Source organism: Trachypithecus francoisi, unplaced genomic scaffold (assembly GCF_009764315.1).
Source record: "Trachypithecus francoisi isolate TF-2019V2 unplaced genomic scaffold, Tfra_2.0 Lachesis_group11, whole genome shotgun sequence".
Lineage (NCBI taxonomy): Eukaryota > Metazoa > Chordata > Mammalia > Primates > Cercopithecidae > Trachypithecus > Trachypithecus francoisi.
In genome coordinates this window covers 128,358,046-128,501,344 of record NW_022681456.1, presented here as the reverse complement: position 1 = coordinate 128,501,344, position 143,299 = coordinate 128,358,046, and the positions used below count along the sequence as shown (strand labels likewise).

The 143,299-nt window shown below is 47.7% G+C and overlaps 1 protein-coding gene and 1 long non-coding RNA gene across 2 annotated transcripts; both read left to right on the top strand.

Annotated features, from left to right (window-relative positions):
- Positions 1-16,753: 16,753 nt before the first annotated feature.
- Positions 16,754-18,894, top strand: LOC117090686. Its single transcript, XR_004440090.1, has 3 exons — positions 16,754-17,037; positions 17,814-18,076; positions 18,659-18,894. It is a non-coding gene; the product is annotated as an uncharacterized LOC117090686 (long non-coding RNA).
- Positions 18,895-45,007: 26,113 nt separating this feature from the next.
- PRMT8 (protein arginine methyltransferase 8) lies at positions 45,008-142,971 on the top strand. Its single transcript, XM_033223187.1, has 10 exons — positions 45,008-47,294; positions 88,457-88,642; positions 97,716-97,871; positions 101,402-101,465; positions 117,033-117,175; positions 117,799-117,886; positions 125,280-125,395; positions 131,474-131,624; positions 141,211-141,332; positions 142,098-142,971. The coding sequence occupies exons 1-10, from the start codon at positions 47,220-47,222 to the stop codon at positions 142,179-142,181; spliced, it is 1,185 nt and encodes a 394-aa protein (XP_033079078.1). The 5' UTR covers positions 45,008-47,219; the 3' UTR covers positions 142,182-142,971.
- The last annotated feature ends 328 nt before the right edge of the window (positions 142,972-143,299 follow it).

The window sequence follows — 143,299 nt, the reverse complement described above, 5'->3', positions numbered from 1 at the left end:
TCATTGTCGTCACTACTTAAACAAAACTAGCATGAAGACAGGGAACTACTAACCCTCCTGGTGTTAGGGAAAGGTGGCCGGGGAGGAGCGATCCTGGTAGCCTGTGGCTTAGCCACTGCCTTCCCTGGGAGGGCTGGGCCTGCCCAGAGTGTGGTGTAATAGTGAGTTGATGCCATAACCTTTGTGTTTGATTAGTTGCCAAACACGGGTAACTCACTTTATTGATATAAAGTTGCTTATAAAATGCCATATCAGCGACTGCTAATTACATGAGTTCATATTTGTAACACTTGGCCCAGTGCTTGGCACTGTTAGCTATTCCTCTAACAGCGATCGTTACTACCGCGGTCATGGTGTTTCAGCTACTGACTTCTGGTAGCCTGTGTAGACAAATAGCTCTCGGTGTTACGCCACAGGGACCAGGGCAATGCCGATCAGCTCCATTTGCTTGCCTGATGGAGAGGCATGAAGAGAAAAGGTGGAAGGAACGGCTCTGCACACAGTCATTTGTTCTGACTAAATACATCTGATGCTGGTGATTCTGAAAAGGAGATACTCTCCAGTGGCCCCACATACACATGCATGTGTTGTATAATGTATGCAAAGTGCACATCTGTTGGCGAAACAGGAAGCTACTCGTTTGCAGTGGTGGAATAAACACCAAGGCGATATTTACTGCGGTCAGCTGTGAGACCATCAGATTACTTAGGAGAGCCTTCCTGAGCCACCTACCTCCTGGCCCCACTGGTAGGGGGTACCCATATGATTCCACTGGGACTCAGAGACCAGATTGATAAGCCTTCACTATCAGGCCTCCTACAGCATCCTGGATCACTGGAGAGGGACAGCCAAGGCCCTCCTGGGGATGTGTGGCTCACTCCCCCTCCCCACCCTCACTTCCTTGGGCACAGGCACTGCCCTCCTTCCCTTGGCCCATGGATGTTCCTAAAGCCCATGAGTGACACTAGACCACCAGATTACTGGCAAGAGGGGTTTAAGACCAGGTCCCTAAGAATGAGATCCTTTATGTTAGGTGGCCTGTCGCTGAATTATTTTGCTTGGAAGGCAGACTCACCTCCTCTCTCTCCAGTCAAATCTTTATTCCTTTCCTGCTTGCTCCCAGTCTGTTCTGAGAGCCCCATCTCAACCTGCTCCTGTCTGTAGAATCCTCTCGACCTGCAGACTACTGTGAGCCGGCTTTCTCTGTGGGCGCCGCCTCGGTCCCCAGCCTGACTGCCTGCAGAATCTCGCTCCAGCTGCAGCTGCGCTCCCTCAGCCACATGCTGTTCTGGCAAACACCGGCCGAGGTTGCCAGCAGCCTGTACAGGCCTTCTGAGGGACCCAAGCCCCCAGTCTGGGGACTTGTCTAGCCCTCTTTAATTCCAGGGCTTTCAATCAGACTTCTATTGGAAACAGAGTCCCAGCTGTGTGTCATAGAGGTTTCTTCTGCCACCCACCAATGCCTGTTGGAAAGGCCAGCTTCTCCCTGGGGACCTCTGGGCAAATGCCGGAGTGTCTTTTGGGTGAGTTCAACCTTTGATGAAAGCTGCTGGTAGGAATAGGTGGGCGTGGATTACCATCAGAAAACGTTCGCTTTCTCTTCCCTCTCCTCTTTTCTTTGACGTACCACACAGGGCATCCCTCTGCCTCTGTGTGCTTTACAACAGCATATTGTTTTTTCAGAATGGTGTTGATCCGTTGCTTCCGAACTAAACATTCAGCCACCTTGACCGACTCCTTTGCTGGGAAAAACAATTCCACATGTGTGCCATGAACTAACCACACATCCCCTTTATGAACCATGTGGAGTGAAGTCCCAGGGTCCGTGCTGAGGAGCCCCCAGTGGGTGGGCTTTCCTCCCCCTTAGCTCCCAAGGACCTATTCACCCACAGTGACCACTCTGGGCAGCCCTCGTGAGCCAGAGACCGAACCCGTTCAAAGACCGAAAAGCACCTGGAAGGGGAAGGGACAGCAGGAGCATTTCCCTTTGTATCAAGATTCAAGAGCAGAGTCTCATTTTGTTTTCCAGAACAGGTGCTTGTATCTGTGCACCTAAGTTATGAAGCAGCTACTCTCTTCCAAAAACAGAGTAGATGTTTGATGTCAGCAGTGCTGCTCTTTCTTGATTTTCCAACAATCTTAATTTTATTGGGGACATTACATTTGTTTTGTTGGGGGGTGCACTCCAGTCTGTTTTTTGCTTTCTCTACCTGCTTTCATGTCTTCTTCAAATACCCCATGCTGGTTCTCACCTCTGGGCCTTTGCTTATGCTGTTCTCACAGCTGAGGCACCCCCCTTCTCCTACAGGGCCTCTCGCACTCAGTCACCAAATTCCCACTCATCCTTCAAGACGCAGCACAGACATCTCTTTCTCAGGAAGCCTCCCTTGTCCCCTTGCCTCATCTCTAACCCAAGCCCCTCCCCACTGACCTCCTTTACCTACGCATCCATCCCCCTTCTCCCTACCACATGTCAATCAGAATCTCAGTTATCTCTTTCTCCTTCTAGACAGTAGCTTTTTTGGAATAATGAGGAGTTTCAGTCATGGTTGCATTCCTCGCAGCCATCACAAACCCTGACACATCATCGAGGCTTAAATTGGTGTTCACCCCTGCACTGACCTCTTTACATTGCCTCACTTTAGACGATTCTTTTCTTGAGGAGAAAAACTACATGTCCTTGAGCACGCCTGCTGTGGTTCTGATTTTTATAGGAACTGGCGTGCAGGGAGGCTTAGCACACCCACTTTTCTAATCTCTATGGTCAATTGTCTACATCTAGAGTTAAACGTTTTGGCCTTAGACTCTCTTCACAATTTTTTTTTGAGACAGGATCTTGCTCTGTCGCCCAAGCTGGAGTGCAGTGGGATGATCGATCATATCTCACTTTACCCTTTAACTCCTGCACTCAAGCGATCCTCCAGCCTCAGCCTCCTGAGTAGCTAGGACTACAGGCATGTGGCACCATGCCTGATTGATTTTTTCTTTTTAAAATTTTTTGTAGAGGTGGGATCTTGTTACGTTGCCCAGGCTGGTCTTGAACTCCCAGCCTCAAGTGATCCTCCTGCCTTGGCCTCCCAAAGTGTTGGAATTACAGGCATGAGCCACCATGCTTGGTTCCCCTTTATCATCTTAAGAATCATTGAGGGCACCAAAGAGCTTTTGTTTATGTGGGTTACGTCTACTGATAGTCATTGTATTACAAACTTAAGGAAAATTTAAAAATTAGTTCATTTAAAAATAATAAGCTGACATACATATCTTTGAAACAAAAAAATCAGTGAGAAGAGTGGCATTATTTTGTATCAGAGTTCTTAACCTTGGCACTACTGAAAGTTAGGACTAGGTACTTCTTTGCTGTAGGAAGTTCTCCGGTGCATTGTAGATGGTGAGCAGCATCACTGGCCTCTACCCACTAGATGATAGTAGAAAGCCCTCCTCCTGCTTTGATAACCAAAAAGTTGCCTGTTTTCCCCTGGACAGATGGAGAGAGAGAACAACATCACCCTAAATGAGAACCACTGTTTTATTATTTTGCAAATCTTTTTAAAAATTGATTTTATTTTATTTTAAATTCCAGGAAACATGTGCAGGATATGCAGGTTTGTTTACATAGGTAAACATGTGCCATGGTGGTTTGCTGCATCTATCAACCCATCACCTAGGTATTAAGCCTAGCATACATTAGCTATTTTTCTCGATGCTCTCCTTCTCCTTGCACCCCCATAGGCCGCAGTGTGTGCTATTCCCTCCCTGTGTCCATGGTTCTCATTGTTCAGTTCCCAGTTATGAGTGAACACATGCGGTGTTTGGTTTTCTGTTCCTGAGTTAGTTTGCTGAGGATAATGAATGGCTTCCAGCTCCATCCACGTCCCTACAAAGGACATGATCTCGTTCCCTTTTATGGCTGCATAGTATTCTGCGGTGTATATGTACCACATTCTCTTTATTCAACCTGTTGCTAGTGGGCATCTGTGTTGATTCCATGTCTTTGCTATTGTGTGTAGTGCCGCAATAAATATACGTGTGCATGTATCTTTATAATAGAATGATTTATATTCCTTTGGGTATATACCCAGTAATGGGATTGCTGGTCAAATGGCATTTCTGGTTCTAGGTCTCTGAGGAATTGCCATACTGTCTTCCACAAGGATTGAATGAATTTACACTCCCACCACTCTCTGTGGAGAAAAAGCATTCCTATTTCTCCACAGCCTCACCAGCATCTGTCATTTCTTGACTTTTTAATAATCGTCATTCTGATTGTGGTTTTGATTTGCATTTCTCCAGTGAGTAGTGATGTTGACCTTTTTTTCATGTGTTTGTTGGCTACATAAATGTCTTCTTTTGAGAATGTCTGTTCATGTCCTTTGGACACTTTTTAATGGGGTTGTTTTTTTCTTGTAAATTTGTTTAAATTCCTTGTAGAATCTGGATATTAGACCTTTGTGAGATGGATAGATTGCAAACATTTTCTCCCATTCTTTATGAGATCTGTTCACTCTGATGATAGTTTGTTTTGCTGTGCAGAAGCTCTTTAATTAGATCCCACTTGTCAATTTTTGCTTTTGTTGCAATGGCTTTTGACGTTTTTGTCATGAAATCTTTGCCCGTGCCTAGGCCCTGAATGGTACTGCCTAGGTTTTCTTCTAGGGTTTTTTACGGTTTTGGGTTTTACATTTAAGTGTTTAATCCATCTTGAGTTAATTTTTGTGTAAGTTGTAAGGAAGGGGTCCAATTTCAATTTTCTGCATATGGCTAGCCAGTTCTCCCATCACCATTTATTAAATAGGAATCCTTTTAAATGTCTGAGTTAATAGAAGAGAGCTGGATTCTTATATCTGCTTTTGCATTTATTCTGTTGCCATATCTTGTTTTGGTTGAGGTGGATGGTGAAATTACAGCCTTACATAGGTAGTTAAAAGAGTATCTTAATAGCTTTTAAAGAGAATAGTGGATATTCTTTGATACTACACCAAAACTCAAAAAGTGGTGTTTTATTAAATGTTAGTTGTAATGTGGAATCTGAAACCGTATCAGTACACTTTTCTTACTCTGTTACATTAAGATATATTGGTTTATCTTGGATGTTGAATGGATCTTTTACCCACATGAGTTTTGTAACATCGTATACTTGTCATTTGGAAAATGTTTACGTCGTTCTTTTAAATGTTGACAAGTCTCATTATACAAGAGAAATTACATTTGTTAATCTGAGAAATGTTTTTAAGTACTGAAAAGCTATCAAGGATACAAGAGCAGATGCAAGTTTTCCAAAATTCCAATTTCCTCTTGAAAGCTCAGGCTATGTCACTGGTCAAATTACTATCAATTATCTTTCTTGAAGTGAATGGCTCACTTAATTTTGAGAAAATGGCTATCAAACACCAAAGTCTATATAACCATAGATCATAAATTGTTAATTCAAGTAAAAATAATGTTCCATGTAAAAAGTGGATAGTTTAGCCTGCAACTCAATTCCACACTGCTTTTCCTTGAGACAGCTATCATGCTTTGATATGTTTTATGTGAACGTCTCTTATTGTCACAAAGACTATTTTAAAAACTGTACTCCAAAGTTGAGATTTAATACAATTAAAATGTTTACTGTTTCGTCAAGGACATTTCCAAATGAAACTGGCTTTTGTTTCCGCAAGCACTCAGCTGTAAACACTGTGATGACCAGTAACACAAGTACTGTCTAGATTTGTGCTAAGGCAAAGCAGTTTCACCACCACTGCTCTTGCAACTTTAGTGCAATGTCAACAAGGGACAAAGGCAAATCACATCTTAGTTGTATTATGAAAGCAGTTTTGATCTTGCTGACCCCCCCCAAATGTTTTGGGACCCCAGGGATGCCTAGAACACGTTGCTGGTCTACACCAATGTTGTTTTACTTTGACGGTGAACTAAAACTACCACGAGAGTTAGAAATGAGAACACAGGAGCTCTATTTATGAGATTGGCTCACAAACTGCCAAGGAAGTAGTCATGGATTCAAGATTTCAGGCTGGAAGGGCCCTTTGAGATGCTTTAATCTAGCCTCTTCAGCTTACAGATGAGCATGTTTAACCCAGAGAGTGGGAGCGACGCACCCGAAGTCTCGCAGCTAGCTGTGGAAGAACAAGATCTAGAACTCAGGTCTTCTGATTCCTAGCCCAGCGCTCTTTCTACCACATCCTGCTATTTGCAAGCACTCTGTAGAGCATCTAAGACACATCCATGTGCAAAAAAGATCTGTTCTGTACTCAGGTTGAACAATGTTTTGTGATTGTTGGCATATTTGTTCTTGTTTCTAAGTCGGCTTTTGCCCAGCCAGCATTCAGGAGGCTGCCTATCTTCTCTAGTTGCTTGACCTGCAGGGACTCAAAGTGGCCGTGAGGCATACATGCGTGCTGAGCTGTGCTTTCATGCTCCAACAGTTAGACATTCTATCGAGTTGGTTAGTCAAGAGAGTTCTGCATTTTCCCACCCGCTTAGGCCACCAGTGCTGTTTATGATGACGTGAGGACTCTACTTTTCCACCTACATGTTGGTTCACTTAAAGGAAGCCTCTGGAACATTTTCCATGGGAACTGCCTTAACTGGCGTGTCTTGACCTTGATAATTTCTTTGATTCCAGTCATAACCTTGATCCATCGTGCCTCATGGTGTTTCAGAAGAAAACTGCTGCCCTTTTTCTCTGCCTGGCCATTGAGGAGTAGAGAAGGTAGATGTGGCTTCTCCACATAAAGGAGCTGCACAACACCCCGTCAACAACTGTTAGTGACAGTTAAGATGAAAAACACCTCCCATAACCTGCAGTTTTCTTTAGGAAGAAAGTGTCTGTCCTGCTCGGCTTCCAGAGAGCTGAGCTGAGAAAACGGGGACCCTCTTAGTTGCTTTCAAAGACCACAAAGATGGACACACAGAGGGGAACAACACACGCTGGGGCCTGCTTGAGGACAGAGGGTGGGAAGAGGGAGAGGACCAGGAAAAATAACTAATGGGTACTGGGCTTAATACCTGGGTGAGGAAATAAGTGTACCACAAACGCTTGTGACACAAGTTTACCTGTATAAGAAACCTGCACATGTACCCCTGAACCTAAATTAGAAAAAAAAACAAACCACTACAAGGAGACCACTTATTGGCAACATGCAAGAGCACAGGAAACTGTAGAAGTCTTCAGTGGAACTTGAGAATTATTTCTAGCCACATTTTTCATACATTTTCCCACCAGATAGATCTGAGAATGTCCTGCGTGGTCTCCTTGGAAGCTGCCCTGGGCTGGGGGATCACCTGTCTAGGAGCAGAGCCTGGGTTAGGTGGCATCTTCTGGTCCCTTCCAGCCCTCTAATCCCCTATAGTAACTAAGGGCCCCACATCTCAGGATTGTCACCTGCAGGGCAGCCCAGGAGCACGTTGCTTTATCCTAGGAACAGGGTCTGCTGTCTTCTGGGCCTCTTCCCAGGACTTCGGCCTCACCAGGTTGGGCTTCCTAGGTCAGGCCTCACCAGATAGTGAAGACCTGGACTGGGGAATGTTCAAGGCAGAGGAGAGGTCAAGCCACAACTTAGGTCCTGCTGGAAAGTGCTGGCTGCCAGGAGGCTGCTGTGGAAATAGCTGTAGGCCTGAGAAGCCAGCGTCTTTAAGGGCGAGTGGGGTGATGAGAGGACTATTCAGCAAGTCCCATGGACCAACAGGCAGATTGGTCACTTACTTGGCATTTCAAACAAACAAAAAATCCACACGAAGAAAGCATTCCTGTCTGTTCAGAACTTACAGCCTAAGAGCGGAGAGAAGCTAAACCCCTGAAATGGGATCACGTGAAAGGAGATGAAATGAGTGATGCACAGAGGACACTGCACGGGGGTGCAGGCAGGCTGGAGAGGAGAGGGGTCAGTCCGGGAGACCATCCTGAAGAGCGGCTTGTGATGGTAAAGGCCAGCAAGAGCCATGGAAGCTGCTGAAAGGGTGCGGGAAAGCCACGGTTCCCTCCCTCCCCTCGCCCCTCGCTCACTCTAGTCCCGGCTCCCTTTAAACAGGCCTAATATGACCAAACATCACCCTTAGGACTCCTGGGCCTCGGACCTCAGTGTTGAGTCTGGCAGCAGATCCCCAAGGGCTACAGTTTGCACTGGAGGCTGGGTGTCACCATTAGCAGGTGAGGGAGTGCATGGGGAATGCAGATTCCCAGGCCAGCCCTGCCAAGTCTGTGTGAGTCCTCTGGAGGCTACTGCTGCTGGGACTGTGCGGTGCTGTCGGACATGATTTCTGACCTCAGAGGCCCTGCTTTCTACTGCGGAAGCCAGACGCTGCATTCCACATGCCATTGGGACCTTGAAGTAGGGCTGAGAATGAGGTGTCTGGGTCAGGAACCGGTGAGCGCGGTCAGGGGACACCCTTAGGAGGGGAGCCTACCCTTCGCAGCCAGGGCAAATGTTGGGGTGCAGCCATGCTGGCCATCTCCTCATCTGTTCTGCCCGCACATCTCCTGCGGCACCCTGTGATCTGTGTCCTGATGTGGCCCGACTGTGGACCCCCGTGTCCTGCCCGCTGTGTCTACTTCTCAGCTCCTGCTGGGTCTGGGCTTCCGACACCAGCCCTGGTCTGGCGATTGAAAATGACTGCAGCCTCGGGTGCAGCCTTGTCCTGAGCGTTCAACACGGGTGCCTCGTGTGTTCTTCATGGCGTATCTACCATGGGCTGTTTCAGGTTTCAAGCAACAGTGATGTGCTCGGGTCACCTCAGGGCGGAGGGCTTGCAGGAAGGCCAGGCACAGCAATGCGGGCCTCAGCCTAGCCCAGCCTCTAGAGAACTGGAGCACCACAGGGCTCAAAGGGGCTTGGGCCAAACCCTGAGGCCCATCTACTCGGCTCTGTCTCTGCTCCTAGCCCCTGACGTCTCTTCAATATCCGGCAGCTTAATGCCACCCCCCACCCACCCTGCGCCGTGTGTCTTTTGGCTTCTATTTTGCTCTCTCCTGAAGCCGCTTCTTCTGACTCTCTGAGAGGGAGTGTGTGGATGGATTCCCAGGACCAGATTCCTCAAGGCAGCTGCTGTTGGCTCAGACGTCCCTGGCCAGGGTGTTGGTGCCATAGGGAGCAAGAGGGCAGGCGGCTACCTGGGCTCCCCTCTAAGAATCACTCACTTCAGAGGGAGAATGTTTAAGGTTTGAATCACTGACGTTAATGAAAGACCACGTGATGTAAAAGCACTCTGGGGAGGGGGATGTCTAGGAAGGAAGGGAAACTAAGCCACAAAAGAAGCCCTTCATGCCCAGCCCTCGAGGAGAGAGGAGGAGCAGGAGCCAGGGAAGAGAGGGCGGGCAAGAGCAACATGTGGCATTTCTCAAGTGGGAGACCAAGTTCAAAGGGAGCACAGCGCTCCCAGGGAAAGCACCCCTACAAATTTTATAAAATGGATCAGGAACAGAAGTGGAGAAGGGAAACTAAATCCAGCTTGCAGGGCACTTGGTGTCCATCGAAGGTCGGCCTGTGCTCCCACCTGCTTCCTCGCTTCCAGTGTTGTTTGCTGCCTATTGACCTAGAATCCCACAGACCCCACTACAAGGTTATGGTCACCCTAGGGGTCTACAGATAACAACTGGAACAGTTCGAAATGTTAAGTCTTCCTTTTGAGATACTCCTTCAGGTCCCGCACACCTGTGAAATTACCATGTCAGCTGGTCTAAAGGACCCCATAGGAGCTGACTCACCAAAGAATTCAGTTTCTACATTCTGATGAATTCATCCCCCTTACCCCAACCAGTCAACAGCTCCATTCTCCAGTCCCTTGTCCTCCACAATCTCCTTAAAGACTCCAGCCCAGAAATCCTGGGGGAGATGGAGTTTAGCGGCTCCTCCCATCTCTTGGCTCAGTGCCCTGTGACTATCAAACTCTGTCTGTTGCAGCGCTAACTGGTAACTGGTCTGTTAATGTGCAGCGAGCGTAACAAGTCTGTTACTGTGTAACTGGTCTGCTACCTGGTCTGCTACTGTGCAGTGGGTATACAAACCTGTCGGTCCTATGACACCAGTCCCTCACGAAAGCACCAGATTAATTTTCACACCCTTTGTGGCTGCAGATTGGAAGTGGAGGATGAGGGTGAGGGGAGGTGCCTTCTAACCTGGGCTTGGGGTGTGGAAGGGCAGGAGGGCAAGAGAACCCACAGACAGGATGGAGGGAGGGGTGAGCTGCTTCAGGCATGGATGCTGCCCTCACTTACGCTCTGCCCTCCTTCTCCCTAAGGTGAATTGACTCATGGTCTTTCCCCCTGCCACCCTGAACAAAGAAATGCCACTCACTGACCTGTGATGCAAGCTCTTCACACACGCATGGGAGTAAGTGTGTGCATGGAGGAGGCACCATGCCAGCCTGCTCTCTGGGCTCGGTCCTGGGAGACCTGGCCAAGGGCCTTCACGTCCGAACCCTCTCCTGGACCTGGAGGGTCAGCGGGAGGCAGGGTTGAGCCTGCTAAACTGAATTTGGCTTGGTCCTCCTGGCTCTCTTAATTGCTCTTTGACAAATAGCCAGAAAGTAGAGGCAAGGAAGGTGGACTTTATTTCCATGTTCAAGGTATAAGAACTTGAAGCTCCAAGAGGGCAGGTGACATGGCTGTGCCAGTGCCCCCCAGCACACCCCTCAGTGACACCATAGATGGGCCAGGGCTGCAGGATGCTGTGAAAACAGCACATTCCTTTGACCACGTGGTCCTAGTTCTATATCTGTCTCTGTCTCTTTGCTAGCTATGTGACATAGGGGAAGTCCCTTAACTTCTCTGAGCCTGCGTTCTCATCTCTAAAATGAGGATAGCAAGTCCCACCTCACAGGGAAACTGTGACGCTCATGCAGGAAGACAAATACAAACTATTAAGCCTAACTCCTGGCATGAGCTAGGTGCTAAGAGTGCTTTTCTTGCTCACTTAAACCACATTTCCAATGACCACATCCAGGTATGCCAGGGCTGCCACACCAAGCGCCACCTTTGAGAGGGAATGGTGGCCTCCCTTTGCCTGCAGTTTTTCCAGCCTCACCGTTCTCGATGGCCCAAACTACAATTTCTCTGGGGGTGGTTCATTAGAAAATGGAGCTGTTAAATAAAGTGTTCACGACATTCTTCTGGATCATGGATCCCCCTCCCAAGGGAAAAAGCCTAGCACCCACATATCCATCACCCACACTGTTTTCAACAGAATTTCAAGGAACTCCCAGAAACTCTGAAACCACAAGCAAAGCTCCTCTCCCAGGTGGGAGGGCAGGGCCCACGAGCACACACTGGCATCACGAGCGATTTGTTGTGCAGCCCGATTATCCCCCAGTTCACCAACAACCTTCTCCTCGTGCAACGCCTGGGACCATCCTTCTGAATTACCCACAGGCTGAGGATGAAAGGCGAGGGAGTGAGTGGACCGTGGGGAAGCTGACCTTGAGAGGGACGGTGCAGGGGTGAGCTGGCTTGGCCTGGAGGGGAGCTCAGTGAGGAACCCGTGAGAAGGGGCCAAATGTCCTGAGCAGCCACCGTTTCTTACCCTCTTGACTAAGATTGAACAAGAGAAAAAAAAAAAAACGTCACCACACAGAGAGAATCGAAACCCTCTAGCCAGGAAAGCAGATGAACAACAGAACAGCAGTTGGGGCTCTCTTAAAGGCTTTAAACACAGAGGACGGATGTGTCTCTTCTTGTTGTGGCTGATGTCCTAGCAGTGTTAAGGAGGTGGAGGCTCTGGCCTCACTGACCTCACCTGCCACAGTAACTCTAAGGCTGGAGAAATAGAATCCCAGCACCATCACTGGGACTATTGTGCCACCATTGGTTTGAGTGAACAGAAGAGTGCTGTTGTTTTGTTTTGTTTGCAGAAGAGGCATCCCCTAAAGGGGAGGTGCTGTTTGGTGTATTTGCAGCAGCAGAGTGTCTGAGTGAGCTCCGTGAGGGCAGGCTTGGTGCCCTTGAGCACTGCTGGGCTCTCAGAGCTGTGGGAGGGCAGAGGCAGGCCTATCTGGGCTGCCAGGCTTAGCCACAAGCTCTCAATTCTCAACTCCTATTCTGGGAAAATTGTCCTGACTTTGCTAAGCACATTTTTTTCTGTCTTTTTATAGACAGGGTCTCACCTTGTCACCCAGACTGGACTGCAGTGGAGGGATCATAGCTCCCTGTAACCTTAAACTCCTGGCTCAAGTGCTCCTCCCACCTCAGCCTCCTGGGTAGCTGGGGCTACAGGTGCATGTGCCACCACATCCAGCTAATTTTTAATTTATGTAGAGACGGGGTGTCCCTGTGTTTCCTAGGCTGGTCTCAAACTCCTGGCTTCAAGCGATCCTCCCACCTCAGCCTCCCAAAGTGCTGGGATTGCAGGCATGAGCTGCCACGTCTGACCTGTGCACACCTTTGTGTCTATAGTACCTTGACCTTGAGCTCATCCTTGCTGCATCAAAAACATTTTTAAAAATATAGTTTCGAAACCACACATAGTTGAAAATTTGGATAATATAGAATACCAATATAGCAAAGAATAATGTAGGAAACCCATTCAAAAAAGAAGAAAAGAAAATAAAAATCTGCAATGCTCCCACCCGGATTTGGACGTGATTAATTTTGGTTTAGGTCTTTGCAGTTTGCTTTTTTTTTTTTTTTTTTTTTTAGATGGCGTTCTGTTGCCAGGCTGGAGTGCAGTGGATCTTGGCTCGCTGCAACCTCCACCTCCTGGATTCAAGCGAGTCTCTTGCCTCAGCCTCCCGAGTAGCTGGGACTACAGGCGCTCACCACCATGCCCAGCTAATTTTTGTATTTTTAGTAGAGATGGGGTTTCACCATGTTGGCCAGGCTGGTCTCGATTTCTTGACCTCGTGATCCACCCACCTCAGCCTCCCAAAGTACTAGGATTACAGGCATGAGCGTGCCTGGTCCAGTTTGCCTTTCCCCCCCACCCATTCAGCAGCGTTTTAATCCTGTATCCTCCAACTTACTGGGGCTTGGCTCTCCTGTGACTCAGTTTTCATGATTAGAAAATACGATGGCTACATGCTAACAAAATTCTCCAACTGCTTTCATGAAGTTTCCTCATCCCTGTGGCCAGGAGGGCTGCATATCCCTCCATCCTAGGCGGTGAGGATCAGAGAGCCGGGTGATGATGGGCGCAGAGCCATGCAGCAGGCCCAAGGGCCCCAAGGCTCCTCACTCTTAACCCAAGTGGATGTCAGAGAAAAATCCCACCTTGATGAGAGGAGGCACAGACACCAGCCTGCCAGGGCCACGCACCACAGGTCATGTCCATCTGGGATCTCCTGTGAGCCATGCTTGTGCCTCTGAGACACAAAATCAGAAGAGCAGCCAGTCCCAAAAGAGTTCACATCTTGCTTTTTGAGCCAATCAGACCTTTGAACAAAACTTTTCCACAATATATCTGTCTTGTTCACTTTCAATTTGGAGAGCGGTCCTGACCTTTCTTAATGAAATGGGACCCTCCTCTTCTTTGGCAAATAATAAACTCAGTGTCTGCTTTAACTGGCTTTGGTGGACTTTGTGTTTTTCTGTGGCATGAGTGTCACCCCAGTCGTCACTGTGGCCAGTGGATAGACAGTCCCTTCCGAGGGCTGTCACTGAGCTCCTCCTTCCTGTCTGTTCATCTGGGGAGGTTTTCCCAAGCGCCCCACTTCTCGGGGGGAGGCTGAACCCCGTTTTCTTTACCAAGTTGCTCAGAGGTCTCCACTCACAAATCAGTGGCCTCATCGGGCTGGCACTCGTCCACTTGCTTTTCTAGCTGGGACATTCTCTTCTCTGAAACTGTTTGTGGATATGATGAGTGGTCAGAGGCATTTGTTTCTGTTAAGGTGTTGCTGGTGGTGGGGCAATGGTTCCAGCTCCCATTATTCAACCAGATTCCTTCATCCCCCAAACTGTTCTGGATTTAACCTAATCTTAGAAATCAGAGCCCCAGCTGGCTAACTAGAAAAATCAGAACTTCTGGGTAAAGTTACCAGACATTCACTATTGGGAGGAAATAGCTCCAGACTTGAACTTGCCACTGTCCTTCCTTGCCCCCTCTTGGACGGAATAGATGGGCCCTGTCCCACTTCCCACCTCCCCAGTCTTCCTTCATGGTGAGAAGAGCTTTTTTCCTGCCTATTAGCCATGATTTGAAGCCAACATTGAAAAACTTCCGATTTTCTGGATCATGGGGAAGCTCCGGTCAGGGCATCCCAGCTTTACATACTGAGTGCCTCTCCCAGCCCTGTGTAGCAAATCAAGTGTGCCTCCTGAAAGCATCCTTTGACTGCAAGTGCAGTCATCATGATTATTTTCTCTTACACCATTGGAGTCAGGGTCTCTTGGATCCTAACTGCAAATGTATGCAAACACTATGCCAAAATTTTTGACAAAAATTGGCAAAGGAAGATGTTTTGCCGGTGAAGTGCAGCTAACACTTAAAGGGGAGCAGAGAGCTGTTTGGGGTGGGGGCCCAGGTGAGAGTTGAAAAGGAGGAACAGGGAGAAGGGCAGGGGGTTGGGTGGTGTCTGCAGCAGTGATGGAGGACGCTGGGGGGCCTTCCTCCTCCCCTGTCTTCCAAGGTGGGAACAGAGAGAGTCAGGGGCTCCCCGTCTCTTTCTTATGGTGGAGGCATCTTCAGAGCTGGGGTGAGGACAGAATCTCTTAGCCCCTCTTCAGATGCTCCAGATGCCACATCTGGTGCTGAGAATGAGGTTGAGAGACCCCCGAGCCCTCCAGCCTTCCTATGCCATTACATTCACGTCAAACCCTACCACACTGTCATTCACTTCACATTAAAGCATTTTAATTGTCCCCTGGGAGGTTAAGCTGTGTGGATCTTCTTTTCTATGGTCCCTCTCTATCAAAGAGCCATTTACCCTTTAAGTCTTAACATTGGAAGTTTCTTTTCTTTTTTTTTTTGAGACAGAGTCTCGCTCTGTCGCCCAGGCTGGAGTGTAGTAGCCAGATCTCAGCTCACTGCAAGCTCCGCCTCCCGGGTTTATGCCATTCTCCTGCCTCAGCCTCCCAAGTAGCTGGGACCACAGGCGCCCGCCACCTCGCCCGGCTAGTTTTTTGTATTTTTTAGTAGAGATGGGGTTTCACCGTGTTAGCCAGGATGGTCTCGATCTCCTGACCTCGTGATCCGCCCGTCTTGGCCTCCCAAAGTGCTGGGATTACAGGCGTGAGCCACTGCACCCGGCCTAATTTTATATTTTTAATAGAGATGGGTTTTCACCATGGTGGCCAAGCTGGTCTTGAACTCCTGACCTCAGGTAGTTTGCCTGCCTCGGCCTCCCCAAGTGCTGGGATTACAGGCATGAGCCACTGCACCCGGCCTAAAAGTTTCTTTACTGATCATCTGGTCCAATCCCTCTGTTTTACACGTAAGGGAACTAAGACACGAAGTGGCTTCCCTCAGTTCTCAGATCTGGACTCTAAACCGGTCACACCTCCTTTTCCAGGTGGCATTACTTATTGGACAACAGGCCCCCAGCAATCTAGGTGCCCCTTGAGATACCATGGTAGCAAAACACGGTTGTCTTCTTTTAAAGAGTCAAGAGTAACTTTGTAAATACACGTCCCTGTCATTCCTAGGAAATTCTGTGGGATCATGGACATCACCAACTTAATTTCTAAGTGTGCTTTTCAAAAGGCCAGGCAGGGCAGACTGCAGTGGTTACTTGTAGACTTGTAAATAACTTCTGGGCTGTCCAAAACTACCCAGTTTTGTGATTGTTTTACCCTTTGGCTGTTCAGAGGCAATGATGAAGTTGAAGGTTTGCGGGAGGAAGAGAAAGAAGGGAATGGCAGAATGGGATGTGGGGGTAATAGAGATACATTTATTGAGCACTAATTATATCCCTGACATGATGCTTAGGGTGTTACCCAATATTATCCCCATTTTACAGACTGAGGAAATTAAGGTTAAGTAATTTGCCCAAGTCTCACAGCTAGCAAGGAAGAAGCTGTAGGTTTCAAACTTGGGGCTGTCTGATTTCAGAGCCCAAGCTTGTCACCACCATGTTTATGGGGCAATGGACAAGAGAAAGGCAGGTTTCTGGGAAACTTCTGAACGGCCACAGTGAAGAATGACCCTCTTACATCCCGCTGATTGGATGTCCAGCCTTGATGGGATTTTGAGCATCACAGGGGAAGAGGGGCCAGAAGAGGAGGACAGCAGTTTCCCGTGTTGCTCCAGACTTGCCTCATGTCACCCACATTTCTCTGGGGCTGACATATATTTTTCTGGTAGGTGTGGCCTGAGGGTGTTGGGGCTTTACTTTTGTGCTGGTGCAGGCTGTTTTCAGGCTCATATAAATATTCACTCAGCTGTTTATTTATTCATCCAACAAGCATTTCTTAGACACCTCCTCTGTCAATTCTTGGGCCAGTAAGTAAGCATGGTCCCTGACCCAACAGATCTAGCTCAGGTTCAGAGATGCACAACTTAATTCCAGCAAAGCTTTTTGTAAATTGTCTGGGGCAGCTTTTACAACCCTTGATCTTTCCCACTTCTCAGCTATTCCTGTAGCAGCAGGAAGCTCTGCTTTGGAGGAATGGTGAAGAGATGGAAAAGTGAGGCTGTGAGCTGGCCTGAAGTTTTGGAAAAGGATGTGGAAATCAGAGACTAACAAGAGGATTTGGTGGTGTATGTGATGTCCCTCTCCTCGGTGTTCCATTTCCTTGGGTACTTAAGTTGGGCTCCTGATTTAAGGGCCAACTTCTCATGTAAAAATCCATCCCAGCATCCTCAGCTTAAGTAACTGCCACTTGCCACTTGCCTGCCCCAGCGGAATTAACGGAAGCTGCCAACAGCCCTGCTGACCTCATTGGATGAAACTGTGTCCTCAGCAGACACAAACTCCTTCTTCTGAGCGAGGCTCCCTCCTATCTCAGAGCAGGAAGTCCTCTTATGAGGAGTTCAAGCTTCAGACAGAGAAGCAGGGGCCATTCAGTTATTTACTCTGCTCAGTGTCAACCTAAAGGGAAGAGGCTGAGACACAAAGTATAATTCAAAGTTTACTTGAACCAAAATGAGGACAGCTGCCTGGAAGACTCAGACCCAGGTACCCTTGGCTGTGAGCTTCCTACAGCCTTTGTTACAAGCAGGTTTTTTAGAAAACCAAACCAAACCAAAACAAAACAAAAATAACTTCTATTTTAGGTTCAGGAGTACATGTGTAGGTTATACAGATAAACTCATGTCACGAGGGTTTATTGTACAGATTATTTCATCACTCACATACAAAGCCTAGTACCCAATAGAGTTTTTTTCCTCCTCTCCCTCCTCCCAACCTCCACCTTCTGATAGACCCCAGTGTGTGTTGTTCCTCTCTTTGTGTCCATGTGTTCTCATCATTTAGTGCCCACTTATAAGTGAGAATATGTGGTATTTGATTTTCTGTTCCTGTGTCAGTTTGCTAAGGATGGTAGCCTCCAGCTCCATTCATGGTCCTGCAAAAGACATGCTCTCATTCCTTTTTATGCCACGAATGTTCATTGCAGCACTATTTACAATAGCAAAGACATGGAACCAACCTAAATGCCCTTCAATGACAGATGGGATACAGAAAATATGGTATATGTACGCCACAGGAAGGATTTTAAAGGCAAAAGAAGGGGACAGAGTGGGCTGGTACAGGGCTGTTTGTCAAGAATTCTTACTGGTTTACAGAAATAACTTAGATGAATGACTGGCTACTCATTATGAAACTATAGGTGATAGTGTCCAGTGTGGCATTATTATAGCTACCTGTGGCGATAGCAAGCAGTCTAAAAAAATGAATATATAACTCAAAAGAAGGAGTGGGATATGATTGCTCTCATTTTACTGTCTCTCCAGGCCTGATGATTTAAAAGGACTCGCCTTCCTCAGATGAAAGCTCTTTACTTTTTGCATCAGGAACTCCCTTTTCTGCTTTCTTGGAGTGTCGGGATAGGTCCCATGAAGAGCTGCTGGCAGGGACAGACAGAAGTCAAGGAGAGGCCGTGCAAGGAAGCTGAAGTGCTTGGGAGGGCGCAACAGCCCTCTGACTGCAACCAACATTAAAAAGCACTGTCACTTCAGGCTGAAAGTGGTAGACCAGTTTGTTAAGTCACACCAAAGTATGTGTTAGACGGACCTGGCTAGTCCTTTACCCAGAGATCTTGTAGCATAACGGCAGGCGGATGGAAAAGACTTAGAAAAAATTAATCACTGCACAAGCTTAGGGCCCAGTCCCTTTTGCAGGGTGGTGAGTGGTACAAGTGCCTGGAAAATATGTACAGAAACTGTGAAATTGGCAGAGGAAGACCCTAGCATTTGGAGTTTGGTTACAGTGGGATCAGAGACATCTGGGAGGATGGAGAAAAACACCCAAATTATATCCCTGATATGATGCTTAGTGTGTTACCCAATATTATATCCCCATTTTACAGACTGAAGAAATTAAGGTTAAGTAATTTGCCCAAGTCTCACGGCTAGTCTCACGGGTGCTGGAAGCGAGACTTCATGACTGAAATAATCATGTTACCCTGAGAATTTCTTTCTAATTCCTGGCTTCAGATTTAAGGTTATGGTTGATGGGTGAAAGTATACACATCCAGACCTGTCTGTCTTGGACTTTTGGAAGATTTTCTCTGGGCTGAAGTTGTTAGCTAGGTTAAATATCAAGAAAGGCTATAATTGCTTTTTCTCCCTATTGCCAGGAAGTTGGACTTCCATAAAACTCTAGTGGAGGTTCACCGCAGCATGGATGGAAAGCACTGGATTTCAATTTTACTCTTGGCTCTGCTGAGCTGTGTACTCTAGGACAAGCCATTTAACTTTTCAGCTGCACTCTAGAAGAATTCACACCTATCTTGCAGGACTCCTTTAAAATAATTTTCAAGACAGGCTCTTGCTCTGTCACCTAGCTGGAGCACAGTGGCAGCGAGATCATAGCTCATTGCATTCTCCACCTCCTCTCAAGCAATCCTGCTGCCTTGGCCTCTCAAGCACTAGAATTATAGGCATGAACCACCACACCTGGCCACAAGACTCTCAATGATTAAGAGGGAGAATAACCAGGACAAAGATATGTGAACTGTAAAGAGCTGTCATCTTACAATGGTGATGGTGATGATCCTTATACTCCTGGGAGGGTTGGTGCACATTCTTGCCTACAGCAATTGTAAGCAGAGGATAATGCTTCCATCTTGAGGATTCTCACAGCAAAGTTAAAAGTACCAATATTACCTGATATTTAATGTAACTGGACCCACCATCTACTGCTTTATGCACAGAAGACACTGGGCTGAGGGAGCCTCCGTGAGCAGCACTGAGAATCTTGGTTACAAATGAGTGGAATGAGTAAGGGAGGAGGGGGTCTTTAGCGACCTTGAAGAGCAATATGAACGGCAAGTTATTGTTGTTAAGGAACACAAAGCAAACATGAGCAGTGAAAGAAAGGCAAACCACATCTTGCCTATTTAAAGCAATAAAGGAAGGGAACAAAATTATACAGGCAAAGAGGTGCTTTTGTTTCCCCAGTTATGAATCCTGGTAAAAAAACAAAACAAAACAAAAAACCTGCACACAAACCACAAAGACAGTCAGTACCTTCACCTCAACTCCTAATGTGCTGTGTTTCCTTAAGAAAAAAAACAAAAACAAAAAAACCCTGAAAATAAAGCAGTGTCACACTTTCTTCAACTTGCTATCTAATTTGAGTTTCATGTTTATATTCTTTCTAGCCAATCTCAAGACATTACTCGTTTTCTCCTCAGTAGTAGCTGGCTTTTTTTTCAGGCATGGAGTGGGGGAGGGTAAATGTAATTTTTCCAAGTACACATGCATTCATTTACTCAATATTTATTACTTATCGTGTGCCAAGTTGTCTGCTAGATGGGGCTAACAAAAATAAATCCCTGCCCTTAAGGGAAGGAAAGACCCATACCCGGTATCTGTAGCCTCTACCCGGAAAGAAACATCTGACAGACTTCTGGTTTGGAGCTTGGGTACTGACTAATCAGATCTCATCTGCCTTGGCCAATCAGGGCTCAACTGTATCAACCAATCAGAACTAAGCAAGTTGCAATCTTTCATTTGCATAAATAGACCTCATGGGAAACATGGGCAGGAAATTTTGCTACAAAAGCCAACTCCTGCTCACGCCTGTAATCCCAGCACTTCAGGAGGCCGAGGTGGGTGGATCACCTGAGGTTGGGAGTTCGAGACCAGCCTGACCAACACGGAGAAACCCCGTCTCTACTAAAAATACACAATTAGCCGGGCGTGGTGGCACATGCCTGTAATCCCAGCTCCTCGGGAGGCTGAGGCAGGGGAATCACTTGAACCCAGGAGGCAGAGGTTGCAGTGAGCTGAGATTGCCCCATTGCACTCCGGCCTGGGCAACAAGAGTGAAACTTCGTCTCAAATATACATATGTATAATAAAAATAAAATAAACCCGACTCCTCTCTCCGTTCTCTTGAACACACCTACATTTTACACTTAAGGCTGGGTTTCCCGAGTGTGCAAACTGTCCACTGGAATAAGGTCTCTTTGCTCCAAATTCCTTTTCCGGGAACTTTTGTTGGTGGGGTTTAGAAAGAGAAGCAGTTGTTTCCAGGAAATCTGATGAGTGCCTGGAAGGGAAAGAGTGGGCAATTCTACTGGAAGTAGATTTGAGCCAGATCAAAGTGGCCCTGGATGATGGGTTAGGGATTCGTGACTTTATTTTGAAGGTATAAGGAGTCATCGAGGCTTATTGAGCAGGGGAGTGTCATGGTCACCTGGCTATAAATACACACCGAAATTTAGAATCTCATTTTTGGAAATGAACTTATAAGATAATTACATGGGTGGGTTTGAGGACGACTTGAGGACATTTCAAAGGGCATAGCAGGTTTGGCTCACCCTCCTGCTAATAGCATTTGTGGCTTCTCACTCACACTTTATTTTGCATGGAGAACTCTGCACACATACGTAGGAGGGTTGATTTTTTCCTAATTCATCTCTGTAACTGAGATAGCCTCAGCCACCTAAGAAATGTCGTCAACACTCCTACCTCAAATGCCCAGAGAGAAATTCTACACAGCTGAACGCGGAGGGGGGGAGCCGCTAGCCCAGAGGTTTCCTCCTAGGAGGAAGGGTACTGACGCAGAAAACTGTAACATGCCATAGTGACCAGAAGGATGGACCCTCCTTGCACCTGCTGTGGAGGAGGAGCCTGATGTCACTGTGCCTAGCTCTGCCAACCTTGGTTTAAGTCTGGGCATTGCCACTAATTTGCTATGTGACCTTGACTAAGTCACATTTCTTCTGTGGGCCTTAGTCCCTGCGTCTGTAAACTGAGAGGTGAGACTGGATGGTTTCCAAAATCCATCTGAGTGCTGACATCCTGTGGGCTTGTGGGACTGAATAAGACTACTGAGAGCTCTGGTGTGGCTGGTCTGACCATGCCCACATTTCTCTCCTTTCTCTTTGGTGCTGAGGGAGGCAACACGATGAGATGTGCTTTTGTTTGGAACCCCAGCCAGGTCTCACAGTCGGCGTTGAGTCCTGGCCCTGCTGTAGGTTAGCAGTGTGAACTTGGGCAAGTCACTTAACCTCTCTGAGCCTCTGTTTTCTTTTCTGAAAACATAAATAGTAAGTCCATGTTCTCTAGCCCAAGAAAAATGGAGGGATAGAAACAAAAAATTAGAGGGACCTGGCTTCCAATAAGTAGGACATTATCACTCTCAGGCTAATTGGGTTCTTTTTGTGAAAAAAAGAAAAGTTAGAATAACAGATTTTGGCAAATACGTTCAACGGCTAGTGACATTACCTTGTTTTGAGAATAGCTTGGGCCCTTGACAGTTTTATCAATCTGTCAAGAAAGCAGCACTTACTAATCCCTGAGGTGTAGAAACAAAGGAAGAAGTTTGTTTAATGCCTCCTGCGTTAAGCAAATCGATGTCTCTGTTCTACAAGACAAGCTCTTCACAGGGCTCCTTCACTTTTTGCTGTACGGAACCTCTCAAATGAATAACCTCATTCATGTGAAAATTCCCCAGGGTGGCCACTGTCATTTCAAATGGTCTCTTAAGAAACTGTGTCAGAGACGGCCAGGTGCGGTGGCTCACGCCTGTAATCCCAGCACTTTGGGAGGCCGAGGCAGGCGGATCACGAGGTCAGGAGATCGAGACCATCTTGGCTAACACGGTGAAACCCCATCTCTATCAAAAATACAAAACAATTATCCGGGCGCGGCAGTGGCGGCGGGCACCTGTAGTCCCAGCTACTCGGGAGGCTGAGGCAGGAGAACGGCGTGAACCCAGGAGGTGGAGCTTGCAGTGAGCCAAGATCGCACCACTGCACTCCAGCCTGGGTGACAGAGTGAGACTCTGGCTCAAAAAAAAAAAAAAAAAAAAAAGAGAGAAATTGTGTCAGAGACATAAGATGAGTTCACATGACAGCGAGGAAATATGGAAGCAGCAGGTGTTTGGCCTGGAGAAGAGCCACTTCCGATGAGGAAGGTTGCACGGGCACCTGAGCAGTCTAAGAAGAGACTTCTTGCCTCCGGAGCTTAGTCAGAGGCCACAGGCTGATTGTCCCCAGTCCTCCTGATTCCAGGCAGAGGGAATTTAAGGCGATCCGTTCTCAGGAACCGCACAGAGACAAGGTGGTGGGAAATCCACCCTTAGGTGTGGAAACCCTTTGGTGACCCCCAGCAAAGCTCATTCCGGTGGATGCTGGTCTAAGGAGAGCTCCTGAGTGCTGTGGCCTCTGAGACCAGCTTAAGGACAGAATACCCAGGCCCCTGTCGACTGTGGACTTTTCCACTTAGACACAACACGGATAACATTCAACCAGCAGATGGACATAGGAGCATTTCTCAGAAGGCTAGAAAGCAGTTTCACCGAGGAGCAGGACAAATCTGATCAGATCACCAGGAAAAGTCTCACAGCACCTCATTCCCAGAACAGAACGCACCTGAAGTGAAGCAAAGGGACCTCAAGGAAAATCAGACTCCATTCAGCCTGAGCTGCCTCCCAGCCGTGGGTCACCCGGTGCCTCAGACAGGCAGAGACACCTGTGTGTCTCAGCTGAGGCAGGGGCTCTTGTCCAAGGAGGGAGAGCCTCGGCTGACTCAGGGAACCTCTATTTCTGCCAATCCTCCTAAGTTAAAAACCATCAAGAACTCAGCTGTAGCTGAACCAAGTTGGGCTTATTGACTTGTTGCACAAAGGAAGAGTGTCCAGCAGTAAAGAGGGCCTTTGAAAGAACTTAGAATAGATGTGAGCTCGTAGCTGGTCTCAGGAGGGCTTAGGAAGCGGGGCCTTCTCTGGGCTGGATATTGTGTGTAAGCAGGTGCACTACTGTGATCGTGTATTCTAATGATTCTTACCTAGAAGATGAGAAAAAATGAAGCAAGACTGAAGATGTGGATGGGAAAGATGCAGCAGCCGTTCCTGTCAGCCAGGAGATGTTTGATAGTTCTGTGATGTGCACAGAGACCTTGTTTTTGTCTGTGCTTAGGTGAGATTATAGTCTTGCTTTTTCTCTCATTTTGTCATCACAGAGTGCCCATCTCTGATATGGGTCCCAAGGGATTGTGAATGTGCCCCAGAACACCAAGGTCCAGTGCCCACGCCAGCTCCTCCCAACACTGAGGTCCAGTTGTTGGCATTGGACCAGTTCCTGGACGTTAGAGGCTGCTTTTCTCTTTCTTCCATACACCGACTCTTGAGTCCTGATGGAAGGCTCAAAATAGAGAATAATTATGAAAGTTGATTTGTAAAAATGTGCAGCACAATGGAGATGAAATGAGTGAGTCTTAGATTGATACTTTTCTTACCTGGGGCCCACTTATCCAGAAACCTTAGCCATTGAGAAAATAGGCAAGAAATGGTCAGCAAGCAGGCCATGTCTCTGAAACACCTGAAATAAAAGTCCCCCAATGCCCCACATTTTTACAAGAATTCAAAGTTTTACACAAGCTCTATGTAGGCTGTTTTGCACGCATTTCTCGCTTGCCTTGGTATCCTGCTCATAGAACATTAGAAATAAAGGAAGGCTCCTCTCTCCAGTCTGTGCCTCCAATATGACAAAGAAAAGAAGGAACTAGTGTTGTGCCAAAAAGGGCCATGGCCACGCGCTGTTTATTCGCTGCATGAACTGTGCCCGATGCGTGCCTGAGGACAAGGCCATTAAGAAATTCATAATTTGAAACATAGCGGAGGCCGCAGCAGTCAGGGACATTTCTGAAGCGAGTGTCTTCTACGCCTATGTGCTTCCCAAGCTGTAGGTGAAGCTACATTCCTGTGTGAGTGTGCAATTCACAGCAAAGTAGTCAGGAACCCATCTAGTGAAGTCAGCAAGGACCAAACACCCCCATCCCGATTTAGACCTTCAGGTGCTGCCTCACGACCCCCACCAAAGCCCATGGAAGGAGCTGAGTCCTTAAGATTGAAGACAGACTATTCTCTGGAGAAAGATAAAGTGGAAATTGTCCTTAGAAATGAAGGAAGGCTTAGGGGCAGGAGCAAGAAGAGCTTCCAGTGCTGGTTCACGCTGCAGCACAGGTGCACCCTGCAGACATGATCCAAATGAGAGAAGCCAGGTTCAAGGGACCCCATGGCCCAGGATTCCATTTCCATGAAAACGGGCAGAACAGGCAAATCCAGAGAGACAGAAGGTAGATTCGTGGTTGCCGGGGGTTAGGGGAAGGGAGAGTGGGGAGTGACTGTTTCCTTTTGGAGGTGTTGAAAATGTTTAGAATGAGATAGTGGTTGAGAATGAGATAGTGCACGAGAATGAATGCACACCTTGGTGAATATATACAAAAACCACCTTAAAAGGGTGATTTTTATGATATGTGAATTATATCTCAATTTTTAAAAAGTGGAAAAAAGAAGAAGGGCTTCAGGATCTGAGAAGTTCATATCCTGATAGCAAGAGAGGATCCGGAAGACACTAAGGAATATGTATTCACGAAGCAGAGCTGCCTAGAGTGGCTCTGTCGGCCTCCATGCCAGAGCCTCTGTGGGCTTCTGCGAGAGTAAAGCCACAGACGCATGCACAGTATCGCCACGTGCTGACCAAGGAGCCCAGGAGCACGCAGAGGACTGAGACGTGGTCCCTGCACTCTGGGGGAAATGACACCTCAACACAATAACGGTGTTCGTCATCAGGACCCCGAGTCAAGATGAAAAGGTTAAATTATTTTCAAAATGCTCAATTATAAGAAAGCAGAGGAGTGGACTATAAGAAATACATGTACAAAAAACGATTTCAAAATTGCCAACCTTTTAAAGAAATACTGAAACCTCTGGTGTAGGAAGGTAATCCATGGGGAGTGGCAGCCAGGGAATGGGATCCTCTGTGTGTGTGGAGAGGCAAACATCCCCATAGTCCTCAGGATGCCCTGAGAGGGATCGAGTCAGAGGGCGTCAAAGCCTTCAGTCCTCTGGGCATCCATGGCTTCATGGCAACTGCACCAGTTGTTCTCATTGTTGCTCTTTTTCCATAGGACTCAATGTTCTCTTACACAGGCACTCAGGACGCTGCTGAGTCCAGGTAGAGGAAGGGGTCGGATGGTGGGGGCTGGGCAGGGGATGTGGTGGGAGCTCTGTTGGAAACTGCCGCCCTTCCCCAGGCTGTCTACCATGTTTTTCTCAGTAAGTGGGAGGTCTGTGAGCTCCGTCCCTCCAGGGCCTGGCTGTGAAGCCGTTGCTGCTGTGGTTTTTCCCACTTGAGTTTGCTGGCTGGGGGGCCTGGGGCAGGTGTGGGTAAACCTCCTTCCTGGAACAGTGTGTCTCCAGAATATGCAGGAGTGAGGCTGGCACACAGCACTGCCTCTGTGGTCAGGGTGTCCGGGGGGGATGGGAGGGGCCTCAGGGATGGATGGACAGAACTGGGGCCCGCTTTCAACTCCACACCAGCCTGGTGAATTCAGATGATCTCTTCAGCCCTGCATCACCACTTCCACACTCAGACAATGTCATCTGGGCCGGGTGCGGTGGCTCAGGCCTGTAATCCCAGCACTTTGGGAGGCCGAGACGGGCGGATCACGAGGTCAGGAGATCGAGACCATCCTGGCTAACCTGGTGAAACCCCGTCTCTACTAAAAAATACAAAAAATTAGCCGGGCGAGGTGGCGGGCGCCTATAGTCCCAGCTACTCGGGAGGCTGAGGCAGGAGAATGGTGTAAACCCGGGAGGCGGAGCTTGCAGTGAGCTGAGATCCGGCCACTGCACTCCAGCCTGGGCGACAGAGTGAGACTCCGTCTCAAAAAAAAAAAAAAAAAAAAAAAAACAAAAAGCAAAAAACAAACAAAAAAAACCCTGCTCCTGCCAAAGACAGGCTGAATGAGACGACTCCCACTCTGAGAGTGGGGCTTTCCATCAGGCCATCCTGGGCAGAACCTGGGGGTTGCAAATGAAGAGATGGTGACCATGTCTTAAACTCTAGGGGCCTGGAACCAAGTGACACAGGGCTCAGAGGAGCAGAAGGAGCGGTGGGCTCTTCATGGAGCAGCATGTGGTAGTGATGGAGGTGCCTGTCTCAATGGTTTCACTTTAAGAGATTGGGCTGAGACCCAAATGCTTGACCCAGGGCTTCCTTCTGGGTGGGTGCAGTGTGTCACTGTGGCAGGAATGAGAAGGGCAGGGTAGAATGAAAACAGTCAAGAGTGGGAGTGTGGTGACTTGCTCTGCTCCCAGCTCTCCCCTACTCTCTCGGCAAGTGCTTAGAGCTTAAGTATCAGTCAGACTCCCTCAGGGCCACAGAGGCCCTCCCAAGTTACTGTCAGCAATGGGGATTTATGCTAAGGATATTTCTGGAAATTAGGAGGCCACCAATCCTCAGGTTTCCATAAACACCAAGGGCAGATTTGTTTTCAGAGCCTGGACCAGGACTCTGGGTCTTAAGGGCTCCCGGGATCTGGTTGTCTCCCCATCTTCCCAGCACGATGCCTCCTCAGTCACCCGACTTGGCCCTGAGCCCCCCAACCCCCTGGGCTCCCTCCACCAGCGTGGGGCATCTGCTCACCCCGACTTCTGCTTGTTTATGGCTCTGCTCTGTGTGACTTTCAGCCTCTAGTCACACTAGCAGCTGCCTTTTCTCTCACATTCACACTTACTGAGAGAATTTAATGAGGCCGATTGGTCACCATGGCCCTTGTAAGTACCCACTTCCATGCTGGGCCGCCAAGACACAACTGTGCTGGAAGCAGGCACCTGTCCCTGGTGGAATCAGCTGCAGCTGGGATGGCGGGCTCACCAAGGATGGCCTTCTTTGCCCTGTGGAGGGGCTTTCTCTGCTTACATTGATGGTATGGTAGAGGGGTGAGGGTAGGGGAATGTTGAGTGAGGGAAAAACGAGTCTCCCAAGACTTGGCCTGTCTGAACCTTTGTCCCAGTAACAGAAGTCATGATGCTCTCGGGAGGTGGGTGGGGGAAGTGCTTTGAAAAGATTCTGAAGGCTTCTACAGAGTGCGTGGGTGAGACATCCATGGCCATTGTAGTGTTTCTTGAGTCAGATCTCCCCACCAGGTTGCAGCCAATGTCAGGCGGTTCTGTAGCTGAGAACAAGAAAAGGTGATCGGACAGGTGTGTGCTGTTCCTTCTGGCTACAGGAGGTGACCCACAGATGGTCCTGTGAAATGGCTTCCCCAGGACCTCTGTTTGCTTGACATTCCGGCTGGCCTCAGCCTTTTCCTTGTTATGCTAAACTTTACATTTCTAAATTTCCAAGTAGTGTTGTGAGCGTGGTAAATGCTTAACTGTTTGATGAATGAATGGATGGATGGATGAATAAATGAAACACGAATTTGTCAGCAGCCCTTCACTGAAGGCAGGACAGGAGTGGGTAAAGGTGCTTGGCTTTGGTGTAAGAAAGGCCTCACTTTGAATCCCGGCTCTGCCGCTTGCAAACTGTGTGACATTGGGACAAGTTACTTAACTTCTCTGAGGCTCCTTTCCCTCAACTGCAAGGCTAGGATAATGCCCACTTCGAAGTTCTTTGGGAAGTCCAGGTGACTCTGTATTTTCTAGCACAGGGCCTGACCCAGTGAGCTTTGATGGCTGTAATTATTAGGCTGGCTCAAGGGGATAGGAGGGTCAGAGCATCTCGGTCCCCACATGTGGGGTACGTGGATAAGCCTGGGACACTTCGCCGCTTGACTGTGGTGGAGAGAGGGAAATGAATGGGAGGTTCAAAGCTCCATGTCTTCTCTTCACCACCCCAGGGAACTAGGGAGGCTGTGGAGCCAGGGCCAGACTAAAATGTCTGGCAGGCAGGGGCTGTGTTCCAGAAGCCAGGTCTTGGGGAAGCGCTGGGAAGGACCAGGGTCCAATACGAGGCGAATTCTACCAGTGGTGCCCAAACCAACCAGTTCTCATATTTTATAGCTCCCTCACCCCTCTCCCACCCCGCCTCCAGCTCTTCCCCACTGGCATTCAAACATGCTCCAGGCTCTTTCAATAGAATTATAACAAGATTTCCTCTCAGCCCTTTTTCCCTATGACACTGTAACCTCATCAGCACTTCCACATACAGTAGAAAGTTCTTGAAAGCATCACCTGCATGCACTGTCTTTGTGTTCCCCTCCCTCACTTCTCAGCCCTCACAATCTGACTTTCACAGCCTCCCTCCCCCCAAGAACATTCCATGCAACCCCTTGGGCTGAAATCCCTGTTGACCTTCGGATCATAAAGCCCAATGGACACGGCTTCTCAGGCCTCACGGACCTCCAGGCTTCTCCATGGGATGCCACGGATTGCTCCACCCCGAAGGGTCTCCTGTCTCAGCTTCCCCAATGGTGCTGCCTCTGGTTCTCCTCTGCCTCTCTAGCTGGTCTTCTTCAGCCTTCTTCCTGAGAGCCTCTACCTCTGCCCACCTCACTTAAAGATCGGGGTTTTCCAGAGTCCTGTGCTCTCTGCAATTCCCAATCAGTACTTTCTCCTTGGGTGAGTTGATTCTCCAACAACCCCTGTGTTGCTGACAACTCCCCACTGGGATCTAAAGCCCAGGTGTGTTTCCTAAGGACCAGGTCTGCACAGCCACCTGTCACCTGGGCATCTCCTCGTGGCCCCTCCCACAACAAAGTTCCATCTCTCACCCCCAAATCATCTCCTTCATTCTGCTCCTTTATTCCCTATCTTGGTAAATATTGTCTCCAACCACCCAATGGGCCAAATCAATCATCACATGAGCCCCAGCCCCGCCTCAGTTTAGCTGGGCACTTTCCCTGTTTCTCCCTCTCATCCTGGGCGGTTCCTTCTCCTTCAGGCTGACACCTGATCCTTGTGTCATCATCCCATCGGCCCACTCTCTGTGGAGGTCACCCTTCTCTTCATCCCTCCTGCTCCCATCCACTCCAGACCTTGCCATCACTTGCTGGGGTTAACACAATGGCCACTCAACTCTTCCTCTTCTGGGTTTGTGGATTCCTCCAGCCCATTCTCCACACAGCTGCCTGAATGAGCTTCTACAAATGCACATTGGCTCATGCCCTGCCCTCCTCCTGCTTGAGATTCTTCAAGGTAACCCCGCTGCTTCAGGATAAAGTCCAGACTCCTTAGTGGGGCACCCAAGTCCCTTCACGTCACATGGTGAGGGGCTTGCACTTGGAGAGAGGGGCTCAGATTGGCCCAGGTTCAGATCCTGGCAGCGTTTTTGCTGTGTGACTTTGAGTAAGTTACTTAACCTCTGTAAGCTTCTGTGTTCCTTTGTATATAATGGGGGTACCCTGCCTGCTTCACGAGTGTAGAGAAGATAAAATGCACACTTTTGCGCCTTTGCTCTTGCATTTGCCTTTTTCTCTGTTGCAGCCACCTGGCATGCGGGACCCATGGTTTCTGCTCCCAGGCCGTCCCCCACCTGTCTCTTGCTGTCGGCTTTTCACCCGATGCTCTATGCTCCAGCCATCCTGAGGGACTTGTCCTCCCCAGAGAAGCCATGCCTCATATCCACCAGCTGACACTCTGCAGCCCCCATGCTCTCCCCTGGCCTTCCTCCTCTTTGCTTGACTAACTCCTCATGGTCATTGAAGGCTCCCTTCAGGAATGACCTGCTGGAAGTTTCTCCTAAGCACAGCAAGATGAGCTGCTGCTCCTAAAGGTTCCAAAGCAGTCTGCACATCCCCATAAGGCCCTCACTTTCTCATCTTGCAATTACCTTCTCTCTCAAGTGCTCTTCCCCTTGCAAGGAATCTCCTCAAGAGTAGGAATCATATCTTACTTATCTTCATATCCCCAGTACCTAGCATAGGACCTGACATATTAGGCTGTCAATTAACATTTGCTGGATGGACAAACAAACATGGAATTCAAATCCAGATGGCATTCAAATGCTCTTGCTCTCGTTGTTTCTTGGTTATTGTTCTGCTCTTCTCAGGCACAGTGGCTGTCATTCAGCCCACCCTCACACTGTAAGGCTCCCTGAGGGCAGGCTCCTAGCAGCATGGTGATCTGTAGAATTAGCAGACAGGTGACTCTCATCATATATCTTGTGGCTGCCTGCCTGGCCGCTGAAAGAAGGGAAGTCTAACAGGAGGCTGGGTCCTCATTTAGCCTAGTGCAAACCAAACCCAGCGGCTGTGGAGCATCTTGGGTTAGCTTGGAGGTCCTGGAGTGGTGGCGACCATGAAAGGAGGGGGGCACATTGTGGGCAGGGAAGTTTGGGAGGGGAAGGGCAGAGCAAAGTCCCACAGGAAATGCACGATTTCTTATTCTGGCTGGCTGGGATAATTGTGGACATTTGCCCCAGGGACTGTCAGATAAGGACCGACTTTTACCACCAAACTGGTTTTAGATTTTGTTTTTAAATCAGTTTTCAGGCAGGTCAGAGAGTCTCAGAACATCACTTTCTAGCAGTTCGCAAGTGAGCCTGCCTGTTTTTAGCTGGAGGGAGCTCTGGGGATTTCTTCTGCCTTGGGATCCGGGTCAGGCTGGCTCACCAGCCCTCTGCCCGCAGTGTCCTTATGTCTAAAGAATGCTTCCGCCTCCTGAGTTGTTAGACATCACAGGGGTATTCGCCACTTTTGGTCTCTAACAGAAGTGGAGGCAGATTGCAAGCCCTCTCTCTGCAGATAACTTCCCATTCCTTGTCCTGAAAGGGCCTGAGCAGGGCCTCCCTTCCAGTACCGTGGGGTGTGGAGGGAGAGGGTAGGGATGGGGGGCTCGGCTGCTGATTCTTGGGGAGGGAAGGGGAGGGCTGCCTGGTGTCTCAGAACACTCTTGTTTGTTATGCTCATTCTCTTCTACATCCTGTGGGTGTATGATGTATGTGGAGAATGAAGGGGCTGAGGAGTCAGGAATTCTATGCCTCACATTCTCTTTTCCATGTCAGAGCTTTCAAAGTTCCCTTTCTTATAATTTGCTAAGAAATAGGTTGGGCTGGAAACTCAGCAGAGTCTTTAGGATCTGGACACCTTTATAGAGGGACGATCTCTATTGAGTTACAGGTTCTAAGACTGATAATAAAAATGACTTCCTTTCCCCTCTGAACACTGAGTTTCCAGAGCAGAGAGCCAGACACTTTCTAGCCTGACTGGGAACCAAGCAATCTGAAAGGGCGCTTCAGCTCTAAGTGGGAGTGGTTTAGGCCAGACACACATCAACACTTTTTGCTAGGAGTTAAGATGTTTTTGGAAATCTGAGAGTATGGGACCTTTCCTCAGAGGTCTTTAAAACAGGATGAGCTCTCATCTAGGTAGGATACCAGACATGTGGGCTTGCTGAGTACTGGGAGCCTGCGTCTGCTGGTCTCAGACAGACCATTTCTTTCAAGGAATCTGATTTTCTGCTTGTATTAGGTTTTGTTATTGGCAGGTACATAAACAGTGAACCAGGGAAGTGCCTGTGAGCTGGTCTGCATCTGTCCAGAAGGCCCACAGGTGCTCTAGGCCTTTCAATAAGAGCCTCATCCCTGGCTCATTAGCGTGCATGTGTTCCCTCTCCCTCTCCCATCTCTCTCTCTTGAGGTAGGAGTTTTGCTCCTTGCTCTGCAGAAAGGTCATGAGACAAGGCGCACTGGATGAGTCGTTGCACCAAAAGCTTTCTCAGGCAGAGTTCTCTTCAGGTTGGGCTAAATCAGAATAGCCAGTGGAAGGAGGCCTTCCCTGGGAACTTCAACAGCAGCCTCTCATATTCTTTCTCCTGGTCTACCGGTCAAAGTGTCTGCAGCTACATTTGTGTGTTTGGATGTAAGCATCTATGCGTGCAGCAAGACTGTGAGCTAAGTAGGCACTGGGCTCCGAGTCTGTCCACTTAGTGGGTGCTGGAGAGAGGAGAGCCCCTCAAGAACTGGGCCCACAAGGTCCAGGTCATGGAGAAATTGGGAAGCATTTTAGAGAGAATCAGTATCTTGCACTGTTTTGTTAGGGCACTTCTATTTGCAGGGTCAGCCTGGAGTGTGATTGACCATAGGCAAGACCTGATTTTCTTTATTGTTGTGATGGGAATGAGGAGAAGTATAAGGCTGGGGTGATGAGGACTAGGGGGGCTGCAGACCAACGGACGCTCTTAAAACTATGGTCTAGTAACAAGGCTACCTAGTTCAAAAATTAGTTTTAGAAACCTGTTTCCTGGTCATTCTCCAAAGTAATAAAAGCCAGTGGGACTAAAATATTAGAGCAAGGAATCAGAACTGAGACATGTTCATTTACTCATTTATTCACTTAACGAGTGTGTAGGCACCTTCTAAGTGCTCCGCACTGGACTGGGCATTGAGGGGGAAATGAAACAGAAAGCATGGCCCTTCCTTTGGAGCCTACAGTGAGAAACCAAGAGGTATAACCTGAAATAGCCAAGCACCTGTATAGCAAGGAAGGGGGAGGTGGCTTGAGTTTTCTTGATCTTGGCTTGGACGTGAGGTGCCCCAAGCACCTGGATTTTCTTGCATCGTGTAGTCTTATTGACGTTGAGTTCTGAAACGTTTTATTTGAACACTTCTGATAGAGATTTTCAAAAAGATACCCTCCTCTGCCTCCTAAAAAAGAATTCGCAGAACACAATTTTATCTCTTTTTGATGGTTTGGGCTAAACTTGCCCTTCCTTGAATATCCCTCAACCTTTTTGAACGGTTGGCGCTTTTTCCTTCCAAACCACTGGCAGTCATTTCTCATTACATGAAGTTCCCACTGCTCCTGTGCCCGAATGGGCTGTAACCATTGAGACTGAAGCTTGACTTGGAGGAAGAAGAGAACTGTTTTATGAGCAAGCTTAACTTTATATCCAGCTCAAAGTTAATAAGCTCTGGTTTGGTGGTTGGGTGTTGCATGAATAATGGAATAAATATTCTCCTACCTTTCGGAGGGTGTTTTCCTTCCTTTCTCTTAGGTTGCATCCTGTTTAATCACAGTAGTTGGATGTAATTTCTGGCTAGGGGAGGATGGTACTCTATAAGATGAGGTGTCAGAATGGGTGGCACCATCTATCATGCTCTAAGAGTGCAAAGAGGAAAAAGAAGATTTCCTACGGGTTGGGAGGCCCCAGGAAAGGTTTGGAAACTTAATTGGACTTTGAGGACAGGACAGGGCTTGGGTGAATTGAGAGGAAGTAGTCACATGAGTAATGAAAAGGAGTAGACTGAACTCTTCAATGGAAACAAATGAAGTCTTCATCCTATCTATCATATATTTGTATCTATTGATCCATCTATTATCTATCTGTCTCTCTCTCTCTCTCTCTATCCATGTATTTGTCTATCTGTCTATCTAATCGTGAAGTTGTAGATGATACCCTGTGGTCCACCCTGCCAGGCCATGCAGGGATTTGTTCTACAGAACCTTGGCTTGGCTTGGGCCCCTCCACCTTCTGAAGGAAGCTGTGGTTCATTTCTGGTTGTGACTGCTTCCTTGACGGCAAGGGTGAATTGCAGAAGAGAACCTTGTACCTTTGTTTTCCCTCAGATGACAGGAAAGGAGACCACATATTCCTGAGCTTCTTTAGGTGCTTCTAAGGCAGCAGAGGAAGAAGATTCACTTTCTTCTTGCACTGACAAGGGCTTATTCCATTCCCTAGAATCTGAATTTTCCTAATATTTCAGAAGGGTTAAAAAGTTGAAGTCAGGAGCCACTAATGGGTGTTAGCTCATGTGGACACCTGTTATTAATGGAAAATATTAGGGTCTTTCTCCAGCTTATCAATCCTTGGGGAATCTGAAGCAATAGAGAGCGGCAAGTGCAAGCTGCCCTCCTGGGGCCTGAGATCACCATCAGATGCCAAGGTCAGCATCTACTTGAAATCAGTCACTCGGTCAATGATTCCACAGTTTTCAAATTTTAAAAATAAAAGTTACAGAGAAGCATTAGGAAGAAAATAAAAGTTGCTGTCAGAGGCTGTACCTGCTGCTACAAGCACCTGGGTAAGCCTCCTGAGCAGGTGCGCGAGAGAGGAGGCCATGGGGCAGCCTCACAGGTGACCAGAGTCAGAGTCAGGATCCAGCAGGCTCTGACTGGGAAATGGCCTGGATTCCCTGGCAGGCTTCTGCACAGAGGATAGTTTGGGGGCTCTTTAAAAATTTGTAGGTTATTAAAGTAATTTTTCCCCCTCAAATTTCTGTCCTCTGCTTAATTGGGTTTGAGAAAACCAAGTGGGGTTAATGTTCCCAGCACAGGTTCATGCCTCCCCATGGCTCCCCAGCTCTCACTCAGGCTTGGCCCTCTATGGAGCAGAGCCCCCTTGATCTTCCTTCACCTGGGTGGGCATCTGTCCCTTGGCTTTTCTGCCATTACCCCTTGGCTCTCCAGATAGGAAGGAGACTGGACACTGTGCCTAATTGTGTTCAAAAAAGCCCCATGGACTTGGCTAATTTTTTTTAGTCCTTTTATTGTCATCATAAGCTGTACAACCTAGAAGTCCTTGAAGCTGTTATGTCCTGTCTCTTGGCTCTGGAGAGGATGGAATTTGAACCAGTTTCCTCAGATAGCCATCATCTCAGTTTTTTAAGAAAAAAAAGTACTCCCCTAAAGAAGCGGCTACTGTAGCATCTCTTAGGAAGGCTTTCCTGCATTTCTTGCTGTGGACCAAGAACGGTTAAGTCACTCCTCTGCAGACCCACTATGACTCACGGAAAGGGCCAGCCTGAGAATCTTTCCCACGCCATAAAGAGCACCGAATGCACTTGGCCTCATGCCATCTTTGCCTGGGAATAAGAAGGCCTCTTGGTTCTTGAACCTGCTGTAGAGAATTTTTATTTGTAAAATGCTAATGTCAGTTTCTACTCTCAGATTTTTTTTTTCATGCCTCAGGCACTATATACCCACTTAAAACCAGCTGAGCAGAACGAGAGGAAACTATGGTAGAAGTAGAGAAGGCTAAGAGGTGTGAAGGGGAGGGTGGGAGAGGAACAGGCTGTTGTTTAGGGTCGCCTTGCAAAATGATACCCAGAAGTAGCAGTCCACAGATGCGTTTCATCAGCAAGCCTCTTCCATGGACATGGATAACAGACAAATCCTGATGGGCATATTTCTTTTAAATGTTTATTTAGAAAGACCTTCCCTGCAAGTCTGACTTGAATGCTATATTTTAAAACAGATGATTTCTATCCCAGCACTTTGGGAGGCCGAGACGGGCGGATCACGAGGTCAGGAGATCGAGACCATCCTGGCTAACACGGTGAAACCCCGTCTCTACTAAAAAATACAAAAAAATTAGCCGGGCGAGGTGGCGGGCGCCTGTAGTCCCAGCTACTCGGGAGGCTGAGGCAGGAGAATGGCGTGAAACCGGGAGGCGGAGCTTGCATGAGCTGAGATCCGGCCACTGCACTCCAGCCTGGGCGGCAGAGCCAGACTCCGTCTCAAAAAAAAAAAAAAACAGATGATTTCTGCTCAAAGACCATGGGCATTTGAGCTCCTCATGGGGTAAAGGCAGTGTTTATACTAAAGCTTAAAAATTTGTGTTTAAAGAAAAACAACCTGGAAGATAGGTAGGGCTGGTTATTTTCGAGGCCCAAGTGCCTGAGCCCCAGAGCAGACGCTTTCCCAACGTTTCTTCCTTCTTCCCTCTTGCTTGTTTCGAGAACTGGGTGCAGTATCTGTACTCTGAATGCCAGTCACAGGGTTCACACTCTTAGAATGGAAGAGCTGAACGTGACAAATTCCACTTGTCCAAACTTCTCACATTATAGAGGAAGAAATGAAAACCAGGAATATGAGGGACTTTAAGGGCAGAAGCGTACCTTAACCACTCCCCACCCCCATTTCTCAGGGATCTTTTTCTTGACACCCACTTTCCCTGAGGTCTCCAGTAACTTGTGGCAGAGCTGGGACTAGAATTTGATTCTCTTGACTTTAGTTCAGTGCTTTCCCACCCCCCCTTTCCTATAGCTTCATGCTTTCTCCGATGCCTACAGTACACGGCATAGCTTACTGGCAGGCAGAATTAAACACTAGTGTAACATGATTTTAAAGAGTGCAGGGTGAAATTCCACCCCCAAAAATCATGCTCACACCAGCCTGTAACTGGTGCTTGACCTTCCACCATTAGAAATTGATTCTCTAGTAACTTGAGCTTAGGAGCCTTTCTTCCAGAATCTCCTTTGGAAACAGAAATCCCTCTGGGAAAGCTAAGTGTTGATAGTTAATAAATGGGAAGGGCTGTTCCTTCGAGAGTTGATACCCACAAGTGGTGGTGGCGGTCTAGAGCGGGGGCTGGGACAGAGAGCTCACATGGGGAGGATGCATGTGAGACTGATGTGAAGGTGGGTCTGCTCTTTCGTAGATGTTTGATAAATGCTACTACCTGCCTGGCCAAATACAGAAGACAGACCATGACCCAGGCACGTGGCTGGAAAATCCTCTTCCCAAGGAAACCCAGAGGGAGAGGCAGGGCTGCCCACTCCACATACTATCCAAGAGCAGCCAGCCCAGTGCTTTCTCTGTAACAGGTGCCCTCTCTCCTCCCCCAAGGCTTCACTTAGATGGATCAACCTTTATGGGCACTTTTGTCTATGACTCAAGTGGGGAGAAGTCTGTCTTATTATCCTGTGAGTGGAAGATGGGGCAAAAGACCTAGACAGCAGAGGGGAGAGGATGTCATCTGCACTCCACCCTGACACTGGCTTTTGTGCCCTTACAGAGGAATGGAAGAGTTAGGGCCAGAAACTGAAAAGCTGTTTCTCTAGAAGCCTTGGAACGCTGAACACAAGGAGTGGAGGTTGGGGCTCATCTGATTCTGCACAACATCCAGCTCTGGGAGTGCTGGGACACAGCAGCCCTGGCGTCGCCCTCAGCCACCTCATGAGGGACACTGTTAATGTGGGCAACAGCAAGGCTTCTGCAAGCAACCTCGAGGTTATGGAATATTGACTGAGGCCAGCCCGAGGTAAAGAAGACGTGAACCTATGATGTGGTCCTGCAGAGTCTCCAGGAAATCCTTGGTGGCGGGGAGCTTTACGGGGGGAGAAGGGTGGTAAATGCTTCTGTGTCTCAAGAGGGGCCCAGAAGAGGAACTTTGGACGATTGGTACATGGTGTGGCACTAGCTGTCATGGCCTGGTGATACTCGAGCTCCTTTTAGATCCTTAGAAGCTCGCCTGAGATGCTGATGGACAAAAGTGGCCCAGAAGCTCATGGGCCCAAGATCTTCCCTTCAAATGCAACCAAATTTAGGCTATGATTCTACAGGACTAGAAAGTCTGTGCCAAACTCTGTCTGCAAAAGGATAGTGATGAGAATGGCTTCAGGGACTCTGTTATCCAATCAGGGGAAGGAAGGGAGAGGCCCAATCTTTGTCTTAGCTAACTTGAGATAAAATGAGGCTGAAGGAAAAGGGCAAGATTTGCTCAGAGCTCTCCAGTCACAAACTCTGACTTGAACCTTCCAGGACTTGTTTTACAGGCCAGGAGGAAAAGGTACAGATGTTCAGTTTAAATTAATCCCAGTGGAGTATGGACTATCCTGCAGGAGATGACTATAGATTGGTTTTTAAAGAGAAGGCGAAAGGGAGAAAAGAAAAGACCATCTTTGTAGGTTGGAAAAGAGTTGGGGCATATATGCAAAGTCATTCTAATACCATTCTCCTCCTCCTTCCTCCACCAGCCACTTGCCAAGGTGCTGGAGCTTTCCTTCCTTCCTGTGATTAAGCCCACATTTGCTCAGGATGCATTAACTAAGTCCTGATGTCGTTGCATAGCATATCTAGTCTATAGGTAAGCTCAGTGTTCTAGAAGTTAAAAAATAAAAAGCTATGTCTTCAACACCTGCAAATATGGTATGCAAGCTGGAGTGACACCACTTTGAGAAGTTACTAAGTGGATGTGACAGAAAGAGCTACAGCAAGAGCACAGGTTGACAGATGTCACTTAAGTGGAGTTGCCTTGACGACAGCCATTGTCAGGTTGACAGAGACTCTGGCCTCTGGGGCTGGGGTGTCCTTTTTACACTTGAATGTGTGCCTGAGAGTTGAACAACAGATGCAGTTTTGCTGGGTTGAGCCTGTCACATCCAGCCACTCACCACATGTCATCACTCCCATTTATTGAGGTCCACAATGAGCCTGGTTTTGGGTTAGGAACTTTACAGCAGCCCAGAATAGTAGGTTTTACCAGGCCCATCTCTCTTGGCAAATGGGAATTTTGGAGCTCAGAGAGGTTGAGCAACGTGTCCAAGATGATAGAGTTAGCTAAATGTCAGAGTCTGGATTTAAGGCCAGGTCTGCGTGGCTCTGAGGTCTGTGCCATTGATGGTGTCAAAGAGACAAGGTTTTGAAGCAGGGTTCCGACCCGCACCTTGCTGTGTGACCTGGACAAGTTCAGTAACCTTTCTGAGCCATCCTTCCCTGATCTGCAAAATGGGGGTAACCATGTAATTAGCACTGGGGGCTGGTGTGGGGATCTGTGGGTGTGCTCCATGGGAAGCATACTTAGCACAGCAGCTGGTCCGCAGGGGGTAGGTGGCCTGTGGTCACTCTCCTGATGACACCAGGCTCCCTCTCCCTTCTGTGAGGCCCTACACAGAAAGAACCAGAGCCCAGGAGGCAGCTCTCCGACTTGCCTGCAGAGTTTCCATGCCTGGAGAAGGAAGCCCTTCCCTTTGTAAATGACAGCTGTGTGGGAAATAAATGGATACCCGGAAGATCCAAGAAATGGAAACCACTCTTCTCCTGCTGTGTGATTTTAAAATGTCACTTAACCATTATGGTTTTTTTTTTTTTTCCTGTGGAATAACTTGAATGGTCCTTAACCCCACTTTATTTGGACTTGAGGTTGAGAGCTACGCTGGGATAAACATGGATTTTTGTTTCTCCGTAGGTGAGTTAGCCACAGAATAGATTGTGCCTGGTAAGATGAGGACTCTGGCTGGCTTCCCCAGCAACCTGGCCCCCCTGCTTTAGGGACTATGGTCTGTCGCCATCACTGTGTATGTCTGAGCAGCACGTGAATGTGAATATATTTTGTAGTCAAGAATCGACAGGTAGAAATTTTATTTGCATGCAAAATACATAATACAATGAGTCAAAGAGCAATTTTTTTCCAATAATCTGCTGATTTGTGCAATTCATGTATTGACATGGATCGTTGAGAGCTATGGGGTTATGCTGACTTACAGCCCAGTAGCTTGTAATGCTGAGAAATTCATTGATGTCCCCATCAAGCTCTGCCTCCTGACAAGTGATGAGGAAATCAAGCGAAGCCTACTTATAATGGCTGCTTGGTTACCACTTTTGAGGCTGCTGGAGTCAAATGGGGCTTTTAAAAAATGGCACCTCTTTTGACCTGTGGAAAAGCCAAACTAGAGCCCAGTGCTGGAGTGGACACAGTAATTAACATTACTTACAGGCCTCCTTTGTAAACACCTGAACTGATGTCAGGCTAACTTCCCTTCCCACCAGTTTTACAGTAGGAGGGACAGGGCGTTCTGCTCTTCAGCCTTTGTTTTGGCCATCAGAATTGAATTTTGGTTTGAGACGCCTCTGACCAGTCTTTGCTATCATTTGGAGGTGGTTAGCATCATAATCCACACCATGAATGACACAGCAAACAGAAGGAGGATGTAGGGTTTGTCTCAGGCAAATCCCTTAAAGAGGAGGCAACAGGCCCGGAAAGGTTCAGTGACTTTCCTAAGGCCACTCGGCTGCTGAATGACAGAGCTGGGACTAGTAGTGCACAGGCACGCTGACCCCTGCCATCATGCTCTTTCTGCTTATTACTCTGTGTCTCTGTCTCCTGTGGTTAGATACGGTCTTTTAGGAAGAGCTGAAGAAAAGGAAACTCACCTGTGTTAACAACACTATGTCCCAGGAACTGTGCCAGATGCTTCATCTGCATTGGCTCATTTTATCCTCACAACCCCTTAGCCAGGCAGTGATCACCGTTAAGCTGTTTGTACACAGATGGAGAGGTTAACTTGCTGTTCTGTAAGACCACAAAGTTCTTTCTGCTAGGCTCTGTTAAATGCCTCCTTCATCTCACTTACTTCCTCCCTCAGCCTCCCTCACACTTGGAAGCACCCTTTGATAGGCTCCATTGGGAGGTTTTAAATGGCAAGGCTTCCTTGGGTTGAGGGCAATGGGTAGGTCATTTGTTACAGGCAAGTCTGAATACAGAAAATGTTGGTTTGAAAGAGAGTCAAACAAGGCCTTCTGGGAAGCGCGGAGTGTGGTTTTTGAGGGAGTGGGCTTCTAATAGGCACTGGTATGGCAGGGGTGGCAGGCTGCTATCAATCCAGGCTCTCCTGCAGGCACAGCCTCTGGAAGGAAAGGAAACAGAGGGTGCATCTCAGGCCTGAGTATCCTTTGTGGTAGTTCTACCCAAGAGACAGGTAACTGTTGCCAATTAAGAAAATCTTAAGTTTTTCAGATCACAGTACTTCTTCGTCATTCATGTATTGACGTTAAATTCATGCATTAAATCCATGCTCTGTTGCCCAGCAATCGGAAGTGATCTGTTCTCTGTAAAGACCTCTAGGAGAGAATGCCCCAGGTCTCAGCATCTCTCACTAGCCTTTCCCCAGGCATTGGAAGCCTCTTGCTATAGAAACGCACTTAAAACAGGATTACGTCTTTTATTTCACGGATCTTCCTTCTCAAGTGTGTAATCCAGGGCACTGAATGCAGCAGGTGTTTTTGCACTTGATGTAGGGTAGGAAAGGGAAGGAAAATTAGATTTGCCCCTTCCGATGGTTCCAGCTACAGTCTTAGAAATTACAATTTGGTGAGGAACTGGCAATGGATATTAAAGTAATATCACTTTGGGGGAAACTATTATATGAAAATAAAAGCTTCTGTTCATAAGGATATATTTAAAAATCATTTATTAAAATATTGCTTAGAATTTGAAAATTCATCAATAGGTGAATTGTTTGAAAAGTATGGTTTATCCATACAGTGAGATGTTATACGCTTTTAAAAATAACTTGGATCTACATGTAGTAACCTGGAAAGAGGCCCATTATACAGTGTTTAATGAAGAAAGCAAGTTTCTGAGTAATGTATATAACATGATTCCATTTATATACAGCATACCCCAACAGCACACACACCACACACACACACATATATATATATATAACTTAGGTCTTATATATATTTTCATGAGCAAAAAATAGAGAAGAGTACACAGTAAAATGTTAATATTACCTTAAGAGGGTGAAGTTTTAAATGAAAGAAAAATCTAACAAAGTTTAAATTAAAATAAAATCCCCTGAGAAGAAAGGGATCAGAATGGTTACATGGTCCAGAAAGGAAAAGGGGGACTCAATCACAGCTTTGTTTTACCACCTCCACTCATTGTGCATTTTCAGGTTGGGTTGCCCTGACGCACCAGAGATCAGCCCTATCCTAAGGCAGATCACAATGTGTTATGCCACAAGTGATATTGGTAAACGGTGCATTTGGAGAGTCAAGGCTGTAAAACCTCTCATCTGTGAAAGTTTCCAAGACATACAAGAACTTTGGTATCTTGATAAAAAGAATGTGTCTCTAGCCACACTTGGAATCTACCAGGCTTCTGGTTGAGGCCCTATAGCCTCCAGGGTCTCCCTGTCCATATCAATAGATACTGCTTACAGGACCTACCTGACTATAAGCCATTGATTATAGCTATATTTAACCTATGAGAACCAATGCATAAGACCCCCAGTAGTACCTAAATCTATTATAACACTTAGTATATTAGAGTTAGTCATTTAACCAACTCTGCCTGGAAGATAAGGGTCACCAATGCAGAGATAGGTCTCTTCACCTTTTAGTACAGAATACTTAGCACATGCTTGGCCCACAGTCACATAAGGTTAATAGAAAAAAATATGTATTAGGTTATTGCACTGGATAAATTGAATGGCTTCCAGTGGCTTTCAGGGATTCTGGAGAGATTTCCCATAAAAAGGTGAGCCTTCATGAAAGATTTAAAAAGGAGGAAAGGGGTGGAGTATACAACCTCCACTCAGTAGAAAAAGCTAATTCTGTTGGGTCTTTCTCATCCTTAGAGAAAGGTAGGTAACAAGAGTGTTCAACTTTTTAGAATAAAACAGCAAGGATTGAGCTATAAATGCAGAAGTATTATACTAAGAAAATGCTTCCCAGATATTGTTAAAGCAAATAGTATCATATCCAGCACAAAACCACAGTGAATTGATTTAATCAGACATTATCAGAGCAAGGAAGAAATAACATTCTGGTTTTAATGGCAAAAAAAAAAAAAAAAAAATCCCACCTCGAATTGCTTTGCAGGTACTGGTGGCACTCAGCAAGTTGTTGTTTGGAATATTAGGCCTTGGGTTAGGGAGGAATAGGACCACAGAGGCTTTTGTGTAGGAGAACGGCCCAGGTGTGGGGCTGCCTGGAGGTCCAGCCAGGTAGCTGGCTGCTGCAGCCTTGGCATGGCTCCCATCTGGCGTGGAACACACTAAGAACACTGCTGGGTTAGCTGCCATGAGGTGGTGATGGATCACGGCGGTGGCCTGATTCTTGAGGAGCCATGGATTCATTGCAGTGCCGTGGCCATATGTGAACCCTGGCCATGTGTGAGGTCCCCTGGGAGGAGGAGGAGGAGAAAACCACATAATACATCCCCCCTTTCAGCAGCAACCACTGTTGGAACAAGCTAGAGCCTGAGATTTTCCAGGCAGCATGGTCCGCAGGTTGGAATGCTGCTTCCTGATTCTAGGGGCCTTTAATTTTGGGCAACAGCAAAAGGAAGGGTTCATTGGCCCCTAGAGATGAAGTATGGTACAGTCTTCACCTTCTGGGCTTCCAGCAAGGGCTCAGAGTTGACAGGAGACAGAATAGCAGAGTCCCAGCACAAGGCAGGTGAAACCTCAGAAGGCTTGCTCAACCTTCTGGTTCTGGTGTTTGTGGGACCTTTACATCATCTATGCCCACAAGTAATCTGAGCCTTTCCCGTAATAGGAAACTCACTTCTTCTGCAGCATCTCACAAAGTTGGATAACCTTTCTAATTGTAACCCTCCCCAAGAGTCTCATCTCAACCACCAACACAGCTTTCCTCCAGTCCAGGGCTCTCAAGAACCTCTGAGTTAGAGATAGACCTCTTTATAGTGTGGGGTTCTTGTTTTGGATCTTCTGTAACTTAGAGATCTTCTTCGTCTGTAGGTCTTTTTGTCTGCAGATATTCTTGTCCAGTTGTCCTCCAATCATCACTGTCCCTTAGAATTAGAGACTTAAAGAATCCTGATGCCCAAACCTCACTAAATCATACTCTCTGGGGGTAGAGCCAAAGCACTGGTATTTTTAAAGCTCTCAGATGATTCCACTGTATAGCCAAGGTTGAGAACCACTGTCTTGCTCCCTGAACCTGGTCAGCTTCTTGGGGTTTATGCTATGGAATCAAGTATCCTAGATTTGAATCTTGCCTCTACCACTTGGGCAATTTCTTGTGTTTTTGTTTTCTCATCTGTTATATGGGGATAATAATATCTACTTCAAAGAGCTGCTAAACCAGCTACATGAGAACACATGTAGGTCAAGAATAGTCTCTGGCATATAGTAAGTTTTTAGTAAGTGTTATATAAAATTTAACTCATGTGCCTAGGACAGGGCCTAGCGAATGTTGACATAATATTTGTGCACTTTCCATGAGATAGGCATCGTTCTATGCACTTTATTTTTGTTGCGTTGAAGATCTCGCATAAGAAAAATTACGTAAATAAAATGTGTCTTCAGAACCTCTTTACCTGGTAGGGTCTATTGTTTCAAACTACCCATTTAACTCATACGCTAGTGAACTCTCTGAACCCCTTATCATCCCATGTGTTTTCTTGCCTCCCATGAAAATCTCCTTAAGAGTTCTACAGAAGATCTGTACCTTTAAAAGCATCCAACATGACTAAATTAAGAGCTCATCAATGGTCAATTCAATATGTTTTGTTGCTTCTTGTTAAGTCTAGTGCCTATTAATGAGCTAGGCATTTAAGAGATGCCTAGTAAATTGTTTGTGGCATGACTAAACTAATGAACCTGGTAAAAGACTATGCTAATGTATTTTTGCAGAAGAGATGGAGAAAGACTGAATTCACATGAATGGTGGGGATGCTGAGAAAAGAGTTCTACAAAGTACCTACTCTGTGCTAGGCACTTTTCACCATCATAAGAAGTGAATGTTCAGGTCATCTCTTGGTGTATAACAAATCACCCCAAACTTAGTCTCTTAAAGTGATAATTAGCTTGCCTGTGAATTTGTTCTTAGGTGATTACGTAGCAGGAACAGCACCTCTTTGTTCTAAGACAGCTCACCAGGGGACTAGAGTATTCACTTTCAAAACAGTTCCTTCCTGGACTCCAGCCTTTATAGAACCACCCTAGTGGCATAGGCTCCTCACTCCCAGCCCCAGGCTGGCTCTGGGTTGGATGGGTTGGGATAGAAAACTCTTGCCATGAGAATATAGCTCTTCATCTCAGCCTCTCCACTCCCCATTCCAAAGGGAGACGTGTCTGTGCTTGGGGAGAAGCCAAGCAAAGCAAAAGATTTCAACAGCGAAAGGAGGAAACACACCCACTGAGGTTCTCATAGCAACATAATCACGCACAGGCAGCAGCCTATTTCGGTGGGAGCTTGTTTCAGCTCCCCTCCTCCCTGGTTAGTCACAGAAGGGATGCACAAGCAGAAGCAGTGCCGGGTGGGGGCAGAGTGTCGGACTGAAAGTCAGGAAGCTGGGGAGCTGGGTCCTCGGCTTGCTGATGGACCATGGGCAAATGTCCTCCTTTCTCCAGTCTTGGGGTCCTTATTTGTAAAATGAGAGGATTGGACCACAGAGCGGTGAGAATCGTTTCTTTTCTGATTTCCTTTGATTGCACAAACAGTGAGACACTTTTGGTAGGGGATTAGATGTCTCTGAAGATCTTTTGTCTCTGAGAATATGCCTAGAGAAAAAGGAATTCAACAGGGGAAAAGTCATCCTCCAGATTCACATCATTTATTTCCCTACCACTCTCTGCACGTTGGCAGGATGTGAACGGGAAGAATGACTGGGTGTTGTCAAGGACTCTGCTCACTCACCCCCAGCTCTAACCCAGGTCTGTGTTCTGAGAAGGGAAAAGGTTAAGGAGGTTAAGGTCATATTTTTATTCAAATTTTCACACACACACATGCACACACACACACAGTCTCATTAACTCAAGCCTCTTGCTACATTTTCATCCTTCTCATTCTTCATCCTCTCCTCTATCCCTCACTTCTCACCTCTACTTAGTGCAATGTATCCTCTCTTTCCCCGAGGACCAGATGATGGAGGCATATTTCGTACTGAGAAAGATTCTAGCCTTTTTCTTCAATGGACTCTGGGGTTAGTTGAGGACAGTCAGGCTCACACTTCCCAGTTATCAAAGGTGATGATAAAAGCAAATAGGGCATTTGGGAGGGACCTCCCCCAAACAAGTACAGAGATGACGTGAAGACAGCTGGGTGCTCAGGCAGCATCTTTTAGGTCTCAGTCCCTGACTTGTAGGCTGAAAGCTTAAAAGTGCAGCTGCTTTAAGGAGCCAGCCTGAGTGTCCTGTTGCAAAGGGAGAGGCAGAGTGGGGTCCCCCGCTTTTGTTCTATCTCCCACTGCCCGACAGATGGCCAGTAAGACAGAGAAAAAACAGCTCTCAAAGTGAAGACAGGAATGCATTGTATAAAAATTCACACCCCCTGCTGCCGCCTAAACTCCCTTAAAAAAGGATCAAGAGAATCCTGATGGGTGCGTGACATCCTCCCTCTCTCCCATAAAAGGGACTTCAAAATCTGGCGATGATGGGGGAAGGGTGAGGAGGGAGAAGAGAAATGCGTGGGCAGGGGGCTGCCAGGGAAGACTGGAGTTGGGGGGGCGGCGGGCACTGCAGTCTCGCATTTGACTTTCTCCCATCCTCTTTCCCAAGCCACTCTGGCCGCCACCTTTGCCCCTTCCTCTCAGCCTGAAAGGGGCTTGGAGTCCCAAGGGCTTTGGGTACAGAGAGTGGGAGAGAAGGATAAAGAATGACACCACACTTACCCCTAGAGTTGAAGGAGTTAAGGACCCTCCCCCATCCAGACACCCACCCTTTCATTCCCCAAACCATAATTCGCCAAGGAAGGATCCAGGAACTAGCAGAGGAGCGGGAGAGCTGGGGCGGGACGGGGTGGGGAGGGTGCGAGTTCACTGTGGCCCGGTCTCGCCCGGAGCTCGCCCTAGGTGGGAGCACGCGCACCGGGTCTAAGAACCTGCAAGAGCCTTGCCCGGCGCCTGCTTTCTCTGGGCCCCCAGCGCGGGCCTGGTCTCCGCGCAAGTTGTGCGCAGCGCCAGGGGAGTGGAGGCGGCCAAGACCCTCGGAGACTAGGGGAGGGGGCGGGCCCGGGGGCGCTGGGGGCCCTCGGTCTGCGCCCAGCCGCCGCCTGCTCCACCGAACCTCCTACCCCGCCCCCACTCACCCGGCTCAGCCCCTAGGAGAGACGCGCAGGAAGCGTGTTGCTTCGCCCAGCGGATCGGCAGAAGTTGAGAGGAGTTGGCGGCTGCCTCTGGCCGGCCGGACTTTGCGAGCAGCCTGGAGAGGATCCGCGACCGCCGCCGCCGCCGCGGAGCCTTCAGGGCTGCTTCCCTCGCGCTTAGCCCGCAGCGCGGGTGGAGAGGGGCGGGGAGGGGGGTCGGGGGCACGAGAAGAACTTGAAACTGTGTGAAGGAATCCGGAGCCGATGAGAAAGGAGGAAAATAAAAGAAAGTGGAGACTGCAGAACAGACTCCACTGTGGCTGACTGTGCCGGCTGACGCTCCAGCAGAGGGGCCGGGTTGGATTCTTCTCTCCCATTCTCTCGCTCTCTCTTTTAAAGCTACACCAGCTCTCTCTCTTTCTCTACTATCTCTGTATCACCAAATCCTTGCTGGCTCTTATGGGCATGAAACACTCCTCCCGCTGCCTGCTCCTAAGGAGGAAAATGGCGGAGAACGCGGCCGAGAACACCGAGGTAAGGAGGCGAGCGAGCAGGGGCTCTCGGAGACCCCGCCGCCCACCCGGACCACCGCGCCGCCGCCGCCGCCGCTCAGCACCGAGTGCCAAACTTTCCCCAGCTTCATCCCGCTTGCTTCTGCCGGCCTCCGTGTGTGTGTGTGTGGTGTATGTGTGTGTGTGTGTGTGTGTGTGTGTGTGTGTGTGTGTTGGTGGGGGGTGGGGGGGAAGTTCATGTCTCAGGTCCCCTCCCTCTTGAAAATGCAAAACAGTCACTCTCACCCCATCACCCTCTCCTGCCACCCGCTGCTCCCTTCTCCTGCCCCCAAGTCCCAAACCCTGGGCAGCCGCGCTCCCCTGCCCTCTCCTTTGGGCTCCGTGAGGGCTCCCGGGTCCCGGCTTTGTGCAGAGCTGGGGTGGGTAATCCTGGGGCCAGGTCTGCTCCCTGCAGTGTCTTGACCATCTCCTGCCGCTGCCTCAGCTTTACCCTTCAAGCTCGAGTCGGTCCCCGAGCTCTCCGTCCCCGCAGCAGCGCGGAGAGCTCCCGGCCGCGGGGGCCGAGCCGGCGGGAGAGCTTGAGCACCTCCTACAGACCCTCCGGCCCAGATCTGGGCCAGAGAGATGTCTGCAATCGTCAGATGTCAGAGCCGCCTGTGGGGCGCTTAACCCGGCAGGGCACAAGGGCCGCGGCCACCTTCAGCACCAGGGACAGCGTCCGCCCCTGCCTCAGCCGAGCCTGCGCGGACTGTGGGGGCTGCGCGCCGCCCGCTGCGGTGAGAAACGGGTCTGCAGCCGCTCGTCCCGCAAGGGCTTTTGAGGAGGTCGCTGTAGCTCCGCAAATTGCGTTCTTGGCCCCCGCCTTCGGCGGCCTTTTTCTCTACTCTCCAGCTGGCCCTGAGCCGCAGAGAGCCCTGCTGGGCTTTGTGTCCCAAGACTCTAGGCTGTGATCCCTCGCCTCGCCCTGACCCCGCTGTCATTACAACAACCGGACTATTCCGTAGGCTCTGGGCACCTGTAGTCACGAAGGGGATCAGCGTGGGCAGGCCCCTTACCTTCCTGGAGAAACGGTGCGCCGAGGTGGGGGCGGAGTGGGGCATGTGTGTGAAGATCATCCCTTACTCAGTGGCAGGAAAAAGACACAGAGAGCAAACTCCCGGGCTCTATTAATAGCTGGGTGTCTGGTGGGGCTGCCGCACATTTCACATATGGTTACCCATATGCAGCGGGGGGCGGGGATGGGGGTGGGGCGCGGGGACTGTCCCTCTGTCTTGCCGGAATGCAAAAAGGTAGAGAGACCCTTCCTGGTCTTCTTCCCTTGAGGTCTTAACTCTGCTGCTAAAACCCCTACCCCACCGCGTAGGCAGCAAAGCTTTATGAATCCCCATTCTCTGAGAGACTAGAAGCAGCATGCATCTGGCAATTGTCGATTTCAAAACAAACACGCTCCGGGACTTGAAAGCGGTGGGGCATTCAGTAGCGAGTGCTGTCTCCTTGAGTTAGGGCAAAGCCTGCAAGCCTGCCGTCCCCTCACCACTTCCTCTTCCCCAGCCCCCACCTGAGAGCAGACATTCGGCATGATGTGCAGTGCGAGGAGGCTAGACTCCCAGAAGAAAGCCATCCTTACCAGTCCCCTCACCCTCCGCGCTCTGATCGCCCACCTGCCGAAAGGGTTTCTAAAAATAGCCCAGGGTTTCAAGGCCGCGCTTCTGTGAAGTGTGGAGCGAGCGGGCACGTAGCGGTCTCTGCCAGGTGGCTGGAGCCCTGGAAGCGAGAAGGCGCTTCCTCCCTGCATTTCCACCTCACCCCACGCCCGGCTCATTTTTCTAAAAAAAGTTTTTGCTGGCCCCTTGGCCTCGTACCCCCGCTGCCGCTTGGGGTCTGGGTGCAGACCCCTGCCAGGTTCCGCAGTGTGCAGCGGCGGCTGCCGCGCTCTCCCAACCTCGGCGAGGGTTAAAGGCGTCCGGAGCAGGCAGAGCACCGCGCGCCAGGCTATTTTTACTTGCTTCCCCCGTCGCTCCGCGCTCCCCCTTCTCAGCAGTTGCACATGCCAGCTCTGCTCAAGGCATCAATGAAAACAGCAGTAGGGGCGGACGGGCTCCTGCGAACAACAACAAAACAAACAAACAAAAAACCACGTCGCGTGCAGGCCACCAAGGCAGTGCGGGGAGGGACGGACCCAGCTGGGGCTCCTTGGAGGGGTGTGAGCCAGGTTGGCGGATCAGTTCTTAGCAACTTCCCTGCAGAAGGGGTAGAACCCAGACTTGGTCAAACGTGCCTAGCGGAGGCATCCAGGCAGCGTGACAATCACTTGGTTTCCCTCCAGGAACTGGCTGTTTTTGGAATAAGCCAGGACTAGAGCAGCACTTCCAAAAGTAGGGTGTTGTGGGCTTGCCTGCATTTATGGTGGATGAGAGCGGCAGGAGCACGCCTCCATGTGTGTCAGTGGGTGGTGGGGAGCGTGGTAGTGGTCCTAGTTCTGAATTCCACATCTCTTTATCAAGCACCGGCTCTGTACCAGGAAAGCTAGGTACCCAAGTTCCAAACATGAGGACCACCTGGTCCCTGCTCTCAGGGGGCTCACACTCTCATGGACAACTGTGATGGATAATCCTGTAGCCACCTTTTCCTTTTTGTTGTTTATCTCATTCCATCCTCACAACAATCCTGGAGTATTCATTTCTTATCCCCATTTTATAGTTGAGGACACCGAGGCTGAGGTCAAGCAGTAGCTGAAAGTCATCTGGTGGGTTAAGTCAGCCCTGAAACACAGATTGCCCCCACTTCTGATACATTGCTGTTTGCCCTACCCTTGCTATTTCTAACAAGATGCCATGTGTGAATGGGAGTAGATGAGGAGTGGGCGGAGAGGAATACTTTGGAAGGGAGAGATGCAGTGATGGGGGTGGGCAAGGATGGGAGGAGGTATTCGTTCACAAGGTAAAGATACAGAGAGATGCTCCAACCATTGGGCAGGAAGGGAGCAAGTGAAGAATAAAACTACTTACATTGTGACCAGAGCCTCCCTCCACAAAGTGAAGTAGCCAGCTAGGGCATGAGAGCATCAACATCACACGCTTGCTGGGCACTATTGGCAATGGGTGGCCCCGGAGGCACTCTTCAATCACTCTGACCTCAGTTCCCTTCTCTGTTAACTTGAGCTGATTCTTCTCATGGAATAGGGCAGGTATGGGTGTAAGGAAATGCCAGGACAGCCCCCGGCACATGACAAACACGCAGTAGTGTTAGTTCCATGTATGCTTTCTCCTGATCACTCAGCTATGCTTCTCTTCCTCAGCTAAGGGACTCACCATTCTCCTGCCAGCCTCTTCTCCTTCTCCCCTGTTCCCTAGGTGTCATCAGAAACCTCCTCTGTGGCCTTCTGGAATATTTGCAAAGCCTCCAGTCCCACTCTCCTCTTCAGCCCATTGTCAGTGCCCAAGACAGGTCATCTCACCTCTGCCCTCACTAAGGCACTTGCCTCTGAACTGCTGGTCCTCTTCTCAAATCCACCCTCATAGTCCTACTGTACTGGATCAGCTTTTGGAAGCACAAATCTGCTCATGATCAGGCAGCTCTTTAAAAGCTTAGGAAGTTGTCCTGTTGCCTACAGGACACTGAATAAAGCCCAGTTTCCTTAGCATGGTGGGCATAGCCCATTAATACCTGCATCATGCAAATCTCGGAAAAGACCTCTGACTGGTACCTGAATGCTTTTGTGCATACTCTTCCCTCTGCCTGTGCCACTCTTTCCCCCTTCTCTCTGGAAAACAATCTTTTTCAACCTGCAAGACCCGGCTCAAATGTTACCTCCTCTGGGCAGGCTTCCCAGATCTGCCATTTATCCTCTCTCCCCAGGGAGGGTGATGACTCTTTGTTATGTGTTCCTAACCCCTGTCTCTCACTTTTCCTATTGCAAGATAATTGGCTTTTTGTGTGTCTATTTATATGTCTATTAGATAATGCACTTTTTTTTTTTGAATATCCTGTTCTTAGTACTGGGCCTCACACACAATAAGTAATAAATGTTAATAAATGTTGACTGAATTGATGTTTGTGATTGTAAACAAACTCTTGAGGCTTCTGGGCTTTAGTCACTCATGGCTTTCTGGAAATTGGGATTCCTATCTCCCACCACCCCACCTGTCTCCTGTACTTATGTTGCTGTGGACCTTTGAAACTCAAAATGGGTAAATATTCTAGGAATCAAGGTGCTGAAGCCAGTCAAATCACGGGTACATTTTGGTTCTTCCTGTACCTATTCAATATTCAGTAATGATTGACTCTTATTATGGAGTAGTCATTTGAATAGCAGATAAATGGATTAATCACAATTCCTAATTATGAACCATGGGGGATAATGGACCCTCCTGAGCTACTGCTTGCTTTACTGATTCTTGGTGAAAGTCTGATGCATGATGCATTATTTATAGTGATGACTCCCTGATTAGGGTTTTATCACCTCAAAGGAGAGCCCCCAGGAGTCAGGTAACAGTTTTAGCAAAGAGTCACTTTGGAGACTGTTTTTTTTTTTTTAAATGTTCTGTTGACTTGCTGGCCCAGGGAGAGGGAACAATTACAGGTTGGAAAAAATCCTACAGTGTGACAATGAGATTAGGGGTTGCAGTGAGTTATGGGGATAACTGAGCTGACTTCTGGCATGGTGTATCTTGGTGGTTTTGGCTAATAGATATTTCTCCTCAGGAAGTTGCTTTCAGCTGAAGAATGTGGTCTCATTATTACAGGGGTCAGGGAATTGAGGAAGAGGAAGAACCAGGCCCAGTTCTTTGAGGATGGTCTTCATCTCTGTCTGTTTCTGCAGAGTGTGTACACTAACTAGTAGACTATGGAGACAGACTTCCTGGTTTTCTATCCAGCTCTGGACCTAGCAGATGTGTTGCTACATTGAGCAAGTTGCTTATCGTCTCTGGGCCTTTTAAGATTGTTGTGATGATGAAAAGGGTTAATTCATGCGAAGGAATTAGAACATTGCCTTATACATGGTGAGTTCTCAATAAGCGTTTATGATTATTATCCTGTTAGCTTTTAGGAGTCTTGCCAAAACAGTGCAAACTGAAAGTATTCTCCCACTTTCTCATTTCTGTAGCTGAAATGATCCATAAAGCCCTAGTCCGTGTCACTTCTTCCTCCCTCTGCAAACACCAATTTCAGTCCTTAAGTGAGCTCAGGAGAATTAAGAAGATACCCACTTTTTTTGCCTGGCGAATTTGGCTTTTCGGAGAGTCCTAAATTGGCTTTTGGCTGTCAAAGACGGTGAAACACAGCACTCCTGTCTCCAATTCAGGAGTGGTTTTCATTTCCTTCTTGCTAACTGCAATGTGAAGTGATTATCACATACCAGTGTGGAACATGCAAAAATCTGTAAAAACAGTCCTTACACCTTGGAGTCTACTCTGCCAGCAGGGGGAAAACGGGCAGCCCGAAAATACGTGAACAGCCAAGGTAATTGAAAGCAGCCTGTGTGTGAGAAGCAAGCAGGTGGTGCTGTTGTGAACTGGCTTAGTCACAAGATAGAGTGAGCACAGGCTAGAAGGGACCTCTGAAAGGTCATTCTGTCCATGCCTCCGTCTCTGAGAACCAAACTCAAGATGCATTGTTGGCCACTCGGTCTCTTGTTAAAAAGCTTCAGAGAAGGGAATTTCCCCCAAACTCCTCGAGTGTCTCAGTAGTGGGAAGTTCTCCCTGAAGCCTGAGCTCAAACTCTTCAATTGCAATCTGAGTCACCTTCGTTTATGTTATTCTGAAAAGAGATGAAAACTGGCTGGTTACCTTTCCGTTTGGGGTTGTCCCACCCTTTTTACTAGGTTTTGTTCCAATTGATTCCAATCCCTTTTTCTGATATTCTGATATTAGACTTCTAATAGGAATAACTAAGAGAGGACTGCTTGAGATTTGCCTCTCCAGTATTATCCAGCCAAAATAGCCACTGGATATTTCACACATCAAATGTCTTTTCTTACTTCACTTGTTATAAGAATTCCCTCAAGCATCACAGTTTTTCCCATATTTGTAATGAGTGGCCCATAAGTAAAGATCTCTTTTTAAAGTGTAATTTTATATTGAGCAAACAGCTTGATGTGCATATTTTCATAAAGTCATAGAATCTTAAAGCTGGGTGGAAACTCAAATCATTTAAATCAGGAGATAGGAACTACTTGTCCAATATCACAGAGCTCTTCCGTGTTGGGGTCGAGACCCTGTGGACTCCTGGGTCTATGCTCTTTATACCTCCTTTAAACATAGCATCTCATCTATTGTTTTTATTTTTTGTGCCAATTTTCTGGTATATCCTGATCTGTACTGTCTAAGATCAGTGTTTCTCTCCATAAGGTCTAGGAATCATGCATAGTGAGAGCTCTCTCCTTCTTGTAGAACTTAGAATGCTCGCTTATCACATTGCATTGTGTGTAATGCTGTGAATTACATATATCCCCATTGTTGGATTAATAAACTGAAGCACGGAGAGTTACTGTTATTTGCTGAAAATCCCACAGCTGGTAAATGATGAGGCTGGAGCTCAAAGTCTGGTTTTCTAATCGCCAAAATGCTTTTTCTCGTCCGCTAGGCTGTGAAGGCATGAGAAGAACCAGAGTAGAAACTTAAAATGCGAAGAGAAAGGGTGGAGAAATTAACAGGAGGAAGAATGTGGAGTGGTGAATTTGGAAGAAACCTAGGAAGAGACACCAGCCCCGCTTTCCTTTTTCCAGGACTTCTTTTCTTGCTTCCACCGCCATCTTGCCATCCTCACTTTCACAGTCTCCAATACTATGCCGTGTGGGTGACAGGGGCCTGACATAATTGTGGCAGGGACAGCCGTCACCTCACTCTCCCTGTGCATCTAAACTATCCCTAGGCCTGGGTTCCTAGCTGGACCCAGTAGACAATGTACTTGTCTAACAAAGTATAGCTCTTTGGAAGTTTGACCCTAGGCCATCAGTCTTAGATCTGGACTCTCATCCAGCTACTTTACTGGGATAAAATGAATACTGAAGGCTCCAGGACAGGAACTTTGTTTCTTAAAATTTATCTTTGTAGTTTCATCACCTGTATTACCCTCCTAGGGCTGCTGTAATAAAGTACCACAAACTGGGTGGCTTTAACACAAGAGAAATGTCTTCTTCCACAGTTCTGGAAGCCAGAAGTCTGAAATTCAGATGCCAGCAGCGTTGGTTCCTCTCAAAGTCCTCATGGAGAATCTGTTCCTTGCCTTTCTTCTGGCTTCCCGTGGTGGCCAACGATGCTCAGCATTCCTTAGCTGTAAACATATCATCTGGTCTCTGCCTTCGTCTTCAAAGGGTACTCTTTCCTGCGTGTGTCTATACGTCTTCTTATAAGGACAACAGTCTTGTTGGATTAGGGGCCACTCTAATCCAATATGACTTCATCTTGATAACATCTGCAAAGACCCTATTTTAAAATGAGCTCACAGTCCACGGGTACTGGGGGTTTCGGACTTCAACGCGTCTTTTTGGATGACACAATTCAACCCATGACGTTACCCAGCACAGTGCCCGCCATATAGCAAATGGCTGATGAATGGCCTCAGAAGAGTTGCAAAGTCCGAGAAAGTGGTCTCTCTCCCTTATCCCTTTCCTGCTTCTCATGTAACTGCACACTGCACCCACTGGCTTCCCAGGGTCTTTATCATGGCTTTTTCCTTGGGCAGTAGCAATCACTATAGCAAGAGTTACCACTTTAACATACATATTACGTGTTGGGTGGCGTGTAAACTTTGTAAACATTGCCTTATTTAATTTACTCAACAACATTGCAAAGCAACTCTTATTAATTCTGTTTTGCAATTAAGGAAACTGAAATTTTCAGAGTTTAATTATCCTGATCAACATTATGGAGCCAGTAAGTAGCAGAGCTGGAATGCTCTCTGCTGTTGACATGGCCCCCTTCCTCTCTCTTGTCCACACTCCCAACCCCAAGCTTGTCCTAACCTTTGCTCCACACCAGTTCCTACCCACCTGGAGATTTGGAAGATACACTTCCAGGTGTGGAAATGAGCCTATAACTGACGGGAGCTTGTGGCCCTGTAATAGGCTCCCTGGGTTAGATCCCCTCATCCTCCCAGCAGTTTTGCTTTGTAGTTGTCAGAGGAATTACTTTAGTGGCAGACTTGGGCACTGATCAGCAGTGTATTTGAAGGGCTATTCTGGAGGGTAGGAAGGACAATGAATAAGCCATGTAAGCCACCGACTTCTCAGCCTGCAGCAGTTTTGTGTGGGGGTTAATTGTGTAGGCTCTGGGGTTAGTGCGGGGTTACTAGTTGGGTTCAAGCTCAACTCTGCTGCTTCCCAGTTTGCACCACTTACTGCAGTTAACTGTGTGTGGGACTCATCCTTTACGCTACGTATGGGCAATAGTGCATTATCCCATAGGGTTATCACAGGGACTAAGTGGGTTATTTCACATAAAGCACATGTCTAGCACATGGTAAATACTCAAGAAAGATTAGCTTTTTCAGTAATCTGGGCTTACCCAATAGTGGATGAAAGGAGAACAGATAAGTACAGGGCTTTTTTGGTGACATTGTGGAAGCAGCACTGGGACGGGCGGGAGCAGAGCCGTTGAGGGAAGGCACCTTTGATTCAGGGAATTCAGTCTCGGGTCAGCCAGGTGGAGTCAAGAAAGCAGCTGAAGGCAGGGTTCTTTAGCTTCCCTGCCCAGAGGTCCACTGTGCCATGTGAAGGGCCCCAGTTATAGGAAGAACAGGGAACCTCTGTGACCCACAAGCTGCCTGCCACTCTCCAGGCTCACTCTCAGCTTTGGGATGTAGAACTCAGGTGTTCGTCCACACCTATCAGATGAAAATGAAGCCTGATGGAGTTCCTACAGGTGTGAGGGAATCGGGGTATGGAAGAGAAGTGGTCGTGCCCTACGGGAGGCTCCCTGGGGGTAGACAATGCTATCTCAGGCTTCTCTCGGGCTTGACGCCCCACTCAAGCCTTGCTCAATTCCTACATGTTGATTACTGGACTGGTTGGTGACTTTCCCCTGTGTTCCTACTGAGAGAAACTGAGGCATGGATAGGAGATAGGAGAGATGCCGAGGCTGACATGACAAATTGGAGGTTTAATTATTGAGTTAAATTCCCTGTCTTCTTGGCACTAAATCCCACAGAATATAAGCTGTGTGAGTGGCACAGCTAAGGCCAAATTGGGCTAATGCCACTATAAAGGGAAGGCTGTTAACAAATTCCTCAATTAGGGCCCCATTTGTCACTCTATTGTGAAAGACCATCTCTTGTTAGCTAAAGTAAAGTGGTGGCCTTTCAAGCCTGGGTCTCCCAGAAAATGAAAGACTATAATTCCCACAGTCACATTAAATTCAAGGATTTCATCTCTCTCTGACAAGCAGTTATGACAGTAATTCTCTGGGGAGGCTCAGTGAAAGAATTCCACAAATGATTATAGCCCATCAGAAGTGTAGATAGGGCCCTAATTAAGACATGTTCTCTATTAACATGCATTAGTTCAGTTTTTGCCCACAGGTACGTAGTAGAAAATTGATGACTACTTTTATTGAATGAGTCAGGAAAATAAAACTGTATATAGCACATGCTATTTCTTTTGTTAGAATTCTTTTTCTTCTCCTTTTGTTTTTTTATTATTATTATTTTTTTTGAGATGAGTCTCGCTCTGTCTCCCGGGCTGGAGTGCAGGGGCGCGATCTCGGCTCACTGCAAGCTCCGCCTCCCTGTTTCTCGCCATTCTCCTGCCTCAGCCTCCCGAGTAGCTGGGACTACAGGCGCCCACCACTACGAGCGGCTGATTTTTTGTATTTTCAGTAGAGACGGGGTTTCACCGTGTGAGCCAGGACGGTCTCGATCTCCTGACCTCGTGATCCGCCTGCCTCGGCCTCCCAAAGTGCTGGGATTACATGGGCGAGCCACCATGCCCGGCCTTTTTTTGTTTTTGTTTTTTTGAGATAGAGTCTTGCCCTGTGGCCCAGGCTGGAGTGCAGCGGTGCGATCTCGGATCACTGCAACCTCCGCCTCCCGGGTTCCTGTGATTCGCCTGCCTCAGCCTGCTGAGTAGCTGGGATTACAGGCGCCCGCCACCACACCCTGCTAATTTTTGTATTCTTTCCCCTTTTTATCCCAAATTAAAGTTGTTGACCCAGAATGGTGCAGGGGGGAGTTTGGTAGTCAGATCCAATTTGGGATCTCACTTTCATCCCTGTGGGATTATAAAACCCATTTCATAGGCTGGCCATGAGGATTAAATTTGATAATGGGATACAACATAAAGCTGGCAGATGTTTTCTTCTTTTTCCTACTGTTACAACTTTTAAGATTTTTTTTTCTGCCCAATTGTTTACTTTTAGGAGAAAATGTATAGTTCAAAATGGGAATAGTCAATTCTGATGTTCGCTGAAAGCAGATACAAATGACCTATTCCAGACAGACTGCAGGGTGTCGGGATGTTTCTACGTGAGGATGTGTACATGCTTCTGAGTCAGTAGGTCCGTCATGCAGGAGAACACGCTCATCCACAAACATACATGTCCTGTGTGATTTGTAGTTCATAATATGTGAGATATGAGGTACAAATTTAATTACTGGCCTGGAGCTTCTGAGCTACACGCAGGGTCTGACATGTCAACGCGGGAGAGTGTTTCCCGGGCGTGGGAATAGTCGAGGGAGAGTCTTGTAAAGATAGATCTGAGTTTTAGGGTCAGAGACGTTATGCAGCCTTGACTTTGCAGCTGATATGCTTCGTTGATTCTGTAACTTGTGGTGCTGTGGGCTTGTTCCGGGCAGGGTTGTGGTTGCCTTCTCTGCACGCTGTCTCCAGGTGACTCCATCCACTCTCTCAGCATCACGACCCGTTCCCATCCTCAGACTGCAGCCCACATCTCTCTTCTGAGATTGGCGTGGCATATCCGCCTGCCTGCAGGACATCGTCATTGAAATGTCATAGGCACCTCAGGTTCACTGGGTTGCCTCCAGAGTCCTGCCCTCTTCCCAGCTCCTGCCGTTCTCACTTTTCTTAGTAATAAGTCACCAAAATCACAAGCCTGGACTCTGCTGTCTCCTTTCTCCACAACAAGACCTGGAAATTCTACATCTGAAATGTTTCCCCTCTTTGTCCTGAATCTGTCCTCCCCATTCCAGGCCCATTGTGGCCATCCCTGTTCATGTCTCTTCACCTCTGAGCTGGATCTGTGCAGTGATCTAGATGTTCTCTGCGCACCCTCCTTTTACTTGCTTGGTTCTCCTCTCACAGCAGCGTGAGTGCGCATTCTAGAAGAGAAACCTGATAATGCTTCTCCCTTCCTTAAACATCAGTGGCTTTTCCATTATTCTTAGGATCATGACCCACTCCTCACCCAGGCTCAGGAGCCCCTGTGTAACCATGCGCCTGAGTCCTCTTCCATCCTCATTTCTTACAAGCCCTTCCCTCTGCTCCAGCCACACTCAGCTGCCTACCTCCCCTCCTCAACTCGTTGCTCCTACTTTGTCTTCAGGTCTCAGTGTGGATGTCACTTCTTCCAAGAAGGCTTTCCTGCCACCACCTTCAGATCCAAGTCTCCTCCTATGTTATCCGATCGCACCAATGCCTGCTATCTCAGCACGTATCACCCTGTGCTTTACTTCCCTATTTCCTCATCTAGAAGTCAACCATCAACTTTGTGAGAGTAGACACTGTGTATGCTCTTCACCACAGAACCCCAGCATCTACCGCCATAGCTGGTGCCTGCTAGTGACTTAAAACTGTTTGTTCAGTGAACTATCATTGGCCACATGTACCTTTCCTGCATGAAAAAAATGTTCTATGGATGCTAGCAATTAAATGAATATTTGTTGGTTCCCTTCCTGATTCACCGATTGAGGCTCTGTCAGTCACAGAGGATCCCATTAGAAGAGTATACCTCTGAGGTCAAAGCCACCGTCCACCTGACCTAAAGCAAGTCCACAGTTAAGCTGTCCCAGTTAGATGTTCACTGCTGAAGAGCAAAGTCAGGCAAAGTCAGAGTTGCAGAGGTTTATAATCAATGCAGACTGAGTAAGAGGAGATTTTCGCATAGACAAGTGTAACCGGCACGACATAAGTCTCCGAAAGGGCTAGGGGGGTGAGGGCTTTGCCTGAGACAATCAAGAATGCCCTATGCTTAGGCAGTGGCAGCAGAGAGCCTGAAAAACCTTGCTTGAGGCAAGGGTTTGGAGCAGCCAATATATTTTCCCTGATCCACCATCACTGGCTGCTCTGAGCAGAAGATGCAGTGGGGGATGTTCTCAGACCAGAGATCTGAACTGTCCTGAGGCCAAAGCTCCTAATTGTGAGCACTCAGAGGCCCGGGGTCCTGCTCTGGGGTGGGGCGGCTCTGCAGAGTGGACATGACCCCTGCTCCCAGCGTGATCCAGGTGCCTTTACTCACGTGTGCTGTGGATCCAAAACAGCCATGCACTCTTCTATTTATAATAAGGTTTAGGGTTCTATATATAGCACTGTAGGATGACTACAGTAAGCAACAATATACTATATCGTTTCAAATAACTAGATGGAAGATATAGAATGTTCCCAGCACAAAGCAACAACAACTGTTTGAGATGATGGATGTACTAATTCCCCTGACCTGATCACTATACATCCTATGTATTGAAATATTACTATATTCACTATGAATATGTACAGTTATGATTTGTCAATGAAAAAATTAAATTGAATTTTAAAAATAGATAAAAATAAGTTGCTCCCTACTCCACGATGTAAAGAAAACCAAACCAATGGCTTGGACTGCCAGTACTGCAGGGTCTGGGGCCTTGTCCACAAGGCCAGCTCTGGTGGCTTTTCTTGGAGGCTTAACTGAAGGGCTGCAAGCCTGTACCCCACCCCACTTTCTTCTTATAGCTTTGCCTCAGCGGCAGAAATCTGAGTTTTCAGAGCTCTTCAGGCCCACCCCCACCTCAGGAATGCACACCACGTAATCCAGTCAAGGCAGCAAGGACCTATCCTGAGCCCCAAGGAGTAGCTGCCTCAACTTTCCTGACACATTCGCTCCAGTTCCTTGGGCCCTCGGCTGATACCAAGTACCATAGAAAAAGTCAAGAATCAAGAGCCAGAACCCGTGATCCTGACCCTGCTGCAGAGAGTTACACATCTGAAAAGTGGATGAAATGATCCCCCTCTATCTCAGTCTGTAGGCTTGCCCCCATAAATACATGGAGACAATGGGCATGAGGACTTTAAGAGGCAGGAGGTTGTGTGCAGATCTTACACTTTGCTCTTATAACCTTACACTTGGCTTGTTATAACCCTGCTCTCTCAGGGGCCTCCAGGCAGCTCCATGCCTGTCTTCCCTTATCATGCCATTGATGGAGCTGGATGCCAGCTCCACATGGCTGCCCCTTGCAGACATGCCCAGGGGTGCTGAGTCTGTGCTGTTGAAAATGGAGAGATGTTTTCCCATTAGGCAGCAAATAGCAGAGAAGATGGAGGTTTGGGGAACATCAGGAAGACTTGGACAAAGAATGTAACGGGCTGTGACTTGGACAAAGGACTTGGACAAAGCTGAACTTTCTGGGTCTGTGACTTGGACACAGGACGTGACTCACTGCAGGCAGCCTGCTGGCAATGGCTTGTCTGGGGAAGCACCCTTGCTCCAGAAACCTCTGCCTTCATTTTTGTTTCTCACCTGCTGGCTCAGTCTTCTCCTTTTTCCCTTCCCTGCCCAAGCCTGGGTTTCTATGCATCTAAGAGCAAGAGCTCTTCATTTTCCAAGCAGGAGAAACTGTGAGGGGCTCACTATCCAAGTGGCAGCCCCAGCTTCTCGGCTCTGGGCTGTGTGAGCCTGGGTGTTGGAGAGAATCCAGTCCCAGGCAGCTGTTCCGTTGGTGCCTGCTTGACTGGGCAGTTGATGCATAACCTTACATAGGTGTCAAGGATCTCTCCTGTTCTGAATATGAAAAGGGCTAAAGGGGGAAAAAAGGGGGCGGAAGATTTGAGTTTCAAATCCATTAAAGCCATCCTTCTTTGGCTTCCTAAGTGTGTAGTGCTGGGCCACTATTGCTGAAGTGCTGGGGCCTGGCTTATCTCCCAGGACAGAGGCCTGAGCCAGGATGCTGTGTTCCTTTGGGTACCCTGGCTGGTGCCAGCAGCTGAGCTTCACACTGGGGCCTTGGGAGTGTGGGAGGCAGTGGGAACTGATGCCATGGCCATCCCTGCAGTTACTCTCCTTTGATTTGGCTCTTGACAGTGGCCTTGAGACCCCCTTGCGACTCACTGCAGTGGACTCTCCTTGGTCTCATCTCACCTGGCCAGTCAGCCAGCTACAATAGACACTGTTGCTTGTTGCATTTGACTTGATACCCACTGCTCTTTGGGCTTCTAAGCTCTGCTTTCTCCTGCCTCTCCCACCTCCCTGACGGTTCTCTCTCAAGCTTTCATGTGGATTCTTCTTTCTCACCCAGGGATGTTGCCTCCAGCCTACTGTCCCTGGGTGATCTCATCCTCTTCTACATCTTGAGACATACAGCTCTGCACCTCTGGCTGGATTTCTCTTCCTTTGTGTTTTGCAGGCACTTTAAATTCAACATGACCCAAACTGAGTTCCTCACCTTTCTTTCCGATTTGCTCATCTGCTTCTCTCCTTGTCTGCCTGTCTCATGAAGGGCACTGCCATTCTCCCCTTCACCCCAGCCAGAAGTCAGGAATCAGACCAGAGGACTCCCTTACTCTCACCTCCCTTGCCCCAATCTCAGATGATTTGTGACAAAATCCTGCTAATTCTACTTTCTTAACACTGTTTATGTCCATCTCCTTCTCTCTATCCCCATTGCCCTAGATCAGCACTCATTAACTTCTTCCCAGCTCTTGCTCCGTGCCTGTCTCTTCCCCGCACTGCAGCACAATGCCTGGGCAACAGGACGACTTAGTGGATGTTGGTGGAATGAATAAATGAATAAGCAAATGAACTATGGGTAGCAATTGCCTGCTCCGGGGAGTAACGCAGGGTGGTCGTTCCGCAGCTGGTTGGCTTTGTGAGTTACCCTCAGGGGTCACCGTTCTTCATCTCCTTTACCCGCAGTGAGTTGCTTGTGAATGAATCCACTTTAGAACAAGGTTTGTGGGATTCAGGAGACCGGGGCTGTTGTCCAGGCTCTGCAACTCGCTCATCATGTGACAGGTCCTTTTTGAGACTATTTTTGTCCCCGAGAGAACTGCAACACCAGGGATCAAAGGGTTTGAGTGTCTCAGTTGCTCTGTGTCTACCATGCAGCACTCTCCTTGGAAAGGAAGAAGGACAAAGAGAGAGAGAGAGTGAAGCTGGAGAAGTGGCGGAACCTGTAAGGCCGTATCTTGCTAGTTTCTTAATGCACAACGTTGTTCAATTCCCCAGCATCACCCAGTCCTCTCAGAAAGTTCTCTGTTCCTCTTTCCCTCAGGACAAAGAGGGCTTGGTCTTGGGGATTCTGGAAGACTCTTTGCAGAACCTGGACACCTAAACCAAATATAGGATGTACCTGCTGAACAGATAACTCCTATTTCAGTTTCCCTTATATTTTGGCTTGAACAGTGATTTTATATCTAGTTTGAGTAGCTGACTGTGTGGCCTCCAGTAAGTCCCTTGGATCCTTTGAGCCTGCGTAATGACATCTTACCTGAAGACAGGGGTGGGGCCCAAGATTCTAGCACATCTTGGAATGTGTTCCTTTCTGGGCTTCCTTCTGTTACTTCTACTCCTCCGATTGTAGTTTTTAGGGAAAGTGTACACTCCCTAAAGTGAGTGAAGTGAGAGTGCAGTCTTCTCTGTCCATGGTGAGTTCCCTGCCAAATCTTCTTTACTTCATTGTATCTGGATCTTTTTGGAAAGTCAGCTATGTGGCTCTTTCATGTCACTTTTCCTGTCCTCAGCCTCTTTCAAGAGTTCTGGAGATAAGAGCCAGAATATGGGTATAGAGAGCATCAGAATTTACCAGTCATGGAAAAATGTTTAATCACAACCATTTTCGTTCAGTTCATTGCCTCAGCAGATCCATTCCCTACAGTATGTTATTTTGTGGTACTTTATCCTGTTCGAGTTTAGATAATGAATAATAACAGTTATACCAGGTACCGCTCTACTGATTTCCTCCTAGGAGCCTACAGTGACTTCGCACATCTTGGAATTCTTCTTGAGCCCCCGGATACTGAAGGATCAGGCAGATCTGGGCAGAGGCAGGGGGCACGGGCAGGAGTGATTGTGACTGTCCTTTGGAGAGGGAAGCTCCAAGGAGGGGACTTTGTCAGGGTCCAAGAGTTGGCCGCAGGGCCAAAGTCAGGCTGTGAGCCCTGACTGTTCCATGTATCAGGCCGCTGTGCAGATTTTCTGGTCTCTCTGAACTCTTCCTGCCTTTCCTTTTTCTGTTACCCCCAAGGTGCTCTTTTGTTCACCGCGGAACGCTGAGCAGTTCTGGTTCCTCTGAGGTTGGTATCCAGTTGGCTCAGTGTCAGAGCCCTAGCAGGGCTGGCACCAGGACCCGCTGGCTCACCTTGTGGGGGTTGCCAGCACCAGATTGCTGTTGGGGTGTGGCCGGCATTCGGGCTCCAAGACGTGGTTTAGAGAGGGGTTGCTCACCCAGGCCTGCAGAGCCTCTCCAAATCCATCCATACTTCCACTGAAGATGTCCAGTAAAAGCGGGTCAGGGTCACTCTGCCTCCAAGTGGAGTGTAAATAAATAACACGTGGAGACTTTTTTCTGAGCATGCCGGCATCCCACATTTGCCCTTCTGTTCACTCTGCACCTGTCTGCACCCTGCACTCTGGAGAACTTTCCTTGCAAAGCTGTCCCTTCCGGCTGGGTTCTGCCTGTGGGCAGCTGCAACAGAAGCACCAGTGGGAGGGTGGGGAAGGGAGGGGCACTGATTTCCTCAGCCCCTCCTTATGGGGGGGTCACTGTCGGCCTGCTCTTTCCCTGACCTGAAACTTTCGTGTAGCAGTCCCCATACTCCCTCCCGGCCTCTGAGTTCCAGTAACTTCTCCCCTCTTGCCTCCTACACCTAGGGCTCATCCTGGAGCTCCTCTCTTACCAATCCCAGGCAACTGCCAGTTAGCTTCCTCTAAGCTATGTTGACAAAACTTATGGATGCCATTCATCAAGCACTTGCTATTGGCCAGGCACTTTTCAAAGCTTTCTACATGAATTCTCCCATTTAAGTCCTAAAAAAAAAAATCCCCTAAAGATATACTAATATCTCCAGTTTACAGTGGGGAAACTAAGGCACAGATGGGTTCAGTAAATTTCCCAGGATAACAAGGTTTCAAACAAAAGCCGTCCTATTCCAGAGGGCACTCAGCACAGGGACTGGTCAACACATGGTGGCTGCTGTTTCGATTGTGGTGGCGATTGCTCATTAGGGTTGTTATCTGCTCACATGTTTTGCATGCATTCAGAAAAGCAGGCCTGGTTTGCAAAGTTAGGTCCACGCTCCACCTGCTCACTGGTGTGTGGTCCCTGGGCCAGTAGCATCAGCGTCACCTGGGAACTTGTTAGAAATGCAAACTGTCTCCCCATCCCAGACCTGCTGAATCAGAACCTCTGGGGGTGGGGCCGGCAATCTGTTGTCCAGGTGATTGTGGACATGCTGACTTGACAGCCACTGCACTGCACAGAACCCACCCACGTGCCCTATGAGTAGAAGCACATTGCTTTCCTGCAGGGGCATTCGCAGTCTCTGCACTCTGGGCCTGGGGTGGTTGAACTAGCAGGGCGGGCCCCATTCTTTGGCTGGCTCTGGGAAACAGGCTGCCGCAGCATCCATGCATTATCCTTGGCTGTGGCGGTTCCTATTTGCCATCTTCTGGTGACTGTGGCCAGCCAGAAGCCCGGGCTCTCCCGGTGGTTGGCTTCTCAGGTCTGTGTACCTGTTTGTCCTGACTCTGTCATTCACTGGTCTCTCCCCGATGAATTGAACTTGACCTGTAAGGTCTCTGGGAGCTCCAGCTTATATTTTGGCCTCGTGGATAAAGTATCCGCCAATAGCTGACCCAGCTTTCTTGGACTCTGGAGTGCCCAAACTCCTTCTGAGATAAAGCAAGTCAGGGTGGGCCATTCACGTCGGGGAGCATCTCAGCGCAGCCTTGAATGGGGCCAGGGCCATGCTTGGGCAGTTGAGGAAACAGCCTTCTTTACCACAGGCCCTAGGCCTCTCTGGTGTGGAGCTGCCTGGCAGGTGGCAGACCGGGTCTCCAGGACTGACTTTGGCTGCTCTGTCACTGTGCTTCTCTGCTGTTTTCTTTGCCTGTCCCCTCTCAGTGATTTGTTAAGGGGTTCATTCACCCATTCGTTCATTTGTTCATTTACTCATGCACTGCATTCAACAAATATGTAATGAATGTTCACTCAGTGTAAGAGACAGTTCTAGAAACTGGGATTACAGTACTGAGGAGCCTGATGCTGCCAGCATTTACAGAGCTTTCATTTTATGGGGGAAACAGACAATAAGCAAATATATGAAATGGTGTCAGGTGCTGAAGAGAGTTCTGAAGAAAACTAAAGCAAGTCAGAAAACAGAATGTGATAGAGGGGGCGGTGTTGGCAGAGAGGGTAGTCTGGAGAGGGCGTTCCTAAAAGGTGGCATTTGAATGAAGACTTGAGTGAGGTTAAAGGAAATGATGTATACCGTGGTCCATTTCCAAGACAAAAGGCCTTGATTTGGCCTAGGTCAGCAAACCACAGAAGAAAGAGGCTATACTATACTAGGCCCCCCGCTTCGATAGATAGCCGATGCTTGTTTGTTGGCCTATCCCTCCCCACCTTCCCCCTCGCCCCTCAATGGCCCTCACCCAAACCAAAAAAATTTCGTCTAAAATAAAAATTTACCAGTCTGCAAAATAGCTCACTTCTGTCTGTTCTTACCAGCCTGCCCAGCTACTTAGGTCGTAAGTCAAATCCTTTAAGAGCCCCTGAGCTAACTAGGATTGCAATGCATTGTGGGCTGCAACAAAATGCAGCAAGACAACCTAAACAGCAACAACAACAACAACAACAAAACAAAACAACACCTAAAGCCCCTACCCAACAATCAATAGGCATCATCCTGGAAGACCGTAACCCCATAGTACTCAGCCTATGAGGAACCAGGGGAGGGACCTGTGCACCAGCGAATCAATTGCTTGTTGGAACTGTTCTGGGTGTGCCTGCTCATCAGGCACTTGATCTTGTAAAGTCATCACTAAAAGTCTCACTTTCGCTTTTCTCCGGGTCTCTGAGTCTGTTCTCTGGGTTTGGATGGTGAGTTTATTTCTCACAACCTGGTGGCCCGTACAGGGATCTCTGTGCCCGCGTGGAGTGAGTCTCTGGCCAAGAGGGGAGACACATCCCACTTGATTTACGTGGCCCACTCTGTCCAGGTGTCCTGGTTCCCTGCAGAAGCCATAGACAAACCCAACACTGTTATTCAGGAGACAGCGAAAGTGACACAGGGAGAAAAGCAGGCACCGCGGCCACCAGGCAACCTCATGCATGAGCTAAGGTAGGAAAATTGAACTATAAGTACTGCCTTGGTGGTTGGGCATCGTGGGAGGTCTTGGGGGTGCAAGAAACCTCCAGTAACAGGGGCTGAGTACACAGGGAAAAAGCTCAAACACAGAAACCAGCTGAAAATGAGAAACTGAAATTCTAGGCCTAGGGAACAAGGGAAAGAGGGAACTAAAAAACCCCTTCTAACATTCTCCCAGATAGTCTGCTGGGGAGAATGTTGCAGATTTAAAGGGATGATCCTCAAACCAGGGACAAGGAAAAACAAGAAATAAAGTACCGCTGCTTTATCTGGCCCGAAGAGTCTATTTGTCAGCCTTCAGTCTTTTGGCCTAAGTTCGGCTCAGGTAAGGATTGTGTGTGCCCAGCTTTAATTTTCTATGTGAATAATAAAATCTCATCCTCACAGGAGGAGACGGGTTATGCTCTTTGTTGGATTAGTGAACTAACCCCCATGTCCCCCCTTAAAGAGAGAACAAAAAGCATAGCAAAAAGCCCTTGCCCTGTGAAAAGCCTTGGGATTCCCTAACACGCTTGCCCCCTCACCACACATCTCACAAAGGAGAGGACAGGGGGCAACAGGAAGGTCAGAGGAAGAGGAATCTGGGGGGCATGAAGAAGCTAAACCCAATGCTCCCTTAAATCCTTATCTAAACTTGAGGCAAGAATTAGAACAATGTAAGAAGAACATGAAGAATTTCCCTATTCCTTCTAAACAGCAGGCATCTAATATGTGGCCTCCTAGAGAAGTCTCTATGCGACAGGGAAAAGTTACATTTGTGAGTGTGCCTTTAACAAGTAGTAGGGTTAGGGATTAAAAAATAAATAAATACATAAAAGGCCACTCTTGGATAATTCCCTCAGTTTAACAAAGCAGCTAAATCAATTTTTAGAACCCAACTTTTATACCCGCACTAAGGTCATGTCAGTTATGAATATTTTGTTTGCTGGGGAAGACAGGGGAATAATGAAAAGGGCAGCCATAACCGTCTGGGGCAAACGGCATCCTCCCAGGCAAGGGGTCCTGCCCGCTGAGCAGAAATTCCCAAATGCAAATCCCAGACGGGAGAACAATAGCCTCAGAGATAGGGCCCACATGCAGGACCCTAGAAAGCTAATAAGAATGAAAGGGATTCAAGAGTCCTCTCCTAAAACGCAGAATGTCTCCAAAACGTTCGAAGTCCAACAAGAAAAAGAGGAGATTCCCTCTGTGTTTCTGCAAAGGCTCGGGCATCAGAAAAGAAAATATTCAGGATTAAATCCAGAAAACCCAGTAGGGCAAGGCCTTTTAACGGTTAATTTTGTGACTAAAAGCTGGCCTGATGTTACTGAGGAACTACAAAAAAATGAACAACTAAAGTTAAAAAAAAATTAAAAATTACTAAAGGAAGCTCAAACGGTTTTTATAAGAAGAGAAAAAAAGAGTTTAGCTGCAGACCCTGAAGACAGGGGGAGAGCCGGCCGCACAGCTGGATGCGGAAGCTGGCTGTTAAAAAGCTGTTAATAAAAGTTACTGCTAAATCTTTGTCATTTTGGCAGAACTATTCGTCTTTGCAGAGGGACAGAGAGGAGCCAGGGCCCACCATGGCTCAGCCTGTGGCCAGAGAAAGAGGAAAAAACTAAGCGTAAGGGAAAAAGGAAATGGAATGACAGAGAGAGACAGAAAAAGAAAATGAGCAAGATAGAGACTGGAAAAGACAGAGATCAAAGAGAGACACTGAAGATGAGAATGGGGAGAAAAATGATGCAAAAGGAAGAAAGTACAAGAGGAAGTGAGAGGATGCGAAGAGGTTGGCGGGGCTGGAGGAAGGTTCTAGAGGCTCAAGCAACAAGGAGGTGCCAGGAAAGGGTGCAGTGTGGCCACTGAGGAGGGACAGGGCCCAGGAACTGGGGGATGCAAGTGAGAAAGGGATGTGGAGGAGAGTTTAGGATCAGGCTGCTTGAGGAGTAGTGGGTTGCCTACAGCTGTCAGGAGCGGGTAGAAAGGACTCAGGATGTGGAAATGGATGAGATGACCATTAAGGTTTTGTTGTTTTACTGAGAAGCTGTGAGTCCACCAGGGGCAGCTGTCAGTAAGGCTGCAGACAGGCTTGGGGGCTACATAAGGAAGATCCAAATTAGGGTTGTAAACTCCGTGGACTACAGGGCCAGCAAATGGTGAGAAAGAGGGCTGCCGGGCTGGCTGGGGACCGACTGAAGAGGGCACACCCTGTCACTGGGCCAAGGCTGCTCGGCTGCTCTTTCCGTGCAGCCCTGTGTTGCCAAATTGTCAACAAAATTTGGCAAAAAAATTTAATTTGTTATGCAAAATATGATTTTTCAATGCTGGTAATCAGTTCAAAAAACTTAAAAACCCAATACAGGCAAAAGAGGATGCCACTTTGCAATCTCTGAAATAGAGAGAGCTCATGCTGGGGAAAAGTCTGCCAAGACACTTTGAGGTGGGCCAGGCTGGGCCAGGGGAGGATCCTTGCAGCTGAGGAGGGGAAAAGCCACTGAGTCCCCTCCCAGAGTGGGGACAAACCGGAGACCCTTTGCAGATGCTGGGTCACCAGAAGGGGCGATGTAAAACACAAACAGTGCATCTCTTGGCCTGCCAGGAAAACCAAGGGTGCCTTTGAAGCAAAGAATGAGGAAGGGAGAGCAAAGCCAGGGATGCCTTTGCTGATGAGACTGCCCATCAGGGAAGGAGCCACAGGCTGACAGCTCTTCAAACCAGCAGCTCTTGGCCCAAAGCCAGACCTAGCAGGACCCTGCCAAAGGCACCCTGGGAGCCCAGCTGGTCAGTCCCTTGCCTCCCCATGTTTCCCAGTGGGCCCTGGGAAGATGCCTAACCTAACTCCAGCCAGTTTCTTATAAAAAGGAGAGGAGAATAAAAAGGCATCAAACTGTAACTGTTTAAATATCATAAAATATCAAACTAAAGTTAAACCAAACCTTAAAAAACTCGACTACGTAATGGAATAAGGCTGTTTGTAAACGGGTCATCCCAAGTAATAGATGGTGAAAAACACAATAGCTATGCTGTCATCAGTGAAAACAAACAATCCTTACGTAAAAAAGGTAAATGACTCAGTAACTGGTCAGCCCAAATCTGTAAATGATATGCTCTTAGCCAGGCCCTGAAGCTCCCATAAGACCACAGTGACACTATATATATTAATCCCAAATATGCCTGTGGAGTAGTACACACCTTTGGAAAAATCTGGACAAAGCAAGGCCTAATAAATAGCAGGGGGAAAAATTGGTATATGGGAAACTGGTCAAACAAGTTCTAGAAAGCCTCCCGCTCCCAGCAAAGATAGCCATAGTTCATGTAAACGGCCATCAAAAGGCAAACATGACAAAAGCTATAGGGAACAGGCTTGCAGCTAAAGCTGCCAAGCAAGACTCCCTGGAGGAAGAAGTTAAACTGTTCAGCCTAATCCCAGATATCGCTAAGGTGGTATTAAAACCCCAATTTTCTAAAGAGGAAAAGGAAAAGCGGGGCAAAATAGGGGCCACTCAAACTGAGGATGGGATATGGGTGCTCCCTGATGGGACAAAACTAATAAGCAAACCCATATTAAGAGAACTAACATCCACACTGCATAAGGGAAGTCACTGGGGTCGCCAGGACATGTGTGATGCAATACTCAAGAATTATGGGTGGGTCAGGCATGGTGACTCATGCTTGTAATCCCAGCACTTTGGGAGGCCGAGGCGGGCGGATCACTTGAGGTCAGGAGTTCAAGACTTGAGGTCAGGAGTTCAAGACCAGCCTGGCCAACATGGTGAAACCCCATCTCTACTAAAAATAGAAAAAATTAGCCAAGCATGGTGGTGGGTACCTGTAATCCCAGCTACTCAGGAGGCTGAGGCAGGAGAATCACTTGAACCTGGGAGGTGGAGGTTGCAGTCAGCTGAGATCGCCCCATTGCACTCCAGCCTGGGCAACAAGAGCGAAACTCCGTCTCAAAAAAAACAAAAACAAGAATTATGGGGGTAGAGGAATTTATAGCCTTGCTAAACGAATGTGTGAAAATTGTGTAACCTGCCAAAAAATAAACAAAAAGGTAGTTAGAAAACAAACTACCGGAGAAAGACCTCCTGAGTTAAGGCCATTTCAAATCGTTCAAGTTAATTTTACAAAAATGCTCAAAATAGGGAGACTAAAGTATCTGCTGGTAATGGTGGGCAACCTCTTCAGCTGGGTGGCCTTCCCCCTCCCAACTGCCACCGCCCTGAATGTGGTCAAAATAATCTTAAAACAAATTATACCTAAATTTGGCCTGGTAGAAAATATTAATTCAGACAATGGGGAGTGACTTTACCTCAAGGGTACGAAGGGAAATTATGGAAAGTTTACACATTAAATGGGATTACCACACCCCTCGGCATCCCCCTTCCTCTGAAAAAGTAAAAAGAACAAATCAAACTCTCAAAAAGCGTATTTTACTAAACTAATCTTAGAAACTAAAATGCCTTAGACCAAATGTCTCCCAATAACACTCCTTGGGATTAAGACAGCCCTCCCCAAACACTTGAAATCGTCCCCTTACAAGTTGTTATATGGACTCCCGTAGTTAGGTGGGACTACTAACTTTCCTACTGTAAAACCCAAAACCAATTTAAAAAAATTATACACTGGCCACATCCTCCACCCTGTCATCCCTTAAGTTAAAAAGACTTCTAACTCAAACACTGCCTCTTAAGTTCAGGGTTCACCACTTCTAGCCTGGCAGCTCAGTGCTAATTACAACTTAAAAAGAAAACAAGCTCCAGCTGGTGCGGTGGCTCATGTCTGTAATTCCAGCTCTCCGGGAGGCAGAGGCGGGTGGATCACAAGGTCAGGAGCTCGAGACCAGCCTGGCCAAGATGGTGAAACTCTGTCTCTACTGAAAATACAAAAATTAGCTGGGCGTGGTGGTGGGCGCCTGTCATCCCAGCAACTCGGGAGTCTGAGGCAGAGAATTGCTGGAACCTGGGAGGCGGAGCTTGCAGTGAGCAGAGATTGCGCCTCTGCATTCCAGCCTGGGCTACAGAGTGAGACTCGGTTTCAGGGGAAAAAAAGACAGGCTCCATCCAAACTGGGAAGGTCCCCATCAAGTGCTCCTAACCACCAGAACACCATGCAAATAGCTAAACAAGGGTAAATACGTTACACTCGGGTCAAAAAACTGGAAAAAACAAACAAACAAAACGAAAGAAAGGGAAAAGGGTAAGTGGGAAGTGTACACATCGCCTAAGAAACCCTGAAAGCTGAGTCTAAGGAAAACCTAAAAGGAAGCTATAAGCAGGCTCCATCATTGGGGGTGGATGTGGTTAGAGTTCATTCTACTACCGGGGGTAAGGGAGTTCACAATTATTAAATGGACCCCGATAGGAAAAGAAATATCCAATCAAACTAATAGCATAATTAGAACCTCCACCCCCCAAAACCATAAAGTTCAATGCCTGCCAAGTCTTACATTGTGAAAACTTAGAAAACCAAAGGCAGCTGTTACAAGCAAACAAATATCTATGTCCTCACACAGGTCGCTATTGGGAAAAGCCCTGTGCTAGCTGAAATGAAGTCTGGTAAACCACCCAATTTCAAGGCTGGGTGAGTCACTCTTCCAAAAACTAACCCTTACAAAATAAAATACATTTGTATAAGGGCCCTACGCCACCTAACTGTAAAAATTTAGAATGCAATCCTATATTAATTACCATAAACAACCTAGCTGCTCTAAACCAGGAACCTTGGAGGTATGGATTAGGAATAAATCCCTTCCTCAGGAAGGGATCCTGTAGGACAGTTAGCTTTTAGGCAAGTCACCAACTCCCCCCCAAGCCCACCCAGGATTACTATAATTCCCCATCCCACTAGTTCCTTTAACCCACCAGACAGTAACCCTAAGAGAGTAAAAATAATTAAAATAACTAACTTAAGGCAAATTTTAAGTTAAGACTGAATATGGGGGTGTAAATGCTTGGGTTAAATGGATCAAATTTTCAATACTAGCTCTTAATAAGAGCAACTGTTACGCATGGTCTGCTGGGCGGCCTCAGGCACAGGGTAGTTCTGTTTCCCCTAAAATGGAATGCCAATCCCAAAGGAATGCATTACATGTTGGCTCTATACTAAAGCAGAAATGCATGGGAAATAAGACTTACAAATGTCTATCATTGCTCTTTCCCACCTTCGCAGGTCAAATTCTAGAGTAATCCCCTGGTTCTCTACAGGGAATACAAACCGCTCCTCCCGCCTCTCTAGGCAGGGACAAAGTTCAATAAGCCAATGAGAAAACTCCCAACTTGTACACACATCCTAAACGTTACTGATGAGTCAAACAAAGGCAACTACTCGGCTCTTCATGTACCCTGGGCTAATGTCTGGTGGTGCTGTGAGAAAAGAAATGTCTGTAACCTGTTACTGTCCAATTGGACTGGGAACTTGTGCCTTAGTTGAATTGGGCATTCCATTCACGTTGGCATTCCATAAAATCCCCAAGAATCCACGTGGCCACCAAAGTTGGAAAAATCTAACAAATTCTTTTAATCCCAACATTTATATTAACTCAGTAGGAGTTCCTAAAGGAGTACCTAATAAATTTAAAGACCAAATAATATAAAAATAAATGTGGAAATGAAAACAATAGGAGTAAAAAGAAAAAGAAGAGGGAATTAAAGGAAATAATGTATACAGTGGTCCGTTTCCAAGACAAAGTGCCTTAAATTGGCTTAGGTCAACAAACTACAGAAGAAACAGGATATAGTAGGCCCCTGCTTCGATAGCCTATGCTTGCTTGTCGGCCTCCCCACCTTCCCCCTCTTCCCTGCCCCTTATTTGCCCTCACTGGAACCAAAGAAATTTAGTCTAAGATGAGTTTACTAGCCTACAAAATAGCTTGTTTTGTCTGTTCTTACCAGCCTGCCCAGCTACTTAGGTCATAAATCAAATCCTTGAAGAGCCCCTGAGCTAACTAGGATTGCAATGCATTGTGGGCTGCAACAAAATGCAGCAAGACAACCCTAAAACAAAACAAAACAAACAAAAAAACACCTAAAGCCCCTACCCAACAATCAATAGGTGACATCCAGGAAAATCGTGACCCCATGTATTCAGTCTATAAGGAAACGGGGGAGAGACCTGCACACCAGGGGATAAATTGCTTGTTAAAACTGTGCTGGATGTGCCTGTCTATTGAACACCCAGTCTTGCAAAACCATCATTAAAAGTGTTTATATGACAAGTAAATGCTTAAAAGTCTTTGATTTGAGAGTTTGGGAAGTGATAGAAAGAATGGAAAGGGAAATGCTGTGTCTAGATTTCGTAGGCCTTAAGTCTAAGGATTGCTGATTTCAGTGGTTTAAAACCACCAAAATAGATGAATTTGTCTATTTCTCCTTGTGATTCTATCAGATTCTTTTCTCCAATTGTTTTATTTTGATAAAATACACATAACATAAAATTTCCATCTTAACCATTTTTAGATACACGATTCAGTGGTGTTAAGTGCATTTACATTGCAGTGCAACCATCACCACCACCCATCTCCAGAACTCTTTTCATCTTGCAAAACTGAAATTCTATCCATTAAACACAACCAATCCCCATTCCCTCTTCCTCCCAGTCCCTGGCAACTACTGTTCTGCTTTCTGTCTGTATGATTCTGACTATGCTACCTTTTATAGGTAAAGTATTACAGTCTTTGTCTTTTCATGTCTGGCTTATTTCACTTAGCATATGTCTTCAAGGCCCATTCATTTGTAGCATACGTCAGATTTTTCTTCCTTTTTAAGAAAGAATAATATTAAAGTGTGTGTGTATACCATGTTTTATCTATTCACATATCAATGGACACTTGGTTTGCTTTCACGTTTTAGCTATTGTGAAAAATGCTACTGTGAACGTGGGTGTACAAACATCTCTTTAAGAACGTGCTTTCAATTATTTTGAGTATATATCTAGAAATGGAATTACGGGATCACATGGTAATACTATCCTTAACTTTTTGAGGAACGGTTATACTGTTTTCCACAGCAGCTGTGCCATTTTACATTCTCATCAACAGTATACAAGAGTTCCAATATCTCCACTGTCTTACAAACACTTGTTATTGTCTTTCTTTTAAAAAAATATATATTAACCACCTTCTGGGTGTGAAGTGGTATCTCATTGAAGTTTGAATTTGCATTTCCCTAATTATTCGTTCTATCAGTTTTTGTTTCACGTATTTTGCAGCTCTTTCATTAGATGAATAAACATAATGTGAAACATAACAATTGGAATTGTTATGTCCTCTTGATTGACTCTTTTATCATTATGAAATGATCTTTTTCCTAGTAATATTATTTGTTCTGAAATATACATTGTTTGATATTAATATAGCTATTCTAGCTTTCCTTTCATCAGAATTAACATGGTATATATCTTTTGTCATCTTTTTACTTTTAAGCTTTTATTATGTTAAAGTAAGTTTTAAATAGAGTGGCATATGGCTGTTTGTAAAATCTAAAGTGATAACCTCTAACCTCTGCCTTTTAATTGAAGTGTATAGACCATTTACATTTAATGTAATTATTGATGCAGTTGGGTTCAAACCTACCATCTTGCTCTTTGTTTCTCTATTACTTATCTGTTCTTTGTTATGCCTATCTTCTTTTTCTGCATTTTGGGGGCAATCTATAACCTTTTGCACTTTTACAAAATGGCCATGTTAAGGCTTATGGTATTTATATTGAATGTACCATCATCATCTACCTTCAAGTAATATTACAGCACCTTCTATATAGTAATCCCTCTTAGCTGCAGGGGATACAATCCAAGACCTCTAGTGGATCCCTGAAATCAGAGATAGCACTGAACCAGATAGGTACTATTTTTTTTTTTTTTATCTGATAACCAAGACGACTAAGCTATTAAGTGACTAATGGGCAGGTAGTATATACAGCATGAATATGCTGGACAAAGGGATGATTCATTTCCTCAGTAGGTGGAAAGTGAGATGATGCAAGATTTCGTCTTACTGCTCAGAATAGTGTGTAATTTAAAACTTATGAATTGTTTATTTCTGGAATTTTCCATTTAATATTTTCAGACCATGGTTGATATCTGGTAACTGAAACCATGGAAAGCAAAGCCATAGATAAAGGGAACCAATTAGGTCAGGGGTCGATCTTTAACTACCAGGCCCAGGGTGCGGCACCAGGCTGTCTGCCTGTGGATTTCATTTCTGCCTTCTAGTTTTTACTTCTTCTCTCTTTGGAGGCAGAAATTGGGCATAAGACAATATGAGGGGTGGTCTCCTCCCTTACCTCATGCTTCTTCTTGTGTTCAGGGTTTGTTTGGGTTTTCAGATCTGTGGGTTTATTACTTTCATCAATTTGGAAGACGAAACTCTAAAACCATATTTCTTTAAATATATTTGTGTCTCCTCTTCCCTCAGGTACTACAATTACATGCATATTAGGTTATTTGAAGTTGTCCCACAGCTCAATGATATTCTGTTTAACTTTTGTGTAGTATTTTTTCTCTGTGTGTTTTTTGGATGATCTTTATTGCCTTGTGTCAAGTTCACTAATATTTTCTTCTGTAATATCTAATCTGCTATTAACCTCATTCAGTGTGTTTCCTTCTTGTTTCATATAGTTTTTATCTCTAGAAGTTCAATTTGGGTCACTTAAATATCTTCCATATCTCTACTTAACATGCTCAATCTTTCCTCCAGTTTCCCGGACACATGAAATACAGTTATAATAAGTACTTTAATGTCTTTATGTACTAATTTCATCATTTGTATCATTTCTGGGTTCAGTTTTGTATGATTGGTTTTTTTCTCCTTCTTTATAGGTAGTATTTTCTTGCTTCTTTGCAAGCCTAGTAATTTTTGACTGGATGCCAGACATTGTAAATTTTACCTCATGGGTGATGGATATTTTTAGATATTTTATGCTTCTAAGCTTTGTTTTGAGATGCAGTTAATTTAGACAGTTCAATCCTTTAGATCTTGCTTTTAAGCTTTGGTGGGATTAGAGCTATCTTTGGAGCTAATTTTCCACTATTGAGGAGAACAACAACAAAATACCTCTTCTGAGTATTCATGAATTATGAAGGTTTTACTCTGGCTGGGGAGGACAAGAACTATTTCTGGTTCTGTGAGCCCCACAGAGAAGTCCCTCTGTCTTTTCAGTAGTTCTTTTCCCAAGCTCTGGTAGTTTCTTCACATCCATGGTTTGATCAGTCTCAGCTGAAGACTTGCAGGAAACTCTTTACAGATCTTGGAAGGCTCTTCTCTGTATAGTATTTTAATCTACAAAACTCTGCATTGCAAACTTTATCTGTCTTGCTGTTCGCAGATTCCCACCTTCAACTGAGAGAGATTACTGGTTCTGCCTGAGTTCCTATTCTCTATATGGTAGCCTGGATAATCCTTCTAAGCAGGAAGCTGGGGTAATCTTAGCGTTTACCTCATTTTTTTGTTATCTCTCAGGGATCATGGTTTTCTATTGCCTGATGTTCAGTATCTCAAAACCTATTATTTCTTATCTTTTATCTGGCTTTTTAACTCATTGTTGGGTTGCTTGGGAGTGCTTTAAAAAAATCCAGTTTCTTGGAATCTGTATTGGCTAATATGAGGCCACCGTTGGAGCAGACCTGCATATTACCCAGTGGCTGACGTTATTCCCTCTCTAGCTGGAATGCCAATATTTTCAGCGAATATGTACATTGGAATTTCTGGTTAAAGTAGTCAGTCACTTCTTCTAAAAATACGAGTGGAAATATATTTATTTGGAGTAGATGGGTTTGCTAGAATTAGGTGGAAGGTGTCTAGAAAGAGTCTGCGGAAACCAGGTGAGAATCTAGATTAAGTTGCCATGGCTATGATGTTGGCCAGCAACTTGTGATTTTCTTTCTGTCTTATAACACGATTTTATAGTTCATTTTTCTCCACCATCAGCTCAATGGCCAGATCATGAGGCCTGAGACTTTATGAGGAGCCAGCTCCTGGCTCCTCACCAGTTGTGCTATATGGGCTGAATCGGTCAGTCAGCTTCTCTGAACCGTGGCATCATTACCTGCAGAGAGCACTTGTACTACACTGGTGCAAAGAGATGGTTGGAAAATGTCTAACAAATACACCTAGATCTGTATTTGGAGCCACTGGTAGTGTGTGGGATTGTGGGTGCTTAATAATTGCATTCTATGTTTGCAAGATATTTTCTTCTCCTAGAAGTCTCCTTATCTCCCAGGAGATAAGACACTTCTTGGTAAAGACATTTTGAGTACCATTGAACCCTCCAAAGAGTATTGAGTATTATTGGGATTCTGAGGATTATTCTTCCCAGTTTTGTCTTTCTTCCTGCCACCTCTCTGCCCTCTCAAGGGAAGTGAATGTTCTCTGCTTATATGGTGGGAAAGGATCTCCTTCACTCGACTTCCGTAATAAATGTATGAAGGGCAACATTGACCCAGATGAAGTGTAAGGGTGCCATTATCACGTCTTTATTACCTAGCTTTATACTAAGTATTAAGCGAGAAGCGCAGACATATAAAATCTGGTTACTAGTCTTAAGGAATTTACTTCTTGTTGTAGAAGTAACACCTACAATTGTGAGGTAATCTTCTGGAGACAATTTGCCAACAAAATAAATGGGAACATAGCCCATAGTTTCAGATAAGCAGATGCCATAGGAGGTCAAAACAGGAGCAGGAGAGACCCAAGCATCAGGGGCTGAAGAAAATGACTGATTTTCCATGATGGCTACCTTCCTAAAGATAACAATCCCATAATCCCATAATGCCCAGAAAGCTCAGAAGAGAAAAGGGCAGAACCAAAGGCTTGAGAGTGCACAATGTGTAAGGACAGGGGCCAGGGCCAAGCAGCCAACAGAACAGGGCTCTACGGGCAGCCAAAGCCACCGTGTCCTATGCCAGGAAAGGGCCCAGAGAGCATCTAAAGATAGCACCCTGGCACAGAGTCAGACCGGCGAGAGCGGGAAGCCTCGTACTCCTGTGCCACACGCTAGAATTTCCTCTGAATATTTACACACTCAGCATCTTCCAGTCATCACCAAAGCCCCACAAAAGAGGCGGGTCAGAAAATCTTTGCCATTTGTAGAAGAGGAAACTGAGGATAGGGAAGGCTCAATGGCCTTTGCACAGTGGCATGAACAGGGAAGGAGAGAAGTAAGTCCAGAACCCACAGGTGCTGTCTCTGGCTGTGTGCCTATGAAGCAGGGACAGGAAAAACTCCTGTGAGGACTCCTGCCTGGGGTGAAGAGAGTCGTGAGCGTAGCACAGGTCCCACAGGGATGATTTGATCCAAATCTGGGACTAAAAGTGTAGTCTAACTGCAGGCAAGGTGAGGGTAAGAGAGGACACTGGCTGTGTCTTTCTGCACATCTGCCTGGAAAAGAGAGTGGAGAGGGAAGCCAGGGCTCCGTAACTCTCTTCAAGTCAAAGGAGGGGCAGAGGCTCCCTTGTCTTGCGGAGGGAAGAGGGAGGAAGAGGAGGGGAATGCACAGGGAAGTCTGCTTTTAAGCCCATTAAAGAGGAAGAGCCAAGCATCCAATTAACCTGACATCTCTTGCAGCCAAAATATCTGAGGATACAAGAAGTGAATTTAATATGTGGAGGCTTGGGAGGCAAGTGACTAATAGTGGAAAACAGCCCTAGTTTATTTAAAAAATAGGTCAGGCCCAACAAATCCCATAGATTCCCTCTCAGCACTTAAGGATCCAGGAGACAGAGGGAGTGCTGTGTGGGTGCAATGCCATTTTGATTTGAAGCAGACATTGCTGTTGTACCACAAAGAGACAGCCAGGGCTGGCAGGAGGCGCCCATGCACAGTGTGCAGCTGCTGAAGGCGGCCTTCACGTGGAGCCTCTCAGTGACCCTGGTCAGGACTGCAAGTCCCTACCAGTGACTGGCCCAAGGTCGCAAAGCCTGAAGGTGGCAGTACCCACACCCAATCCCAGTCCCTCTACTGTTAGAGCGAACGTGTTCTCTGTGGTCTTGGGTGCCTGTCTTCCAGACGTCCTTGGCCCAGCTCTGGGAATCTCGGTTGGCTCTGAAGCAGCACCATCTGAGAGCTACGGCAGAGCTCAGGGCTTCAGAGGGGAAGAGAGAAGGCCTGAAGCTGTCCTCAGCACTGCGAGGACAGGGTTCCTAGGCACCAGCTGGAGAGCTTGTTAACATGCACAGCGTTGGGTCTCAGCCTCACCCTGATTTCCTCGGTCTGCGGTGGACTGGAGATCCACCAGCCATGGCCAACATGGATATAAAATGGAAATACTGTTTGAAATCGGAGCCCAGCTTGTTTCTCTCAGAACGTTAATTTCTAGAGATGTTTATAGATCTCAGAAAAAAGTGTGTCACAGCCGTAAATGTGATAGTAGTAGATGTCCTAATTCCTTTTAGAAGATTTATGTTATATAATATTTATATAATATATTTAATATGTATACTATAATAAAATCATTTGTTTTAGCATTGTAAAGGCTTAAAAGTATTGCAATTAAAAACTCTCTTTATGTAATCCCAGCGCTTTGGGAGGCCGAGGCAGGTGGATCACCTGAGGTCAGGAGTTTGAGACCAGCCTGACCAACATGGTGAAACCCCGTCTCTACTAAAAATACAAAAAAACTAGCTGGACGTGGTGGTGGGCACCTGTAGTCCTAGCTACTTGGGAGGCTGAGGCAAGAGGATGGCGTGAACTCAGGAGGTGGAGCTTGTAGTGAGCCAAGATCACACCACTGTACTCCAGCCTGGGCGACAGAGTGAGACTCCGTCTAAAAATTAAAAGAGGTCTCTCTTTAGCTTATCTGCCCAAACCTGCTTGCCATGGAACCCTTTGCTAGGAGTACCAATTCTGTGGCATACAGTGTGGGAAAGTGCTACTCTAGACCAGTGGTTTTCAAGCTTTACGGTGTATCAGAATCACCTGCTGGGTCCCATCCCAAAATTTCTGATTCATGGGTTTCTGTCTGCAAGGTCTGGGAATCTGCATTTCTTACAAGCCCCCTGGTGATGCTGGTGGTCTGGAGACCACACTTCAAGAACCACTGCCCTAGACCCCTCTGTAAACCCTGGCTCAGCTGAGGGTCCTGGGAGGCCTCCCAGAGTGGGAGGGTGGAGACTGAGAGCAGTGGGCAGCAGGAGCTAAGAGAAAGGTTTCCAGGAAACACAGCCTTGAGGGGCCTTGACTTTAAGGTAAGAAAACCCTATGTGAGGATGGGCTCTGCCAAGATCCCAGAGTTAGAGTCAGAGATACTATAAAACAGGGCGTTCCAAATAGGGGACAGCGACCCTCTGTGACAGGCATCAGTGGGTTGCCCCCAACATCCAGGCCTGGAAAAGGCAGATCTGCAGAGTGTCTGTGCCTAAGAAGCCAAGTCTTATGAAGGGCATGAGATAGACTACTGAAGAATAAACCGGAGCCCGGAAGTCTACGTGCAGAAGAAACGCCATCTCGCAGGACTGGCAACACCTAGACCAAGTCTGTCCAACCTGCGGCCTGCACACAGTCCAGGATGGCTTTGAACGTGGCCCAACACAAATCCACAAACTTTCTTAAAATATTATGAGATTTTGTTTTGATTTTTATTTTTCAGTTCAGCAGCAATTGTTAGTGTATTTTATGGGTGGCCCAAGACAATTTTTCTTCCAGTGTGGTCCAGGGAAGCCTGAACAACCCTGACCCTCCTCCCCTTTGCCCCCAGACTCTGGGCTTCCAGTCCCTAGGGTAAGAAGCAGCAAGCTAGAGCTACCTGCCCTAGCACAGTACACCCCTCTGAGGGGACTGACTTCATCTTCCAGCCCCGACGATAAGACACAGGAGTGCAGGAGAGTAGAGAGAGGGTGGACGTAGGGCCATCCTGGCCAAAGGCAGACAATAAAGCTGTACATTTGCTTTCTTAGGCGATAGGAGAGGTCCCAATGCCCAGCAGAGCCCTTGCTTGTCTTGCTGCTGCCCGACATTTCACATAAGAATGTTCTTTTTTTCTGCAAACCTCTGGTCCCTATCTAAAGGCAGGCAGATGGTGCTAGAAGAGCTAACCCTTTGTGTGATTATCCTCAACAGGAGCCACAGCTTAGATCACAGCCTGGTGAGTAAACACAGGTTGAAGAGAGGTGTGGTGAGTACCTAAGGGCGACACTGGGCAGGGGGGCTGGCGCGAAGATGGGCAAGGAGAGAAGAAGGTGAAGGCGGTGGGCAAAAGAGTGGGGTGAGGCCCAGGCTGGAAGCCTCCTCCTGCCACCCCTACTGTGTCCCCTCCCACTGCGATCCTCTTTCTTCCCTCCATGGGCCCTCCAGGCCAGGCAGGTGGCTGCTGAGGACAGACGACTCAGGTTAGAAAAAGCTCTCTTGACATTTGGAGAACAGAGCAGGATCTGGCTCCTCGAGTGGAGCCGCTTGTTCTCATGAAAATCATTTTAAAGCTTGGGCTAGTGCCAGCAGGAGCCATTTATAGCCCAAAGGGCTTAGGTTCGCTTTGGCTGCCTGGTGCAGAGAGCGCTGGCTTCCCTCTGCCCTCTGCAGGCTGCCTCCTTGCTTTGGATGTCCAGCACCTTCACTCTCCTTCCTTAAAGCTTCTTTTTCCTCTCCTCCACCACCTCTTTCCTATTCTCTTGGAGGTTCCAGATCCAGATCCACCTCTGGACCTAGATTCCCCTAGGTGAGCCTAAACACATTCCTTTCCCTCTGTAGGCCTCAGTCTCTCCATCTGCACCCTGACGCCTATTGTCTGCTCTCTTTGAACTCTGTCACCTTGCAGAGGTGCCTGCCTGTGCCTACCTCCACAGAAGCGCTCTCCTCTGTCTAGTTATAGCCTGTTGACTGTCTTTCTGCCCTCGAGACTGGGCTTCCTGCCTGGGCCAGCTGTGTTACCCTTTTCTGAGCACAGGGCCTGGCTCCTGGCAGTAGCTCAGTTAAGCTTGGTTGGGCTGAACTGAGCTAACCATGGCATCAGTTTCAAGAGCACAGGTTTTGGCATAAAACAGATACTGGCTGACATCTTGGCTGTGCTGCTTGCTATCTCTGGGCCCTGGCAAATGACTGGACGTTGTGAGCTTTAGTTTCCTTATCTGTAAATGTCAGTTACTACGAGGATTTCATGAGATGGTGTCTATCTGTGAAGTGCTTGGAGCAGTGCCTGGGGTGCAGTGGGCCCTCAGTCAATGTTAGGTCTCATCACCATCATCACCATCTGCCATCTACCTGCATTTTCAAGGGATGTGGGTTAGGTCAAACATGCTCCCCCGAATCCCCACCCCTGCTTGTGGAAATCCGACCCACCCTTCAAGGACCAGCTCACAAGCTCACATGCCCCTTCGTCAGGAAGCCAGGTTCCTCCCGTCTCCAGCTCTGCTGCTTCCACAACTTTCCACCTCTGCATTTAGTGGGGCCAGGGCCTGTTCACCCTAGTAGTGTGGGTAGACTAAGACGATCACACTTTATTTATTAGGGAGAAAAACTGCTGAAGCTGCCCTGGGTAAGGCCAGTCTGGAGGTAGAACACTGTGTTGGGGGAGTCCTGATCAGCTGCTGGTGTGGAGGGTGGAAGGCAAATCACAAGTATTGACAATGGAGGGTGATTCTCAGCATATCAGGGAGGCAGGCAACATCAGGAGACCTCCAGCAAGTAGCAGGGCCCTGGGCCTGGGCCTTTGGGTGGAGGTGGGGAAACAGCAAGGAAGGGCGCTTTCTCTGCCCTGGAGCCCAAGAACCGGGCAGGACAAGGTTGGAGGCAATGGTGCAGAAACAGGTACCAGAACCGATTCCAGGGCAGAGCAGGCAGGGCCAGACCTCCAGGGTGATGTGGGCACAGTCACCCTGGAGGTGACTGGGGGCACTGGAATGTCCAGTGGGGAGGGACTTGGGCACAGGGAGCAAATTGGAGCTGAGATAGCCGCAGTCATGGGCAGACCAAGGCGCTAAGGTTGAGAGTCCAGCTGCCCATCCGAGTGTGACTCCAAATCCTTTTGCTGACTTCTCAACCTATGTGTACAAGATTGGAGTTTGCAAGTTACCTTCCCTCAGAGACTCTGCTTGCCCAGTGTGGCTTAGGGAGGAGTTGAGCCTTCTGACTTTACGGAAGAGACCACTGTCATCTCCCAAGACCCATCCCCTGTGCTCCTCAAGTCTCAAGAGCCTTCAGGTGCAGCTGAACAATCATCTGTATCTCTCGGAGATGCATCTGGATTCCTATAAGGGTTCCAATTTGCCTGCATGGGATCCATAGAATGCTCATATATCTCTTGTTTCTTTCACAGGGCTGGCACAGTGCCTCGCTGTTGTAGAAGTCAGTAGGTAGTTGTAGAATTTAAAAGCATCACCCCATGTAGCTGAATGTTCAGGGATCACAGGCCACGGCTGCTTCCCACCCACTTCCAGCCTTCAGGGAGATGGCACGCCTGTCAGTCAATGGACAGAGTGCCAGGCTGTGGACCAGGGTCTGGGCCAGTCATTTATTTGTCCCCATGACCTGTGGCTGTTGAAATGAATGCCCCCAAATCCATGCATCCTTTTGCCTCCTGCATGGCACACGGCAGACACTTCATAAGTTGGCTGTTGGGGAAAGTCTCAGGGAGCCCCATGGAAAAGAGAACCTTGAATGACAGCTTATGGGTACTGGAGACCCCTGTGACCTTGACTGTGCACAATGCCCAAGCCAGCTAGGATTTTTTGCTCTCCTTAATAGATTTAAATGGAGTCAATACTGAGGTCAGCTTCACACACAGAGCCTTCTTCAGCCCTAGTGGTAAGGTGATCTGCACAGCTTCTTGAGCAGTGTCCTCCCCGGTGGCTGAAGTTCGGAGGGCCCCAGCCAGGCTGGATGGAGGTTGACTTTGTTCCAGAGCCCTTGCTTGGACACTGGAGTACAATGCTCGGGTCACACATCCTCAGGGGAAGGGCAGCCTGGAAGTGGCGGAACAATTTGTCACAATCATATTTTTGTGTTATCAAACACTCTTCCCATAATACCTTTAGTGGCTGCATAGTATTCCATCATGTGGCTACACCACAGTTTAGTGTTTCACTTTGTGGAACATTTAAGTTGACTCCGACGTTTTGTCACTGAGGACAGCACTGTCATGAACTTCTTAACAGGTACATCGTTATGATTATGCATGATTGTCTCCTTATGATAAAGTCCAGGAAACTTGAATTGCTGGGTGAATGGGTTTGTGCTCTTTAACACTTTAAGTACATTTTACCACACTGCCTTTCTAAAAGTCTTGACCTATTTTCATTCCTGCTAGAAACGTGTGAAAGAATCAGTTTCTCTGCAGCTCTTACATATGCAGAGCTTTGGTAGTTCTGGTGGGAGAAGAGCCTATCTGGTATTTAAGAGCTGTAAGTTTTTAATTTTAATTTGTATTTACCTGATTTCGAGTGAGGTGAAACATTGTTCCTGCACATTAACTTGCCATTTGTATTTCACATGTACTTGCCTCATGTGAACAGACTCTCAGATCCTTTCCCCAGTATTACATTGTGGGTGTTCATCTATTTTTGTATTGGCTTGTAAGAGCTCTCTACGTATGAAGGGCATTAACCTTTGTCTGCCATATATGTTAAAATGTACTTCTCGGTTTATCATTTGCCTTTTAATTTTGTTTATGTTATTTATTGTCTGGAATTGCATTAATGTCTTCTTGCTAGACATCTTTTCTTATATGACTCAATGACATTTCAAACTCTGCATATCCAAATTGAAATTCATTATTTCCCCCCACCCCAACCTGCTCTGCCTGCTGACTGGCTTATTTTTGTTAATGTCACCACCATTTCCCTAGTCACCCAGGCTTGAAATGTTGAAGTCATCTTTGATTCCAGCTCCTCTCTCTTCCCCTACATTTTGTCAGTTGCCAAAGCCTGTAAAGTCTATTTCTGCACTTTCTCTGTCAGGCAGCCCCTCGGACACCCCAGTAGTTCAGGCTCTCGTTATTTCTTGACTGGACTTTGAAAATAGCCTCCAAAGTTCATACCTTGTTTCTCCTCTGTTCCCTTATTTTCCTTGGCCCGTCCTGTGTGCTCCTACCACATTTATCTTCCTAAAGAAGAGCCCAAACACAGAAGTCGCTGGTTCCCTGGTTACAAACTGGCAATAGCTCCCCGTTGTGTTTTGTATTTAATTACAACCTCTTAGCCTGGCCATAATTTCCTTTCAACTGAATCTCTCACCATCTCAGCCAAGCTGCTCCCAAACAAACTCACTGCTCTCCCGCCTCTGTTGCTGAAGCCGTCCCTTCCTCCACCTGCCAAAAGCTGTTCAAAAAGCTCCCACCTCACCCTACCTCCTGCCATCCGAGGGCTTCCTGACGCTGCATTAAAGTGAATTCTGTTTCCTGTGAACCTCCAGAACAATTTGCTTGAACTTCTCTGGTAGAACAAACCTTATTCCAGCATCTATCAGAGACAATAAGGGTCTTAGAATCTAGAAAACAGGGTGCTAGGAGGGCAGTTCCCATACGTCTGTTTCTTCCACGGGACCTGCACGGTGCCTTGCTGTTACAGACTCTCAGTAGGCAGTTGTGGAATTAAAAGCATCACCCCATGTAGCTGAATATTCAGGGATCACAGGCCACGGCTGCTTCCCACCCACCCAGCCTCCTGGGAGTCTTAGCCTGTGGAGTCTCAGGAAGCACATGGAAAAGGGAGCCTTGGAACCAGAGTGGAGTGACAGCTAAGGGGTGCAGGAGGCCTCTGTGACCTTGACCGTGCACAATGCCCAGACCAGCTAGGACTTTTTCCTCTCCTTCACATATTTAAATGGAGTCAATATTGGGGTCAGCTTCACGCACAGAGCCTTCGTCGGCTTTAGAGGTGATTCTGCAGCCTGCACAGGAGTGTGCAATTGACACAGTCTATTTTTAGCCACTCAGAGACCGTGACCAACATCCCAAGCTGAGGGTGGGCACACCTGCTGCATTCTAATGAGGCAGCCCCACTCGCCTCTGCCAGCCCGCCCGGGATCTCACCGACCTGAAATCTGATGTTGCTAAACTGGGAAGTGTGTTTATTTCCCAAGGGCGGTAGCCTAGATACACTGGGAAAATGGGACCATCCCACTCCCCCCAGCTCACCCCCCTGCAGCCCTGGACACAGGACAGTCTGGGGGCTGTGCTGAATGATTCCACGGAGGGGATGAAATCACTTGACTTTCTTGATCTCGCTGTGTCCTAGGATCGCCCTGTTTCCCTTGCTAGAAAGGAGACAGTAAGTCTGAGCTGACCCAGCTCACAGACAAGAAAATCGAGACATAGAATAAGGACATGATTTATGTAATAATAATAAGCAGTTACTACGTTCCAGCCTGTTCTAAAGTCTTTCCATATATTAACTCCTCCAAACTTGTGGACACATTTTCCAGGTAGGTTTTATTATGATTTGCATTCTCTAGAGGAGGAAAAGCTGAGGCACAGTGATGACAAATGGTTGCCCAAGGCCACACAGCCAACAAGTGCTGGGTTTCAGAGTCAGGCAGTGGCTCCACGGTTTGTACTTTCAGCCACTTTGCTATCTGCCTCCTAGTACCTATTTTCAATGTTACTAGAGCCAGGATAGGACCCAGGAGCCCAGATTCCCAGTCCTAGAGGACTGACTACTAGATAATACTCCTTTTTTGATCTTTCAATTCTGCGTAGCTTTGAGGCCTTCACTGTGCCTTGCACATCTGGGTCTTCTGCACTCCAGGCAGAGGAGGTCTCCTGGCATAACTGCTTCTGTTGCAGCGTTTGAGCTTCTGGGCTCCAATTGCTGTCTCTGGGCTCCAGAAGCTCTGTGGATCCCCATCTCCTTCTCCCTGCTCCCCCTAGCCTGTGGAGGACCAGGGAGCCGACAGTGATGGGCAGCAGCAGTGGGTGGCGGAGCTGGGCTGGGCCTCAGGATTGGGGCACCCAGAAATAGCAATAATTGGTCATGTGGAGGCCATCAGTGTGGGTATCCACAGTGCTGAATTCAGGGTAGAACTGTGAATCAGAAACTAGGGGGCAAGACAACAGGTAGGAGACATCAGAACCTAAGACATCTGCATTTTGGGAGCCATCTCCTCTTGTAGCTTGATGCTGCCTGCTGAGTGAGGAGAAGCCCATGGGTTCACATTCCTGAGGATGCAGGTGGGACTTCGTTTCCTCTAACAAACTCTTCCTGTATGCCTGGCTCTTTTCTAAGCACTTTGAAATACAAACTTGTCTAATCCTCAGGACAACCCTAGGAGGCAGGGACTATTTTATTCCCATTTTAGAGACAAGGAAACTGAGGCACTGAGCAGTGCATAAGTTTGCCTAAAGTTGTATAGCTAGGAAATGGCAGAGCTGGGATTCAGCTCTGGGATCTACACTCTCAGGCACCATGCTGTGCTACGCATTTCCCTTTATTGAATGTTTCCTATTTGCCTCCAAAGGAAAGTACTATTTTCCCCATTTCACAGATACAGAAACTGAGGCCTGCGTTTGCTCAGGTCAAGAAGCTCATAAGAGCTGAAAGTGGGTGAAATCTGGATCTGCGTGGCTCCTCAGTGGCCTGCCAGCTCTGGGCAGATCACAGCCGTGAGCCCAGCAGCCGGGAGCTGGAAGGGCTCACCTGCCTGTCTTTCAGGAAGGGCTGCTGTGGCTGCTTGAGGCCGGGCTCAGGGAGGGGGAAGGAAAGAGGACCACAAGCCCCAAGGGCAGGACCTCATTGTCTCTCCTAACACCAGACCCCCTTCTTTTCCCCTCAGGTGAACAGCCCCCCCTCCCAGCCCCCTCAGCCCGTCGTCCCTGCTAAGCCAGTGCAATGCGTCCATCATGTGTCCACTCAACCCAGTTGCCCGGGACGGGGCAAGATGTCCAAGCTGCTGAACCCGGAGGAGATGACCTCGAGAGATTACTACTTCGACTCCTATGCCCACTTTGGGATCCACGAGGTAAAGTGTCCCGAGTGGGTGGCTAATGGGGCGAGTTTGACTTTGCTGTTTCGTTGTTTTCAGAGGCAGCGTAGTGCGTTCAACTCCTTACCATGGTAAAGTGAGTGCTCCCAGTGTCCCTGAGTCCTCTGACCCTTTCTCCAATCCGGGGGAGGCCGGGCCAGGCCTGGAGCAGGGGAGCAGGCGAAAGTGTGTGTCTGGATGCTCCACGGCCAGAGACAGCACATGAGGTGCTTACGGTCCGTTTGTTTTACATTCCAGCTCCCGTGTCTCTCCCCAGCCATAAACCCAGCTCATCCAGTGTGGGCTGGATAGTGCTGGTCTTTGGACCAGGAGCTCAAATGCTTGCAGTCAGAGTCCTGAGGCAGCAAGGACCTTTCAGAGGTCATGATGTGCATTCTTTAGACCAATGAGCACCTCCGGAGGAAGAGCTGCAAGAATCTTTCTTGGGATCTTGGCCCAGGTCTGACACCCTGATTGATTGTCTGGAAATTCTTATGTCTAAATGCCTGTCTTATACCGTAGCAGGGAAGACTAATGTTGCCTATGGAACAGAACAGAGCCTCCTAAGAAGAGGCGTCCTGTCTACAGTGGGGGCCTAATGGTGCCCCTACTGTATATCTTTCATTATAATCTCCAGCACTCTCTCCAGCCACCCCAAATAAATAAGTAGCATTTACTGAGTGCTTGCTAAGTGCCAGGCACAGTTCTAAGCACATTATACATATCATTTCATGTAAACTCTATGAAGAAAATATGTCCCTGATCCTCTTACAGTGTAAAAAAAACATTGAAAAAGGAATAGAAGTTTGCCTGCCATGCAACTCTGTTTTCAAAACAAGTCTTGAAGATCTTCCTTCCACGTACGCGCTGCTGTAATCTCTTCCTATGTGGAAGTGATGGCCCTGCCATTGCCGGAAGGGTGTTTAGTAATAATAGCCAGCTCTTTGGCTTGCTTGTTTCGTTTTAGCGCTTACTACACGCTGGTGTTGTTCCAAGCATTTTATATTATCGGTTCATTTATTCTTCAGGTCAACCCTGTGAGGTTGCTGTTATTGCGTGTCCCCATTCTCCAGATGATTTAGGCCCTTAAGAATCAAATCAACCCTCATTCATCCCTGTTGTTGTTTTTTTTCTTTTCTTTTCTTTCTTTTTTTTTTTTTTTGTGAAAGGCCACAGGCTAGTAGATGGTTGAGCTAGCATTCAAACCTTCACCAATTGTTCCTAACCATCATGCCACACAGCCTTTAAAACAAATTTCCTTTCTTTCCATCTGGAAACCGTAAAAATTCAATTGCCGTATTTGTTCCTGCTGGTTTTTCTGCAGCCCCACATGGAGGTAGAGGGTGGAAGGAGGCCCCTCAGTTACTTCTAGACTCAGGGGCTCAGCCTCATTTAATCCAGGGAGGCTCAAGATTTGGGTCCCTGAGAACTGCTCACTATGTAAAACCCTTAAGCCTGGGCCTGCACGGGAGGAGGACTGGGGCCTGTGTTCAGTCCAGAAGGTCCTGGCCTAGGAGGGCCTGGGCAGCTGAGCCTGCAGCTCTTGGGAGATAAAATGCCATCTCAGGGCCGGTGGGTGAACTCTTATACCTTCCTTGACCCTGCTTTCCACTGGGGTAGGGATTCCCGGAGCCCTGTCCTTGGCCTGTGAGAGGCTCTGGGGGGCAAAAGAGACTCTGCGAATGCCCCTTCCTCAAGACCTTGTCCCTACCTGTTCTCCATGTGACAAGTTCTAACAAACCTGTGGCTCTGGGTACCCATTTCAGGACAGATTCTGGGGACAAGAGAGCAGTTGAGGGACCCCAAAATGCCTCCTCTTGGGCCTGCCCAAAACTCTCCCATTAGAAACCAAACAACCATGAGGTGCACCTCAAGCCAGGTCTGCAAGCTCCCCTCCCCACTTGGAGCCTCCATGATCAGCTTCTTGGACACCTCCCTCTGAGTTGCTAGGTTCCTGCTGAGCCACGCCTTTGGCATTTAGAGTGTGCTCCACTAGGCTATTACTGATCTCGATAATTCCTTTGGGACTTGGCGTCCCCAGCCTGTTACCTACAGCTTGGCACATTGTCTGGATAGCAAAGGCTTGTTGACATGTGTGCTAATCCAGCTAGTTCAGGCGATGCCCGGTCAGCACTATGACCCAGCACCCAGGGGAGAGGACACCAAGTTTCACCAAATAAATACTAGGCCAGGTTCCCTCAATGGTGTGTACTGATGGAAAAGTCAAGCTTGTGCATACATGTATATAAACATAGAGCAAGTTGAGCAGGGGACTTAGAGTAAAAGATCTGTGAGTCATAGATCACATTCCTGTCCTGGGAGAGTGCTTAGCAGCCTTCTCTTCGGGAAATACTTCAGGACATGTAGCTTAAATCCCTCCTGCCGCTGCTATAGACCATCTCATAGGTCTTTTAATGCAGGAACAGCTAGGCAACCTTCCTTCCCCGCCGAGGTCTCCTTTTACCCTGTTTTCAGTTTCCCAGATCATCTGCATGAAGGGAGGTGGGGGGCACGTGGAAGAACTTTGAACACTGTTCTTTGCAGAGAGAAGGCCTGCCCAGTTCTTGTTATCAAGCACCAGGGATCTCTGTTCCATGCCAGACGGATGGTGGTGATGCCCTTGCCTCCTTGGTCTGGGCAAGACCCATATTTCTCCGTCCATCTGGAGCCACGCTGGTCATTTGGCAGTCTTCTCCCCATCATTAACAAGACGCTCACACAGTGGGGAGCAGCACCACTGGCCTGCTGATTAATAGCCATCAGTGAGTGTTGAGGAAACACGGTGCGGATGGATTGGGTTTGATTAGTCTGTAAATACAAACAAGAAGTGCTGAGTACAGGGGACTGTTGGGGCTGGAGAGACAGCAGGGGGTGACTCTGGACATTTCTGTTCTCATCCCATGGCTCCATTCATGGCTCCAACATGTTCCCAGCCTCCAGAGGGCAGGGGCCAGCGAGAGGAAGACCCTGGCCTTCCAATTTAGGCCTCTCTGAGAAGAATGGAATCTTGAACAGGAGGTGAAGTGGAAGATGAGTGCTTCCTGAGGCCACCACCTAGAGAGGAGGTGGTAGGCTCCATGAATCCCCAGATCCCAGTTCTGAAATCTCAGCCTCTCTAACAGTCGGCGCTGGGCTTGGTGCCTCAGCCACGAGAAGAACTTGCCAATGCGGCTGTCCCTGCAGCACCCTGAGCTCTGGGTGCCAGTCCCACTCTCTGCCAGCTCCCTTCCTTTGATGCTCTTGCTGCAGGTTCTGTTGAATCAGACTCTTCCGGGCCTCATTTCCCAATAATTCGTCAAGGGGCCATCGTGTATTCAATAGGCAGGAAAGCTGGGACACACAGGAATCCACAGCTAGAGGCTGGGAACTGTCTGCAACAGGGTGGCATGTTCCTGTCTGAAGTGTCTTGGGAGTTCTTGGGGTTATTCTCCCAGGAAGGGGAGAGAGGACCTCTTCTTTTGGCAAGTCAGGTAGGGGAAGCCTTGCTAAGTCACAACTTCTGTTCTCCCAGAACTTGTACCTTCTAACCTAACTCCTGGGGTCTGGGGCCTTCAGGAAAGGAGAATTGGCCAAAAAAGCGGCCTTCCCATTAGCAAACATAGGCTCTGTTAGGTTTTGAAGGGAAGGCAAGGGTTAAAGAAACATACACCCACGGAAAGAGTGCAGTTCGACAGCAAATACAGGCTTTGTGTACAGCCTAAAATCTACAGAACTGGGGAACTGGCCTAATGTCAGAGCTCCCCGCTGCTTACAGGCTGGGGGTACTTACAGGTATGGGTGGGGGGGTCTGGGCAGTATGGCTGTCTGCTTGGCAGGATATTAAAGTGTTCCTGTGATGAGGCGGTCCGGGCCCTTGTTCTGGCAGAATGTCGTCGTCGTGTTCCTTGGACCTTTGTCCAGCAAGCTATGATAGGGATGTTTCTTTAGTTGGGCCTTTGTCTGCTTTGCAGTCAAGTGGTTAGGCAGGATGTCTCCTGTGGCCCGAACCCCGTGACATGTTTCACTTTGACCAAGGTCTGCAAAAGAGCTGGGAGCTTACAAAATGGTGCAGTTTGGACGAACAGGTACTCAGCCAATCTACTTCCATCCACTAAAGGCAGTTCAGACTTTTAATTGTGGTTGTGATGGAAACATCTCTGCAGCCTTTGTCGTTATTTTGCCTCCATTCCCTGCTCACTTCAGCTATTTCCTTGCATGGATGAAGAAAAGGGTTGTAGTTATCACAAAGAGCCAGAGCTAGCATTTTTGTGAAACTTACTACATTTGTGTAATCATCATAACAAACCCTAGGAAGCAGGTGATGTTATTACCAGTTTCCAGATGAGGGAACTGAGGCACAGACAGCTGAAAGCTGGTCTGGGTCAGAGAGCTCACAAACAGTGGAGGTGTGATCTGAATGCAGGAATCTGGGACTTGAATGCTCTAGAGTCTGTGTGTTTAACCACTGTGCTGCATGGTTTTCTGGCTTACTGAGCACCTGTTATGTGCCATGCCCCATGCCTGGTTCTGGATATACCATCTGTCTTGTTGTCTTTGGTCCGAGATCTCCTAAAGGGAAAGGCTTCAGCTCACCTTCAAAGTATTTAAAGCCAGAACTGAACTCAATCCAGCCAAACCCTCACCTTATTCAACTTCTAATAAGATCAAAGATATCAGCCCCGGGGAAGCACAGGAAGTGATGGCTGGGCTTCAGAATGGTTCTTGCCTCCTTTTCACCTTCCGTATCTCACCTGAATCTCCTCTGTGACGCCCTAACTGGAAACATAAGAGAAAGCGAATTTGGGAAATGTGGCAACACCTGGCTAAGGTGACACGTTACAAACCCTCCCAACGTGGTACACAGAAACGCCAGAAAACATGAAGCCAAACCTACAGAGCTACAGGAAGAAAAAGGCAAATCCCCAGTCATAGTTAAATATTTTTAACGCTTCTCTCTTGGTAAGTGATCACACAAATGCACACACACACACACAAAACCAGTAAGAACGTAGAAAATTTGAATAATGCAATCAAACAACATGAGCTAATTGACATTTTTAGAACATTTCATCCCCAAACTACAGAAGACATGTTCTTTTCAAGTGCACGTGGGAACATTCACTAGATAGATGCTCTGCTGGGTCACAAAACAAAGATTAAATCATGCAGAGTATGTTTTTTGATCACAATGATTTGAATTAGAAACTGAAAACAATCAACTATCCAGAAAATCTCCAAATAACTGGAAAGTAGGCAGCACTCTGCTAAATAGCCCATGGGTCAGAGAAGAGGTCACAGAAGGAAAGAGAAACTATCCCAAACGAAATGATAGTGAAAATACAACATATTAAAATTTGGGGGTGGAAATTCAAGCAATATTTAGAGGGTAAATTATAGCTTCAAATGCTTATGGGAAAAAAAGGTATAAAATCAATGATCAAAGCTTCTACCTTATGAAGCTAGAGAAAGAACAAATCAAACTCAAGTAAGTTGAAGAAAGGAAATAATTAAGATGAAAGCAGAAGTCAATGAAATAGAAACCAAACAGTGGAGAAAACCAACAAAGCCAAAAGTTGCCTTTTGAAAAGGCTGATTAAATTGATAATATCTAGCTAGACTAATCAAGAAAAAAAGAGAAAACACAAATTATAATACCATAAATGGAAGCAAGGACCTCATGACGATCATGCTGATACTCAACAGGCAATGGGAGAATATTATGACAATGTCATGCTGATAAATTTGACATTTTACATAAAATGGATACATGCCTTGAAAAAATACCTTGTCAAAACTGACATAAAATGCATTGAAAACTAAAATAGCCCTTTACTAATTAGGGAAATTGAATTCATATAAAACTTCCTATAAGAGAACTCCAGGCATATATGGTTTTACTGGTGAATTATAGTGAACATTTAAAGAAGAAATATACTTAACACAAACTTTTGCAGAAATTATATGAGCAGAGAACACTTCCTAACTTATGTGATGAGCTCAGTATAACTTTGATTATGAAAGAAAAGGTAAGACAAAGTTACAGATCAATGTTTCTCATAATTATGAATATGCAACAAAATATTAGCAAAAAATAACCCAGCAATATTTTAAAAGGATAATACATCATGACAAACTGTTCATTTAACATTAAAAACTGATCTGTGAAGTTCACCCCGTTAACAAAATAATGTCATATACCATCTAAATAATGAAAAAGCATGTGACAAAATTAAATACCAATTCATGATAAAATCTCTCACCAAGTTAAAAATAGAAGGGAACTTCTTCAGTCTGATAAAAGACATTTATAGAAAGTCTAAATTATACTTAATGGATATATTATTGGAACAAAGGAAGGATGTCTGTCCTCTGTAATCCTATTCAACATTTTACTGGCAGTCTTTGCCAGGGCAATAAAGCAAGAGGAAAGAACCAAAAAATAAAAGGCATACAGATAGGAAAAAAGAAGTGAAATTGTCTTTATTCACAAGTGACAAGATTTTTACATAGAAAAATAAAGAAATCTCAAAAAAGAAAACCCTACTGGAATTAATATGTGAAGGGAGCAAGGCTGCAAAATACAAGGTCATGTATACACCAACCCATTGCAAAACAAAAATTTTTAAACACCATATACAGTATCACAAAATAAAGTAGTTGAATGGGGCCAGGCATGGTGGCTCACACCTGTAATTCCAGCATTTTGGGAGGCCAAGGTGGGCAGATTGCCTGAGCCCAGGAGTTCAAGACCGGCCTGAGCAACATGGTAAAACACCATCTCTACCCCCAAAATACAAAAACTAGTCAGTCTCATAACCCGGTCTCAAAATAAATAAAAAGATAAAATTTTTCGAAAAACTAAATAAAACAGTTGAATGGAAATGTAAGACCTTTATACCGAAATCTATACAACATTCCAGAGATAAATGAAAGCTCTACATAAATGGAGAGCTGCAAAGTGTTCTTGGATTATAAAACTCAAAATTGCTAAGATGTCAGTTCTCCCCAAATTTATATATAGATTTAATGCAATTCTGATAGATGCCAGGAGGCTATTCTGTATGAATTAATAAGTTGATTCTAAAATTTATACGGAAATGCAAAGCGCCTACAAAAACAAAAAATAATCTTGTTAAAGAACTACATTGGCAGACTCTCGCTATTTTATTTCAAAGTTAATAAAAAGGTGCAGCAGTCAAGTCAGTGTTGACTTTGTATATCAACGGAATAGATCAGAGAGACCACACATGTGGAGTCAATTGATTTTTGGTAAAGGTGACAAGGTAATCAATGGAGGAACTGGTGCTTGGACCATTTATTTGCAAGAAAAAATGAGCTCACACCCCTAACTTACAGTATACACAAAAATTAATTTGACGTGTAAAAGCCACAACCATAAAGCCTCTGGTAAGAAACAAAGGAGAGTGTCTTTGTGACTTGGGTAGACAAAGATCAGATAGGGCACAGAAAGCACCAATCGTAAATGAAAAAATGGAAAAACTGGTCTTTATCAAAATTAAAAACCCTTTAAAAAAAAGAAAAAAAGAAAATGAAAAGGCAAATCTCAGATTGGGAGAAGACATTCACAATATATATGCAGTATGTCTGATGAAGCACTGGCTTCCAGAATGTATAAACTCCTGCAATTCAGTAAGAACAAGACAAACAGCTCAAGACAAAAATGAACAGAGGACTTGAGTAGGCACTTCACAAAAGATGATATATATGAATGGCCAATAAGCACATGAAAAAAATTATCTACTTCAATAATCATCAGAGAAATGTAATTAAAACTGCACTGAGACATCAGTTTGCATCCACTGGAATGGCTAAATTAAAAGATGGATAACGCTAAGTTGGCTGGCTGTGAAGCACCTTGAACTCTCTCACATTGTTGGTCGGAGTGTAAAATGGTACAACTAGTTTGGAAAACTCTTTGGCAATTTCTTACGAAGTTAAACATGTACCTACCCTAAGACCCAGCAAACTTACTTCTAGGTGTCTACTCAAGGGAAATGAAAACATATCCTTTGCTATTATGAATAAATAGCAAAAAAACTGGAAGCAATCCTGATATCCCACAAACAAGTGAATGGAAAAATACATTGTGGTATGGTCATACAATGGAATACCATACAACAACAATAACAAAAGAACAAACCTCGGATCTGTGTAATAGCATACATGAATCTCAAAAACTTTGTTGCACAATTTATATAAAGTTCTAAAATAGGCAGAAGGAAGCTTTGGTGATAGAAATCAGATCATTTGTCATCTTGGGAGAAGCTGAAGATTGACTACAAAAGGGCACGAAGGACTTTCTGGGGTTATAGAAATGTTCTAGACTTTGGTTGTGGTGGTGCTTACACAGGTGTACATTTGTCAAAGCCCTTTTACTGATCCAGAAGCTTAAAACCTGGGCTTTTTGTTGTGTGCAAATTATACTTTAGTAGTGTTGATTTCTAAAAAAAAATCACCCCAATACTTTCCATGATGAATTAGTTAAAAGTGTTTGCTGATATGTTGAATGGCCAAAGATCCCTACCTCACTACCATACACAGAATTAGCATCTTCTCCTTGGGTCAGAGTCCATTGTAACAAGTAACCTTGTTTCTCTCTCACTAAAAATCCCTTATGCTGGACAGAGAAACACATTTTCTAATCTTAAAAAAAAAAAAGCAAACAAAACAAAATATACACTCACAAAAACCTCTTTGAACGACTTGTTCAATGACAATTCTCTCACCATGACAGAAAGTTCTGCTTCGGGTTTAATTTAAATCTCTTATGCTGTGTTGTACTGATCTTTCCTTTGGTCCTTTAGTAAATTGGAGCTTTCCCGGGTCTGGACCTGAGTTTCTCTTCTAATGGTGCATAGCTATCTTTCTGAGTAGAGTTTTAAGGTAGGGGAAGTTTGGAATGATGCTGGTAGCACCTGGCCCAGCTGCCCCACTGCTGTCCTCTGTGGCTCTGCCTGATGATATTATTGGGTCTCCTGAAGGGTCACCAGGGGATGGTCCAGGGGCCCATAGCCATGGTGTACTCCCAGGTGTCTTGAATTCACTGATGTTTCTTTTCCCTCCACCATAGGAAATGCTGAAGGACGAGGTGCGGACGCTCACTTACCGGAACTCCATGTACCACAACAAGCACGTGTTCAAGGACAAAGTGGTACTGGACGTGGGGAGTGGTACTGGGATCCTTTCCATGTTCGCTGCCAAGGCAGGGGCCAAGAAGGTGTTTGGGGTGAGCACGCCACTTCCTCCCACACACTGGCTTCCACAGAGCCAGCCCCTCGCCCTCTGCCTCCACCTGCCCTCCTAGAAATACAAAATTTGGTCCATCTCTTTTGGTGGGGTCACACCTTCGAGGAGTAGAAGAAATCAGGTGTGACTCTCAGGAAGGAGGGCAGGCTGCCTGTCCCCTGCACATGGCTCCTGGATCCTTGCGACCACTGACATTTGAGGAGGAATTGTGGCTTTCCTGAGCCCATTCCAATGTCATCATGACCTTTCAGTGCTTACCCCCAAGGTCAGCTTCAGAGGCAGTGCAGGTGGTTATGCGGGGGAGTTCTGGTTTGAATCTCTGCATTTCCATTCACTAGGCATGTGACCTTGGACTATTCACTTCCCTGTACCTCACTTTTTCTCCATCTATAAAATGAGCATAATAGCAGTCCCTTGCCCATAGGGTGCTTGTGAGGATTAAACCAGTTTAATACACATATGAACTGCTTAAAACAGTGCCCAGCATATGACAAATGCTGAGCGTTTATTATTATAGTTGAGATGGGGCCCTAGAGATAATGGGAAAATCTCCTTCTTGTTTTCTTTAAAAGGCAAATCGGTCAGTCAACTTAAATTCTGTTGCTTTGACTGTGGCAGCATTTCCAGGCTAGATGTGGAAGCTGACCCTCTGGGAAGCCTCCTACCTATCCCCGGGCTCTCCCAAGGCAGCTTTGCACAGCCTGATGACAGAGGGCCTGGGAGGGTCCAGAGCTGGAAAGAAACTAAAAAAGAAGAGCTGCGAGATGCTGGCTGACATTTGAAAACTGCAGTGGGCCCAGGGCTGGAGCACAAGCATTCATCTTGGTCAAAATGAAAGGCAAACCACAAGGAGACTCCCAGCCTGCATGTGAGCTGGCCCATTTGCAGAGGCCGCAGCGACCTGAGCAGCATTCAGTGGGTCTTTGCTCCCATGCATTTGGTTGAGCCATCCCATAGCCAGCCCTGGGGACTCCCCCACCCACTGATTCCCAGGTTGACTAGATCCCCGCTGGCTACCTGCTGCCTCCAGGAGTCTGCTCCTAAGTCGCCCAGCAAGGCAGCACTCCTCCTACAAGCCTGACTTGGAAAACCCTTGAGCCACAACTGCCGAGGGTCTTCTGGAAGCTTGGGCTGCCCTCAAGCTGCCTCCGGTGCAACTTTGACCAGGAAAAGATGTGAGGTTCTCAGCCGAGGCACTTGCTGAAGGCAGGGGCCCACCCGGATGCCGGGCAGGTCGTGTCATCAACACTGGTATAACTGCTGGTTCTCCAGGATGGAGACCTCGGGCAAGGGTCTTAGTGAGGTCACAGGGCATCAGAGCTGGACTTGAGGCCTCTGGTGACCCCCACGTGCTTTCTTTCCCAGCAGGGAGGCCCCGTCTCAGCGCCGGCCTTGGTGGGGGACAGGGCTGAGCATGGTGTCCCTGGCGCCTGAGTCATCCGGGGGCTCCAGCCAAGGAGCTGTCAGAAGGAGGCTCCCACTTGGCGCCTTCCAGCTGCGGTGACTTGGCGCGATCTGTCTGCCTCCCGCCCTTTTCTCTAACAGCTCTTTTATAAATGGCTCCACCACATTTAGCTGAGCTCCTTTCCGGATGGCTCATTTCACAGTTTCTCCTGTTCCAGACCCCCTTCCACCCACTGCTGTCCTCCAGTGGGGAGATGAGATGGTGGGAGAGAGAGACAGAGAGAGAGGGAGGGAGGAAGACCATCGTCCCAGAGTGGAGACGGGCACAGAGAAAGAGACAGATGTGACAAGAGCAATGGACAGGAGAGCGAGAGAGAGAAAGGTGCAGAGAAAAGCTAGAGAAATGGGAGAGGGGCCTGGAAAAGCAGAAAGAAGACAAAGTAGAAAGCACAAAAGAAAAGAATCGGCAGAGGCGGGTGGATCACCTGAGGTCAGGAGTTCAAGACCAGCCTGGCCAACATGGCGAAACCCCGTCTCTACTAAAAATACAAAAATTAGCCGGGCATGGTGGCGGGCACCTGTAATTCCACTTGGGAGACTGAGGCTGGAGAATCGCTTGAACCCAGGAGGCGGAGGTTGCAGTGAGTCCAGATCGTGCCATTGCACTCCAGCCTGGGCAGCAAAGCGAAACTTTGCCTCAAAAAAAAAAAAAAAAGAATCAGGAAGAGAGGTGGTAAAGACAGAAGAGGGAAGAAATGGAAGAGGAGAAGATGGAAGAAAGGAAAACAAGGCGGGAAGGACTCCGCCCCGCACTCTGAGTGTTGAGCAAGCTTCGGCTGAGTTCACCCTCACACACTTGCGTGCATCGGGGCCTTCGGCTTCTCTCGGGAGGACACTGAGGCGCAGTTAGGAAGGGCAGAGGCCAGGCGTAGACCCGGGCTGCCGGCTCCAGGTCTCATGCTCCTCATCACTCAACGCGGTCACCTCTTGCAAATCAGATGATGACATGGCCAGAGGGGGAGAAGAAGAGGAGGGAATCACACCCCCACAGACAGTGCGGCCTGAAGGCCAGGGACCTGGCAGCCCAGGAAAGGGCTGGTTCCCCTGGGTCCTGCAGCCTGGCCGGAGTCGGCCACCTTGGATGCAGCTCTAACCAAGTGACCCCTTCTGACCCCGTAGGTGCCCTCACCCTTCCTCAAGGCGTGGCCAGAGGCGTCAGAAACTCCCTCAGTGCCCCTTTGCGAGTACTTCTCAAGGGAATGGTCCCTGCCCGAGGCCCGGGGGTAGTCTGAGGGGCCCCCAGGTGTGGAGGTGAGTAGAGCCCAGGACCTTAGCACAGGCCAGCCTCTGTAAGAGGGCCAGCCCCGGAGGTGAGGACGGCTCTCAGCAGCTGCCCCTCCGTGTCCAGAACCCCTGGCAGTGTGCCTGAGATGCTCACCCTGGGCTGGAGCTTGGCTTCCAACCATTCCCACGAGGGCCTGCTCTCAGGGAAGGTCCACTCAACTCTCAAGTACCTTGGCCCTTTGCTTAGGAGGTCTGGAGAGCCTGGAAAGACGTCTGGATTAAAAGGAATAATTTCTTTCAAAGATGAAGCGGCGAGAGCTAATGCGGGGGGTGGGAGGGGAAGAGAAAGATCTTAAACCAGCCTGGCTTTTGCCAGGTGGTCCCGTCCTGGCACGCGGCTCGTTTACCCTGGAAGGGCTGGGCTGCGGTGGGGAGGATCATGTCGAAGGAGGCTCGCCACTCTGGCTTGGATCTGCCTACCTAGGGCCCCCATAGAGGGAGGACGTGCCTCCTCCTGCCATTCTCTGCTGGCCAGGAGCATGAGGTCTGCCAGCCCCTTTTGAGTCTCCAGCACAGAGATGAATCTCTCCATCACAGGTGGCGGCTGGATCTCAGTCTTTTCGCAGAGGCAGCCCAATTTCATGGAAAGCCGCTGGCCTTGAGGTGGGAGGGCTGGGTTTCGGTTTTCAATCTGCCACAAAGTTGGGATGCAGCCATGGGCAAGTCACCACCCCTCTCTGGGCCTCAGTGTCTCTATCCATTGCATCGGTGTTGCCGTGATTTTTTTTGACGCCTCGCTCCTTTGTCCTGTGCCCTTTCCAGATCGAATGCTCCAGTATTTCTGACTACTCAGAGAAGATCATTAAGGCCAACCACCTGGACAACAGTAAGACCTACCTCTGAGTATTTCCTCCTGGGTGGAGGGGATGGGAAGCTCACACTTGCTTGTTGGGATGGCACAGCGGGAGGCGCACAGAGCACTTGGATTTGGGGAGGTGGTGCACCCAGCTGAGGCCCCTGCCAGCAGGATTGCGGCCATGGGTGCTGATGTTCCCACCCCCACCAGGGAAGCTAAAGATCGCAGCTGTCTCCTCTCAGTTTTTGGCAAGTCCTGCTTGTGGCTAAATCCTGAGTTGCCATACTCTTTGCTTGTCCCCAGCTGTGGGCAACCTATTGCGTTCTGCAAAATGGCCACATTCCTCCTCCACCTCCTCCTCCTCCTCTTCCCTCTCCATGAGCCCCAGCCCAATCTTTCCCTGCCATCTGCCCAGGGGCATCCTGGCAGACCCCAGGATGTGGTCCTCCACTGCCCGCAAGCCCTGCTACTGCTGGGCTTTTTTTGAGAATGAGGCTGCTCTTGGGAGTGGACCCTTCTTCAGCTGGAGTCTGACTATGCAGAGGGGTGTCCCTTCCCTTCCTCCCCTCCCACCTTTCCCATGGACAGTGACATTTCCCAGCCCCTCCTCTCTGGAGCCCATCTTGGAAACAGACCCACAAGGGTCCCTGATCAGGAGACGTCCTTGGAGCTTGCATCTGACAGCAGGATTAGAAGCAGTCCCCGGCCCTGTGCTCAGTGCTGGGGAGAACATCAGAAAGGCAGACAGGGTACCAGCTCTTGTGGGCATCCTGTCCTATTGCGCTGGGGCTGCAGTGAGGCCGGGAGAGGAACTGGTAGACAGAAAGTTGCAATACAGAGACAGCTGGAGCCAGACAGGGCTGGCAGGAGCAGTGGGACAGAGGCCGCCTGCAGCAGAGGGCTGCAAAGGGTCAGCTCCAAAAGACAGAGCTCACTGCAGAGTTCCAAAGGTGGGAAGGCTGGAGCTGGGAGGGAAGGACGTTCCCTTGAGGGGTCTGGGGCAGGGGAAAAAGAGGCCAGGTTGAGAAGGAATCTGATTTCAGTGTCCTTCCTGAGGGAGCCTGGGTAGGGAGATCTGGCAGGTGGGCTTTGTCAAGTCCGAGGCACTGAGGAGTCAGCTCAGCCTCCCCTGTCTGTGCTGTGCGACCCTCTGCTCTTTGGATGCAGCCCTTGCCATGCTCCCTGCTGATCTGCCAGAATTCCTCTGCCCTCCTAGAGGGTGCCTGCTGCCCTGTCACCCCTCTGGGTCTGACCTGAGTCCCCAGGCCCAGGTGGTACCTGCCTGCACACACTACTACAAACCTGTGTCCATGTGGCTTCAGCCCTGCCACCTGTCCTGTCTGGTGCTTGACCCACTTGCTACAGATTCTTTGCAAAGGCAGGAGCCTTACTGACTCAACAAACTTCTCTGCAAACCACCATGAATCAGGTTGTGGGGACAGAGCAGGGAACCAGACAGGTAAAGTCCCTGACCTCATGGAATTCACATTCCATTTAGGGGCAGGGGTTACAGATAATAAATAAAGAAGCAGACACTCAAAGAAAAATATCAGGTGGTGATAAGTGCTTTGCAGATCACAAAGTCAGCTGACAGGATGGAGAGAGACCCCATGGCTGCGTTAGGTTAGCTGCTCTCTGAGCAGGTCACAGTGAAGCTCAGATCTGAATGACAGGCAGGGGCCAGGCTGACAAAGGTGAGGGGAAGAGAATCTCCGACAGAAGTTACAGCCAGTACAAAGGCCTCTGGGATGGACTGAGCTTGGCATGCCCCAGAAACACAAAGAAGATCATGCCATGTGGCCAGAGCATGGAAACACAGGGATCAGAGAGGGAGGAGGGGACTAGATCACACAGGATTTGTAACCAGGAAAACAAGGTTAGATTTTATGCTCCAGGTGCTGCAGTCTGTTGGAGGATTTCAAGCAAGGGAGGTGGCTTCTCTATGGAGGATGGATTGGAATACGTTGCAAGCAGGAAGAGTGTGAGCAGACACACGGGAAGAAGCTATTGCAGTGCTCCAGTGAGAGGGGCTGCAGCAGGGACTGGGGCGGCAGTGGAGATGAAGAGAAGTGACCCCTGTGGGATATGCTTGGAGATGGAGGCACAGGACCTGAAGATGGATTGAATGTGGGGATGAGAAAAAAGAGAGAAGCAAGGATTGTTTTTGACTTGGGCAACTGGGTGGATGGTGGGTGGATGGAGGCAAAGTACTCATAGGGGTGGCAGGAGTGAGAAGGAAATCAAGAGCTCCTTTTTGCCTGCGTTAGGTTTGAGATGCCCGTCGGACATCCAGGTAAATGCATTGAGTCAGACTTGGATATGTGAGTCTAGAATTTCAGGAAGAGCCAGACCAGGAGACCTCCACTTGGGCGTCATCAACCTACAGGTAGTATTTGAAGTCACAGGATGCAGTCACTTAGGGATGGTGTGTCGCTAGAAGAAAGAAATGGGCCAAAGATGGGGCTCTAGGGCACTACAATGCAACATTCAGAGGTCAAGCAGGGGAGAAGGGCAGCAAAGAGGCAGAGAAGATGCAGTTGGTGAGGTTGAAGAGCATTCAGGAGGGAGGAGGACCATGAAGCCCAGGGAGGGGGCAAGCTCAGCTATAGGGAATGTGGAGGGATCAGCTCTGGTAAGAACAGAGAAGTGACCACCATTGACTCTGGCCACATGGAGGTTACCAGTGTTCTTAACAAGCACAGGCTCAATGTGGGGCTGGGAGAGAAATCTATTTAGAGTAGGTTCAGGAGGGACTGTGAGGCAAGGACCAGAAACGATGGGAATAGAAAAATGGAACAGCAGCCATAAAGGAAGGTGGCATCAAGGGAAGAAGTTTTGTTTTGTTTTTTAAGAATAGGAGATATGAAAATGTGTATGTGATTCACTGGTGTAGTAGAGGGACAGAGAAAAATTGCAGATGCAGGAAAAAGTAAATTCAGCAGCAAAGGTGTGTGTGTCGGGGGTGGGCTCCAGAGCACAGGTGGAGGGGTGGCCTTTGCCCTGCCTAGGTGGATGGGGGTCTTTGCTGGCACAGGTGGAGGGGTGGTCTTTGCCTAGCAGAGGTGGAGTGGCGGCCTTTGCCTTGAGGTAGGGACAGTTTAGCCGTAGAAGTGGGGGAAAGTGGGGAGTGTGGGTCCAGATGGAGGTGCCAGTGGTGGGAAGCCTCAGTTTTTCTGCTTTCATTTGCTCAGTGAAGAATGAGGCAGTTGCATATCAAAAAGACAGAAGGTGAAGGGAAGTGAGTCCTGGAATGGGAGGGAAGAAGGGAGGGCAGCAGATAGGCTGGGGGAGTGAGGACTGCTGTGACACCGTCTGATGCCTGTAGAGATACATGACCATAGAGGTGCAGTGTGCCCCATCCTCCCTGTTGTGTGATCTTTCTCTTACCCTCTCAGGAGCTTGGGTGCGGTTGGAATGGAAGGTTGCCTGGATCAGGGCTTTGCTGGGAGCATGCAGCGTAGGGCGGGGGAGCCAGAAGTTGACAACAGTGGTGGACCGTGGGATCTAAGCTGGGCCAGGAAGGAAGCGGGAAAGGGCAGTGGTGGTTGTGACAAAGGTTGGGGCACTGGGCGGGCAGCATCTGTAGTGGCCACAAGTGGAGCTGCGATCCTGAGGCCCAAGTAGGGGAATGCTGCTCAGACCCCTTGACTTCTGGCTTGGTGTCCAGCCTCTCTTGGCTCACCAAGCAGAGCTGGGTCTCTTCTGCGCCCTCCTCAGAGAAATGCTCGACCCGGGCTCCCTATCTGCTTACTAAAGATGGATAAAGAAAACCGGTCAATTCTTTCTCCGTGAGGGTGACACAGCCTGGCATCCTTCTCCCGAGCCTGTGAAATAGGGCAAATGGTTTTCTCCATTAACAGGTGTGGAAACTGAGGCTAGGAGAGGTGGCTGACTGAGCCTGGGCTTTGTTCCGGTGCCCTTTGCTAAGGTGTTTGTGTGGATGCAGAAGCACCAGGAGTGCTGCTGAACCTGAAATTCTGTTGGGAGGGGAGGCTGTGTGCGGGCACAGCAGGATCAGATGTCCTCTCAGTGGTCCTGAGTCTCATCCCTGAACCCTGACGGGCTTCCAAACAACACCTCGACCATTCCCCTCCCCTGCACAGGTTTCATCTGTGCCATAATTCCCGACCTCTGACCCAGCCTCTGACTCTTCATCTCCCTCTCAGTGCCAGCCCACCCCCCAGTAAGTGTCTGGGGCTCTGGAAACACAGCCTCCCTGGTCTCCCTCCTCCCCAGGCTTGCAGGGGCTACTGCCCTGCAGCCATTCATAGCAGAGTGTGGGGCAGGCCGGCAGGGGAGGTGGCTAACTCCATCTGAGGCATCTCCGACCTGCTTGCTGGGAAAGGAACCACACAGCCCCCTCATCATCCTGCTCTGCCTCACACCATAGGGCTCTCCCTTTCCTCCCCTCCCTTCTCCTCCCCTTCTCCTCCCTTTTCCCTTCTTCATTTTAACCTTTGAAATACTCAATGTACAGAAAAAGCGCACATACAGCTGGGTTTTTTACGGAATTCTCTGAGAGTAAGTGGTTGATGCAATGCTCCGTCATCCCTGAATACATTAATGTGCATTTCAAACCATCGAGAACATTTTCTACCAGCCACATGCAACCATCAACGTCAGGAAATTAACACGTCATCATTACCTAATGCCCAGATCCTTTTCATGTTTTGTCAGTTGTCTCAGTAACATCATTTGTAGCACAAGGATTTCGTTCAGAATGACACGTTGCATTTAGTTGTCGTGACTGGTTCCCTTCAAGCTGGCCGACTCAGACTTTCCTTGACTTTCATGGTTTTGACACACTAGAAGATCTATAGGCCAGTGTTTTTAGGATGTCCCCCACTTTGGGACTGTGCAATGCTTCCTCATGATTGAATTCAGGTTCTGCATCTTGGGTAGAAATATCACAGACAGGATGCTGTGTTCTCATTGCATGCAATTTCGGCCTGTCTCATTACAGATAGCATCACTTAGACCACTTGGGGAAGGCAGCGTCTGCTGCCGGCAGCAGCATGGGAAAGCTGCTCTTTTCCCTTTGTAATTAGTAAGATTTTTCTGGGGGAGGTACTTTGACACCATGTAAATATTTCATTCCTCATCAAACTAACATCTATCTATCTATCTATCTATCCGTCCATCTGTCTGTCAGTCCATCCATCTGTCTGTTGGTCTGTCTGCCTGCCTACCTACCTTATCTATCTATCTATCTATCTATCTATCTATCCTGTCTATCTGATCTATCTAATCTAGCTATCTTTCTGTCCATCCCTCCATCCATCCAACCAGCCAGCTAGCGTTCATCCACCTACCAATCTGTCCATTCATTTCACTAGAGTCCTATTTTATTTAATAGGTTACAGCTGTTATCACTACTGGCTCCGATACTCAAATTGTCCCTGATTTGGTCACTGATGCCCTTCCAGCTGGCTTCTGTGTCCCTTTGAAATGCCTCTTTCCCTTTTCCCAAGCCTCCTTACTTTACAGCACAAGACATTCCAGGCTTGACTTGTGCCTCCACGCCTCTGTTCTAGAATCAGTCATTTCTGCCTGATTCCAATTAGTGGACCATAGCATTTAGAAACTAAGGTGGGGGCTAGACGCTCATTGATTTTAGAATGTTGATGCTCCCAGGCTGTTTCACTGGGGAAAGCTGGGGAGTGTGTGCCTCTGTGTGAGTGGACACATTTACACAATCTTTATTACTGTATCTATTTTTTTTTCTTTTTTTTTAGAGACGGAGTCTCGCTCTGTCACCCAGCCTGGAGTGCAGTGGCCGGATCTCGGCTCACTGCAAGCTCCGCCTCCCGGGTTCACGCCATTCTCCTGCCTCAGCCTCCCGAGTAGCTGGGACTACAGGCGCCACCACCATGCCTGGCTAATTTTTTGTATTTTTAGTGGAGACGGGGTTTCACCGTGTTAGCCAGGGTGGTCTCGATTACTGTATCTATTTATATGTATTGTCAATCAAGTAGGAACTCACATGATACTCCAGTGATAACCAGTACCATGGAGTTGCCTCTCATTTCCTCCCTTTCCACATTTCTACCCCCTTTCTCTAGCAGAAAAACCAGATGCTCATTATTGGTAATATGTTGGCTCACTACTCATTTATAATATGTTTACATACCCCTGAATGTAACCAATCTCCCACTGTCACCACTTCCTGCCCCAGGCAGATGTCTGTCACCCCGTGCTGGGATCTGACACCCTTGCTGGGCAGCGTCCCACATGGGCACCCTCCTCTGCTTGAGCCGGACTGCCATGGTTCATGCTGACCCGTTGTGGCATCCACACCCCCACCATTTCCTGGGTTTGCTCAGCCCCACCTCATGGCTTTAGCGTGGAATCGTTCGTCCTCTGGGTTTTGATGGCTCAGACTTGATTCTATGCTACCGAGGCAAAGGCTTGGAGAGGGCAAACCATTGTCCCCAAAGGAATAGCTGCCCTCATGCTCATTCCTCCCTTAACACACCTGTTCCGGGGACGAGGGAACTCCAGGTCCAGGGGCCTCCACAGAGCAAAGTGATCTTTACTTCTTCCTCCCAGGGTTTGCAACAGGTGGGTGGAGCCAGCGAGGCCACCCAGAGCCCTGGCTGCTGCACCCGCTCACAGCAGCGGGTGTGTACTCAGAGGAGGACAGCTTGGCTACACGGACGCTTCCATGGAAATGCTTTTGAAATGCTGCAACAGCCAGCCATGTGGGTCTCAGGAGCGTAGGTGTAGAGACATAAATAACAACACGGGGCATAGAATACCTGCTTCCCAGAAGCAATCAGCCTCTCTCCCTCTCCACCTCCGTACGGCTCCCGTGATGAAGTTATTCACATGTAGACACACACCCACAGGAAGCCACCTGCAGCAGGCACGCAGCCTTCACATGGCTTCTTCCACATGTGTGGCCCACACGCACGCTTCAGTGACTCCTCTTTGACTTCAGCACTAACGACTATTATTTCCTCTCCATCTGATGAGGAAACCAGTGGGCTGCCGAGATGCTGACAAAGGTAGATCCATTTGCGAAGGTTGACATAGGAGGTCAGAGGTTGATTGCATTGGCATAACTCTAGAAACAAAAAATGTATAACCGTTTACTTCCTAGAAAATTCAAGAAAAAAGCATGCCCTCTTCCTTGTCCTTCTCCTACTTTTGCATGACCTAAAGCATACATGTCCTAGCTAGAAGAGACGTTAAGGTAGCCTGACACGAGGCAGTGGCAAGGGACAGCTGAGCCTCCGCAACTTAATGGTAGAGAGGACTTTGTCAAATCACTTCCCCTTTCTGAGCCTCTTTTTGCTCTTTTAGAGGAGACAGACCAGTGCACAGCTTGTAGGGTTATGAGGGGCTTAGGGATTGTGGAGGTCAAGTGCCTGATGTAGGGCCTCACACACAGTAGGTGCTCAAATGTCAGCTACAGGTGATTTCAGGTGTAATGCTCTACACCTTGATGATTCTTGGCCACACACTCCCAGCCTTATATAGGTGACAATAGGTTCGGTGCTCTGACAGTAATCCTGTGTGCTTTGCAACCACCCAGTCCTGGGATGATTCACCTGGTGGGAATTCCATAACTGCTACACATCCCCAGTTCTTTCCCCTTTTGCTCAGGAGGGCTATGGTTGGAGCATTCTCCTCTGGCCATGTTTTAGCATCTCTTTCACCAACAGAGGGTCGTGCTAAGAAATAAACACAGCCAGTCCATGGGAGGGGCCCAGATGCTGCACGTGTGGTCATGCAGCTCCAGTTTCTGCCTGCCAGCAGCTGTGGAAAACACCATATCACACTGTTCCTAGCTGTAGATCAACTACAATCTGTTGTCTATCCACACACTGCTGCCAAGTGATACCTCCTAACCTATATCTGGTTGGTGGATGTTTTGAATCAATCCACACTGAGAGTCACATGTTTTTATTCGTATTCAACACCATGTTGTTAGAGTTGGTCTTCTATCACAAATGACTAAGACGCCCTACAGATGATCACTCTCCTGGGAGTCATTGCTGTTGGCTTTGTGGTGGGTGTCCTGTGGTGAGGGTGGGAGCTCCTGTAGGCTGCTCTACACTAGGCTCTTAACCAGTTCTTTGGAATAGGGTCATGTAGCCAACTCATGAATCCACACAGTACTTTGTCATCTTCTCTCTTAGGATGCCATGGCGGTGGGGCCTTGTCAACGTCCTGGGTGAAGTCCCACGTGACATCCTGCAAGCGCGGGCTCTGGAGTCAAACTTTCTGACTCACACCCAGCTCTGCCAGAAGTAGGCTGTGCTCTTGGATGACTTAGTTTATGTGCCTTAGTTTCCTCATCTATGAGATGGGAATAGTGGTTCATACCTCCCAGGGCCACTGTCGGGATTGCCTAGTTGCTGTTGGTATAACTGTGGCACTCTGGAGCCAGCCCCCGACAGGATCCTGAGAGCAGACTGTGAAAGTTTCAGTCAATCTGCAGAATGGATGCCGTCACTGGCCATGGTGGAAGTGTTTATACCACAGAAATCAGCAAAGGCGACAAACCAGGGCTTCTGCCTCCTGGAGAGCCAGTTGTTAAGTAGCACCAGCACACCACTGTATAAAGCACAACAGCATCCGGTAGGCACTAAGTAACAGATAAACGTTTGCGGTTGTTACGATTATTCCGTTTATTAACTTGACTAATAACCATGTCAAAAAAAGAAATGAGACCAATCATACGTAATTATTTTTAATGAGCCTGTACTAGTGAGTGCTGGAAACTGCTACTTCCTTCCCTAACTGCTCAAGAGACAACCCATTGCTAATCTCCGAAGTGAGGTTCATGGATTCCCCCTTTTGAGTATTATTGAGCCACGTACTGGGGCCTGTGTTTGTGGTGTGACTAGCACAGACAAAATCTTTGCTCTCATAAAGCTTACAGTCTCAGGGAGAAGACAGACGTGAAGGCAAGCGAACAAACAAAATCACGACATAATCACCAATTGTGAAAGTGCTTAGAAGAAAAACAGCATGGAGTCATTGAGAAAATGGGGATGTGCCTTTTCCAGTTGGGTGGATGTGCTGGCTCTCACGTGCTGCCTGCCAAGAGCCGAGTGCATGCACTCAACTCTTCTCAACTCTGCCTTGAATGGCATCATCTGTGGCATTAACTTGACATCGTCTGTAGTGGAAGTATTTACACCAAGGACACGGGCAGGTGCTACAAACCAGAGCTGTTTTGTTTTCCCTTCTGGAGACCTAAAGGTGAAGATAGGGCCATGCTGAGAGCAGTGGAAAGAGTGTTTTACCCACCTGTACACGTTCCCTCAGGTGGGAGATACTTTCTGTCCCATGGAGGCTTCTGCTGCAGGGAGAGAGTGAAATCATTCCAGGTAGAGAAACCTGGAATGGTTTTCTGAATACCTGAGCCCTGGCGAAGCTTTGGTTGCCCTTTACATTCCTGTGGACATCACCCACTTTACCCAGTACCAGTGCATTCTTGATAACCCCTGCTCCCCTTCGGCCAAGCCCACGTGATCATCTGCCTGTGGCCACGGTGTCGGGTACCTGCCAGGCCGGATCACAGGTGTTGTTCTAAGTGGTGGGCGATGATTTGGGGTGGGAGGAGTCCTGGTATTGTTCTGATTAATGGAGTACTCCAGCCACTGCCTAAGAAAGGAAAGAAACCAGGCAGGGTCTCTGGCTAGGGAATGGCTCTGGCAAAGCTAGCAGGGCTTTAGAGCTCCAGCCAAGTACACTGAGCCCTGAGCCCTCAAGGGAGCCAGAGCAGGCTAGAACATGAGGCCAGGCAGATGACACAGTGGAGACAAGGCAGATCCTCGAGTCCCACGTTCTTGGGTGGATGGGGGATTTGGGCAGGGAGAGGGGTACTATATTGTGGAAGCGACCACACTGAGGCTCCATGACACCCAAGACTCCCTTATGCCACTCCAGCAACAGGGTCAGTTTGCTGCAGGACATAGTCCCAGTCCCACCAAACGTTGAGGGTAGAGATACGGACATCCTTTTCCCCATCACCATGGGCTTCAGAATGGGCAGGTTCTGACCTCGGGAGAGAGGCTTATCCATGCACCTGGGTCCTGGAGAAGGAGAGGGCAGTGGGGCAAGGCAGGGGCTGACATCAAGGGAGATTGATGGGATCTGGCCCCCCCGGCTGCTCTCCATGGCTGGATCTCCCCTCAGGCTGCCAACCAACCTGACCAGCTGCAGGAGAAGGGTAGGTCAGTCCTTTGCCTTCTCTGATTTCTTTTCTCTCAACGTCCCAAGGAGTTGCTCCGTGTCCATAAGAATCCCAGGCGGTAGGGAGGTCAGATGTACACTGATTCGCCCGGTGAGGAAAGGAACCACAGGGAGGCACAAACGTGCGCAACAGGCCTAGGTTCAACCTGACTTCTCTAAACTCCAGTTCTCTCCTTAGGCTAAAAGAATAACAAAATCAAACACACAAGTTCCTAGGAGGATTACTGAAGTAACACACGGAAAATCACTCTGCAAGCTACTATTCAAATGCTAGTAATTTTTTACTGTCACAATTAGGACTAGTTTGAATATCTTTTGTCTCTTAACCTGATGCCCTTTTTTTTTAATTGCTCATTCATCCATCCGTTCATTCAGTAATGACTTTGAATGTTTGTGAGGAGTCAAGTGCTCCACTATATCCTGGAAATAGGAAGCTAAAATAGACAATGAAGAGAAGGAATGCATACGCTGGAGGTGAGCCGGGCCCTCCGCAGGTGCAAGGCAGCAAGCGTGGGTGTCACCAAAATAGATGTGTGAGCCAGGACCAAGGGAATGGGGAGGGCGAGCGAGGGTCTTTGCTACAGTGGGGCTGGCGGGGGGGTCAGGGGGCTTCACAGGCTCATAATATGTTCCCTGTTCCCATGCACATGACCCTCTTTCCTCCTCTTCTGTGGGACAGGATCTGTGAGGACCCTAAAAATGATCACTCACTTCAGATCCTACAGGCGCCAGCTGACCCTGATGGACACGCTGGAGGCTCAAATGAGGTTGAGCTGGCCTGATTTGTTTAAAAACAAAAATGACCATTAATGAGAATGACTAGAATTCTGTAAGAACCACTCACACCACAAAGAAAAAAAAAATTCCACTTTGGGAGGCCGAGACGGGTGGATCACAAGGTCAGGAGATCGAGACCATCCTGGCTAACACGGTGAAACCCCGTCTCTACTAAAAATACAAAAACTAGCTGGGCGAGGTGGCGGGCGCCTGTAGTCCCAGCTACTCGGGAGGCTGAGGCAGGAGAATGGCGTAAACCCGGGAGGCGGAGCTTGCAGTGAGCTGAGATCTGGCCACTGCACTCCAGTCCGGGAGACAGAGCGAGACTCCGCCTCAAAAAAAAAAAAAAAAAAAAAAAAAAAATTCCACCCAAAACCATTTTTAAAAATCCTGGATGTCTAATTTACAAACTTGAAGCTACAGGGGAAATTTTCCCAATTTAGAGTCGATTGCTCCCCGTTGTGCATTTAGGTATGATTAATCATTCTAAAATTTACCAGCCAGGGTCCTGTCACAGTTCGTTGAACAAACTTTCCATCATCCTTATGGAATAAAAACATGGATCCGGACAGTGACCTCAATGCAACCTTGAGCTGAGGCAGTTTGAGTGACGTGGGGTCCAGATTGGGCATGGAGCTCTGCAGCCTATGGCTGCTCAGAATCTTAATATCAACAGCTTAGACCCCCTTGAAAATCCTTTGCATGGAGGAGAAGGGAAGACTGCTGCTGTGTGTGCCCACACAGTTCCTTGAGCCAGCCTAATGCCCTCTGTTGGCCAATAGCCCCTAGTGAGTTGGCAGAAGCCCCAACATGAGAGGTAGCATTTTGTAGATTTGGAAATTGAATCTGGAAGTTTAAGCGGTTGCTGGTGGTGACTACAGACTACAGGAAGAATATCCATGATGATTCAGCTGGACTGTTGTGTTTGGCTGCACAGAAACAATGTGACCTCTTAAAAATAAAAATGAAAGGACCCAGGAAGTGTTGAAAATGACAGTCACACTAGAACTCGCGGGCACCATCTTTTTATTGATGCCAGTTGTCTCCACCACTGAATCTTGCAGAATGCCTTACACAGAGCAAGTGTTCAGTACATATTTGAAGAACCACAGCTTTCTGACACTGCAAAGAATTTCAGATTCAACCTCCCTTCTTTTTTATTTTCCTAATGAGGAAAATAAAAGAGAGGAGATAGTTGATTGAGATTAGCTGTCAGCTGGAACAAGAGCATAAGTTGCTGCCTTTTAGGATTCCAGCATAAAGTTGTGCAGATTGAGCACAAAAGCACCGGAGAAAGGGAATAATTGGAGTCTGAAAGCCAGTCCAGCACTGGATTGAAGGGAGATGTCTCCTTTTCCTTTGACAAAGGGCTCGTCTCCTCACCAAGGCAACTATGGGGCCATGTCCACACTGAGAAATGTTTGCACTTGAATAGATGTAGAAGGGTGATGCTAAGAGAATAGAAGTCCAGACTGTTGAGCATTTTATAGGATTAACTGATTCCTCCTGCCTTTTTGCAAGCAGAGATTGTGATTTTTGCTATTCTGTGACCCACTGTATCTATCATCCATCTGTCTTCTTTATCATCTATGTATATCATCTATCCATCTATCAATCATCTCTTGTAATCCATATTGATGAGGATACAGCAACTAATGGATAAGAGGGCTAACACAGAGAACATGAGCAGCAGTAACTCTCTTTGGGGGACACCCGAGGAATATTTCACACGTACCTGTTGTTAGACTAGATAATGGATTACTGCCTGTCTGTTTCCTGCAGCTCCTAATGGAGTCCTGTCCTAAAAACCTGTCATGCGTGGAGCCTTGTTCTAAACACTCAGGGTGGAGGTCATGAGGTCCCAGAGGCAGGAGAAAACATCTTCCGGGGCTGCAGGGAGGTCATGATATAAATGCAGGAGGAGGACCCGACCCATAGCCACACAGACACAGGCAGACATTAGGGAAGAACCTTCAAGAAACGTGCAAAGAAAAAAAAAAAATAAGGGAGGCCATTAAAGACAATTTTTAAGTTTACAAAACTAAGACAAGCCAGGCTTTGCGTGCAAATGATTCGGCAGGTGAGTCATGCATCTATTTGTCAGTTCTCTTTCAAAATAAGAAGTAAATTAGGCACAATGTTTGCATGTTTAAAAATCCTTTACTTTGCCCCCCTCTGAATTTTCTTAGTGCGGCCTGGGCCCTGCTCTCAGTTGAGTTCCTGCACTGGGGTCTCTGAGGCCCAGAGAAACTTTAACACCTACCCCTCCCACTCCCTCCAGACCTTTTGGAGAATAGCTCTTCCTGCTCCTAATTGTTAATGGTAGCGGCTGATGAGCAGTAACCAGTCAGGAGGGCCACACAAGCCTAAGCCTCACTGTAGAGTGATCAGGGTCAATGCACGTGTACAAAGTACCTTACTCCTTGTAGAGCAGGCTGTATCCGATTAAAGCTTGATTAAATACCACATAGTGGAGAGTAAACTGTCATCAGAAGCTGCTAATGGACACTCCATCACCTGCATTATTCACTGTGAAGACACTAAGTAAAGCCAGCAAACGGTGTGCCCTTTGCCATCCAGGAGCCTGCAGTCCAAATTAATTTTCATGAAGCTCAGATTCTAAGCAGATGTGGTTCTTTTGATTTTTACTCCTAAGTACAGGCCATTGTCCATTTTTCCCAGCAAAGCTCGGGCATGGCGTGAGGTTTTTTTTTCAGAGGATATTGGAGAATGAGAGTTTCAGAGCATGAATATATGTAACCTTTCAAAGGAAAAGTTCAGGAAGAACAAGCCGACCAGTACATCGGCCCACCAATTTCAACAGTGGTCTTGAAACTAGCTTGCTCAGATCTTTACAGCAATGAATACAAAAAGGGACCTCAAAATTTTGTATATGTTTATGTCAGTTGATCAAAAACTCAACTAAAAGCGTCTCCTCCCACAGAAGAAACGGAAGCTCTTGGAGGTAATTCATAAGCAGAAGCCGCGGGGACAGGGGCTTTGACCCTGGCCCTATCTGCTTCCCCTCTCCATCTGTGGATCAACAAGCAGGAATCTGTCAGATGATCTCCACCTTCTGTTGAGCTTCCGCTGTGGGCCTGGCACTCCACATGTGTTATTTCATTTAATCAATACAATCACTCTCTAAATAGATATTGCTTTTCCTGGTTCTTCACTTGGGAATTGGAGTTTAGTTAGGTCAAGTAACTTGTCTAAAGTCATACAGCTGAGGGTGAGAAGATCTGGCTCTTAAACCTAGGTTTCCCAGACTGCAGAGCCCATGCTCTCATCAAAATATTAATTGCCACCCTCACAAACACTAGAAGGGCACCCATTTGGTACTGAGCCTGGCTGTGAACAGAAGCAAAAGCAATGGAGGAGGCATCTATGCTTTATTTGGGTTTGAATTGTCATGGTAACCTAACATAGGATGGGGGCCTTGAGAAGAGTTTTAGAGTCATGTCATATCAGATCTGGGCTCTGTTTCCACTACTGCTACTCATCCTTAGTTGTAAACAAAAGTAACAGTTGACCCTGAACACTGCAGGGGTTAGGGGTGCCAATCCCCCACACAGTTGAAAATCCAAGCATAATTTTTGACTCCCACAAAACTAAGCTACTATCAGCCTACTGTTGACCAGCAGTCTTGCTGATAACATAGTCAGTTAATACATATTGGCTGGGTGTGGTGGCTCATGGCTGTAATCCCAGCACTTTGGGAGGCCAAGGCGGGTAGATCACCTGAGGTCAGGAGTTTGAGACCACCCTGGCCAACATGATGAAACCCCATCTCTACTAAAAATACAAAACTAGCCGGGCATGGTGGCACATGCCTATAATCCCAGCTACTTGGGAGGCTGAGGCAGGAGAATCGCTTGAACCTGGGAGGCGGAGGTTGTGGTAAGTCAAGATCTTGCCATTGTATTCCAGCCTGGGAAACGAGTGAAACTCCATCTCAAAAAAAAAAAAAAAAAATTAACATATATCTGGTATATGTATTATAGACCATATTCTTCTCATAAAGTAAGCCAGAGAAAAGAAAATTGTTAGGAAAATCCTAAGGAAGAGGAAATATATTTACTATTCATTGAGTGGAGGTGGATCAGCATGAAGGTCTCTGTCCTCATTGCCTTCACATAGAATAGGCTGAGGAGGAGGGAGAGGAAGGGCTGGCCTTGCTGTCTCAGGAGTGACAGAGGTGACCAAGGTGGAAGAGGTGGAAGGGGAGGCAGGCACACTTGGTGTAAATTAAAAAAAAAAAAAAATCTGTGTATTAGTGGACCTGTGCAGTTCAAACCCGAGTTGTTAAGGGTCAACTGTAATGTGCTTACCTCACAGGGCTGCTGGAAGGATGATGTGATACTGTGCATGTAACGGGCTTAGCGGTATGCCAGGCACATAGTAATGGCTCGATTTATTTTACAGGGAAAACGTGCAGGTAGTTTTCAATTATGTTGGTATAAACTAGCTTGGTGAAGGGTGAGCTACGTCACATCCTAAAAGCAGAATCGGAATAGGGCTGAAATCTGGAGATGTGGCCCTGAAGTGAGGTGCTTGTGGTTCCTGGGTGGGGTCCTTGCAAAGCATGGCCCTGGCGTTCTTATTTTCCAGTCATCACCATATTTAAGGGTAAAGTGGAAGAGGTGGAGCTGCCTGTGGAGAAGGTGGACATCATCATCAGCGAGTGGATGGGCTACTGTCTGTTCTATGAGTCCATGCTCAACACAGTGATCTTTGCCAGGGACAAGTGGCTGGTAAGTGTCCTGCATGCTGTCCCTGCATTGGTCGGCTGGCTGTCCTGCTGCTCTACCCAAGGCCTGCAGCCTAGGGGGCATACGAGGACTTCAGAGAAGACTAAGGCTAGGAGGTCACTGCCCCAGGCCCGTCTCTTTAGAGCAGATCTGTATCAGGGACTAGAATGGTCGTCTTGGGTCCAGCATGTGTAACCATCAGAGTGGACTTCTGTGGGTCTCACCTCGGCCTCTTTTGCAATAATAGACATCCATTCTCCCAAGTTAAAGGTCCATTTTGGTCAAGAAGTACTTAGGACTTGCATGGCTGCCAGAGCCAGGTGTGCTAGTCATCTGGGCTTCCGGAGGCCAGAGTCATAACATCTCTCACTGCTCCTCACTGGGTTTACCTTCGCCCCACCTCACTTGTCCCATTGACTCTATCCAGGTCCCTTAAATTCTCCTTGCTCCAAAATAAAAATTGAGCATTGCTGTCCTAGCCCTCACCCCAGACAAGGTGGCAGTCCACTGCATGAGAGAGGCTGGCAAGGGGGTGCTTGTCTGGTGACTCTATGTGCAGTTCAAAATGTGATGTCTTTGTCAGGTGAATAGATTACGAGACCCATTTCCCCACAATTCATCAACAGAAACCTGGAGGGCTTATGTTTCCAGACCGGGCAGCTTTGTACGTGGTAGCGATTGAAGACAGACAGTACAAGGACTTCAAAATCCACTGTGAGTCCCCTCTTGCTTCTCCTGTGGACTTCCACCGCACAGTCGGGGTGGGAGGCACTCCAGTGGGCCGGAGATGAGCAGGCAGTGACATGAACACCATTGCTGTCCCTGAGGAGGAGCTTATCTGGGACCCTTTCTGGAGTCTGCTTTCTAAATGTTTCTATCTAGTCCCAAGGGTGCGAGGTTTACCGAGAGAAGATAAGCCATATGGCTGGGATGAGAGAAATGTCCTGGGGTGAAAGGATGAATGCAATGTGAATTAAAAATTGGATGGAGGGCAGCAGAAGCTGAGTTTTTGCAGAGATTAGCAGGGCAAGTGGCTTGAAACCTGTGAAGATTCCGTTAGCCCAGAAGTCCACTGCAGGGGTCAGAAGTGGCAGGTCTCTTGCCAGGCCAATTGTTTCGAATCCTGCCTTCATTCCACTCAAACTTATCAAAATAATATTGATTCTCCTTCATATTCAAATACATATGACGTGAGGTTCTTTTGAGGAATAGATAGCAGAGGGGGTGGGAAAGAGTGGAGATTTTGCTTTGAACAATCAGACAAAAGGCGAGTGTGCATGTGCATGTGTGCACAAGGCAGGGGCTCATAGCTAAATGTGTATTCTTAGTGCCTTATCAGCTAGGAGCGTGTGGTTCGCCGAGGATGATAAAGCCAAAAAACCTGGTCTGAAAAGGGCTGTTTTCCTATTTCTCGTCAAGGGTAACACTTCTCTGTGACACAGGCCTGATCCTTAATGAGATTACACCAAACATGTTTTTGGAAAGTTGGACACGGCTGTGTCTCCTCAACCAGAACCAAATACAACAAAGGAGAAAAGCGCCCCTCAAACAGGCAAACCCCCAAAACTCCCAATTAAAGCAAGAGGCAGAAGCTCCAACCTATCCATCAGCCTGGGCACCAAGAGGGTGGTCCATTCCTATTTGGCAGATTACTGTGAAGGGGCTCACAGATTGAACAGAAGAATAAATGTGTCCAAGAGGCTAAGACTCCATCCACAGTTCAACAAATTGAGGCTCCATAGATTTAAACAATCTAATCGTCAGTGGCACTGACGAAAACTCAGCTGGACTCTGCTATGGTTGTGTGTATTTGTGTGGGTTCATCCCTTTCTGAAAGTATAAAATCAAAGTGCGAAGTTCAGAGCCAGGTTCAGAAGAAGACAAAAGTGGGACGGCTGTTTGAAGCTCTGTGCCCTGGAAACCCTCTCTGGTTTCTGTCTGCCTCCAGCCAATCTGGTGTGATTTCTACTATTTGACCTCCTGGGGGAAGGAGGCAGAATACCAAATGAGGCCAGTGAGAGGTAGGGGGGCCCAGGTTAAATGCTTTGCACACTGCCAGACCTGGGTTTAAATCTTGGCTTTGCCATTTCCTAACTGGGTAACCTTGAGCAAATTATCTAATATCTTTTGAGCCTCAGTTAAGGGATAATCTTCTCAAGCCCATAGACTTGTCATGAGGATTAAGTGAGATGACGTATATTAAAGGACATGACAGTTCTTGGTCCTATAATGGGACTAGATGGGATCTAGTCTCTGCCTGCGTAGCTAAGCCCCTTTCTGCCACTGGCTCTGCCAAGTAAGCCTGACTGCCAAGCCCCTGGTGGCTCAGAATCTAGGACAGATGTACTCTCATGGAAGATTGCAGACACAACTCAACAGTGAGTGTTGATCAAATGCATGTATAAATAGGACATATTTTGCCCTGGAGCTGCATTTTGGAGTTCTTGCTGTGCAATTGTACTGAACAGTGTTTTGAGGAGGAAAACTTCTAGGTACATTCTTCATTCTCACGTTCACTTAAATATTTATTGAGCTCCAACCTGAGGTACACCTCTTTAACAAACTTTCTCATGGTTTCCACAACAAAGATACCTGTGTCCAGAGCCTCTGCAGGTATGCACACTGCAGTGAGGCAGCCTGGGGCCGGCAGGGGCTCCTAAGGCACTGGCCCCAGACTGGAGATCATGTGATTTATTTCTTTGATTCTCATTGCGGTGTTCATACCTTCTGGAAAAGGAAAACAATCTGAAAGTTAGCACCATCTTTTCTTGTGCCTATTCTAGAGTCTCTGAAAAATACCAGCCTCCTCCCCACCCCAAAAGAACACTAAGAAACAGACACTTAAAATGTATTTAAAATACTGTTTTCTATTTACATTTTTAAAAACAATCTTTTTTTTTTTTTTTTTTGGTAAAGGAAGCAAACCCACTTACAAATTCATTTCAAATACATGGAGATTTTGGTTACTATGAGTTCTAAATCAGAAGTAAAGCACAAAGGTTGCTGGTTGCTAAGGCAACAATTGTAAGCAATTTTCTATTGGCTCAAGAACCAGCTAAGAAGGAAACATTTTGAAATGAGGCAGGAGAGTGAGACACGTTCAGCCCCTTTCAGAAAGTAAATTGTTAGCGGGAGAGCTTTCTTTCCTTTCCTCTCCTTTCCTTTTCTTTTATTTCCTTCCCTCCCCCCCCCCTCCTCCTTTCTTCTTCTTTCTCAACCACACACAGCAACGTGGAAGTGTAAGAATGAGCACAATGCAGAACCCGTACTCCATTTGCTCACCAATGAATAGAGACCACGTGAAGAGAGAGATGCACGTCTGGCATATACTAGGTTCATGATACATAATACTGTTGAAAGAAGGGAGGGAGGGAGGGAGGGAGGAAGGAAGGAAGGAAGGAAGGAAGGAAGGAAAGGAAGAAGGAAGGAAGGGAGGGAGGGAGGGGGAGGGAGGGAGGGAGGGAGGGAGGGAGGGAGGAGAACCAGCAGAGGGATGTGCAGGGTGTAGTATTTAACTCTTAGAGAGGAGCAATCATTTTACAAACATTTTCTACTATAAAGGAGATACACAGAATTTCCAAAATGGAAGGCAACTTGGTAGATATTCTATTCAATTTCATGCACAATACATGAATTGCACCCAGTGCATGAATCTATACCCTGTAGAGAATGAGAGAGATGGGCACCAGTTTCTTGGCTGATGGGAAGACTGGAAGAAAGAGCTCATGCAGACGTGGCAGTGCTTACAGCTTGATGGTTGAAGGGCAGCCCTCTTGGATGGCTCAGTCGCTGTCTGTGGGCTTCACTTCCACTCATGACATCCAGAGTTTCCTCTGGCTCCAGCCCATTTTATGCAAGGATTCCTCTTTGTTCCTGAGAGCCTAAAATGTGTCAATCTATTGTAAACACTTTCCCTTCTGCACAGAGAAGAATCTGTAAGTAGCATCTGGTGGCACTTGTTCTATTTTTCTCTGACCTCATTCTGAGGCAGTCCCATTAGCCTCATCAGAGAAACTCAGATGGTTGGGGCTGGGGTGGTGAGGGAGGAGGCAGCTATAGTTCTCTCCAATCTGAAATCACATTTCTCCCCTGGTACTTAATTTTTTTTCCTCAGGCTGTTTTTGAGCTTTCTCTCTTTATTGATTTTCTGCAGTTTGATTCTGATGTGTCTAGGTGTATTTTTCTTTTTATTTATCCTGCTTGGGGTTACATGGAATTCTTGGGTCTGTGGATTGTTTCTTTAGTTTAGAAAAATTTCAGCCGGTATTTCTACAATTTTTTTTCTGCCTGATTATCTTTCTCCGTTTCTTCAGGAACTCCCCTTATATGAAATATTGTTTGATATTATCCCATGAAGCTTGGATCCTCTATTTTTTTCACTCTTTTTTTCTCTTTGTGTTTAAGTTTGGATCATTTTTATTGCCCTGTTTTCAACTTCATTGGTTACTTCCTGATATATTCATTCTGCTAATAAGTTCATTTTAAAAAGTCTTCTTTTCTTACATTGTCATTTTGATTTCTAGCCTCTTCATTGGCTTTTTGAAAAAGTTTCCATCTCATTAATGAAATTCTCCAGTCATTTACACACACTGTCCACCTTTTCCACTATATTTTAAAAATATATTTAGTATAGATACTTTAAAATCTTGTTGGATAATTCTAACATCTGAGCATCTCTAAATTTGTTCTGTGATCTTTTCTTACGATGAAAGGTCATATTTTTCCCTTTTTCCTGTGTCTTATAATTTTTCATTAATGCTGGACATTGAGAGTCAAAGGACCAGCAGAGACAGGTGAATCACATCTATGCCCAGAAAAGAGCATTGCCTCTGCCAGGCTATCAGAATGAGGGTGTGAGTCAATCCAGTCTGTAGTAATAGTAGATTTGGGCTTTGTTGTTGCTTTAATTATATCCATTGTGCCATAGTATAGTCCTTTTCAGGAGTCTGTTTTCATCCACTAACAAAAGCTTCACAGGTCTCTCTGATATAATTTTTTAATTTCTAGATAATCATTTTATTTCTTGATGACCAATGGCTCTTACCCCACATACACTTACTTGGCATACAGTGTACAATTGCAACAAATAATGAATGTCATTGATTTGTATCCTGCTCCATCTCTACTCCACGTCTGGTAAAAAGGGCTACTGGGAGCTAAATGGCTAGCAGAAAGGAGGAAAAAAATCTAATGCCTTGGGTGATCTGTGTTCTGAATGATTGAAGGTGGGGCAGTCCAGCTGAGGAGATGAGACCCAAATTAACCCATATAAAGGTAACTAAGACCCCAGGCATTGCAAAGCAGTGCAGGCATTAAATGTTTGGGAACGACTCTCAATTCAAAATACATTATCTGTGGGCCCATTCTGTGCCAAATGCTGCACTATGGGTGTTGAGGATACAGGAGAGGTTGTATGGTCAGGAGCGTTTAGAGAAGGTCTCACAAAGGCCATGAGACATTAAGATCACCATGTTGGGGCTTGAAGACACTAAAGATCATGTACCTCACAGGTTTCCAAACTGGTTGGAATTGTCTGTATAGATTTGTAAAACTCCAGCTCCCTGGCTCTCACATCTGGAAATTCTGATTTAGCAGTTCTGGCGTGGGCCCTGGAGTCTGCATTTTAAAAACTGTTCCAAGTGATTCTAGAACACAGAACCACTGAACCAAAATCCTTATTTTATAAGTAAGCCCAGAAAAAAGGATTGATTTGCACATGGCCACACAGCTTGCATGGCAGCAAAGCCAGAGCTCAAACCACATAATGATAATCACTATTATGTATCAAGTGCTTTCTGTGTGCCAGACACTGTCTTATGCACTTTACATATATTATCACATTTAATCCTCATAACGATCTTACAGGATCACCATCATTATCATCATTTCCATTTTAAAAAATCCTTAGAAACCAAGGCTTAGAAAGGTTATATTTGTGCCTAAGACTACACAGCAAATAAGTGGCAGAGCTCAGATTTGAACTCCAAAGCCTAGGCATTTAACCATTACACGCATTGACTCCCAGGCTTTTGCTTAGCACTAGCAGTGAACTCAAACTCCAGGCAGAGTCCAGGGAGGAAAGCGCAGGTGCATAGCTGCAAGTCTCTTGAGAAAGACCAGAAGGCAATGTGTTTCAGTGTGTATGTGGATGCACATACACACTATGTGTATGGATAGCTATACATATACACAGAGGGTGGATAGCTATTTCCACATTCTAGAGGGAAGTCTTCTCTGAAACCTGCCCTGTTGCCAACTAAGCAGCCTCCTCCCCACAAAGTAGGTTTTAATTGGGAGTTTGGCACCAGCCTCGGGTGATTTAATGGGATTCGATGGGCATCTTTTCCTCAAACCGGAATTTCACAAGCACTCATCCTCTGGAATTACTTTCTCTGCCTTCTTTTCCCAAGAAAGAAGCTCTCTGTGTGCCTTATAAGAGAATCAGAGTCAAAGGAGCAAGCTGTCACTGACCATTCACACCTCCTGCCGCACGCACCCACTCTCCTAAACACACACAGGAACATACATTCCCTAAGGTCCTGTTTGTTTGATGAATGTTTTAAAATAAAATTTAATCCTGTAAGATTTTAGAGAAAAGCATTTCCACTTCAAGGTATTTTGAAACCCATTGAGAAAACAGATGAATGAGACTCAGGTGCCCAGAAACTAAAGCGTCTGCTAGGGCCATCCTCTCTGCACTGTAGGGGGAGAAATCTTGCATTCCTGGTTGCTGTCATGGATGGGCCATGGCAGGTGAAGGATTTAGGGGACATGCTGGGCTTGAGCCCTCGCCCCTCTGTTTCCCTGATGTGTGATCATGGGCCAGATATTATATGTGAGCCAGATGCCAGCTTCTGCCAGCCACAGTTTTCTTATCTGTAGCATAGCATTATCCTCATGTGGTCGCTGGGTAGATTAAATGAAAAACCTAGCCTGGACTGAATGATCAATCAATGATTGCAATTATTGGCCAGGCATGGTGACTCATGCCTGTAATCCCAGCACTTTGGGAGGCCGAGGCGGGCAGATCACCTGAGGTCAGGAGTTCAAGACCAGCCTGGCCAACATGGCGAAACCTGGTCTCTACTAAAAATATAAAAATTAGCCGGGCGTGGTGGTGGGTGCCAGTAATCCCAGCTACTTGGGAGGCTGAGGCAGGAGAATCGCTTAAACCCGGGAGGTGGAGGTTGCAGTGAGCCCAGATTGGGCCGCTGCACTCTAGCCTGGGCGATGGAGCCAGACTTGTCTCAAAATAAATAAATAAATAAATAAATAAATAGCAATTATTACCATATTAAGGGTGATCCTGGGTCATCAGACTTGAATTAATTTCTCACCAACCCCTAAATCTTTCTCCCTCCCAAACAAAGTATCTTATGAGTAGCCCAAAGAGGACAAGGAGCACGGCTGAGAGGGTTTGTACTCCACTTGGGGGTAGTTTCTAATGGGGTGGATCTTGGCATATGAGGAAGGCAGAGATGCTCCTGGACCCACCCAGGTGAGAAAACTGAGGTTCAGAGAGGTTAGGTCGTTTGTACAAAGGCTGAGCAGTAAGTGGTGGTGCTGGAATTTCAACTGTAGTTGATTTCGCTGTAAGAGCCCATGATTCTCTGTGCTGCCTTAAAGGTTCAGTGGACGGGGACAGGAAAAAGGAGAGAGATGGGCCTTCTAGGTCTTCTAGGTGTGGAGAACAGCTGGAGCCAGCATAGGAATAAGAACGTAGAAGACAGATAAGGGAGTTCATAGGAGATGTTGCTGGCTTGGGGAGGGGACAGGAAAAGGAAGAGTCAGCTAGCCTGGGTTCTAGCCTTTGCCCTGCCACACTCTAGCTGTAGGAGCTTGGAGCAGTTTCCCAGCCTCTCCCAGCTCTAGTTTACCTAACAACAAAGTGGGACTTACCTTTTCCGAAGGTCGAAATGGGAAATGGGGGTGAGCATTGGGCACATTGCAAAGTGCCCCCAGCTGAGCAGTTCTGCCTCAATTTTGATGCAAGGGAACGCGAGCTGCCACTCAGCCCTCAGGCACGCTGTGCTCCAGGACTCAGGAGGGTTGGGTGAGCTTCTGGGGGTCCTGCGCCTGCCTTCACGTCTTGCTCTGCTCCCCACAGGGTGGGAGAATGTCTACGGCTTTGACATGACCTGCATCCGGGACGTGGCCATGAAGGAGCCTCTAGTGGACATCGTGGATCCAAAGCAAGTGGTGACCAATGCCTGTTTAATAAAGGTCTGGACACTCATCCGGGGTGGACCTGGGTGTGCTGGGAGCCCCGGTGTGCCACCCTGGAGTCCAGGCAATGCCGGCTCCTGCACAGCCCCCACCTGGTGAGGCAAGGCCGCCTTGGCCAGAGCCTGCGGTGCTCCAGAAGCACAAGTCAAAAGCTGGCAGTCCGCCTGGACACAGCCACTGAGAGAGTGGCTCCATGGTGGCACGGATGAGGGAGGGCCCCAGCACAGGGGCCCTGGTGGCGTGCAGGAGGGTGGGGGTGCAGGGAGGGGAGGGGCATGGAGGAGAGGACACCTGGAAGAGGAGAGCGTGCTCAGGTTTGGGGCCGTTGGCCCATTCAGAGGTAGACATCTCTCTTAGGAAAGAAATCCAGGACCTCAATATGCTGTGTAGTCATCGTCATGCTCCCGCCTCCAAGCACACCTCTGCCCCGGCGGCCTGCCAGATAGAGCTTCCAGCTGCCCCTTCCTGAGCGTCCCTGTTTGCACAAGCTCTAAACCAAGCGTGTCCCACCTGCATCCTCTGGGCCACATGTGGTCCAGGATGGCTTTGAATGCAACCCAACACAAATTCATAAACTTAAAACATTATGAGACTTTTTTGTGGGATTTTTTTTTTAGCTCATTAGCTATCGTTAGTGTTAGTGTATTTTATGTGTGGCCCAAGACAGTTCTTCCAGTGTGACCCAGGGTAGCCAAAAGACTAGACATCCCTGCTCTAAACACCTTTTCCCAAGGCTTCCTTCAGTGGGGATGAAGAAGAGCTGGTCAGCATCTTTGCCACACCAATCCCTAGTACATGCTTTTTATTACAAATTCAAACATGTCCAGTTAGAGTAAAGGTAAAAGGTGCCCTCTGCCTCCCTCCAGCCCCATCCTCTCCAAGGTAACCACTGCTCATGGGCTGGGTTGCCTCTGCCAGTCCTTTTTGTATGCATTTGCATTATATATGCTAATATATTATGTTGAACAATATAAAACTATTGATATTTGACAGTTTTTTAAAATAAAGAGAGACATCAATTTCATATAATTCAGGCCAAAAAAAAAATTTTTGAGACAGAATCTCACTCTGTCACCCAGACCGGAGTGCAGTGGCACAATCACAGCTCGCTGCAGTCTCGACTAACTGAACAGTTTCATGTAGCTCAAGCTATTTTTTTTTTTTTTTTGAGACAGGGTCTCTCCCTGTCACCCAGGTTGATGTGCAGTGATGTGATAATGGCTCACTGCAGCCTCACTGAGGCTCAGGTGATCTTCCTGTCTTAGCCTCCTGAGTAGCTGAAACTACAGCTACGTGCAACCAGGCATGGTTTTTTGTTTGTTTTTGTTTTTGTTTTTTGTTTTGTTTTGTTTTTGTAGTGATGGGGTTTGGCCATGTTGCCCAGGCTGGTCTCAAACTCCTGAGCTAATGTGATCCACCCACTTCAGCTTCCCAAGTGCTGGGATGACAGGCATGTGCCACCACGCCCAGCCCAGGTTAATTTTTAAATGTAAAAATCAGCCCACCTGAGTCTCATCTTGCTAACATGCTGGCCTACTATGCTCCTGCACGCATCATTCTTTTCCTGAAAGTGTTGGGGCAGGTTGCTGAACTGGAATACTTATAGTAGGATAAAGGGATTGGAGTTCAGAGCCTCTAAGGATGTGGGGAGGTTTCTGAAAGACTGGTACAACTACTGCTTTGCCCACATGGAAACTGTCCTTTGTCCTGGACACAAGCCTTGCTAGGAAGAACTGCACCTGTTGCGATGGAGTGTCCTGGACACAAGCCTTGCTAGGAAGAACTGCACCTGTTGCTGTGGCCTTCAGAAGGGACCTCACAGGGCAAATAAACCTAGAATGAACCTCATCAGACCCCATCAGATGCCCCCTCTCTTTAGTAACATCCTGCCTGAGAGGTTTTGCTTTGAGTCTAAGCCTCAGACTCTCCATTCACAGGGTTCTCACTATTTCATTCAGTCTTTTTTCTGGGTCCAGGCAGGATTAATTGTGAGCAAATGTCTCCTTTTGTTTCTTCGTACCAGTCCCTCTGTCCCTGAAGCCTCTTCCTCCTTGGCATCCTAAACAAGAACGAGGAAAGTATACCCCCAACAAGAAGTTCACCCGTAGTGCAAGGCACTTCTGTAAATGTAGAATAGATATAAGTCTACTGGAGCAACTGAATTTGCCGAAATGACATGTGGCAGTGACATTTACCAGTAGGCATCTGTATGTAATGGCTTCAGCTTGGGGATAAAATTCCTTCAGTGTTCTTGGACCCAGGTTACTCTCTGCCCCGACCTAGCCCCCACTGGCAGGGGTGGCCACTGCATTTCTGTTTGCATTGCCAGACATGTCAGCCACTATCCTGGCTCTACACTCCCCAGGCAAGAACTAGCAGGGCCTTTCACCTGGTTAGACCTGAGTGTATCCAGGGGCAAAGCAGCCAAAGAGTGGCTGGAGGGGTGTGTGTTCTGTACATTCCTTATGAAAACTCCTGGGGCTCTGGTTCTGTCTCAGGACTCGCGACCTGTGATGATTTCCTGTCCCACGCTGGTCCCTTTCTTCCTCCTTGTTCCTGAGAAGGAGAACGATTGTATGTGTTTGCTTCTGCTTCCAGGAGAGCCCTTCCGCCAGCTCTCTCCTGCTAATGTGCTAAGCAACGTCTTGCCGAGTCTGTTGGGAAAACACTTGCCCTTCTTCACACACTTAATTGCTATTTTCATCATTATTAACATTGCAGAGTGTGACACTTTATTATAATTAAGACTCTATTTTGACCAGACTTCTGCTCCGAAACATCCATTTGTAACATTATTTAGTGGTGGGGATCGCAGCGGCCAGGGGCAATTCTGAGTAATTTATGCTGGCAGAGCCCTCTGTTTCAAGCGGGTCACCTGAGGCCAAGTCAGTGGGTCTCCCTGGGTCTCAGAGCTGCTGTTTCTGCTGCAGAAAAGAGGAAGCCTCCTAGTCAATGGGGCTGGGCTCTGGGGAGTCAGGGTAACTGGAGCTGATATGTAGACTTTGGTTGGGGGTTGGGAGCCCTAAGCCCAGAGGACCTTTTTGTCTTTGAAGCCTAGCTACAGCTGATCCCATCCTCACAGATGGCCTGGACCCCCGCTCCAAAAGACCACCTGCCTTTATTGTTGCCGTTATAATGTGCGGCTTCAATACTTTTGGTCCCAAAGGCTTTTGTTCCATCAGAGGCCTCTATTAAGATGCAAATGTCTCAGAGATCTATTGAACGCTGTCAGCTATAAGAGTTGATAGCTGACATTTGGTTGATGGACATCAGACAGCAAGATCCTTTAGAGGTGGAATTCCTGCCAGATGGGGTGAGGTGTGTGTGTGTGTGTGTGCATGAAGGAGAAAGTAACCACATCTAGATTGTAAGCCATAAGGAGTCATTGAAGGTTATAGATCCAGAGAATGATGCAGTCTGGATGAATCTTAGTTGTGAAAGAGGGACCTGAGCAAAGAAGGAAGTCTTCAAGCAGGGAGACTTGTTCTGAGAAGATGATTGATGAGTCAACACATATTGCTGTCTATCAGGTGTTGCTGTGCACTGAGGATACACAGGCCAATGAAGTGTAGCTTCTGCCACTGAAGGGCTCCAGTGCACCGGCCAGGGCAAGCGTGAAGGTGATGAGGCTGCTGAGATGAGCCAGCAGCGAGATTGGAAGGCTGTGCTACACTGGTGACCAAGGGAACCAAGAAAGAAAGATACCAGGGACCTTGGAAAGGGCCTGGAGCCTGGCTGACTGGCCCTGAGAAGGTGATGGAAAAGTCAGTAAGGGTAGACACTGTGATGCCATTAACAACAATACAGGCAACCAAGGCTTGTCCTAAGAGTTTTTGAGCTGGAGGAAACCTGTGGACACCATGTGGCCATGTGGCTGGGAGGGATAATGAGCATTATGAAGGCTGACAGATACTCAGTATAAAAGTTTCCTAGATTTGAGCAATGGCCCACACTAACAGATGACATGTAATGAAGGACCCCTACCCTTGAGGGCTGTGGTGGAGGAAGGGGCTTGGCAGACCTAAATGCAGGCTGAGCCAGCAGTGTGCTCTTTGGGAATACAGGCTGCTGTAAGTATGTGCCAGTGGAGGGAAATGGAGGACCTGGTGTGGTCAGTGTAACGCTCAGTTTTGCAAGTAGCAGGACCCACCCCGAGGAGAAAGGCCCCAGGTGATGAGGGGTCAGACATCATGACTTATGAGGAATGAATAAAAAGCCAGAGAAAGCTTGTATTGGAGAAGAAAAGGTTTAAGGGACCTGTGTGAGTTGGAACAGACATTTGGCTTCTTCTGTGGGTGGAAGTTACAGAGGGATGACTGTGAACTTTCTTCATTAGTTTTGAAGAAGGATCTAATGACTGGAGATTCTAGGACATGGACTGATCTGCCTGGCAGATAGTGAATTCTCCATCCCTAAAGGTGTTCAGCAAGCACTAGGTGGGTGACCAGCAAGCACTAGAAGGGTGTTCAGCAAGCACTAGATGGGTGTTCAGCAAGCTCTAGATGGGTGCTCAGCAAGCTCCAGATGGCCACTAGAGAGGAGGTTTTTGCCTTGGATAAAAGGCTCAGCTTAAGAAGATGGGCTTTATAATCCCATCAAATTCTGCATGCTTGACCAAGGGCTCACCATTCAATTACTTCTTGCTCCCCGTATTTGGGCTCTAGACACACAGTGTAATCGGCATTTGAATGTGACCTCACCAAGGGCCTCCCACATTCCCCTAAATCTGTAATCTCACCTTCTTCCCAATCAACAGTCAGAGAGCCTCAACTTCCACAGAGGATGTCATGGCTGCACACCCCAGATCCCAGCAGGACTCTCATCTGATTGGTTCCCTTAATCACTTTTTCTCTGTCCACCCTGGTGGAGTTAGGACTTCTCTTTGAAGGCCCCAGGATACTTTGCATCTGTTTTTCCTTTATTTATCTTAGAAATACATCGAGATAAAAGCCTTTTAATCGCTTTGCTGGTCTTGTTTTCCCACCCTCTGGTCCCTCTCTCCTAATTCCTGCTAACAATTCCATCTTCTGGGCCTCAGGAGGTCCCTGTGGAACCATCCAGGCACACAGATGGCCTTCTGGCTCTTACAGAGTTTTCAGGACAGAGGTCCTTGCCGCGCAACCTTGACTAATGGGAATTTCTTCCTTGGGCCTCCCTAGAATCTGTCGGGATGCTTCTTGGGCTCTGGTAGGTTTGACCTGCCTCACGGGCAGCAAGCAGCAGGCCAGCATTCTTCCATAGAAAAGAACAGCACAGTGTGGACGTCTTTCAATTCCACCTGTTCCCCGTGCGAGATTGATTTTCAGCCATTTTCCAGTTGAAATTCTTAGAGTTATTAGTTCTTCATGTTCCACGTTCCCCAGCCAGAACTGAAAATTCTCACTTCTTATTTTCCACTTTTATTTATTTTTGAAAACAGTCCAGCCTTGTGAAAAATGGCCAGAAGAACTTTCCTAAGCTCAGTCTGTGACTTTGTGGGCTCAGGTCCTTACTCCTAATGTCATCCTTGAAACTCCTATTGCTGGGAACTTGAGTATCAAAAAATTGGGGAAGGGGTAGTTTGGTTCATCCACATCACTGGAGGGCCTGATAAAACACAGATTGCCATTTTGATCCAGCAGGTCTGACCCCCTCAGAATTTTCCCCCAGGTACCGTTGGTGCTGATCTTTCAGGGACCACATTTTTAAGAACGATGGATGGAGCAGTGCCTGGGTGGACCACTCGAGGCTGCTCTGACAGGTGAAGGGATGCATTGTCTAATTAATCCTCCTGTTCTCTCCCTTCCCCATCATTCCCCTGTCACCCTAAACCCCCGCAGATTTACCTTCTGAATCCTGCTCCCCTCAGGTTTTGATTCAAATCCATTTGCATCATTGTTTGAGCATACTCTACCCTAGAAAGGATGGAGGAGGTGATTGGGAGGGTGGTGGAGAGCCTGGGAAATCACCCCAAGAATAAAGATATCCCTCAGAGAGCTGACAGACCACAGTCTCTCATAGAATGAGGCTGCTGACCGGGACGCAGACATGGTGGAGGCGATAAGTTCCCGGCATTCTCTCTTCTCTGGGCTGCAGGAGGTGGACATTTACACAGTGAAGACGGAAGAGCTCTCGTTCACATCTGCATTCTGCCTGCAGATACAGCGCAACGACTACGTCCACGCCCTGGTCACCTATTTTAATATTGAATTTACCAAGTGCCACAAGAAAATGGGGTTTTCCACAGGTGAGCTGTTTGTTGCTTCCCAGAGCCTCCTCCCTCTCCCATGCTTCCTCAAGTCTTTGTGGGGTGACCAGAGCTGGCCTTGACTTGGGGAGAAGGGGCTGGGTGTTAGCTGGGTGACACCCATCAACCTCTCCTACCATGGAGGAACCGTGCATCCCTACACTTGTGCTGTCCAAGGGGAAGGTAAATAATGTTGTGGTTGTTACAGCCCAAGTTGAGAGTGTGTTGGATGAGGGATAGTCAGGAGGTAGGGCTCATGAAGGGGTCCTGAGACCCTTCAAATGCATATTTGTGGCCGGGCGCGGTGGCTCAAGCCTGTAATCCCAGCACTTTGGGAGGCCGAGACGGGCGGATCATGAGGTCAGGAGATCGAGACCATCCTGGCTAACACGGTGAAACCCCGTCTCTACTAAAAATACAAAAAAAAAAAACTAGCGGGCGACGTGGCGGGCGCCTGTAGTCCCAGCGACTCGGGAGCTGAGGCAGGAGAATGGCGTAAACCCGGGAGGCGGAGCTTGCAGTGAGCTGAGATCCGGCCACTGCACTCCAGCCTGGGCGACAGAGCGAGACTCCGCCTCAAAAAAAAAAAAAAAAAAAAAAAAAAAAAAAAAAAAAAAAAAAAAACAAATGCATATTTGTTCAGGTAGCACTTTCTGAGCACATTCTGTGTAGTGGGTGTGGATGGAGTTGAATGAGCCTAGTCTGCACTGCCATGCCTCTGTACAGGACACAGCCTGTCTTGCAGCAGCCTGCACACTGGTCTCTATGTCTCCTTCCCTTCTCCCTTACTTTCACACCAACCCATCCTTCATTAAATCTCTGATGGTGTTCCCCCAAGATCACCCCACTCCCAAATCCCAGCCCCACTTCCGAGGTGCCTCGCTGCCTGCAGTAGATAAAGCCCAGCAAATGGGGATCCCATGGCCTGGCCCTGGTCCACTCTCCAGCCTCATTCCTCACCACCCCTCTTGGCCAAGCCCCGTCCCATCTACCCCACAGACGGCCCAGCTTCACCGAGCTCCTTGCTGACTTCTCAACTCAGTGAGGCCTCTTCATTCTCTGGGCCATGGCTTCTGCACACATCAGTCCTTGTCCATCCAGTGTGTCCAGGAGGTGGGAGGGGCCTTTGTCAGAGGCGCTCATCATCCCCTCTTCTCCTGTGTCAGTCTGTGAGGGCAGCCATAACAAATCACCCAGGTTTGGGGGCTTAACCACACATGCAGTTCTGGAGGCTGGAAGTCCAAGGGCAAGGTGTCAGCAGGGTGGATTTCTGGTGAGGGATCTCCTCTTGCCTTGTAGTTGGCCACCTTCTCGCTGTGTCCTCACGTAGTCTTTCCTCTGTGCTCATGAGCCCTTGGTGGCTCCATGTGTGTCCCAATTGCCTCTTCTAAGGACACCAGTCAGACTGGATGAAAGTAGTCACCTCTTTTAAAGCCCTTTTTCCAAATACAGTCACATTCTCGGGTACTGGGGATTAGGACTTCAACATGAATTTGGAAGGGGGTTACAATTCAGGTGGTAACACCACCCCTGCCCCATCTCTTCACCTGGTTTCCTGTCTCAGCTCAGGGGTTACCTGATCCCCACCTTCCCTTTGGGTCAAGGTTCGATGCCCTCAGGGCTCCCTGACATCCCGTGCATGTGCCTGTCATGGTGACGTTTCAAGTGCGACGCATGCACAACAGCAAGAAGAAATCAGGACAAAAGGGCAGAAAAAGTCAAAGAAAACATTCTCACTCCCAACGCATCCCACTCCCACTCTTCAGAGGCAAATATTGTTATTAATGATTTCTTTTGTATCATTCCACCAGATTTCAGTGGGTGCCCAAGCACATGCATATCCATAGACGCCTCTTTTTTTGGCTTTTTATTTTGAAATAATTATAGATTCACAGGAAGTTGTAAAAATAGTACACAGAGTTGTGTGAACCCTTTGCCCAGCTGCCCCATTGATGGTGGCTTACGTAAGCATAGTACAGTATCAAAACTACACCATTTTTTAAAACTTAGATTGGATCCTACCCTCCGCACTGCCCTCAGCTACCTTTTCTTTGTTTAACAATGTTATCTTGGTGATACTCTCATAGTCTCACAGAGATACCTAGCTTCTTCTTTTAAACAACCACACAGGATTCCAACACAGGGCCTATGCCATTGTTTATTCAGCATTTTCACTCTTTCTTGCAACCGTCAGTCTCCTGCATGAGTAGGGATCAGATCTCAGTGATCTCTGCATTCTGGGCTTCTAAAGCACAGTTCTTAACAAATTGCTCTAAGATGTGTATGATGATACGAACCCTGCCCTTGAGAATGTGTTCCTACTGAGTCTTCCTGGGAATTGGGAGCATGTCATCAGGGGGTGAGGAGGTGAGTAATTGCATGTCTAGTAGCGGGAGTGGGGAGGGGAGTTCTACCAGAAATCAAGGACATGATTCTTTACTTCCAGAAGCCATGATGACAATGATGCTTTTTTTCTTTTTTTTCTCAGAGACAAGGTTCACTCTGTCTCCCAGGCTGGAGTGCAGTGGCGCAATCATAGCTCACTGCAACCTTCACCTCCTGGGCTCAAGTGATCCTCCTGCCTTAGCCACCCAAGTAGCTGGGACTACAGGCACATGTCACCATGCCTGGATAATTTTTAATTTTTTTTATTTTGTAGAGATGGGGTCTTGCCTCATTGCCCAGGCTGGTCTCAATGATTCCCTTTTACCTATGGAAAGAGAGGCAAGAGACAGATTAATCTCTTCACAGAAAGGCTTTTCCCAGAACCAATGCCTCTTGACTACTGAGATTGGGTTTTCTGGTCTCCGTCAGCCAGGCAGTGCTGGTGCTTTCCTGCTCTGATCTGGGTCATCTGCTGCTGCCCTCCTCACAGGGGCAGTACATGTCTTTCCAGTGGGCAGGAGCAGCAGGTTTCACTTTGATCTTGAAGGATTGGGAAGACTGTGCCTAGCAATGGTGAGAGTGGGGGTAGTGAGGGAGCTGGGCAGGAGCCTTCTTGGGGACAGTAGCTGTGATTGGAAGCTAGGGATGAAGTCACAGGAGCTGGCTCTGCCTATTCAATCACCAGGATGATGTCTAACCCAGGACCTGACCTGCTGTAGGTGATGAGAAAGTCGGTGGGCAAGGATACTCTGGAAAAAGTTCTAAGTTTCCAAAGCCCAGGCTCCATCCCTGCAGCTGTCAGCCAGAGTTTTATTTTCCTCGAGATGATCTATTAATATTTCTAGTCCCCAAAGTCAAGCAAACAGCTGCTGGACACTGTCTAGAGATGGCTCCCTGGCTCTGTAGTGTCAGGGATGACATTCTTCACGGTCCCATGTGGAGGAGCCTGGATTAAGCTCACATCCAGAATCAAGACATCAGCTCTGGGCTGCCTGAAAGATGGTGAGGATTTGCCCTGAGTGCTGAAGGCTCTAACTCAGTGGCTTTCCTTCCTAGTCTTTGGTCACACTCCCACCACAGTCCCACGTGGCTCAAAGACCACGGATCTAAACCCAGCTGTGAGCATGTTCCTCTGTCTTTCTGCAGTTATGGTGTTATACCTCCTCCCTTTTGCACAGAATTCCACATGCTTAGGTTCTGAAAGACATGTGGAGGTCCTCCAGTCTCCAGTTTGTCATGCCTTAGGGAAGTGGTTTTCAAAGTGTGGTCGCTGGACGGGTAACATCATCAGCATCACCTGGGAAATTGTTAGGGTTGCAGATTCTCAAGCCTCACCCTGGACCTCCTGAATCAGAAACTCTGGGGGTAGGGGCCAGCAGTCTGTGTCTTAACAAGACCTCCAGGTGATGGCAATGCATGTTCCAGCTTGAGGACCACTGCCTCTGTGCAAGACTGCCCTGAACCAGAGGGCTGAGAATTTGACCAATGTTGACTTTCTTCCAGAAAGGCTATTCCAGCTCCTCACTCAGGTATACCCTCAGGCCTCACCAAGACTCTTTGCTTTCTGGCTGACGTAGATCCCTCTTCTTGGCACATGCCTATATGGGTAGCAATGGGGGTGGGAGAATAATGTGTTGAGTTGCTTTCTCAGCCACCTTCGTATGTCAGCATGGGAGCTCTGTTTCTAGCAGGTAGCCAACTTCTTTCCAAGTTAATGTGGGTTAACAGCGGGGTATACCCAGACCATCTAGACTCTGACAACCGACTGAGTAACACTTTCTGCTTTTGTGGATCTCAGATGCACAGATTTAATCTAATTCTTGGCTCATGCCATATGTCATTATTGGACCACTCATGGTTCACTTTTTGCTAATTTATATATTAGTGCAATGAATATCCATGAATTCACCATGTAACTCAGCAACCAGATTATAAATTAGTTACTATTAACTAGAACATAAAATAGTGACTAGAATAAATTAATAAATACTAACAAAATAGATTAATAAAAACTAATAAATAAAATAAATGTATTAGTATTACTGTTAGAAGGTAAATACATCAGTTAATATTAAAAATAAATAGTTTTTCACTAAAATATAAATATTAACTAGAAAGACCATGGTAATAACTGTAATATGATTACAATGATAATTAAGTATAAATAAATTAATGCATATTCACATTAATTTGCTTACACTTATTAATTCAAGCCATGCCCTGACTCAATGGCTGAAATGCTGCCACACCTCTGCATCTTCCTGGATGCCCCACCCCATCCTACCTCCCGTATAGATGGACATTATCCTGAATTTTGTGTCCCTTATTCCCTTGCTATTTATGAAAAGTTTGATCACATGGATGTGTGTGCCTAACCAAGGTATTGTTTGGTCTCAGCTGTTTTTGAACTTGATGCAAAGTGTAGCCTGCTGTGTGTGGTCCCTCCACATCAACCCCCAACTGAGTTTTCTGTCTCAGCCCAGCGGTAGCACGCTCTGTGAGCCAGTTAGAAGCACATTCCATACCACACAACCTGAAAAACGATCCCTTCTAATGACTCTGATGTCTCTGCAGCTCCAGGCAGAATCTGTCACAAATAGGCACAGACACCCAGGGTTCCAGGCTGTGGCAGCCAGTGGGCACAGTGCCCCCCAATCACAACACATCCTCAGTGGGGTGGGAGTAGAAGTGGGAACTGGGGCCTCTGGGACTGCTATGTAATCCAGGAAAGTCAGGTAGCCGGTGGAAGGGCAGGAGCCCCAGCAGAAGCAGGCCTGGGTGCAAGCCCTAGTTTTTTCAGGTGTCAGCAAGGTAGGCAGATCAGACATTGGAGAGGACTTTGAGCAAGTTACTTTCTGGGCCTTGGGCTCAGGCAGCCCCTTTCTGCCACTGACATCCTGTGACATTGAGTCATTTTCCCACATTAAAGAAGCTTCTTGGTGCATAGTCCTCCATCCTACAAAAGGCCTGTGAATTCTCTGAGGAATATAATTCCAAACTCACAGCTAGAAAAATTATATCCCAGAAAGGATGACCAGCCACTTAGTCACTGATCAGTGAGATGGGAAGCAGGATCCCACTCCCTTCCCAAAAGCACCAGGAAAACTCTGGTGAGAGGCCAGGCCCTGTCATTTGCACCCTCAGCTCCCTGTGTTCCCAAGCCCCCTCCTTGGTCACAGCACCCACCCAACTTCTCACTATTTGCCTGAACGTCTTCTCACTGAGGCTGTATGATTGGGGGAGGAGGGCACAATGTGGTGTTCATCCCATTTGCTGTTCCCCAATTCTAAAGCCATACCTGGCCTGTGGCAGGCATCCTAAGTGGAAGTCTGTGGAATGGTGAATGGATGCATGGCACTGGGAATGCTGCAGGCGGTACTGGTCATGCTCACTTCAAAAATGTAGAAGAAAAGCTGCCTAAAGCCTAGAATCAGAGAGACTGTGATGGGGAAGGGACTTGTGGGAGGGAGAAAACGGGTATGTGGGGCCGGAATGCTAAGAGCAGGGAGGCATCTTCAGAATGGGGTTGTACATCTTCAGAGCCAGTTGTACAATCTGGATGGTCATAGATGGAGGTGGGGCGGAGGAAGGGAAAGCCTTCCTCCCTGACAAGGAGAACTCTATGCCTACCCTTGTGCACGGTGACATTCTGGATCCTTTCCAGTACATTCTCCACCACTAGAGAGAGGCGGCATACCTTTGCAGGCCAGAGCCATGGTTGATGAACTAATAAAATCATATACCACTGTTAATGGCCAAAGACTTGCCTGATGCAATGGCTTCGTATGTCGCTAACATGGGCCTAATATAGTTTAGGTAGGGTGGCTGTGTAACTCATCTTTCCATTAAAGACACATTTGCAGGTGAAGGGAAGAGGTATTAATCCTTATGCCAGGAAAACAGATGCGAACTGGAACTGTCCTGGGCATAGCAGGAGGTTTGGTCATCCTTAGTCTATAATCCTTTTCCCCTTCTCATCTCATCTCATCCTCACAATACCTCAGGAGATAAATATCATGACCCATATTCTGCAGATGCAGAAAAGGAGCCCCAGGTCACACAAGTCAGTGGCAAAGTGGAGACTGGACACTGGGCTATTGTCACCTAATTAAATGTCTTTCCCACTCTACCTTCCCAAAGGAGGTCAGGAGATGCACTGGGATTCAGCCATGGCTGTGTGTCCACATCACCTGCCCCTCCACGCCCCCCAGAATTACTGACTTCAAATCTCTTGGAGTAGAATCAAAATACTGACTTTTACTAAGTTTCTCCTGGGCACTTTGATGGAGAACCAGGATTGGGAAAACTGGTTTAGACAATTAGTCCATGGCTAATGGACCCATCATGGAAATGAGATATTTATGGATGTTCTTTTTTTTTTTTTTTTTTTTGAGACAGAGTCTCGCTCTGTCGCCCGGGCTGGAGTGCAGTGGCCAGATCTCAGCTCACTGCAAGCTCCGCCTCCCGGGTTCACGCCATTCTCCTGCCTCAGCTTCCCAAGTAGCTGGGACTACAGGCGCCCACCACGTCGCCCAGCTAGTTTTTTTTTTTTTTGTATTTTTTAGTAGAGACGAGGTTTCACCGTATTAGCCAGGATGGTCTCGATCTCCTGACCTCATGATCCGCCCATCTCGGCCTCCCAAAGTGCTGGGATTACAGGCTTGAGCCACCACGCCCGGCCTGGATGTTCTTAACCCTTTGATGTTGATATCAAGGAAAATAATCATCTTCCTCCAGCTCAAAGCCAGCATGTTTTGGAGACTACCATCAGAGGCAGACCCAATGGCTGGCAAATCTGGGCCAGGAAGTCTCTGGCGGTCTCATGAGGCATGGGATTAGGTGACAGAAGGAGGCTGCTTGAATTCCCTTGCCTGAAGGTCTTTAGGAACAGGAGAGAGACACCTGTCTGAGCTGGTGTAGGTGGAAGTGGGGGCGAGAGTGCTGTCAGTCATACACTGACAGTCTCCACACATAACTAGAAACTATCTTTTGACTGTTTAGAGGTAGCTGGCAGAGAAGGTTGTTGGGAGCAGGGGGACTTTGCAGACAGCAGTATGCCTTGGAGGGCAGAAAGGCTGGATGTGTTCAGGAACCCAGGCAGGGTCTGAAAGGGACAGACTGCACCTTCATGATCCTCCTTCCCCTTCCAAATGTGCAGGCTGCACTTTCTCCCCATGACCTTGAGTTTGCATCGATTTCCCAAATGCACACATGGAGGGCTACTTGAGTCTCTCTCCAAACCACTGACATTTGATCAAGCCAGTTCATTGTGAAGGGCAGAGAAAGACAGACTCTTCAGTGCTGTTAAACTAGGCCTTGGGGTTTTGAAAGCTCTTAGAGGTCACCAGGTCTGAGTCAGTGCATGATAAAGCCCCAGTCGGTGCTGTGTGAACACCTGCCAGGTTGGACCTCAGGTGGCTCATACGATTGTGGGACAGCTCTAATTCATCTTGGTAAATTAAAAATCTGCCTTCTAATGACTCCTAGTGACTAGCCTTTGCTCTGCCCCCAAAGCCATGATAAGGCCACATGTAAGTCTTTCCATGTGACAGCTTTTGAAGTATTTTGAAGACCCTTATCTTATCGCCAAGTCTTCTCATCTTTATCATTGGTCCTTAGAAAAAAAAAAAAAAAAAAAGAGGAAATCCTGGTAGAGGAATGCAACAGCCCAAACCAAGAGGAACTTCCTGTAATAAGATGGGTTCCTCTACAATCTAGATTCCAAAGGGCCCCAGTGTAACTGGACACATACGAGTACATTGAAACACTACAGACACTTGCTCTTTGGGTTCTTGCCATCATTCATGTATTCAATACTCATAGATCTACCAAGCACAGAGGCAGGCACGAGGAAGCAAGGCTGGCCCAGTCCCTGCCCTCATGGAGCTTGCAGTCCATGGAGGATGCAGACAAATGGGGGTGGGGGAAAGACATTTATCTTGTGTGATACACACTGCAATAACAGAAGGTCAGGGTGCATTGGGAGCGCTCAATCCAGGTTTTGCGGGTCAGGCAAGGCTTCCCAGAGGAAGGATGAGGAAGTGAGAGGCTGGAAAGGAGGGAGAGGAAGAATTTCAGAGACAGCTGCTGGCGAGGATGATGGCCTGTGAGGCAGGATCCCTCACATTTAATGGGAGAATATGTCGTGTGCTGAGAGGGAAGGGAAGAGACTCAATGGCAGACGTGGGGGAGGTGCAAGTACCACTATGGCTTTGGGTCATGCAGGATGAATGAGCTGTGGGCCAGCGTTAGGGCTGTGGGACAAGAACCATCCCTCATTTCTTTCTGATCCAGTTAGGAAGACACACTTGAAACCCTGGGCCAAGGTGCTAGGTTTAGTTCCTCATGCATAGAGAAGCAGGCAGGGAAAGCTTTTCTTTTTTTTTTTTTTTTTTGAGACAGGGTCTCACTCTGTCACCCAGGCTAGAGTGCGGTGGTACAGTCATAGCTCACTGCAACCTTGAACTCCCAGGCTCAATGGATCCTCCTGCCTCAGCCTCCTGAGTAGCTGGGACCACAGCTGTGAGCTACCACGCTTGGCTAGTTTTCTCATCATGTTGCCCAGGCTGGTCCTAAACTCCCAGGCTCAACCAGTCCTCCTGCCTCAGCTTCCTGAGTAGCTGGAATTACAGCTATGAGCCACTATGTGTGCCCAGCAGGAAAGCTATTTGTAAGATTGAGGACCAAGTACCTGCCATTATCAGTGGATCTGGGGAAAGTGGTTTAGCTGTGGGGTTTGCATGAATGATGACATTTAAGGGGAGATAGGAGGTCCTACTCTACAAATCCCTTCCCCACGCTGTCTGAACATCTTCATTCTGTTGAACTAATTAAAAAGAGCAGCATGTTCAGACACAGGTATGTCGATGCATTTAGTGGGTGACAAGGCATTCATCATCCATCCCTTGCCATGAACTTGTAGTATCAGGTTGTCTGTCTTCTGATCCCCAGCTAGGATCAGCACTGAGGGAATGCAGATGTGATGGGAGGTGAGGCCACTGGGGCTGAGTGGGAGTTCTCATGGGGCTTGGAGGCCGGCTGTAAGGACTATGCATCTGACCCAACAAGAGTGCTGGGGCGGGTGGTTTCAGTGAGTCCCGGGGGAAGCCCAGTAACTTCTATGCAGGGTCCCAGCCTCATCCCTTTGGAGACATCATCTTTGACTCTTTCTTTTCACCTCCCCTGTTCTTTCACCCCTCAGCCCCTGACGCTCCTTACACCCACTGGAAGCAGACTGTCTTCTACTTGGAAGATTACCTCACTGTCCGGAGGGGGGAGGAAATCTATGGGACCATATCCATGAAACCAAATGCCAAAAATGTGGTAAGTGCCGAGGCCACCTGTGTCACAGAGCGGGGCCAGGGACATAGGGGAGAAGGTCCCCATGGAGCTGGCTCACTCAGGACTCACTTGCCCAGACTCTTAAGTGTCTCGTGAACAATCAGAAACTTACTGAGGAAGGCAGCTGGTAGCCACATGTGGACGTGACTGGACCTCATTGAGGGACTCAGGCTTGATCCCTCAAAACTCAGCAAATAGAGGTTTTCCCTGGGTCCAATTCTGGACTGTCTCAGCTTTGAAGACAGCTTCCAGCTCTTTCTGTGAGAGGCTTTCAAATAAATGGGTCCTACCTCATTTAGCATGAGCTGGGCCAGGAGATAAGCTCCTGGTGGCTGGAGGATGTTTGGTATCTCTTCAGCTGGCCTAGTGCGAGGGAGACCGGCTGGCGCTTTCTGGGCAGCCCCAGGTGTGGGCATGTGCGCTAAAAGTATCTGCAGAACGCTCGGAAGGTCACCTCATAGAACACTCAACTACCCCAATCAGTTTACTTCCAGGATGAACTCGGAACATTTTTTTTTTAATTAGAGCAGGAAGGATTTAGGGAGAAATGGAAGAACTTCCTGTGAAGACAAGGAGGGAGCAGAATAAATTCCTGTGGGCTGTTCAGGGGAACCCCTTAGATAGAAAGCTTTAAGACGCCGGTGCGACCCATCCCTGTGGTGCCGGAGGCAGGCGGTGCCAGAGAGTGGGGCTGTGGCCTCGTACCCAGACGGCTGCCTGACCCTTCGCTCTCTCTTTGCCTTGCAGCGAGACCTCGATTTCACAGTAGACTTGGATTTTAAGGGACAGCTGTGTGAAACATCTGTATCTAATGACTACAAAATGCGTTAGCACACGTGGGAAGCTGCAGAGAGCAAGGAGAAAAGGAACTCTCGCCTCGATCTGCCGTGCCGTCCCAAAGAATACCGTTTGCAGGACTACACACCTGAAAACCAGAGTTTTCAACTCTGCCTTGAAGATTGGTGAACTCCCCAGGGCTCCCGCGGACTCCGCCACTGGACAGAAGGCCTCCAGCCCCTCCGCTCTGCCCTGGGAGCCCTTCACGAAGGCTTTGTGTTGCCAACAAAGAGCGACCTCGCGTGCTGTGGCTGGGCCCCGAGGGTGGAAACGTACTTGCGTCTCCCTGTCTCCTCCTTAACTGTGACTCTCCGGGTCTTCTGAGTTTTGCATGCTGCGGGTGTCTAGGACAGATTGCTTTCACTAGAACCTGGAGACATAGCATCTTTGATAGCATAAGCCAGATTATCTGTGTGCGGTGGTGTGTGTGTGCGTGCACGTGTGAATGTGAGCCGCAGAGTTGATATTGACCCACAGATACCTGTATATGCATGCATATACAACCAAGTGGGTAGACCTAGGTGTTCACTCAGAAGGGTGTGTGCGTGTGTGCGTGCGCGTGTGTCTAGAATATATATTGCTCTCAGAGGAGATTCTGTTGCTTTTGAATAGGAATTTGTTTTGTGATTAGTTCGCCCCTTCCCCACCCCTTACCAGATGTTAAGCAGCTATGAAACATTCTCTGTACTAGCTCTGGTCTCCTTTTGACTGGACTGTGGCTCTGAACCCTGAGCATAGTACCACGGACTCCGTGGGCACTCAATAAACACACATGAGAACAAAACCGTGGGATGGCTGGTTCCTTGTGCTGTGAAGTGGGAGGGCTGGGGGAAAGCCAGAGGCTACCATGGAGTAGAGACTTAAGGGCAGCAGCACCTATGTGGGTTCACGTTTGCTCCTCAGCAGAGAGGTCAGGGCTGGCCTAAGAGCATCTCTCCCATGGTCTCTGAGGGGTTCTGCCTTAGAGGGTGAGAAGAAGGTCATGGAGCTGGGATTGGGGACAGGAGCTAACCAAGAGTGCACCAGAATGGGAGGCTATGCATAGCCTGGAGACCTGTTAGGAAAATGTCCAGCCTTGGTCCAGGCGAGGCAAGAGTGGAATCTATGAAGGA

Excerpts from the sequence above, each read along its gene's own strand:
- PRMT8 (XM_033223187.1), top strand. The coding sequence starts at position 47,220 with ATGGGCATGAAACACTCCTCCCGCTGCCTGCTCCTAAGGAGGAAAATG. Across the intron at positions 97,872-101,401 it reads GGGCCAAGAAGGTGTTTGGG|ATCGAATGCTCCAGTATTTC; the intron begins GTGAGCACGCCA and ends TGCCCTTTCCAG. Across the intron at positions 141,333-142,097 it reads AACCAAATGCCAAAAATGTG|CGAGACCTCGATTTCACAGT; the intron begins GTAAGTGCCGAG and ends TTTGCCTTGCAG.